Genomic DNA, 142,516 nt, shown 5'->3' with positions numbered 1-142,516 from the left:
AGCAGGACCTGAACTTTTTGATTAACATTGGAACAGTAAGACATGAATCTGAGGGGGAAGCCGCTAGCCATACCACTGATGCTGCTACTGCTAACCATGTCTATAGTACTGCTTGATAGATGTAGCCCTCCATCTGAGCCCCTGTAATTTGCTCTTAAATAAAAAAAAAAAAAACACCATCACTCCTGACCCCTCACTACAGACTTTGGTTTCAGCAGCTATCCTCACAATACAGTAGGCATGTGGACCAAGTCTGCACTCACAGGCCCCATCCCCTCTGGACTTTTGTGTGGGAAGCGGGGCCTGTGAATAAAGCCTTAGAGGTCCATATTCAAAGCCTAGCTAGTTAGGTAAGTTAGCTGTTTAAACTTATCTTGGATATTCATCGGCACAACCACGCTGTTGAATATACCCAGATAACGTTTGAGTTATCCAGATAAGTTTATTCAGATAACTTTAGACCTGCTTAACATTAGCTCTAACTTATCCGGACTAACTTAGCCAGATAAGTCTCAAAACTACTACTTCTCCAACTAAGTTAGACAGATACGTAGCTCCTCCTAGTTAGGGCACTGTCCCACCTACCATTTTAGCCAGATAAATAGTTATTTGGCTAGCTGGCAGCTACTGAATGTAGCTGGATATTCAAATGCTGCCACTTAGCTGGATAACTTGGAATTTAACTGGCTAAGTGGTGATGAATATTGGGCTCTTAGTCCCTGCCCTCACTGCACTATGAGAATGGCTGCTGGAGCCATAGATTTACCAGGGTGGAGGATTGGAAGGGCCTGGCACTGAATCAGGGCTTTGGGGTGGTGGTGGACAAAATCCATCCTTGATTCTCTCTGACAGGAGCAAGGAGCAGGTGCCTTTACAGCAGGATTATCCAACATGTGGTCTACTAGCAGTTTCCATCTTGTGCCGATACTGCAAACATTTAAAAAATTCACAGGACCACGCTTCCTGGCTGCTGCTCTCGTGTGTGAGATCAGCAGGAAGAGGCCCACAAGTTTTTTTTTTAAACTGCTGGTGCTGCCTCCCCCTCCCTTAAAAATGAGAGGATGTCTGGTGCAGGCTCAACAGCAGCTGAGCCGGAGCCAGAAATGAAGAAGGTGGCAGACGCGTGCCAGAGCGTCACTGCCAGAAATGGAGCCCAGGGTGCTATCACCATTGCTAGAAGAGGGAAGCCCAGCCTGCTGCTGTTGGCAGAAGAGGGAGGCCCAGAACATCTGGGTGAAGGGACAGCAGGGAGCTGCTGGAGGTGAGAGAAAGTGAGGGGAGATCCTGCTGTTGGCAGGGGAGAATAGCAATACTGGGAGTGGGGTGGATGAGGCAGAAGGTTTTCTATTTTGCTTGTAAATCTTTTCATAATTTTCAGGTATTCACCTTTGTGACCAGCACTGCACATTGGGCTATTTTTAGAGAACTCCCTGCAATGACTCCCAGGTCTCTTTCCTGAGTGGTAATGGCCAGACCTGATTGTGTATGAAAATCTGGCATTGTGTATTACTTTGCACAGATCTCTACATTGAAAATGCTGCATTCGGCACTTACCTCCAGCCCCCAAGCCCAGTGCAAACGGTGTTGACGGCAGAAAAGGCCTTGAAAAGCTTGCCAGGCAGGCCGCTGGGTCCAACATCCCCTCCGACGCAGTCCCTCGCACGCATTGTTGGCCTTTGGCATGTGCGCACATCACTTTTTGGGATTTAAAGGGGCCGTGGAGGGAAAGTCTCTGTGGCCCCTGCTGGTGATGTCATCAAGGCTGCCATATTTAAGGAAAGCTCCCCTGCAGCAGGATGCCTCGGCATTCGGCAATGGGTCGACTACCTTCAGTAGAGCAAGTTGCCTTAGTGTGTTCCTGGCCTTCATTCCTGTGTTCCTGGCCATTGTCTTGGCAACCCAGGTCTTCATTCCTGAGTTCTTTGTCTTCATGCTGTGGTCAGTCTTCAGTTTTTCAATGTCTCTTCCTGCCTGTTTCTGCTGTTCCTTGCCTACCTGCCTGCCTTTCCGTCCCATATTCCCTCGGGGGATCTCTGGTTCTGACATTGGCTTGCTTGACTCTTTGACTATGACTGAACTCCGCCTGCCACTGACCACTGACTGATTCTTGAGTACATAAGAACATAAGAACATAAGAAAATGCCATACTGGGTCAGACCAAGGGTCCATCAATCCCAGCATCCTGCCTCCAACAGTGGCCAATCCAGGCCACAAGAACCTGGCAAGTACCCAAAAACTAAGTCTATTCCATGTTACCATTGCTTATGTCAGTGGCTATTCTCTAAGTGAACTTAATAGCAGGTAATGGACTTCTCCTCCAAGAACCTATCCAATCCCTTTCTAAACACAGCCATACCAACTGCATATATATCAGAGAAAGGAGAAAAGTCCGAAGTGGTATAGTGAAATTGAAAGGTGACAAGAATCAATGTGTGGAGAGAGACGAAGACATGGCCGAAATATTAAACAAATACTTCAGTTCAGTGTTCACTAAAGAAGATACTGGAGAAGGACCGTCACTAGTAAACAAGGCTGTGGATGAGGTGGAATAGATGAAACTCTGTTTACAGAAGAGAATGTAAGGAAAGAGCTAGGAAAACTGAAAGTGGACAAGGCGATGGGGCTGGATGAGGTACATCCCAGGATACTGAGGGAGCTCAGAGGTGTGCTGGCAGGTCCGCTGAAAGACCTGTTCAATAGATCCCTGGAAACGGCAGTGGTGCCACAAGATTAGAGAAGAGTGGTGATGGTCCCTCTTCAGAAGAGTGGGAGCAGAGAGGAGGCTGGAAAGTACAGGCCGGTTAGCCTCACCTCAGTAGTGGGAAAATTAATGGAGACTCTGTTGAAGGAAAGGATAGTGATCTATCTATAATCCAGTGGGTTGCTCGACCTGAGGCAGAATGGATACATCAGGGGAAGGTCCTGTCAGACAAATTTGATTGGGTGGCTAGAGAATTGGATCAGGGAAGAGTGCTCAATGTGATTTTTACTTGGATTTTAGTAAAGCTTTCGATACAGTCTCACATAGAAGACTCGTGAACAAAATGAGAAGCTTGGGAGTGGGTGCCAAGGTAGTAGTGTGGATTGCAAACTGGTTGATGACAGGAGACAACATGTAATGGTAAATGGAATGTATTCTGAAGAAAAAACAGTGTTAAGTGGAGTTGCCACAGGGATCAGTTTTGGGACCGATTCTGTTCAATATCTTTGTGAGCAACCTGGTGGAAGGAATAGAAGGTAAAGTTTGCTTTTTTGCAGATGATACTAAGATCTGCAATAGAGTGGACATGCCTGAAGGAGTAGAGAGAATGAAAAGTGATTTTAGAAATCTTGAGTGGTCAAAGATTTGGCAGCTGGGATTCAATGCCAAGAAGTGCAGGGTCATGCATCTGGGGTGCAGCAATCCAAAAGAGCTTTAAGTGATGGGTGATGAAAGACTAATGCTCACAGACTGGGAGAGGGACCTTGGTGTGTTCGTGTTCGATGATCTGAAGATGGTGAAGCAATGTGACAAGGCGATAGCTAAAGTCAGAAGAACTCTGGGCTGCATAGAGAGAGGAATAACCAGTAAGAAAAAAGAGGTGAGGCCTCACCTGGAATTCTGTGTTCAATACTGGTGCCCGTATCTCAAAAAGGATAAAGTCAGAATAGAGGCAGTCCAAAGAAGAATGACCAAAATGATGAGGGGTCAGCATTGGAAGACTTATGAGGAGAGGCTGAAGGATGTGAATACGTACACCCTGGAAGAGAGGAGGAGCAAGGGTGATATGATACAGACCTTCAGGTACCTGAAAGGTTTTAATGATGCGCAATCAACAAACCTTCTCCATTGGAAATAAATCAGTAGAACTAGGGGTCATGAAATGAAACTCCAGGGAGGACGACTCAGAATCAATGTCAGAAAATATTTCTTCACAGAGAGTGTGGTGAATTCCTGGAATGCCCTTCTGGAAGAGGTGGTGAAGACGAAAACCATCAAGGAATTCAAAGGGATCCCTAAAGGCTAGAAGTTGGAAATAAAGAAAAGAGTGTATGAGGGTAACTGGCTGGTGTGGCGGTTACTACCTTTAACCAATAAGCCTTGATACTGTTAATGCAACTCCATCATTGCTCTCTCTTCAACGGCAGGGGAAAAGGGGAATTAGATTCAGATAGTAACCAACAAGGGCCCCGACTTTTACGATTTGGGGAAGAAATAAACATGGGGGTAACCAGCTGATGCGGCCTTTACTACCCTTAATCACTAAGCCTAATACTTTTGATGCAACTCCAACATTGCTCTCTGCTTTCACGGCAACGTTTAAGGGAAATCGGATTCAAACAGCATCCGAGGGCCCTGACTTTTATGGTCTGGGAAACTGATAAGCACGGGGGTAACCTGCACAGGGCAGCAGATACTGGCATAAGCTTGCTGGGCAGACTGGGTGGATCATTTGGTCCTTTTCTGCCATCATTTCTATGTTTCTATATGTTTTTGATAGTGCTTATCACATGCAAATCCATATTGATGAGGCTATTAGCTATTTCCCTCAATGCAAAAAAAAAAAAAAAAATGTGTGCCCGACATGCAGCAGGTGTTAATTCTTGAGGAGCCCAAAAAGATTATAGAAAAGCAGAAAGTACTGCTTTGCTGTAGTTCCTCTGACTTAATATCATGGCGATATTAAGCTGGAGGAACCAAAAAAGGAAAAAAACCCCAAAAAAGGAAAAAAAGTGTCCAGGCAGTCAGGTTAGGAAAAGGGATGCTCAATTAACGAATGTCCATTTTCCTAACCCGTGGCTGTGCGTTCGTTTTCCTTACCGGCTAACAGCCACCTCTCCTGGGCACCCGTTGCCGAGGAGGCGCTAGGAGCACACAATGTCCCCTAGCGCCTTCTCTTTACTGCAGCAGCCCATTTAAATATAACACCGGAGAGGTGTATCGGCGCGCTTTAGGAGAGCGGGCGCTCAATGATGAGCGCCCGTTTTACGTGCACTGATATTGCATCAGCCTCATCTTGCAGTAAGTAATAGCGTGGAGGAAAATTTCCTAGGACTTTTTCACTCTCCTTCCCCCATTTTTTTTTTCTGGTCCTAATCTGATCATAGCAATAGCCCTGGGATGGGAAGCCATGCACCAGGGCTGCTTCTGAAACCTCGTGGCGTGGGCTCCGAAGCTGGCCACCAGATGCTCTCACTCCCTCCCCTGGGTCTGGGAATGCAGCCTCCACAGCATCTCTGGCCAACCCAGGGTGTGGAGGGCTGGAGCCAGGAACAAAAACAGGGACTCGCCACGTGGCAGTGTGCGAGGCACTTCTGCTGAGCCATCAAGACCAGACCATTCAGCCAAAGTGGATTGCATTCAGCTACTGGAGGTACTTCTCTGTCCCCCATCTGAAGTTTGCGCCTGAGGCACTAGAGGGTGAAGTGACTTGCCCAAGATCAGAAGGAGCGGCAGCAGGATTTAATCCCTGGCTGGCAGCCTGCTGCTCTAAACACTAGGGCTACTCCTCCACTCCACTTACAGCTTCTTGGAAGGTATCTCCTGAAGATCAATTTATTTATCTTTTGTAATCACATTTTAGTCTGCACTCTCAACAATATGTTCTGAGTAGATTCAACATGAAAGGAACATAAATGCACAATCATAATACAGACATGCAAGAATTAAAACATTATACTATGCATAGGTACTCTCAGCATTGCCTGCAATAGATAAGTTCATGACTGATAGGCCCGAGCAAACTGGACTCCGTTAACTTGTTTCTCAAAAGTTTCAAAATCAGAGCCTCATGTCTAGAGGAGGGCAAACTATTCCCAAATTATTCCGAAACTCAAAAGGGGGTAAAGGGGAAATGAACCCGCTGCCCTTCCTTTGGTTTTTTTTTCTTTTCTTTCTTTCTTTCTCTTTCCGTTCTTGGTCTCTTTCTTGCTATTTATCTCTTTCCCTCTTAAAACAAGAGAGAGTGGAGCAGTTGAGTACATCAAATGCTTTTCTCGCGGCTGTCCTGTTTAATTATTAAAAGAAGTCAAGCAGCACGGGGAGGGCTGAGGCGAAACAGTGCACAGAGCGCTCTCCTAACCTGTGCTGCGGAAGTGCATTTTTACAGGTGGGTTAGAGACCAGAACCTGGGCGATTACAGGGAAACAGGGGATCTGTTGTCATCGCAGCCTAGCTGGGAGCACCTCCTGGGATGTTAATTAGAAAATCGAGCATCCCTGTAGACAGGAAAGTGCAAAACTCTGCCAGCTCAGCCATGCTAGCCTTTTCTCTCTCAACTCCATCTTTCCCCTCTCAGCTTATAAGAACATAAGAATTTAAGAATTGCCATACTCAGTCAGACAGAGGGTCCATTAAGCCCAGTATCCTGTTTCCAACAGTGGCCAAACCAAGTCACAAGTACCTGGCAATATCCCAAACAGTAGATAGATCCCATGCTGCTAACAACCAGAGATAATAATAGTGGCTTTTCCCATGTCTGTCTGGCAAATTACAGTTTATGGACTTCTCTTCCAAGAACTTGTCCAAACCGTTTTTAAACCCAACTATGCTAGCTGCCTTTAGCACATCCTCTGACGATGAATTCTAGAACTTGATTGTGCATTGAGTGAAAAAGAATTTTCTCCAATTTGTTTTAAATATGCAACATGCTAACTTCATACCCCCTAATCCTTGTATTATTCGAAAGAGTAAATAACTGATTCACATCTCCCCGTTCTAGACCTCTCATGATTTTAAACATCTCTATCATATCCCCCCCTCAGCCGTCTCTTCTCCAAGCTGAACAGTCCTAACCTCTTTAGTCTTTCCTCATAGGGGAGCTGTTCCATTCCCCTTATCATTTTGGTTGCCCTTCTCTGTACCTTCTCCATCACAACTATATCTTTTCTGAGATGCGGCGACCAGAATTGTACACAGTATTCCAGGTGCAGTCTCACCATGGAGCGATACAGAGGCATTATGACATTTTCCGTTTTATTCACTATTCCCTTCCTAATAATTCCTAACATTCTGTTTGCTTGTTTGACTGCCACAGCACACTGCACCGACGATTTTAAAGTATTGTCCACTATGATGCCTAGATCTTTTTCCTGGGAGGTAGCTCCTAATATGGAACCTAACATCGTGTAACTACAGCAAGGGTTATTTTTCCTTATATGCAACACCTTGCACTTGTCCACCTTAAATGTCATCTACCATTTGGATGCCCAATCTTCCAGTCTTGCAAGGTCCTCCTGCCATCTCCTCTTTTCTCTTATTGCTCTTCCTTAGGTTTTGGTTTTTTTTTTCACATCTTTCAGCTCTCTTGCCTAACCCTCCACTCCATTTTCCTGTCTCCTCCACTTCCATTCATTTTGTCTCCCATCCCATCCCCTCCACCTCCTTCCCCAGTTCCTCCATCTTTATAACATTCCTCATCCTTACATTGTCTCCTTTCCATCTCTGAACACTTTTTACACCCTGCCTCCACATACCCTCCATGTTTTTCTCTCTCTACCTCACCTGCCCCTGCTTCTTTCCACTCTTTCCCTAGCACCTGCCCCTCTTTTGCCCCTTCCCCAGCATCTGTCCCTTATCTCCCCCTACTTCCCCAGCATTTACCCGCTGCCTCTCCAGCATTTGCATCTGCCTTTTCCCCCATTTTCAGCATCTGCTCCTTTCCTGCCTCTGCTCCCTCTTTCCTCAGCATCTGCCCTCTGCCTCGTCCTCCCTCACCATCATGTCTGCTGCCTCTTTTCCCCCACCCCGATATCTGCTCTCTGCCTATTTCCCTTTTCCCAGCATCTGCCCCCTGTTTCCTTCCCCCTTCCTCTGCATCTGTCCCTTTGCCACATCAGATCCTAGCAAAAGAAAACCCTAGGTCCTAGCCCCCAGAAGAGCCGTCAGGACAAAGAAAGCACTGCTGCAATTTGAAGGAGGGAAAGGAGAGCAATAGACCTGGGGGAAGGAAGAGGAAATGGATAGGCAGGAGGAGGGGAGAGGACAGTGAGTGAGAAGGAGGTGATGGGAGGAAGAGAGGACTGCAGCAGGGTGAGGTGAGGAATGGAGGAGAAAGCGTTGCATGGGGGTGAGGTAGGGGGCGTGCACTTGCCGCAGGCTCACTGCTGGCACTATGAGGCTCTGGCAGTACCATGTTGCCTTATAAGCTCTGGTTCATCTACAGGTGGTGCATCCTGGCAGCCAAAGGAACAGCGCACACAGGTGGCTATCCAGAGCCCTGCTCTCCCTCCACAGTCACCATAGTGTAGGGACCATGCACAGGGGGAAGCAGGAGATGGGGGCAGGGCTGACCCTAAGGTTGTGGGGCCTGGAATGATTCAACTGGAGCAGGTGACGGGGAGGTACTATTCCTTCTGGCCTGAGGCTGATGTCTCCCTCACAAGCCACACTGTACCTCCTGACCCACCTACTGCAAGGGCAGGATTCTGGCAGTAGCCAGCAACAGAGATTGCACACACACACACACACACAAACCTAGGAAGGGAGTTTCATACACACACAGACAAATACAAACAACTAGGAACAGGGATTACACACACACACAGAAAGAAATATTACACAGACACTGGCACACACACACATACAACCAGCCCAGCAACACACACACACACAAACTCCAGCAACAAGGATTACACCCACACACACTCAGAAAGAAACATTACACATACACACACAACCAGTGCAATAGCAGAGATTACACCCAGGAAGGCACACACAGAAAGTTTATATAGACACACAAACAACCAGCAACAAGGAATACACATACACAACCAGCAATAACCTGCAGCATAGACATTCACACAACAAGCAAATCATAACAATTAGCAAGACAGTCGGCACATCTAGTGATATCCAATGGCAACAACAACAGCAATTCACTAACACACAGACCCACAAGCAGCCCAGCAACAGGGGTTTCACAAACACATATACACACAGGAACAGGGATTACACACATACAACCAGGAATAACCTGCAGCAGGAACAGCACAAACATAGACGCACGCAATCAGCAACAGGGATTTTGTACACACGCCGAAGCTCAAGGTCATCACATGTTCTGTTATCTTCCCAGCACTGGATAATTCTGATGTTGGTCTGACAAAGAAAACAGACAGGAAAGGAAATGATTCAGCTTGATCTCCTTTTTTATATCCGTATTTTATTTACATTTAGATCTATATTTTATTTCAATGCATTCTCCTCTTTCTGCCTACACCTTGTTTGTTTGAGCATCTTGGAGTACCGAGACTGCCAACCCATTCTGGTAAGGTGCAGGAGTTGAGTACCTGGGAGCTCCTTAAGGTGGCCACCTGTCTCCTTGTTAGGAAAGCACTGGCAATCTTGGACCTTCTTCAAAGAATGAGACAGGTTTTCGATGCAAAAAGTGGAACAGGAGTTGAAAAGCCAGCACTAGTGTGCTTATTTCTTCTGACCTGAAGACCAGTGCCTCTCCTGGAGTTCCTCCTCACTCTGAGCAGTGGGTGAAGAGGGAATTCAGTTTCAGCCGTCATTCAGTCCTGGCCTTTCTCTTAGTGAATGCCAATGGATGGCATCCTTGCTGTGAGTGGTCACCCCTTCCCAGGCTGAGAATGCTCAACATTCATGACGTCCTTATTGCTCCAGCAAAATAGATCAGAACTAAACTTGGGTTGCTATCGACCCTTAAAGGAAGGATCATTTATCTGCAAGAGTAATTTTTACCAGAGTTCGGCCCCCAAAGTCTCTTTCCGGTGTACCACACCTACAGAATACTTCACCTTTTGACATGAATTGAATTTGAAGAAATGTGTCTGCATCAATCAGTCACTGAAGGTCATCAGGACAAGGGGCAACTACAATGGCAAAAACCACAGAATAATAGAAGCTGTTGAAAGATACACAAAGATGAGATTTGTACAATGTACTCTCAAACTAGTTTGATGCATTCTCTACTAGCTGCTATCAAGCTAGGTCGAGAGTACAATGTACAAATCTCATTTTTGTGTACCTTTCCTCACTCCAAATCACATCAAACCTTCACTGATGTGTACTCTGTTGTTCGTACCTCTGACTGTGCATGTAAAACTGCCCCTCAAAACCTAGTCCACCATCAAAACCTCACCCCAAGTTACAAGTTGCCCCTCCTTCAATGACTAATAGGTATATCTCCAAAGAGTCTCAGTCTCTCTCCCTCTCTCTCTCTTCCCAAAACAGGAATTGTGATTCTTAGCACAAATCCCATTTTGGGCATACTGCACAGCATAATGCCAGGAAAAAAGGTGTAGTTATTTCTGGCATTAAAACCCACAATGCACACAATGGTAAGCACCCCTCATTTTAATTTACTCCTCTCATTTGGGAAAAATGTATAAAATTTGCATACACATCTTGCAATGCTTTATTTATCATGGGCGTTATGGCATTATCATGGGTATTAGGGCCCTAATGCCCATGATAAGGCCCTAACGTGATTTGATAAATGATCCTGTTAGTCAGCTAACATGACTCCTCCCTGAAATGCTCCCAGAATGCTCTTAAGTTTCCAGCTAAATTTTAGCTGGATAATAAGATAGCTGGCTCAAATATAGGCCTGGATTTTCTAAGGTCACAGACTTTAGAAAATCCGGCGGTAACGGGGGGGGGGGGGCGAAGCAGGGGGCGGGCCTGCGAAAGCCGGCAGCCATCGCACCACTGTGGAGCGCTGCCTGCCGACTTTCGCACCGAATAACTACACCATAAAAGGTGTAGTTATTCGGCGCGAAACTGGCGGCAATAAGGGTCCTTACCTTTTGCCGCCAGCGATGTGTCCACAGCGTCGGCCTCGGTGCCGCCCCAACTCCTCCTCTTCTGGGGCCGACTCCGCCCCCATTTAGTGATCGCTTTTGAAAATGACCCCCATAGTCAGCTAAGTTCCAAATATTAATTTAGCTGGATAACTTCTGAATTATCCATCTAAATGCTTCTGAATATGGATCTCTAGATGCTTGAATTTAAGCTGCAATTAATTTCCCTGGATTTAGGAGCCTAACTTGGGTGCCTACTGCTGAAAATCAGTGCTAAGTGCTTCACTTTTTTCCCACTCTAACTCCACCTGCATAGTAAAGCACTTTTTAGGAACCTAAAATTTGGTGCCAAATGAAAATAGGAGCCTAAATTTAGGCATTCAGGCCTGGTCAATTTTCAGAGGTGCTGATTTAGGCTCTTAACTCTCAAAGTTAAGCTCCCAAAACTTGACTCCTCTGGTATTAGGGATTAAATTATCCACAGTTCTGTTCCAATAGTGCTACCAAGTTCTTACAGATCCCTGAAAGGATTCATTGGTGAAATTAATTGTATTAAAACCTGGGCCCGAGTTACCATCTTGATGGGTCCCTTCACTATTCCCTGGCTAATCTAGAAATTGCTTTCCAAGTGAAATAAAATGACAGGGCTGAATATTAAACATTTCACTTCTACCCTTCATAGGTTTGACAGCTGCACGCAGACTGGTGTCTGAGGCAATTTATGCTGTACTCAGATTCATTCCTAAATTAGGCTCTGAGAACACACATAAGATGCTCATGTAAGATGGATCCTGAAGACAGTGGGGTTTTGATGATGGCTCATAACAATCTATGCACTGCAATATCATTACCGCTGAAGAGACAGCACTGCTAATCAGGAGACATATGCAATCATGTACAATTCAATATTTCTATTGGCTTCTATTACTGGCAATTAGAATTATGTGACTCCTTAAAGCAAGGCTCGATAGTTGATCATTTAATTCAGTAAACCTCCACCACACCCTTTCAGATGCAAAGATTTATTCTCCATGCTTTCTTTCTTTTCTGCAGATGGGTTTTGATAGTTTTCCTTTTCATCTGTAGTGGCTCCCTTTCATAGCTAGGTTTGCCTCAAGTGTCTTAGGCATCTGTACATGCTATGAGATGCCGCTGCAAATAGACAGAACCACTTCGCGTTCAGGCCGATACAGTACGGTGCGCTCCGGCGGACCGTACTGTTACCCCGCGATTGGACGCGCGTTTTGGACACGCTAGCTTTACCCCTTATTCAGTAAGGGGTAATAGCGCGTCCAAAACGCGTGTCCAACCCCCCCCCCCCCCCCCCGAACCTAATAGTGCCCGCAACATGCAAATGCATGTTGATGGCCCTATTAGGTATTCCCGCGCGATACAGAAAGTAAAATGTGCAGCCAAGCCGCACATTTTACTTTTAGAAATTAGCGCCTACCCAAAGGTAGGTGCTAATTTCTCCGAGCACCGGGAAAGTGCACAGAAAAGCAGTAAAAACTGCTTTTCTGTGCACCCTCCAACTTAATATCATGGCGATATTAAGTCGGAGGTCCCGAAAGTTGCAAAAAGTTAAAAAAATAGAAAAAAAAATTTGAAATAGGCTCGCGGGTTGAAAACCGGACGCTCAATTTTGCTGGCATCCGGTTTCCGAACCAATGGCTGTCAGCGGGCTCGAGAACTGACGCCGGCAAAATTGAGTGTTGGCTGTCAAACCCATTGACAGCTGCCGCTCCTGTCAAAAAAGAGGCGCTAGGGACGCGCTAGTGTCCCTAGCGCCTCTTTTTACCGCCGGCCCTAATTAAAATAAATTAAAATACTGAATCGCGCGCACAGGAGAGCGGGCGTTCGCTCTCCCGCGTTTTTACTGTATCGGCCCGTTAGTTGGTAGACTTGGCCCAAACATTGCCCACTGGAGTCTCTGGGCACAATGAAAGGAGGTGGACCACAGGAATCTTGTTGCTTGGATACAGAACAATGGGTGTCAGTCAAAGCCAATGGACGGGAACTGCAACCACAAATGTGCTGCCATGTTCAGCCTAAGTACTTTCGCCAGCTAGACTGACCTCATTGAGATTGCTTTCCTCATTGTTGAAACTGAAAAGTGAAATGACAAGCGGAGCTACACACTCACCATGAGTCCCAATAGCTCCTGGCTCCATATGGGAGCTGCTGGCAACTCCTACCTGTGAGGGAAGGAAGACTGAAGAATTAGCTGAGTTCAGAAAAGGAATCCTGAACCTGAGATCCAAAGGTGCATCACAAAAGCACCAAGTAATTTGTTCCTAATCTCAGAGATAAGGCCAGAAATAAAATGAAAGTGTTGCAAAACGGAGACACATTAACTGAATGAGTGAGTTTAATAGGGGAGCCCCAAGGAGTAGCTGAGCTCAAGGACAATTTGCTTTAGCATAATATGCATGGGAAGAATAACATCAGATATATAATGCTGTCTAAAATGTCAGGATTAAGGGGAAATAGCAGAATTGGGTGTAGAAATTATTATTATTATTTTTTTGCAACATTGTGCTCATGTTCTATGGTCTTTCTTCTCATATGGCCTGGGTACTGGGGTGGCAGGGGGAAAGATCCCCAGGCTTGCACAGAGGGGATCTCTAGGGTTTCCCCAGCTTCTCCATTTCTTTTAAGCCTAGGAAAGAAGATCCCTGGGCCCTGGAGAAAGGATGCAGGGGTGAGCACTCAGTGTCCTTTTCCTTCCGGGATCCAGACAGGGAATTCTTGACCGGCACTGACCATGAGGCAGAGGAGCCGAAGCACACCTGCACAGAGGCCATTATTTTTACAACGGCTGCTGTAACATCTACCAAACAGACCTTTTTTTTGTTCGTTTTTTTCCTCCATCACTGTTTTTTTAAAAACACTATTTTTCTAAAACTCAGCCTTCTACTCTTCCCAAGGACACTTGAACCACCTGTGCAGGGCAACAGGAAGAGGATGAGTTTTGTATTAGCATGCAAATATCAGGACTGAAGTATCAATAGGTGAGAGGGGGGGCTCACTACTGGGAGTGCAACAAGATAAGATCCAGGGGCCCTGGAAAAGCCATGGGACCAAGTCTTAGTGTTAGAATAGTAGGGGATGCCGCGGGATAGCGAGAGGGGGGGGGTCTCAGTCCTGGAATAACAAGGGTAGGCGTGAGGGTCATTGGCAGAACTGGGCGTGAGGGGAGGGGCCCTTCAGTATTAGACTAGCAGGGGGTGGCGCAGGGCAGGAGTGAGGTGCGTTGACGCAGCTATGTTGGAAACTCGCCTATTTTAATTTTACAAGGGCGAATAAAGAATGGAATCTTTCGGAGAGAGAGGAAAATAAAAACCACCTCTCCACAGCTAGAAAGTCCTTTGTGGAATGTGGAAAATAGGTATTCATGTTCTGAACAGCTTGTTTGTGAGAAGCTCAGGCAGACAAGAATAATTAGAACTGGCCTTGGACACAATTTAATCCTAAATAGAAGGAGAGAGAGCGTGAGAGACTATCTCTTTGTCTTCATGGAACATTGCAGGAAACCCATGACAAAACCTCAAGGAAATGCATTTTATCTAAAGCCCTTGTTCAGTGAACCTGTCCCCCAAGCATGAGAGGATGAGAGAAAGCCAGGGAAGGAAAAAAAAAAAAAAAAAACCAAACGGGGAATAGAAATGTTTTAAATAAATAAATAAAAGGAGGCAGAATGAAAGAGAAGCAGAATTAATATTGTCAGCAGCAAAGTGAGAATGGAGAAAGGAAGGCAGCAATCTTTCCAAAGCGAAGCCAAATCAGTTGTGCATTGTGCACAAAGAGAAAGAAAAAGAGCTGCATATCGCAAGGAAAGAAGGGGAAGATGTATTAGTAGTGAAAACTGCCCAGCCTCGCTCTAGTTGTCTGGTCCATAACAGATCTGGGTTTTCAAATCAAACAAAAGTGACAACAACATATATTGTTGTATTTTATTAAGTAATTAGCAGAAGTGTAGATCTTCAAAGCTGGCCATGTAAGTTAGAACATATCTGGATAAGTTACGATGTATACTCAGAAAACCACTGAATACAAGTGCATATATACGCACTTAGCCAGAGAAGTCTAACCTGCTCTAGGGGACGTCTAAACTTACACGGATACTTATGCAGCTAACTCCCATTATCAGTAGTTAGTTATATAAGTTATACGGCTAACTCACTCTGCCCCCGATCTGCCCAGTACACGCCTACTTTTTGTGCGTGTAACTTTTTTCCATATGAGGGACTTATATGGCTAAGCTGCGGCCGCTGAACGTAGGCGCATATTCGGCAGCCGCCACTTAAGCCGCATAAGTCCCGCTTATCCGGCTAAATAGCGCTGACCGTGCTTTGAATATTGGATCCCAATGCACAGAGAATGTCTCTATAAACTATGTTGATACTATATTAGATGTCTCCCATTTCTGGCCGCCGTGATACTCCATCCCGTGACGGCTGAAGAGGCCTGCAGGATGGCTGGAAAGATCATCCCAGAGCGGCAAAAGAAGGAGAGGGCTGCCGCTGATTCACCCCACATCGAATGAAGAAGGGGTCTGCTGGTGGCTGAAGAAGAGGTCGTGTGTGTGTGTGTGTGTGTGTGTGTGTGTGTATATGTGTGTGTATGTGTGAGTGGAAGTCTGTGTCTGCATGTGTCATTGGGAGCCTGTGCCTGTGTCTGTTACGCAGTCTGTAGGGGGTATCTGTGTGTGAATGTGTGTGTGGGGGGGAGCTTGTATGTGTGTATGTGTGCAGGAGCATGTGTAGGAGTAGGGGAGCATGTGTGTGTGTGTGTGTGCGCCTGCTTGTGCCTGTGTGTGGGAGCGTGAGAGCTTGCAGATAGAGCATATTAGTAAAAAGTAACTGGTGTTACTCAGGTTTTCTGGTTCACAACTGATGTAAATGTTCAAAGCCAAACCAAAGTGGAAAAGATAAATATTGTTTCAATGTGTTAACAAATTAAGAGAAGAGCGTGTGTGTGTGTGTGTGTGTGTGTGTGTGTGTGTGTTTGTGTGTGTATGTATGTGACAACCTGACAGACAAGCCTTTGCAGACAGAACATATTGTATTTGCACAGTGCACCTTCCACTGTTCTGGACACCACCTGGTAGCCACAGACAGATATGAGAGTGTGACTGACCAACCGACCGACACAAGTCTTTTATACATATAGTTTGAGAAAAAAAGCAAGAAAAGCCCAAGAAGGAAAAAAGGGAGGGCTTGTCACTTTCGACTGCAAAGGTCAATCACCATCAGCTGCTTTGCTCTCCACTCATTATCACTTCACCTGCCTTTTCCAGACATGATGGTATTTGTTTGGTAGTGTAGAGCAGCAGTGCAGTCCAAGGCCAGTTGATTCTGTGGCATTTGTGAAAGGACAATTGATAGAACAGGTAAGAGCTGGGCTAGCTGTGGTTTCTCTGGTACCCTAAGGTCTGATTCCCATTTGGACTGAGTTCAGGGTTCACAGCACTCAAGCTTTCCTCAAGCTCTCTTCATCTTTGCCTGGATCTTGTCATCTACAAGCAGCCTTGGCTTTATCTTCATGCCTCTCATGGGCACCATGTCCAAAGCACTGGTTTTGTCTTGCAAACTTCCCACTCTCACACAGCAGATCATTACAATAACATTTCTGAACTTGAAAACTCTTTGACATCTTAGTGAAGTTTCTTGAGCTACCTAATTTTAAGTGAGCAATTTGCCCATTTTTAAGAAGTTTATATTTTCAAACTGCTTTCATTTAACCTAAAACAGATCTAAATCTATTAAGAAAGAACAAGCCCTCCTTTTGAATTTTCTACAGGCACATTGTGAAGACTGTACTTTATCTTATTTCTGCTGGATTTTTGCTTTTCCTGGAACTGAATCCAAGCACAGAATCTAATCAACCTTGTCTTTCCCATCCCCAACACTTGTACAAATCTGTGTAGGACCATCCTTAAGGAGAAAGGTGAATAGGGACCTGCACTTTGAGGAGCCTTGCATCACCATGGTTGCCTCATCCCCAGCACTATAATTTCCACATTCCAGAGCTCCACTGTGGTTGATTCATCCTGGACCCTGCACCCTCCTAAGGTCAGCCCTGAATCTATGCAATGAGAAGAATGCTGCTCCTACCATAACACCTCTCACACCGCAGTTTGCAAGAACACGTATGGGGAGGGGGAGGAAAGAGCTTGGGAGGCCAGTGCTAGATAGATGTGGTAGAGAGAGAGGCAAAGGAAATGAAAACCTAGGCTGTGAGGTCCTGAAGCCCTGCAGCAACTTTGGAGAGAACGGTCAGGCTGAGAGACCCTGAAACCCTGCAGCAGCTGTAGAAGGAGCAGTTAAACTGTTAAGGTGTGCAGTATTCTTCTCAGAAATGCCCCCGCACTCTGGATTTAGAAATCAAAACATGAATTCCTGTCAAACCTGCTATTCCATGGGTTGCATTCCTAAGGATCTACTCTGGGTTTGCAAAATCCTTATGGTACTGCTGCAACTTTTATCCAGAACTGATGGGACCAAGCTTGTTCCAGATAATGGTAGTTTTCTGCTAAAAGAATTTCAGACAATGGGAGTTTTTCCAGATAAGAGAACATGGGAAGCCAACCAATTTTCAGAAAGTAGATGTTTTTCTGGATTATGAAACATGGACAATGGGAGTTTCCAGATGAATCTTTGGATATAAGGTGCTGTACTGCACACATTTTGACACTATATTGTGTTATTCTTCTGTTGTGACTTGGGTACTCTGTAAGGCAGTATTTCTACAGCATTAATTAAAATGTGCAGGCATCAATATATAAAAGGCTTTGATGGAGCATGTATTGAGATGCTTTCAAGGCTTTCCCTTGGCTGAATATATATTGTTTGTGTATTTAGACGGGTTTTCACCTTTTCTCTTTCCCATTTCTAATCTGCTTAATTCCAAGCTGCATTTACTCTTTGGCAAGGGAGATGCCAGATGTGAAATGTTCCATATCAATTCAGATGTCAGAGGATGCAGAAAGGAAAGCAATGTCAGACTGTCTGTGGCACTGTTCCCTCCCCTTACCCTCACCCAGGTGCTGCACCTTATGGCCTTTTTTTCCCAAACCCAATCGGAATGCGAAGCAGCACTGACCCCAAACCCTACTTCCCTATGCTGGGATACAGTCCAAGTGCCAAGGCTAGTATCACCCACAGAACTTCCACATGCTGGTCAGCCCCCATGGTTCAAGACGCCAGAGGGCAAGTTCATCTGAGGGGGCAGGAAATGGAGTTGTTGGGGTGCAGCAGCCAACTCCCCAGTTATTGTCCTACTATTAAGATGGGGGGTGAGCCCAGAGGGAGCGGGGCTGCTGTAAAACTGTCCTGGATAAAGAGAAATATCTTACAAGTGGCCATGGCAGCTTGGATATATCCTTGGCAATGTGCACAACTGGGCAAACTAGATGGGCCAATTAGTCGTTTTCTGCCACCATATCCTATGTTACTACATGAGTTTCTAACTGCAGATTTTCAGTGCTGACCCCATTGGCCATTGTCCTTGGCAGTTCTGCCTCCTGGTGGCCATTGCCATGGTTAACAAGTATCTTGCAATCATTGTAATAATGCTACTGTGCTAGCTTACAGTACATTATTTGGTTCTGTATTTTGTATATAGTGTTTACTGATATTTCATATCATGTATCATATTTTGCTTTTATGCTTTATTGTGTACTTACAATTTGGGGTGTTAGAGGTCTTTGTGTTCTATTTTGTTTTTATTTGATATGGTTAATTTTAATGCCAGATTATTGCTGCTGTACGCTTGTATTATTTGTTATTGTGATCCATTTTGAGCGAACTGAAAAAAAAGTGGAATATAAGTCAAGAGAAATGAAACTAGACTCATACTACTTTCTGCTGATCAAGGACATGATGTTGTTACAGGGGTCACTGTCTCAGTAATGCTACATGCTGCTGATTATTTCCCTGCTAATGGTGCATACTGGTGGCTGTTATTAATCAGGCTAATTCTACATCTTGAAATCTTTGTCACTGATGATGATGCTTCCTGAGGTCTTTACCATGATAATTCTGCAGCATGAGATTGCGGTAGGGTTGACAACTGGCTGCATATTTATCAAGACAGCTTGATCCAATTCTGGTCTTATGCCGGTGCCTGAGTGGATCTGTAGACCTGTTTTAGGGAAATCAATAGGCACAAAAGAACTGCAAGACCCTGCAAGCAATGGAGGTAAAACCCCCCGAATGAATCCATCCTGAAAAGCTGGAGCCAGTTGGTAGCCCTACACCAATGTTATTGTGATCTGTGCCCTGGTGCTCTCTGTCACCGTTTTAGGCCTGTGATAGCGGCTTTCACAGCATGTGGAAATAAACAGCGAGTCCTCAGACTCTCAGACACCATCCTCCTTCAGCTGCTAAGCAGACAATGCTGTGCAGAAGGCAATGTAACGTATACGACCGAAGACACACAGAGACCAAAAACATTTCCACCTAAAGACTAGTTACAATGGTAATACAAGTATAGGACGTCCCCTGCTGGCCGCAAGCATGTACTGCCCCCTTCCGTGCGGCACTGTAAATTTGGCTTTCTCTGCATTAAGAGTCTTTACCAGCGATTGCAGAAGGCTGAGAGTGACCCCAGGACATAGCTCCCAGGAGGTAAGAGAGGGGAACAAGAACAGCTGCTCAGAATCTGCTGTGTTTAAAACAGCCACCTGTCCAGAAGTGAATCTCGCTACTGCCTGCCAAAGAGGATAATAAGGATGTGCGGTGAGTCAGGCTTAGGGCACAGGAAGGTGGGGGCAGGGGAGGAAAGAGGAAGGCGAGGGCAGAAAGAAACCTGGGGCACTAATGGGGGTAGGAGGCAGAAGGATGACTGGGGAGTGGGAAGGCTAGGGCAGAGGAAGAGGTAAGAGGAAAGGCAGGGAGAGGGAAGGCTGGAGCACTAGAAAGGGAAGGAGGAGGACTGGGGCACTAAAGGAGCAGGAAGATGACTGAGGTAAAGGGGAAGCAAGGGAAGAGAGCAGGACCAAGGAGCAGGCTGGGGCACGAGCAAGGGGAGGTGGAAGGCTGGGCTGAATTAATGGCACAAACACAATCTTCTCTCTTTCTCACTTTCCCTTGCCTTTTTCTCCATCTCCTCATCTCTTTCTGATTCTTTCCCCTCCTTCTGTCTCTATTTTCTTCTTTATCTCTCTTCCCCCTCTGGGTGTGCTTTATGCTTTTCTCTCCCTGCTTTTTTCCATCCCTCATTCTCTCTCCCCACCTGTCTCATGGTTTTATTTCTATCCATCTTTCTCTCTCTGTCTGTCTCTCCTCCTCCCTCCCTTCTTCCCCTCCCCCCCCCCCCCCTTTAGTTCCTGGGTCTGTGCACACAGGAGCTGACCACTCTAACAGGGCTCCACCCATTCTCCTGCAATCAAAGGAAGGGTCCATTGGGGTTTTTTTGTTCAAATGGCCACTGTTCTCTCTTTCCTGAACAAAGAAATGTCCCCTAACTAGTAATTAGGTATTCTGGAGATCCAGTAGAACAGCCCAGGCTATGGTCTGGCCTCCCATCAATTAAAAGAGTCAAACCAAAACTCAGGTAGGAGGCTTTTATGTTCCAATCTTTTGCCACAGCAAACTCCCCTTGCCCATGGAAGAGAGTTATTGTCATTGTGATCAGAAAACCACATAAGCCAAAATCACATTCCACAGAATTCCTGTCTCATCTCCCCTCTTGGTTCCTTCTAAACTCACGGAGCAGTTAATATTAAAAGGACAGAGCCACAGAGATAACAGGCGTTTACTAAAAAGCGGCCCTAGTTTCATCACACAGATGATGGCGTCCTGGCTGCAAAAGACTATACTGAAGCAGCCTTTGGGTCCATCCAAGAATGTGGTGCTGTGTTTCTCGCCCTCTTCTCAGCCTCCCTCACACTGTGGTCGGTGTGCCTCGAGGCTCTGTTCCTGGGACCTTCCCTCGGTGCTCTGAGCTCCTCCCATGGCTTTCAGTACCACTTCTATGCTGATGATGACTCCCAGAGCCACCTCTCTACGGCAGAAATTTCACCAAGAATCCAGTCCCAAATCTCAAATCTCAGCCTGCTTGTCTGACATTGCCACTTGCATCTCCTACTGCCACCTTACACTTAACATGACCAAGATGGAACTTCTTGTTTTTCATCCTCAAACCTTCTTCCCTATTTTTTCTGTCTCTGTGGATGTTGCTCTCATCCTACCATTTCCCTTGAACCGTAATCATGGGATCATCTTTCATGCCTCTCTCTCCTTCTCTTTTGTACATTCAACACACCAGTAAAGCCTGTCGTTTCTTCCTCTATAACACTGCTAAAAAACAATCCTTTCCTTTCTGAGCATGCTAACAAAATACTCATCCACTGCAACATGCAAATTTGCTCTTCACAGGCCTCCCACTGAATTGTCTTTCTCCACTGCAGTCTATTCAAGATTTTGTTGCATGACTTCTCTTTAACAACACTATGAACACCTCGACTCAAGTTGCTACATTGGCTCCCTGCCTGCTTCCGCATACACTTCAAGCTTCTTTTACTCACCTATAAATAAGAACATAAGATTTGCCATACTGGGTCAGACCAAAGGTCCATCAAGCCCAAGAACCTGGCAGAATCCCTAAAGGTTAATATATTCCAGGGATAAGCAGTGGATATTACAGTCCACCTTAATAATGTTTTATGGATTTTTCTTCCAGGAAATTATTCAAACCTTTCTTTAAACCTAGCTACACTAACAGCTTTTACTGCATCCTCGAGCAATGAATTCCAGGATTTAATTATGCATTATATAAAAAATATATTTTCTCCTATTTGTCTTAAATGTATTACCTAGTAACTTCATTGTGTATACTTTTTGAAACAGTAAACAACCATTTTATGTTTACCTGTTCCACGCCACTCATTATTTTATAGACCTCTATCATATCTCCCCTCAGCTATCTCCTCTCCAAGCTGAAGAGTCCTAACCTCTTTAGCCTTTCCTCATATGGGAATCATTCCATCCCCTTTTATCATTTGGTCACCCTTCTCTGTACCTTTTCTAATGCCACTATATCTTTTTTGAGATGCAGTGACCAGAATTGCAATACTCAAGGTGTGGTCTCACCAAAGAGCAATACTCCATTCCTTTCCTAATATTTCCTAGCATACTATTTTTTTTCTTGGCTGCCACCACCCACTGAGCAGAGGATTTCAACATATTATCCACATTGATGCCTAGATCTTTTTCCTGGATGGTGATTCCTAATGTGGAACCTTTGCATTGTGTATCTATAATTTGGGTCCCTCTTCTCTATATGCATCACTTTGCACTTGTCCACATTAAATCATCTGCCAATCGGAAGTCGAGTCTTTCAGTCTCTCAAGGACCTCCTGCAGTTTCTCACAATCCTCTTGTGATTTAACAACTTTGAATAATTTTGTATCATCAGCAAATCTGATAACCTCACTCACTGTTCCCATCTCTAGGTCATTTATAAATATGTTAAAAAGCAATGGTCCTGTTGCGATTCTGCTTGTGGGAGGGCTCCATGAGAAGCCTCACTCCCCTCCCAGTGCCACCGCCTCTTTGTGGCTAGAGTCGCCACCTCTACTTTCCTGTGTGGCCTTCTGCAGCAGGAGAGACCTCACCGCAGACCTATGCAGCTGCTCTGTGGCAGAAGGAATGCCGGTGCTCCACCCGTTGCCAGTCTGATTGCCACTCTTGCAGCAGGAGAGTAGCCATCTGTTCTTTGGCATTGAAATGCCGCTGACTTGGTCTTCACAGCCTGGAATGCCACCAAACACCACTGCTGCTCCTGTCCTCTCCAGGCACACATATGCCCCTGCTCACCATTTAAAAGGACTGCGGCGGAAAAAGCCCTGTGGCCCCTCTTGATGACATCCTTCTTGCAGCCCTATAAAAGGGCTTTTCAGTCTGCTTCCTGTTGCCTTCGCAAGGCTACAGGTCCTCCAAGGTCTCCTGTCTCTTGTAGTCTTCTGTTCCTGGTCCCCTGGCTCCTGTGTCCAAGTCTTCAGTCCAAGTCTTCATTCCTGCATCCACGTCTTCAGTCCAAATCTTTGTTCCTGCGTCCAAGTCTTCAGTCCAAGTCTTTGTTCCTGTGTCCAAGTCTTCAGAGTCCTGTCCAAGTCTTCACCACTGGTTTGGAGTCCGAGTCCAAGTTCTTAGTTCCGAGTTCTTAAGTCCAAAGTCTGAGTTTCAAGTTCCTGAGACTGAGTTCCCTATCTGAGTTCCTGAGTCTGAGTTCAAGTCCAAGTTTCGAGTTCCTGAGTCCTGTCCCTGAACTCTGGAGTTCTTGTTGCAGCTACCTGCCTGTTCCAAGTCCTGAGCCCTTGTCTTGTTCTGTCCAGCCATTTTCCTGTCTCAAGCTTTGTGTCCATCTTCAAGCCATGTTCCTATTTCAAGCCATGCTTCAGTTTCAAGCCATGTCAAGTTTCCAGCATCTTGTCCATATCTCCAGAGACATCTTCGAGTCCTCTGCCTCCATCTGTCTTCATGCTCAAACTGCTTGCAAGCAGCAGTCCAAAAGGGCTTTCAAAGTGGCCGGAGGGCTACCCCAGAGATTAGCATGGGTTGCTGATTCTCGGTTCCTGGAGCATGTTGGATGTCCAAGTGTTCCTTTTCCAAGTCAAGAGTGTTCCTGTTTCATGCAGCCTGTGCCCAGATGTGCTTGCCTTCCAGCGGCGTGGACCACAGCCAGTCCCAGCGTCGCGGCACAGGAGCTCACGCTCTTCAGCGCCCATCTGCTAGTAACAGGTCCTAGTACAGATCCCTGGGCAATCCTCTATTCACCTTTCTCCATGAGAATATTGACCATTTAACTCTGCTCTCTGTTTTCTGTCTTTAAACCAGTTCTCAATCCACAATAAAACATTGCCTCCTATCCCATGACTTTTTAATTTCTTCTTGAGGTTCTTTGTCAAATGCTTTCTGAAAATCCAGATACACTGTATCAGCTGGCTTACCTTTACCCACATTTATTCATGCCTTCAAAAAAGGTTTCAGATTGGTGAGGCAAGATTTCCCTTGACTAAATCCATGTTGGCTTTGTCTCATTAAACAATGACTATCTATACATTCAGTAATTTTGTTCTTTCTAATAGTTTCAATGGGAGATTTCAGTTACCCCAATATTGACTGGGTAAGTGAAACATCAGGACATTCTAGAGAGATAAAGTTCCTGGATGGAATAAATTACAGTTTTATGGAGCAATTGGTTCGGGAACTGACGAGAGAGGAAGCAATTTTAGATTTAATTCTCAGTGGAGCACAGGCTTTGGTGAGAGAGGTAATGGTGGTGGGGCTGCTTGGCAACAGTGATCATAATATGATCAAATTTGAATTAGTGACTGGAAGGACAGTAAGTAAATCCATGGCTGTAGCACTAAACTTTCAAAAGGGAAACTTTGATAAAAAAATTGAAAGGTGCAGTTACAAAGGTAAAAAATGTGCGACAGGTGTGGACATTGTTAAAAAATATCATCCTAGAAAAACAGTCCATATGTATTCCTCACATTAAGAAAGGTGGAAGGAAAGTCAAACGATTGCCAGCATGGCTAAAAGGTGAGGTGAAAGGGGATATTTTAGCCAAAAATTCTTCATTCAAAAATTGGAAAAAGGATCCATCAGAAGAAAATAGGATAATGCATAAACGTTGGCAAGTTAAATGTAAGACATTGATAAGACAAGCTAAGAGAGAATTTGAAAAGAAATTGGTTGTAGAGGCAAAAACTCACAATAAAAATGTTTTAAAATATATCCGAAGCAGAAAGCCTGCGAGGGAGTCGGTTGGACAATTAGATGATCGAGGGGTTAAAGTGGCACTTAGAGAAGATATGGCCATCGCGGAAAGATTAAATGATTTCTTTGCTTCGGTGTTTACTGAAGAGGATGTTAGAGAGATACCCGTTCCAGAGACGGTTTTCAAGGGTGAAGATTCAGATGAACTGAACCAAATCACGGTGTACTTGGAAGATGTGGTAGGCCAGATTGACAAACTGAAAGTTGTAAATCACCTGGACTGGATGATATACACCCCAGGGTTCTGAAGGAACTAAAAAATGAAATTTCAGATCTATTTCAATTAATTTGTAACCTATCATTAAAATTAACCATTGTACCTGAAGATTGGAAGATGGCTAATGTAACCCGTGCAGGTTACCCCCATGTTTCTCTTAAGGGTAATAACCATCACTCTGTGCAGTTATCCCCAAGCCTTATGACAAGGGTAGTAATATTTACAATCAAAACCAAGCAACTGTGAAACCCATAAAAAATTACTGTTAACAACATTTTTATTGGCTGAGGAGCCTTCTTGAAAATTCAGACAATGCTGCTTGATGTGCTTTGATTTTGGACTTGGCCATAGATGCATTTTCCCTTATGTCTGCATGTCAGTACCCCAGACCATAAACATCTGGCCCTTCATTGGTTGCTGGCTGAATCCAAGTCCCCTTTTTTTCCCTTCTGCCATCCAAGCAGAGAGTGATGTTGTGGTTGCATGAAAAGCATTAAGGTTTATTAGTTAAGGGTAGTAATTCCCATACCTTCTGCACTAAGCAGGTTACTCCTTGTGCCCTTTTCTTCACTTCCATTCTCTAGCCTTTAGGGATCCACAGTGTTTATCCCATGGAATTCTTTAACTGTTTTTGTCTTCACCACCTCCTCTGGAAGGATATTCCAGCAACCACCATCCTCTCCGTGAAGAAATATTTCCTGATGTTGGTTCCAAGTTGTCCCCCCTGGAGTTTCATTTCGTGACCCATGGTTCTACTGTTTCCTTTCCAATGGAAAAGGTTCAAAGTTTCGCATCATTAAAACCTTTCAGGTGTCTAAAGGTCCGTATTGTATCTCCCCTGCACCTCCTTTCTTCCAGGGTATTTAGATCCTTTAGCCTCTCCTCATAAGTCTTCTGGTAGAGACCCCAAATCATTTTGGTTACCCTTCGCTGGACCGCCTCCATCTCGTCTCTATCCTTTTTGAGATACAGGTTCCAGTACTCCAGATGAGGACTCACCAGGGACCTGCACAAGGGCATTATCACCTCCTTTTCCTTACTGGTTCTTCTTATGCAGCCCAGCATTCTTCTAGCTTTAGCTATCACCTTGTCACATTGCCTCGCTGTCTTCAGATCGCCAAACACTATTACCCCAAGATCCCTCTCTTAGTCCTTGCACATCAGTCTTTCATCTACCATCACATACAGCTCTTTTGGATTACCCCATCCTAGATGATTGACTTCACTTTTTGGCAATGAATTCCAGCTGCCAAACCTTCGACCACTCTTCAAACTTTCTTAAATCACTTTTCATTCTCTCTACTCCTTCTGTTGCAGATCTTAATAGCATCCACAAATAGACAATTTTTACCTTCTATTCCTTCTGCAATGTCGCTCACAAAGATATTAAACAGAACTGATGCCTCTAGCACTCCACTTAACACAATTCTCTCTTCAGAGTAGGTTCAGTTTACCATTACACACTGTCTCCTATCAATCAACCCAGTTTGTAATCCATGCCACCACCTTGGCGCTCACTCCCAAGCTTCTCATTTTATTCACAAGCCTCCTATGTGGGACTGTATCAAACGCTTTGCTGAAATCCAAGTTCAATGTTCCTTGTAAAAAGCCCCGGTCGGACCTCACAGACCAGAGCAACTTATCGTTTCATGTAAACCGGATTGATTTGTATTGTATACAGGAATTCCGGTATATAAAAATTAAAAATAAATAAAATAAAAATAAATAGATCACATCAAGTACTCTTCCTCGATCCAATTCTTTAGTCACCCAAACAAAAAAAATCAGTCAGATTTGTCTGACAGGACTTCCCCTGGTGAATCCATGCTGCCTCAGGTCCAGCAGCTCAACTGATTGTAGATAGTTCACGATCCTTTCCTTCAGCAGATTCTCCATTAATTATCCCACCATTGAAGTGAGGCTAACCGGCCTGTAGTTTCCAGCCTCCTCTCTGCTCCCACTCTTCTAAAAGCTGCTCTATTTCCTTTTTAAAAGTTATTGCCAGCAGCCTGGTTTAGGTGGATCCAACCTTTCAGGTTGGCATCCACCTAAACCAGGCTGCTGGCTCCCCCTTCCTCAAAATATTCCCCAGCTACTAACAAATCTGAAACTCTGTTCCCTGCAGCATCATCCCATCCATGCATCGAGACTCTGAAGCTCAGCCTGCCTCTGTGGTCCGGGGTGTGGAACCGGCAGCAACCCTGAAAGCTCTGGATTTCAATTTCCTAAATTTAGCCTCCAGAACCTCCCTCCTGCACCTTCCTTTGTCATTGGTACTCACATGTACAACAGTCGGCTCCCCCCCAGCACTTTCTAAAATCTTATCTAGGTGGCGCATGAGGTCCACTACCTTTGCCCCAGGCAGGCAAGTTACCAAGTGATCCTCCCATTCACCAGTTACCCAGCTATCTGCATTACTAATTATTTAATCACCTACTGTAATGGCTGTCCTAACCCTTCTCTCCTGAGCACATGGCCCTGGAGACACATCATCAGTGTAAGAGGATAAGACATCACCAGGAGGTCAAGTCCTAGCTACAGGATCACGTCCTGCCACACCAGGGTGATGGTATCCTGCCAGGCGACCTTTTTCCTCCAAAGCAGCACAAAGGCTGCTTGACTGGAGTTGGGACCACTCTACTATGTCCCTGAAGGTCTCTTCTCTTTGCCCCTTTGACTACCTCAGCTCCTCCAAGTATTTTACTCTGGCCTTTAGAGATCTTTAGACTGATTCTCTGAGAGCCAAGAGCTCTTTGTGCCGGGTGCACACAAAAAACGCCTCATTAAAGGGCAGATAATCATACATGTGGTATTTGGTGCAAGCTCTCAGTTCTAAGACTTACAAATACCAACTTATACTAACGCACAACATTAGCACAAAGTCTATTATCCCTAAACTCTCTTAATTCTTAACAGCAGGAAATACTAACTTATATTAGCTCAAAGCTGCTTCTATTTTGTCCTAATCCTTTTTGAGACAATGGAAGCGGTCCAGAGAAAGGCAACCCAAATGGAGTGGGAAAGGCTTATGAGATGAGACTGAAGGACCTGGAGGAGAGGAGACAGAGGGGAGAAATGATACAGACCTTCAAATACCTGAAAGGAATTAATGATGCACAAAAAGCAAATGTTTTCCGATGGAAAAGAAGTTGTAAAACTAGGGATCACAATATGAAACGCTAAAGGGTAAGACTCGGGAACAATGTCAGGAAATATTTCCCCCTGTCCTCTAAAATTCAGCCCTTCCAGTCCTCAGAGCCAGTGTCCATTGTCCCAGACCCTCTACCATCTTCCCTGATCACCCAGCCTCTTTCTCCCTTTCCCAGTCCTTCTCTCAGGCTGTATCCCCTTTCATAGCTCCTCTCTCTCTCTCCCATCCTGTATCCATTCCACCTCTTACAGCCAGCATCCCCTCTTCCAGCTCTTCTACCAGCCCCTCACTCCTGTATTCCCTGTCCCAGCCAGAGCTCCTCCTTTTCCAGCCCATCGCCCCGGCACCCCTCTCTTCCCTCCTTGAAGCCCCTTTCCCAGATCCTCTTTCCTTTCTCATACCTTTTCCCTGTCCCTCCACCAGCTTTCCACTCCCCTTTCCACTGGCACCAGAGGGCACACCAAAGCAGGAAGCTCTCTCTCTCTCTCTCTCTCTCCTGCCCTTTCCTCCCCTTGCAGCCCATTGGTCAAGAGTTCCTTAGTGAGCCAATAAGCTGCAGGAGGCGGGGAAAGCAGTAGGAGAGAAAACTGCCTACCTTCTCTTCTTGCCCGGCCGCAGGGAGCTCTGATCTTCTGAATGCCTGAATAAGTTTCTGTCTGCCAGCAGAAGTGTGGGAGACAACAGCCAGCAGCAGGACTCCTCCACCCACTGCGAGACATGGCAGGTCTGCATGGTGACAATGGCAGCCTTGTGTGTCATGTTATCTTGTGTTATATATTTTCACATTGCCTTCTTCACAACACAGTTTGATTCATCGCAAGTGTAACGTATTTCTGGTGCGTTTGCCTGAATGAACTGTGCAAATAGATCTATTCATGTGGGAAACCCTCATCCCTGCTCTGTTCCAATGACTGCCACTAGCAATTCCATTTTGAAATGGCAGATTTCTATAACCTACTAGCAGAAATACCCATGGGCTAGAGAACTCCTCCTTCCTCCCAAGAAATCCCGTAATAGGCAAAACCATAGCACCAAAGAATTTGTGCTGCTGATCTCTAAAATACAGCCTGCTCATCTGCTACAAAATCCCTGGAATATGTCAGAGATTTTGTTTTTGGCTCAGAGATAATTTAACAGAAATAAACACTGCTTGCTGAAGTCTATGTTCCATAAAGATTCCAGAGAAAATTTGCAGGTATTTAAGCAATATTAGGTGCACCTCTCTGTAACAGAAATTGTAATAATATTGCTTTTGTGATTGTTACAGTAAATTGCTGCTGGAACACCTAATTTATAATCTAATATAAATAAAACCTGGGTTCAAACAAAGCTAGCTCCTGTAAAACCCAATTTTATAACAGCACTAAAGGCTAAAGTCCACATGTACAAAGTATACATAGACTTCAGCTATAATTTTCACAGCAGACATGCCCACGTAAATCAAATCTGAAAATTAGTGGGTATGCGCCAACCCTTGCATGGGAGCAGGTGTAACTGTTTATACCTACTTTTGACTTTAGAGCTCATGTGTAAATAGTTTCCTGGCCCTGACTCTGCATCCCCCCTCCCCCGCCCAGGAATGCCTCTTTCAAGTATGCATAAAACTGTGAGTGAAATCATTTCTGGGCGTACTTTTACACGCAGAACCCTGGGGTAATTTTCAAAAGGCTTATGTTACGCTTGGGCTGAGTTCAGGGGTAGTGAACACCACCCCAAGGGGTGGCTCCAGGTGGAGAGAGACAGGGATGGCTGGAAACCGTGGCTGGGTCAGGGCAGACAGCAAGAAGCAGTGTCTGGGTCTAGGCTGGGTCAGGGCAGGCGGCAGAGCAAGGCAGGTCAGAAGGCCCGTAGGCCACACACCGTAAGCGGGGCAAGGCAGGCCAGAAGGCCCGTAGGCCACACACACACAGAAGGCCCGTAGGCCACACACCTGTAAGCGGGGCAAGGCAGGTCAGAAGGCCCGTAGGCCACACACACACACACAGAAGGCCCGTAGGCCACACACCGTAAGCGGGGCAAGGCAGGTCAGTAGGCCCGTAGGCCACACACACACAGAAGGCCCGTGGGCCACACACCGTAAGCGGGGCAAGGCAGGTCAGTAGGCCCGTAGGCCACACACACACAGAAGGCCCGTGGGCCACACACCGTAAGCGGGGCAAGGCAGGTCAGTAGGCCCGTAGGCCACACACACACAGAAGGCCCATAGGCCACACACAGTAAGCAGGGCAGAGAGCCCGTAGGCCAAACACACACAGACAATAGAGCAGAGGGCCCGTAGGACCGCATGCACAGTAAGCAAGGCAGGGTAGGGCAGAAGGTCCGAAGACCATACACAGCACAAGGTAGAAGGCCCGAAGGCCGCGCAGGGCAAGGCAAGACAAGACAAGGTAAAAGGCCCGAAGGCCGCGCAAGGCAAGGCAAGGCAAGACCGAAGGCCCGAAGGCCACCAAGACTAGGCTAGACAAGACAAGGTAGAAGGCCCGAAGGCCGCGCAAGGCAAGGCAAGACAGAAGGCCCAAAGGCCGCGCAAGGCAAGGCAAGACAGAAGGCCCGAAGGCCGCGCAAGGCAAGGCAAGACAGAAGGCCCAAAGGCCGCGCAAGGCAAGGCAAGACAGAAGGCCCAAAGGCCGCGCAAGGCAAGGCAAGACAGAAGGCCCAAAGGCCGCGCAAGGCAAGGCAAGACAGAAGGCCCAAAGGCCGCGCAAGGCAAGGCAAGACAGAAGGCCCAAAGGCCGCGCAAGGCAAGGCAAGGCAAGACAGAAGGCCCGAAGGCCACACAAGGCAAGGCAAGACAGAAGGCCCGAAGGCCACACAAGGCAAGGCAAGACAGAAGGCCCGAAGGCCACACAAGGCAAGGCAAGACAGAAGGCCCGAAGGCCACACAAGGCAAGGCAAGACAGAAGGCCCGAAGGCCACACAAGGCAAGGCAAGACAGAAGGCCCGAAGGCCACGCAAGGCAAGCCAAGACAGAAGGCCCAAAGGCCGCGCAAGGCAAGGCAAGACAGAAGGCCCGGAGGCCACACAAGGCAAGGCAAGACAGAAGGCCCAAAGGCCACACAAGGCAAGGCAAGACAGAAGGCCCAAAGGCCACACAAGGCAAGGCAAGACAGAAGGCCCGAAGGCCGCGCAAGGCAAGGCAAGGAAAGGCCCGAAGGCCACGCAAGGCAAGGCAAGGAAAGGAAAGGCCCGAAGGCCACGCAAGGCAAGGAAAGGCCCGAGGGCAAGGAAAGGCCCCAGGGCAAGACAAGGTAGAAGGCCACGCAAGGCAGGCTAGAGCAGGGAGCCCAGGTGAGCTCGATGCCGAAGCACCGAGGCAACTGTCAGGCAGGGTTATAAGGGCACACCCAGAGCATAGAGTGGACAGAGGAGATGGACTGGGCCTGTCAGGAAAGCCAGCTCTAGAGGGGCCCCTGGTGGTGAGGCGGTTGCACAGCAGCCACAGCCGTAACAGTACCCCCCCCTCAAGGCCTCCCCCTCCTCCAGGGTCCCATTTTTGCAGGGGGTACTCAATAATAAAGTCAGACCCCTCCGGGGGCGATGCGGCAGGTTCAACTCCTTTCTGAGGCAGCAAGGCAGTCCCTAACCCCTCCTGGGGTGATAAGGCAGACACAACCCCAACCTGGGGCAGCAAAATCATCCATAACCCCTCCTGGGACAAGGCGGCAGAGTTAGACCTCTTCTGGGGCAAGGTGGCAGGTTCCATTCCTTCCTGAGGCAACAGAACAGTCCATAACCCCTTCTGGGGTGACAAGGGGAACACAAACCCCACCTGGGGCAGTGAAATAGTCCATAACCCCTCTTGAGACGACAAGGCAGGTGCTAACCCCTCCTGTGACGACAGCAGGGACGGTCCGGACCCTTCCAGGGTCGGCATCAGGGCCGGCACAGACTCCTCCCGAGTCGGCAGCTGGATCGGTACAGCAGGCTCAAATGGTTGAATAACAAAGTCTGTTGGCAGGACCGGTTCGGACCCCTCCGGGGACTGCAACAGGGCCGGTTTGGACCCCTCCGGGGACTGCAGCAGGGCCAGTTCAGTAGGCTCGGATGGCTGAGTCAGAAAGTCTGTCAGTAGGACCGGTTCGGACCCCTCCGGGGACGGCAGCAGGACCGGTTCAGTAGGCTCAGATGGCTGAGTCAGAAAGTCTGTCAGTAGGACCGGTTCGGACCCCTCCGGGGACGGCAGCAGGGCTGGTTCGAGCCCCCCTGGGAGTGGCAGCAGGGCCGGTTCAGTAGACTCAGATGGCTGAGTCAAAAAGTCTGTCAGTAAGACCGGTTCGGACTCCTCCGAGGACGGCAGCAAGGCCGGTTCGAGCCCCTCCGGGGGCGGAAGCAGGACCGGTTCAGACCCCTCCAGGGGCAGCAGCAAAACCAGTTCAGCAGTTTCAGACGGCTGAGAGACACAGTCTGTCAGTAGGGCCGGTTCAGATCCTTCCGGGGCCAGCAGCAGGACCGATTCGAGCCCCTCCGGGGGTGAAGCAGCGGGCTCGGACTCCACTCGAGGCGATGAAGCAGGCCCGAACACCTCTCCGGGCGTTGTAGCAGGTTCGGACCCCTCTCGGGGCGATGAAGCAGGCTCGGCGCCTTCTCGGGGTGATGAAGCAGGCTTGGCGCCTTCTCGGGGCGATGAAACAGGCTCGAACACCTCTCCGGGCGTTGTAGCAGGTTCGGACCCCTCTCGGGGCGATGAAGCAGGCTCGGCGCCTTCTCGGGGTGATGAAGCAGGCTCGGCGCCTTCTTGGGGTGAGGCAGCAGGCTTGGATCCCTCTTGGGGCGATGAAACAGGTTCAGGCCCCTCTCGGGGTGATGAAACAGGCTTGGACCCCTTGCGGGGTGATGAAACAGACTTGGACCCCTCTCGGGGTGATGAAACAGGTTCAGACCCCTCGCGGGGTGATGAAACAGGTTCAGACCCCTCGCGGGGAGATGCAGCAGAGTTGGGCCCCTCTTGGGGTGATGAAACAGGTTCAGGCCCCTCTCGGGATGATGAAACAGGCTTGGACCCCTTGCGGGGAGATGCAGCAGACTTGGACCCCTCTTGGGGTGATGAAACAGGTTCAGGCCTCGCATGGGGTAATGCAGCATGCTTGGAAGGCAGAGCAACAAGGTTAGAATTAAGGCGCAGGGAGGACAAAGATTGTACTGCCGTGGGCTTGATACTTTGAGTCAGAAGCTCCTGCTTTTGTTTCTGGAGGGGCTGCTTAGAGAGGGCACAGGCAGTTCTAGGACGTCTCGGGAAGGTGCTCGTTAGTGTCTTAAGTGCAGCTGTGGGAAGCAGAGCTCTGCTAGAGTTAATTACTTCTCTCAGCTTTCGTTTCTGAGGCTCTAGCGTGGAAGTTATAGAAGGCTTCTTAACCTGGTGAGTTCTAAGATTTTCAGAATTAATACTTGTTTCCTGGTAGCAAGTTTTTTCAAAAGTGTCCAGAGATGAAGTGCTAGAATGCTTAATCCACAAACTGCTACATGAAATAATGTTGCTAACTGAGCCAGAAGCTGAACGCCCGGTAGTAGAACTAGCTGAGCTTTTGGGAGAAACAGATGGCCCGTTAGCTTTGCAGCGGGGGCAGGGTTCGCCTGGAGGCAAAAGGCACGGAAGACAGGAACATTTCCACCATCCTGGCTGTGGAGTAGAACAGTTTAAACACTCTTGATAAACAGAGACATTTCTCTTATTGTAGTTACTGCACAACCAGTGTTCCTGACCAGCAAGTTGACAGGCTAGACAGTTCTGATAGCTTAGGTAATTCAAGGTCTGACAGGAATTGCAGGTATAAAACTTTGAAGGAGGCATCTTGTAATAGGGAAAAAAAAAGGTTGACTCACCGGTTTAGCACACAGAGCTATCTCTTCCCCTGGAAATTTATGGCTTCGGCATACTGTTACGCTTGGGCTGAGTTCAGGGGTAGTGAACACCACCCCAAGGGGTGGCTCCAGGTGGAGAGAGACAGGGATGGCTGGAAACCGTGGCTGGGTCAGGGCAGACAGCAAGAAGCAGTGTCTGGGTCTAGGCTGGGTCAGGGCAGGCGGCAGAGCAAGGCAGGTCAGAAGGCCCGTAGGCCACACACCGTAAGCGGGGCAAGGCAGGCCAGAAGGCCCGTAGGCCACACACACACAGAAGGCCCGTAGGCCACACACCTGTAAGCGGGGCAAGGCAGGTCAGAAGGCCCGTAGGCCACACACACACACACAGAAGGCCCGTAGGCCACACACCGTAAGCGGGGCAAGGCAGGTCAGTAGGCCCGTAGGCCACACACACACAGAAGGCCCGTGGGCCACACACCGTAAGCGGGGCAAGGCAGGTCAGTAGGCCCGTAGGCCACACACACACAGAAGGCCCGTGGGCCACACACCGTAAGCGGGGCAAGGCAGGTCAGTAGGCCCGTAGGCCACACACACACAGAAGGCCCATAGGCCACACACAGTAAGCAGGGCAGAGAGCCCGTAGGCCAAACACACACAGACAATAGAGCAGAGGGCCCGTAGGACCGCATGCACAGTAAGCAAGGCAGGGTAGGGCAGAAGGTCCGAAGACCATACACAGCACAAGGTAGAAGGCCCGAAGGCCGCGCAGGGCAAGGCAAGACAAGACAAGGTAAAAGGCCCGAAGGCCGCGCAAGGCAAGGCAAGGCAAGACCGAAGGCCCGAAGGCCACCAAGACTAGGCTAGACAAGACAAGGTAGAAGGCCCGAAGGCCGCGCAAGGCAAGGCAAGACAGAAGGCCCAAAGGCCGCGCAAGGCAAGGCAAGACAGAAGGCCCGAAGGCCGCGCAAGGCAAGGCAAGACAGAAGGCCCAAAGGCCGCGCAAGGCAAGGCAAGACAGAAGGCCCAAAGGCCGCGCAAGGCAAGGCAAGACAGAAGGCCCAAAGGCCGCGCAAGGCAAGGCAAGACAGAAGGCCCAAAGGCCGCGCAAGGCAAGGCAAGGCAAGACAGAAGGCCCGAAGGCCACACAAGGCAAGGCAAGACAGAAGGCCCGAAGGCCACACAAGGCAAGGCAAGACAGAAGGCCCGAAGGCCACACAAGGCAAGGCAAGACAGAAGGCCCGAAGGCCACGCAAGGCAAGCCAAGACAGAAGGCCCAAAGGCCGCGCAAGGCAAGGCAAGACAGAAGGCCCGGAGGCCGCGCAAGGCAAGGCAAGACAGAAGGCCCAAAGGCCACACAAGGCAAGGCAAGACAGAAGGCCCAAAGGCCACACAAGGCAAGGCAAGACAGAAGGCCCGAAGGCCGCGCAAGGCAAGGCAAGGAAAGGCCCGAAGGCCACGCAAGGCAAGGCAAGGAAAGGAAAGGCCCGAAGGCCACGCAAGGCAAGGAAAGGCCCGAGGGCAAGGAAAGGCCCCAGGGCAAGACAAGGTAGAAGGCCACGCAAGGCAGGCTAGAGCAGGGAGCCCAGGTGAGCTCGATGCCGAAGCACCGAGGCAACTGTCAGGCAGGGTTATAAGGGCACACCCAGAGCATAGAGTGGACAGAGGAGATGGACTGGGCCTGTCAGGAAAGCCAGCTCTAGAGGGGCCCCTGGTGGTGAGGCGGTTGCACAGCAGCCACAGCCGTAACAGCTTACATACATGAATAAAACTTTTTTTACGTGCATATATGCATATGAAAATTCAGCCCTTAAATTTCAACCTGTGCTGCCATCTAGTGGTTGATAGGAGCATTGCAATTGATTGCCATTCCTAATCTTATTCACTGCAATCCCAATACAAGGAATTATAATTAACTACTAAACTTTTTTTTTTTTTAATAAATACCTGCCTCCTTTTCAACAGAACTTTTTCATTTCTAAAATATCTTCTTCTAGGAAACCTTGCCCAATAAAAATCATGAAACCAATACCTTCATGGTAGAACAGTGAGGATATATAAGATCTCGGCCCTTCACTGTCCTTTAATTTTTTCATCAGAGCTTTCAAATCTTCATCATATAGCAATGCACCCTTGAAAAGCAAATTGATCAAATGGCATAATCGTCACACTTTTAAACCACAGAGTTGTTCTGGCCATAAGTGAGGCAGATATTGCCCTTGCCAGGTCATACTTCAAATCCCCATTTCTTCTGCAACTGAGACATCTTTCAGCTGATGATTGCAAGATATTTATCCATTTCACCATTGCCCTGGCTGCATTGGCTGCTGGAGCAGACACACTCCTAGCTGCTTATAGGATTTTAACGTTTCTTGACTGCTAAGCCTACTTTATTGTCCAAGCCATTCTTTAAATTTGCTGCCCATCAGTAGGGACTGTAGTTCTCTTATTCACATTATCTTGGTTACTTTCTGCCAGCCCTTTGACCCAGGCTGTTGGACTGGACATAGGTAGCAGAATGCTTTACTCAGAGGGAATGTTCTGTTTGGAACCTTTCACTCATCATTGTTTTTTGACTGCAGAATAAAATGGTAAGGACAGCTCACATTTAAAAAGCAAGAATCAGATCTCCTGTCTGTGTGGATTCTTCTTTTTGCAGTTTTAAAGATAATGTAGAGATTTCTGCCTTTAAAAAAAAAAAAAAAGAGGGCTCAATCTCATCCTTACTGAATAACCTGAACTGCTGGAGATAATTGGCTATTCCAGATTCCCATTTTCACATTGAGGATACCAAAAAATCAGAATTGTCAACCTCATCGTTATACTTTGCAAAGGACACTTCTTCCATATCAGATTCTAATGCTTACATAAAAAATACCATACTGCATCAGACCACAGATCCATGAAGCCCAGCATCCTGACTCCAGCAGTGGCCAATCCAGGTCACAAATATCCGGCAGGATCCCAAAGAACAGATCCACTCCTTCCTGCTCATAACCAGTGGTTTTCCCAAGTTTATATAACTAATAATGGTTTATGGACTTTCCCCCAGCAACCTGTCTGAACCCTTTTAAATTCAGCTAACTGCTTTCACCACATCCTCTGGCAACAAATACTACAGTTTAATTATGCTCTGAGTGAATAAATGTTATATCATGTGCTTCTGTATCAATTAATGGTGTAACCACACCTTGAGTATTGTGTGCAGTTCTGGTCACTGCATCTTAACAACTTATAATAGAACTAGAAAAAGTACAGAGAAGGACAACCAAAATTATGAAGGGGATAGAATACCTCCCCTATGAGGAAAAGCTAAACAGATTAGGTCTCTTCAGCTTGGAGAGAAGATATGATAGAGGTTTATAAAATCTTGAGCGGGGTGGAATGAGTAAACAGGGAAGAGTTATTTCCATTTCTAATAGTAGTAGGACTAGGGGACACCACATGAAGCTAATAGGTAGCACATTTAAAACAAATCAGAGAACCTCTGTTTTATTTTTAATTCTTTGCCTAATAATACCTAACATTCTATATGCTTTTTTTGACTGCCACCATAGACTGGGCCAAGGCTTTCAAAATATTGTACAGAATGACTTCAAGATCATTTTCCTGGGTGGTGATGCCTAATACAGAACCTAGAATGGTGTACCTATAATTTGGATTATTCTTCTCTATGGGCATCACTTTGCACTTGTCCATATTAAATTTAATCTGCCATTTATATGTCCAATCTCCCAGTCTGTGTTTTCATTTTATGCTTCCCTGAAGTCCTTCTCTCTCTTGTTCTTTGACGTTTTTGGCAATTTACTGAACTAATTTCACCGGCAATATAGAGGTCCCAGATCTTTACTGACTTTTCAGACTTTTCTATCCCAGTAAAATATAAATATTCAGTTTACTGGCTAATTCTGCCATGAACTTGGCTACTTTGCAGGCCTGTTGCTACCACTGTGGCTTCTCCAGGGCAGGTGTATTTGTGACGCTTCCATTGCTGCCCACTGAAAAGAAGATCTGCCATTCCCTGTACATACCCAGATCAGTCCAGTCTCCTGGTTGCAGATATACTCTTACCTCAGCGCAGCATAAAGCAAGCCAACAGCAAACGTTTCGTATCTCTAGCAAAGGAGGAGTCATCAGCAAAAGGAAGCTGACTCTCGTCTTTTTTTTTTAATATAACTTTATGAAGCGCCTTCGTTCTCTGGCTGTAAAACAGAACTGCCAGAGGAATCAATTGCCTCCAAGAAACCTCCTCCCTGAGCCTGCAGCCGGGCTTAGCAGCCTCGTGAAGGGGAGGGATCTGGACCACCAGATTTTCACCCCACGGACGCAAGGACTGAGCATACAAAAGAGTCACCAACCCTCAGCTTGTCCACCTCAAGCAGACAGAGAAGGACAGGAAAGGACCCAAACTCCCCCTGGAAGGAAGGCTCCAAACTCAAAAAACGTATCCACGCTGCAGAACTGTAGGTTTTGTACCATCTACCATCTGCTGGAGACAGAGAAATACTGAGGAGCTGCAGGTAGCACACGGGGTTATGTTGCAGTGTCAGTAAAACTTTGTCTCCATCTGCTGGCAGAGAGACAAAATCCAGGAGTTTGGACTGATCTGTGGTCCTACAGGAACGAACATTAGCAGGTAAGAACCAATTTTCCAGCTGCAGCAGCTGCCACTCATGGGAAAAGAGGCCTGCTGCTACCATGGTGGCTCTCCTGAAATGGCTACTGAATTGCAGCACGGGGATTTGATGGTGTGGGAACCAGTCCAGCACTGGCTGGGGCTGGGCTTTTGGACTTGCAGAGTTCTGGTGCCATGACTATGAAGCTGCTACAGGTCTCTGCGGCCCTGAATCAGAAGCTCACATATGCAGTTTGCTTGAGAGTGAGGAATCGCAGGCCTGAATCTGTGACGTGGCAGCCAGATTGCAGGTTTTCTTTTATGAAGTTTCCCCAAATTTGTTCCATCTCCATTCAGCTGGGGACATACCAGACCTGAGGCTGAGGAAGCAAAGCTGCCCTTTATACCAGCTCTTCCTGGGTGTTGGTCTATCTCCACCCAGTGAACAGGAGGAAAACCCATGGTCTAGCCTACTCTCAGTGGAATATCTAGAGAAATATTGCATTTATTCCAACACATTTCAGTGGCTTTAAAACATACCCCCAAACTCCTTCAAATTAGCACTGAAAGTGACTTCCCTAGCTCCCAGCTCTGGGCAACAGAGCAGGAAAATGGCAGAGATTTACGGAGGACGGCATGAAAGGAGCCCATGCTGGAGATTCTCTCTGTGCTGTGTAATAGAAAAATCATTAAACCCTGACAGTTTCTATTTTGTCTGTCTTCTTTCTGCCGCTCCCCTCCCTGTTTCTGTCAGGTGTGCCGTACTGTGCTTGTTAAAGACCCAGAAATGGGCCTGTCAGTGCTGCTTCGCAGAGAACCCTGCCTGGAGGTCGTCTGCCAGTTGGTTGCAGCTCACCTCCTCCCTGTGGTCTCACTGCAGATAAAGGGACTGGCTTGCAAGAGCCAGGCTTCGGGAGCATTGGTGCACTTGTGCTAAACATACAGAATGGCAGAAGTTATGAGAAAGGCAATTGCATTGACTTGGGCAGCAGCAGCAGCACCTTGCAGGCCTTGGAGGGTCGGGAGGAGGACGTGGGGGAGATGTCAACAGACAGATCATTAAGGCCTCTCCAACCTCTGCAACACCATAGTCTCTATTTTATCTCTAGCTTTACCCTCCCTTCCCTATAACAAAGGCTCCTCTGTGCTTGTCCTGGTTTTTGTTTTTTTATTTTTATACCATGTTTGCAGTCTAAATTAGGGATGCCCTGCTGATTTGCAGATGCTCCCTGATCATGTTGTGTCTGCTTACTTTAACTTTGGGCAGGCTGGGGGTGGGGAGAAGGAAGCTTTAGAGCACTTGACAGGTACCTAAAGGACACCAGCCATTTCCACGCCACAGAGAGAACTAACTGTAAATAGGATCCTGACTTCAAGTCATTGGACACTGTCCTGGATGTCAAGCTTATCTTCACCTTGTGCAGCCCTCGGATAGGTGTCACAGGTGAATGTTTGGGGGTCTGCAAACCAGAAGAACAGCATGCAGTCTCACTGCATTATTTTTAATACAAGAATAAGGTACAGAACTGAGATCAATAAACTGTTCTCTCGCCAGCTGAGTTGTCTTCATCCTCCTCCTCTTTCCTAGCCTTGTCAGCGGAAAAAAGCCAGTTTATCTTTCAGCCACTCTTCTGTCAGATCTTCTGTATTCCTAATCTCAAACACCTTCCAGAGAAAAAGCAGAAAGCTGAGTGACAGACCAGGAACACAGTTTAATAGCTAAAAAACTATTCTCCAATCCCCAAGGTTTTCCTAAAAGGCGCAGTCTCAGAGACAGCCCTGTCCCAGCATGACTGAGAGGGAGGGAGGCAGCCCCCTCATGGTGTGAGACAGAGGGACAGAGAAAGGGAGGCAGCCCCCTCCCCTTGTAAGTCCAGAGAGGGAAGCATCCCCCTCCTGGTGTAATAGAGGGAGGGAGGCAGCCCCCTCCCCATGTAAGATACAGGGAGGAGGACAACCCCCTCCTGGTGTAATAGAGGGAAGGAGGAAGCCCCCTCATGGTGTGAGACAGAGGGACAGAGAAAGGGAGGCAGCCCCCTCCCCACATGAGACAGAAGAGAAAGCTCTGGCAGTGAAAAAGAGAGTCATAACCCCTCCCACCGTGAGACTGGGGGCAAGGGTTCTGGCGTGAGAGGGAAGGACATAGTCCCCGTTCAGTGTGCGACAGAGGGAATATGGTCATCATATGTGATGGGTGACAGTGACAGGGACTGTCAGAGAGCATACTGAAGTGGGTGCACCTGGCCTTAGGGTGAGAATGACCTTTTGACTGTACCTTAGTCAGTTCAGCCGTCTGCACCAGTCTGTTCTTGCTGCCAGCATACATCATCTGCTGCTCTGGCTTGCAGCCTGTACAGGGCAGAGAAATGGATGTTCCTTCTTCAGAAGAGGCAGCAGCGGAGGGGTGAGGTCAGGTAGGGAACAGTGGTGGACAAAGAGATACATGCACAAATCTGCGGAGATGTGCTGAGAAAAGACCCCAGTAATCCCCTCTGGAACATTCACCTCGCCACAGTGCACACCTGCCATCAGGCATCAGACAGCAGCTGATGGGCCTGCATCACTGGCAGAAGGAGAGATGAGGTTTCCATAGGGCAGGCTGAGAAAAATATCAGGTGGCGAGTAAAGAGCCGCAGACTCCGCCATCCAGCACTCACCTACGGGGCTGGAGAAGATGAAGCAGAGAGGGAAGGAGATGCGCCCGTCACTGTGTACATATCTGTAACTGTAAACCACAAATGTAAAAGAGTCAAGGAAGCAACTGGATCGAGGAAGCTGCCAGCCGGAACTGTTATTGACAATAACCTCAGCACACTTCCAGCTCTGTAGCCCTCCCTATCCCCTGCCCCCATCCCCGTTTCTCTCCAGGGAAACTACTACACCCCCCACCTCCAGCACTAGCCTTGCTAGCCTCCTCCTGCCTTCCAGCACCCCCTTTCCCACAACCCATTCCCTCTCTGGAAGGATATCTGGGCTGACGCTCCGGAAGCTCACTCTTCAGCTCATCAGGAGAAATATTCTGCAAAGTTCAAATGTTCGTTTAATGTTAATCTCAGCATCTGAGGGAAAAGGAGTCAGTGAAAGAACAGGGAGAGAGGAAGAGATACACAATAAATGGATGGGGGGGGGGGGGGTAGAGAAGGAAGCAAAAGTGATAAAATGAAGAGACCTGGGAAAAAAGATGGAAAATCACAGGAACTGAAAGAGAAGCAGAGCCTAAGGTGAGGGGAGAAGCAAGATGGGGAGAGGAGTGGGAGAGAGAAATGAGGCGAAGAGAGAGAAGTGAAGCAAGGAGCGGAGGAGGAACAAGGCATGAGGATGGAGAGAAAGAGGGAGGAGATACAGAAGTGAGGTAATGGGACGAATAGGAGAGAGGGACATAGAGAGGAGAGAAAGAAGCAACTGCTGCTATTACCATATCATTATGCTTTTAATTGTATTCCTCCATAGTTTGCTTTTCTTTCCCCAAGTGGAAAGGATTTGCTTAGGGATTTGCTATCTGTCGTGCATGTTTGTAAGGCATTTGTTTTTATTTATTTATGTTGTGTTGCTGTGCTTATATTGTGTGATTGTTTTACATAATAATAATTGATTTAAGAGTCTGGTGATTTTAGACTGTTGTTCCTTGCTCTGAGCACTCCACGTCGAGTGAGTCAGAAATGTAACCAAGTAAAGAAAGAAAGAAAGATAGAAAGAAAAAAGCAAGGCCTGGGGAGGAGAGATAAACCAATGAGGTGAAAGGAGGAGAGGAGAGAGAGAGGAGTACAGGGAGATGGGAGGCATGGGATGAGACAGAGAGGAGAGGGAAACAGCGTAAAAGGTTAGTCAGCTCCGGGGAGAGGCTGTCGCAAGCACTCTCGCACCACTCACCTCGTACTCCTCCTCCAAAACTACCAGCTGCTTTTCTTTGTCAATTTTCACTGAGAAGAGAAAGACAAGCAGGATTATGGGGGCCCTGGAGCCGGGTACACTCCGTCATCTACTAAAGCAAATCTATACTGGATCCAAAAAAAATAACAATTACAGACCAGTGCAGCTTTACCATTTCTTAGTAAAATAATCACAAAAGTAGTGGTGTCCCAGCTAACTTTTTGTTTTGGATCACAATAATGAATATCAGACAGGGTCATGGTACTGAGACCACCCTATTGGCCCTGTCTGATGACCTTCCTCTCGCTAGGGATAGTCTTCTTATCCTGTTGGACATTACAATGGCTTTTGACTTGCTTGATCATCAGATTCTGCTTGAGCGTCTGGCCTCCTGCGGCATTGGGGGGTAAGCATTTTGAATAGTTTTTATCTTTAGGGGGTCCAACGCAATTTGTGACAAAGCTTTTCAGCATCCCTCATGGCTCTATTATTTCCCTTTCCCTTTTTTGTTACCAATGGGCAAGTTGGTCCATCAGGTCTAGGCCAAGTATTTTTTTAGGGACGTGCATTCGTTTCTTCCGTTTCGGCAGTCATGCGCATACCTCGCCGACTTTCTAGCACACGCGAAAACACGGATATTATGCGTGCATTAATGCATTATGCGGACAATATCCCTGTTTTTGCAGGTACTAGAAAGTCAGAGAGGTAGGCGCGTACCCGCTGCAGCGGAAGAAACAACTGCACGTCCCTAGTATTTTTCTTATACTGATGATCTGCAGCTGTACCACTTCAGCAGGCTGCGCTGCAGACCCTGAGAAATGGGGGGCCTGAAACCGACCACTGCTAAATATAAATAAGACCAAGAGCATTTTGCATGGCAAAGAAGGGTCAAAGAAATTGAAATATTTTCAGTTAACTGAACAACCCTCGCTGCCTGCTTCTTCCCAGGTTAGAAATCTGGGGATTCTGTTCAATGGTTCCCTGCCAATGTTACAAAAAGACTGCAAGATCTGCCAGACTGGTTTCATTCTGTTGCAGTTCATGAGATAAGCCAGCCCATTCTGGGGCCTTGATCAGTTGCGGACAGTAGAAGAGGCGCTGTTATTTACAAACTTAAGACTACTGTGTCAGCTTGCCAGTGGGAATTCCTAACAAGTACTTATCCTGTCTGCGGGTGGTTCAAACCTCAGCCATAAGGATGGTTTCAGGTGCACAGTATAATAGGGCCGGTATCTTCTCCCTCATTCTGTGCACCCTTCATTGGTTGTCGGTAGACTTTCGGCTTGCCTCCAAGGTTGGTTTCAAGTGGGGTGTGCCCATAGATAATGGAGGAAGAAGAGAGAGCCCCTCACCTCCCTGATTGCTCCTGCCCAAATCCTTCCCTTTCAGGGCCTTCTTCCCCTCCCCCCACCTCCCCCCATCTCCAAGTCACCGCAGGGGCTCCACAGCAGAAGCAGCAGCAACAAGAGATGTAAAAATGCCAGCAAGGGATCTCCTGCAGCCCACACCCTCTGAGAGGCCCAATGGTAGTGTCCCGTCCCCCCCCACTCAGGTTTCTAAGATAACAGAAATCTCATGTGGGAGGAGGGGGTGGAGCGCCACAGGACCTGGCAGCATGTAAGGGCTGGAGGCCCGCCTTGAATTGTTTCATCTCTGGTTGCAGCTGCTGCCGTGCAGACAGCGCCATGTGGCGCCAGGCCCAGATGAAGGCATGGTACTGTTGGCGATGCTCCAGCACCTATAAAAATTTGGCACCAGAGGCACTTGCCTACATTGTCTTTGTCTAAATCCAGGCCTGCCTGCCTCATGTTTAAGTCCTTATGAGGCATGGTATTCTCGCCAGACAGTTTTGTCAAACACTCCTTCACTGAAAATCGTGAGATGCTCTGGGACAGGGAGAGGGGCTTTTTCTTGTGCTGGCCTAGTGATTTGGAATGACCTTCCTTCAAATGCCAATTTGTATAAGGATTATATAGCTTTTCATAAAATCTTGGCTGTTTAAGAGAACTTTTGGCAAATAGAGACTAGGGACTACTATTTGTTATTTGTATTGAGATTTAGTAACTTGATAAATTGTGGAGAGGTGTTTATTACAGCTTTTACATTGTTATTTTCTATGTATGTTGCCCCCAAAATGTTAATCTATGTGACAGTTATGATCCTTGGTTGATGACGTATGAATTTCACAGTATTTAGAAATGCTGAAAGTAATGTTTCTTGCTGTTTGTTGCTTTTAGTTTATTTTATGTTAGAATTAGTATTGAATTTGTCCTAAACTGTTTTATATTGTAAAGTTTGTTTTATGCTTGTATTGTTTTGGACAAGATACTAGATAAAAGAGAATATAAGCCTCTTTTAAATAAATAAGCAAGATGCTTGTATTGTGCACAGGCAGGCCGATGCAACACGGATGCGCTAAAATTGTGCGTCCAAACTGGGCGCCTACTTCCCTAAAATGTGCCCATCCACCTCTCCCGGGCACGCGATGCAGTAGGCAAATGAGCCGCTGGGTTAAAAAGGAGGCACTAGGGAAAACTGTGCGTCCCTAGCACCTCCCCGGCACCGGGAGCCCAGGAGAAGTGGCTTTGCGTGGGTTAGGACAACAGACGCCCAATGTTACGAGCATCCATTTTCCTTTTCCATGCACAGCCACGGGTTAGGGAAATGAAAGCTCGTTAATTGAGCGCCTGTTTTCCTAACCTGACCGCCTGCAAGACTTTTTTTTTTTTTACCTTACTGCTTTTTTCAGTTCCTCCAACATAATATTGTCATGATATTAAGTCAGAGGAACTACAGAAAAGCATTATTTTCTGCTTTTCTGTTAACTTTAGGCTCCGGAGCAGGCGTTACTTTTTGAGAGTAAAAATGTGCGTGTCGGGCACAGATTTACTTTTTACATAAGTGGGTAACAGCAAATAGCCTCATCAACATGAATTTATATGTGATGAGCGCTATTAGCTACGTGCTGGTTTGGATGTGTGTTTTGAATACGCTAATTGCTTAAGGGGTTATGGACACACGTCCAAAACACGCATCCAAGCGCTCATTAACCTGTGCGCTAGGCTCGACGCACAATATTGCACCAGCCTGCTTAGGTGGTGATTTTTTGTTTCCTGCTAGTAGCATTATTTTTTGAATGAGTAGGCCAAAAGTCTAAATAAATAAACCATCACCAATCCCAGTGAAATGCACTGGAGGTGTTTGCTGCTGCACTTTCAGGAAGTTCTGTACAAACGTACACTGCAGGGCCTGGGCATCAAAATTAAGAGATTGAAAGCTTGAGAAGTATTTTATGATTGCTTTTATGTAACCTGCTTTGCACGTTGGAGAGAGCAGGTACATAAATCCTTATAAATAAACAAATAATTCAGTCATCATAAGTATCTGCTGCTGGACAGCAACCCAAATCTATTCCCCCTAGCACCTCCTGCTGTGACTGAAAAATCTGTGAGCTCCCACATGGCCAACACTCCTGATTCACTCCTTCTAGCACCTCCTGCTAGGAGAGGTTAGGGCCTGCAGCTGTGAGCGCTCCTGCATCATTCCCTAAATCATTTCCTATTCAAAGCAAATAATTCTCAGGTGGACCATTGTGAGAAGCTCATTGCTGAAGATCAGCGAATTGGGTGACTGGAGAATGCTAGGGAATCTGGGATCACTAATGAAGAGTCACTGGCTCCAGCTGCGGTGGAGCTGACTGTCACAGGGACTGTCTACACTTCAACATACTTATTAAATGTATACAGACTCACTCAGAATTGCAGCATTATTCGTCTCTTTGCGGAAACGGAAGCACCTCAACTTCTCCTTCAGCTCTGGAGCTACATCGCACACCACCAGTGAGTCTGACTAATGACAATAAAGAGACATTGCACATCACAAATGAGTGAGTTCCATTGATAACACAACACAAAGACCTCAACACAGACAAACACAAAGTCAAACTAGTTGACTGACGGGAGACAGCGTGTAATGGTATATGGAACCTACTCTGAAGATCGAATCATGTTAAGTGGAGTGCCACAGAGATCGGTTTTGGGACTGGTTCTATTCAATATCTTTGTGAGCGACATTGCAGAAGGGATAGAAGGTAAAATTTGTCTATTTGCGATCTGCATCACAGCAGACTTGCCGGAAGGAGTAGAGAATGAAAAGTGATTTACAAAAGCTTGAAGAGCTTTTGTAAATTTCAGCTGCCAAAGATTTGACAGCTGAAATTCAATGCTAAGAAGTTCAGAGTCCTTCATCTGGGGTGCGGTAATCCAAAAGTGCTGTATATGATGGGGGGAGAGACCATGACAAGTCTTTCAGTGGACGAGCAAATTCTAAAGTGTAACCTTGTCTTATCACACTTAGAACTCATTGGTCCATCATGACCCTGGCCACTCTTCGTAGAAAAGAGCCAACCAACCCCCTATGACCAGCATCAAGAAGTGAACTGGCCTCAATTCTTTGGGCAGACTTGAATCCAGATGCCCCCTGGCCAGAACAATCTCTGCTTGGCTTTCAGCCTCGAAAGGACTGGTTCCAGAACTGCTGCCTCCCAGTGCCTTGTCTCTGGGCTCCTCCTGAAGCCCTATTATGCTGAAACCACTGATTCATTCACCCTAAAGAAGGGCAGCGTAGAAAAGGATCCTTTTCCACCCTTGGACTTATCTTCCCAGATGATTTGTGAGCTCCTCCAAGTCCTCTCCAAAAGCAGTTTCCCTTTAAAAGGTAGCACCCCTGAGACTTAGACCAAATGTCCGCCAACCAGTTCCTCAATCAAAGGAAACACCTGGCTGAGATCACTGACATCCTAGTCCTGGAGGATGTTCTGATGAGGTCATATATCGCATCTGCTCCATAGGTCACCACGGCTTCCAGCCGCTCAGCCTGTTTTGCCTCTGTTGCTGACATTGCTTTGTCAGCCTGCTGCTGCTGTATCCAGCACAGACCAGCACGAAGCATAAAACTGCTGCAAACTGCAGCACGAATGCCCAGAGCAGACACCTCAAAGATCTTTTTGAGATGGACTTCTAATGTCCTGTCCTGCATATCCTTAAACTCTGCAGAACCGGCCACTAGAATGGTTGTTTTCTTCAAAACTGCCGACACTGAGGCATCCACCTTTGGCAGCCTCAACAATTCAAGCGTGTCCTCCAGAAATGTATATAATTTATCCATTGCTCTACCAACCTTCAAACTGGTCTCTGGAGTATCCCACACCCTAACCACTAACTTCTTCACTGATTTATGGAAAGGGAAGGCTTTTGCCAGACCTTTTAAGCCATCCATGACTGGGTCCACCTCTTCCTGATCAGATTCTTCTCACAGAACCTTAATTCCCAGCTCCTTAAGGACACAGGGAATCAGGGGTCACATTTCTTCCCTGTGGAAAAGATGAACCACCTTCTGATCATCCTCTTCAACAGTTGAGGTTTGACCCTGCCCCTCGTCCGGATCTTGTCTATCTGGAGAAAAATCTGCCTCAGGAGGGTCTTCTACTGGAGGCTCCCCATCCTTCGAATCCCCCAAGGCCTCATCCGCAGCATCTGAATGTGCAGCCTTACCCAAGACTCACCGAATCCTGGTCGCACCTCTGGTCTGCAAAATTTTGGACCTCTTCCTAGGCTGCAGACCCTGCAAACTCTCTTGCCTGGAAAAATGCCACCCTGCAGCCTTCCTGGCGAGATATGCCTTATGCAGTAAAATAATAAAATTGGAAGAGAAAACTGAAAGATCATCAGGATCCTCCCCCAGGAGGTCCTCATTTTCCCCCGATAGAGGCTCCCGAGCACCCCAGTCCTCCGCAAGTTTCCGATCGGCCGGTGACAGCGGTGGAGGGAGATACCCCTCCTCCCCCTGCAGCTTCAGAGGCAGCCGTGAGGGAAACCAAAATGGCCACCATTCCCACTCTAACCAGGAAGAGGCCAGCCATTGTGCCGACATCACCCGCAAGCCCTGTGGTCGCACAATGTCTCCCTGACCCTTTTTCAGACATTCCCCATGCTGACTTCATGGAGTGCCCCCTGGTCTTTCTATTATCCAAAAGAGTAAAAAACGGATTCACATCTACCCATTCTAGACCTCTCATGATTTTAAACACCTCTATTATATCCCCCCTCAGCCGTCTCTTCTCCAAGCTGCAGTCCTAACCTCATAGGAGAGCTGTTCCATTCCCCTTATCATTTTGGTAGTTCTTCTCTGTACCTTCTCCATCGCAATTATATCATTTTTGAGATGCAGTGACCAGAACTGCACACAGTACTCAAGGTGCGGTGTCACTATGGAGCGATACAGAGGCATTATGACATTTTCCGTTTTATTCACCATTCCCTTTCTAATAATTCCCAATATTCTGTTTGCTTTTTTGACTGCCGCAGCATACTGAACCGACGATTTCAATGTGTTATCGACTATGACGCCTAGATCTCTTTCTTGGGTTGTAGCACCTAATATGGAACCTAACATTGTGTAACTATAGCATGGGTTATTTTTCCCTATATGCATCACCTTGCACTTGTCCACATTAAATTTCATCTGCCATTTTGATGCCCAATTTTCCAGTCTCACAAGGTCTTCCTGCAATTTATCACAATCTGCTTGTGATTTAACTACTCTGAACAATTTTGTATCATCTGCAAATATGATTATCTCACTCATCGTATTTCTTTCCAGATCATTTATAAATATATTGAAAAGTAAGGGTCCCAATACAGATCCCTAAGGCACTCCAATGCCCACTCCCTTCCACTGAGAAAATTGTCCATTTAATCCTACTCTCTGTTTCCTGTCTTTTAGCCAGTTTGCAATCCACGAAAGGACATCGCCACCTATCCCATGACTTTTTACTTTTCCTAGAAGCCTCTCATGAGGAACTTTGTCAAACGCCTTCTGAAAATCCAAATACACTACATCTACCGGTTCACCTTTATCCACATGTTTATTAACTCCTTCAAAAAAGTGAAGCAGATTTGTGAGGCAACCCTTGCCTTGGGTAAAGCCATGCTGACTTTGTTCCATTAAACCATGTCTTTCTATATGTTCTGTGATTTTGATGTTTAGAACACTGGATGATTTTAATGATAGGTTACAAATTTTTACTAATAGGTCTGAAATTTCATTTTTTAGTTCCTTCAGAACTCTGGGGTGTATACCATCCGGTCCAGGTGATTTACTACTCTTCAGTTTGTCAATCAGGTCTACCACATCTTCTAGGTTCACCGTGATTTGATTCAGTCCATCTGAATCATTACCCATGAAAACCTTCTCCAGTACAGGTACCTCCCCAACATCCTCTTCAGTAAACACCGAAGCAAAGAAATCATGTAATCTTTCAGTGATGGCCTTATCTTCTCTAAGTGCCCCTTTAACCCCTCGATCATCTAATGGTCCAACTGACTCCCTCACAGGCTTCCTGCTTCGGATATATTTTAAAAAGTTTTTACTGTGAGTTTTTGCCTCTACAGCCAACTTCTTTTCAAATTCTCTCTTAGCCTGATTTATCAATGTCTTACATTTAACTTGCCAACGTTTATGCATTATCCTATTTTCTTCTGTTGGATCCTTCTTCCAATTTTTGAATGAAGATCTTTTGGCTAAAATAGCTTCTTTCACCTCCCCTTTTAACCATGCCGGTATTCATTTTGCCTTCTTTCCACCTTTCTTAATGTGTGGAATACATCTGGACTGTGCTTCTAGGGATGGTCCCACCAGGACCTGCCAACTTTCTGGGAGGAAATCATCTTCTTTCCTTTTCCCTCCCTATTTTTTTTTTCCTATTATATTCTGTGTTTTAACTAATTTCCAGACTGCAGGTTTTACACCTCTACCATCTGCTAGAGACAGAAAAATACAGAGGGACTGCAGATGGCACATCAGGTTATGTGGATGTTTCAAGCAAAACTTTCTCTGTCTCCATCTGCTAGAAGGGAGGCAAAACCCAGGAGTCTCGACTGATTTGCGTATGTACAGGGAACAGGAAATATTTCTGCATGGATGCCTGGATTGCCCTTCCAGAGGAGGTGAAGATGTAAACAGTCAAAGAATTCAAAAGGGCATGGGATAAAACTTAAAAACCTTCAAGAAAGAACTGGAAACCTGGATGTTCACCAAAGCCTATCAAAACATCCAATGGCCTCCACTCCTCCTCACATCTGAACAAAGCTCCCGACCGTGATACTCGTGCCCTCCCAATCTATTAAATGTCCTACCCCACCTGCTCTATGCAATCTAGGCGGCGACGTGGGACCTGATTGGATAATTTAAAAAACCCCAAAGTGCGCCTCTGGGACATTTAAAAACCCGCACAGCGCGCCCCAGAGCCCTTTTGCTCGGCTCCCCTCAACCAACGCCGTCCCCCATCCGGATACCAACCCCCTGGACCCACAGGACAACAAGCCACCGACCCGAGCCCAAGAGGCCTCGTCCCGGCCCCACCTCCACGGCAGGACCAGGAAACACAGGCCAACTAACCACGTGGCACCAACCCGGACCCAAGCCCCGGACAGACCACCAGCTCCAGCGGAGGCCGACCTTCCCCGCAGGACACAGAGACTCGACACTGGGACCCACCTCCAAGGTGAGCCACTGCTGACTGCGACCCCAAGACCTTGCTCTGGCTCCAGGCCCTCTCCTGCTCCGACCCAATTCCGGCCACCGACGCTCCCTAGGCGGCGACGTGGGACCTGATTGGAGAATTTAAAAAACCTCAAAGTGCGCCTCTGGAGCCACACACCAGCGTCATGCACAAAAGGAGCACGACAAAGGGGCCTGCCCCTTGTCGTGCCCCTTAGCGTGCCCCCTCCACCTCACCCCAAAATAAGAACCACGAACCTTGAAAATCCCCGAACTCACCACCCTCCAACGACCAACATAACGAACTCCATCGACCCTAACCATCACCACCAGACCCAGCGAACCTCACAACCCGGAAACCAGGAACCACAGGCCTGCATAACGCATTGCCCACAACCTGGACCCAAACCGAAACCAACCACCCACCTCAAAATCACAACGCCTCGCTCACAAACAGTCTGAGAAAACACCATCTCTCCGAACCTCACGCAAACCCAGACCCACCACTCCAACAACCCTTCCTCAAACTCAGAACCCCCTACCTCAGAACCGCCATCCATTCCTTCCCCCATACCTCACAATTTCCACTCAAACTTCACCACTGCTGCTAGCTGATAACTCCCAAGTTCTAGCATCCATCCCCCAACACGATACCTCCTATAACAACCAATTTCTCCCCCTCACTAATCGCATACAGTAACCCAAGATGCACTCCACTTCCACATTCACACCAAAAGAAAGGCAACAACATCTAGTAAAGATTCTACTCACTGAGCCTATAAAAAGCTTGTTCTACCTAATATTCCTTCTCATAAACGCACAAGCTCTCACGAAGAAATTCATACTTATCTCTGACATCCTTCAGGAACAAAACCCAGACTTCATCGCAGTGACCAAAACATGGTTCAAAAACTCTGATCACGTGATAACAAACCAAATAACCAACAACACTTACGACCTATTCTCAATCCCGAGGAAATCCCGAAAAGAAGGTGGATTATTACTAATCATCAAAAAACACTTCAACATGAAACAAATCCCTCACTCACTCCCCCAACAATTCGAGTTAGCCCTCTTCAACTTGGACAACCTCCAGATATGCCTAGTCTACTGCCCCCCCCCCCCAAACTTCTGGACAAAGACATATCACCTCTTATTGAATTCCTCATTTCAAATATCAATAACAAAAAACATATGATCATCCTAGGAGACTTTAACCTCCACGCCGATGTCACCCCACCTCCTCAACCGTGCCAAACCCTGATGGACGTCCTAACCACCCTCCAATTCACTCAACTAGTTAACAACCCAACACACAAAGCTGGGCACACCCTGGACCTGATTTTCACAAATGACAACTTCTTTTCAAATACAACCATATCCTACTCTCAAGTCCCATGGTCGGACTATGTTCTCCTACAGTGCAAGACTCACATCAATGCTACTATCAAGAAAAAGGTCAATAATACCCAATCATTCAAGTACAGACCACCTTTTACACCAAACCTACTCCAACACGAACTGGAAAGACAACTGATGAACACAGACCTCTCCAATAGAAACAATGCCACCCAATCTTGGCACCAAATCACAACTGAAATGGCCAACACCATAAACCCAGAAAGAACGAAACTAATCAAATCTAAAAGACAAAACTGCAACCCGTGGTTCAATTCACATCTACAAGAGACCAAAACCACCCTAAGATGAAAAGAAAAAGACTGGAGAAAAAACAAATGCCCACTCACCCTCGAAAGATATCGTACTCACCTTGCACACTACAAACATCTGATAAACAAATCAAAGAAAGAATACTACAGTAAAAAAATCCTAAATTCCACAAACAACCCAAAATCCTCTTCAAAATTGTAAACAATCTAATTGCAGCGAACAACAACAACAACATTCTCCCAAACAAAAACCTGAGCCAAGATCTCGCAATCTTCTTCAAAAACAAAATCAACAAAATATCTGAAAAAATAAACAAGACCACAAACAACAACCCACACCTGAATCGCAAAGACATCACGCCATGGGCCAACTTCGAACCAATATCAACCACTAAAATGGAGAAACTAATCAAATCATTAAACTCAGCCCAGCATGAGCTCGACACCATACCAACACGCTCACTAAAAGAAATCTCCCAAACCATCACGCCAACCATCATGGCAATAATAAACAAATCGTTAGAAGAAGGAGAACTTCCGGGTAAACTAAAAACCGCCACCATAAAACCCATCTTAAAAAAAAAGAATCTGGACCCGAACGACCTAAGCAACTACCGCCCTATATCAAACCTTTCGTTCCTCGCCAAACTAACCGAAAAAGCCGCCCTTAAACAATTGAACGATCACTTAGATATAAACAACATCTTATACCCCACCCAGCATGGCTTCAGAAAAAATCACAGCACCGAAACCCTACTCATCAATCTATCAAACACCATCCTAAGAGGATTTGACAACGGTCAATGATTCATCCTCATCCTACTTGATCTTTCGGCTGCATTCGACACAGTCGAACACAAAAGCCTAATCTCCAGGTTATCTGAAATCGGTCTAACAGGGAAAACGCTAGACTGGTTCACATCTTTCCTCCAAAACAGAACCTACAAAGTAAATTTCAATAATCACACCTCTGAAGCCATCCCACTCCAAACCGGCGTCCCTCAAGGCTCCTCGCTATCAGCAATCCTCTTCAACATTTACTTATTACCACTTTGCCAACTTCTTTCAAGTCTCAGCATCACTTACTTCCTGTACGCCGATGACATACAGCTACTCTTCCCAGTAACAAACACCATAGATAACACTCTAAAAATCGCAGCCACGACCATCAACAAAATCAAACTTCTATTAAATCAACTGAAACTATGCATCAACACAGACAAAACGGAATGCATGCTAATAGAAAGAAACAACTCCGGAGATCACTAGAATCACTCCATTGTCATCAACAACAACCCCATCAAGTTAAAAGAATATGCTAAAGATCTAGGAATCTGGATAGACCCACAGCTCAACCTTAGAAAACACATCAACATGAAAATAAAAGGTTTCCACAAGCTAGCAATCCTCAAACACCTCAAACCTTTACTAAATCAAACAGACTTCAGAACCATTCTCCAATCCTTAATTTTCTCAAGCATCGACTACTGTAACTCTCTTATGATAGGTCTCCCCAAATCAACCCTACACCCCCTACAAATTCTACAAAACACCACCGCTCTAATCCTCACTGGACTCAATACAACAGATCACATCTCTCCTGTTTTAAAAGATCTACACTGTCTCCCCATAGAAAAAAGAATAGAGTACAAAACAGTCATCAGTCATCCACAACTCCATCCACCACAATGATCATGACTGCCTCAACACCCTCATCCAAATTCACCACACTCAACGCAACACCAGATCAACTAACAAAGCACGTCTAGAGATCCCTTCAGTCACCACAGCCAAACTTACCACAACCAGAAAAAGAGCATTCTCAATTGCTGGACCGCATCTCTGGATTACACTACCAGTCACTCTACAACTTCAAAGCGATAGCAAAATTTTCAAAAAACTACTCAAAACATGGCTTTTCAAACAAGCATACAAAGAGGGGATAGGATAACCAACCAAAGGTCAATACTCACCAGTCCAACACTACCCCATCTCCACCCCGCTCCCATCACCCTAACCCTCCCTCCTCCCTCCTCAAGCCCCCGCCACCTTTCCATCGACCAGCCCCAAACCCAACTTAAACCCACTCAACGATACCCTTCGATTATCCTTCAACTCCACTTAATGACAGCATACTTACAATGTTTTTATCTAACCACTTCCATTGTCACTTTTTATTAACTGATTTTTTCTATTGTTATCTTGAAGTTACTAATGTTAATCATTGTTATTGTTGCTCATCTGATTTAATTGTAGATCGTTGTTATAAATGTAAACCGGAGTGAAGGCCAACACCAATACTTCGGTATATAAAAATCTTACAAATAAAAATAAATAAATAAATGTTGTACCCCCTCCTGTTCAAAGTAAACAGTTTATACCCTTCCTGTTCGATATAAACATTTTAACTATGCAACCCGCCCCTTATACCCATCTTATACCCATTGTATACTTCTCATGTCTCACTTAACCACCTATACCCTTCCTGCGCTATGTAACCATTTTCTAACCCCTGAAAGCACATACGGTAGTTAACTTTTCTAATGAACTTATGTACACTGTTCCAAGTTTCATAACCTTGTTCTATGTAATGCCTTTTGGCAATTTTCATGTTCTGTTTCAATGTAAACCGATGTGATCTTTATTTCATATAGGAACACCGGTATATAAAAATCTAAAAATAAATAAATAATGAGTCTACCGGAACCTGCACAGAAAGACTCTACTAACATCTCTCTTAACTTATGTTTTCATCATGTTTTAGCATTTGGATTTTGTAAACCGTTGTGATGGCGAAACCGAACGACGGTATATAAAACTCATCAAATAAATAAATAAATAAATTAAATACTGTGGATAATTAAATGCTAGATGCAGTGATGGCAAACTCCAGTCCTCGAGCACCACAAGCAGGCCAGGTTTTCAGGATATCCACGATGAATATGCATACAATGGAGGCAGTACATGCAAATCATTCTCATGCATATTTATCGTGGATATCCTGAAAACCTGGCCTGTTTGTGGCACTTGAGTACTGGAGTTCGCCATCACTGGGCTAGAGGATGGAAATGAAGAAAAGGGTGCATGGGGTTAACGTCTGGTTCGGCAGTTACTATTCTTAACCAATAAGCCTTGATGCTTTTGATGCAACTGAAACATTGCTCTCTGCCTCAATAGCAGGGAGAAAAGGGGAGTTGGAGTCAGACAACAAAAAATGACGGCCCCGAACCTTTACATTAGGACTTCCAAAACCTGTCGTAGAGACCCCACAGCCAGCCGGGTTTTCAGGATATCCACAATGAATATGCATGAGATCAATGTACATATACTGAGTATCCATGGTATGAAAATTTATCTCATGCATATTCATTGTGGATATCCTGAAAACCCGACTGGCTGTGGAGTCCCCAGGACAGGTTTGAGAAGCCCTGCTTTACTTTCTGGGGAACTGATAAACATGTGGATAAACTGCCCAGAGCAGCAGTTACTACCCTTAATAGAAGACATGGGTTACTACCCTTAACCAATAAAGCCTTCATGCTTTTGACACAACTGCAACATTGTTCTCCACTTTAATGGCTGGGGAGTGTGGAAGAGGAATTAGATTCAGATGACAACCAACACAGGCCCTGACGTTTAGGATCTGGGATACTGATATGCAGACATAAGGGAAAAAGCAATGGACTGCTTCTAAGGCCAAGTCCATAAGCAAAGCAAGTCAAGCAGCACTGTCTGAATTTTCAAGAAGGCTCAACATCAAATAAAAATGTTGCTAGCAGTAAATGTTTATGGGTTATTATAAGGTTTTGGAAATAACTGCATGGAGCAGCAGTTGTTAACCTTAAGAGAAACATGGGGGTAACTTGCACGGCACAGCAGATCCTACCATAAGAAGCTTGCTGAGCAGATTGGATGGACCATTTGGTCCTTTTCTGCCATCATTATCTTATTACTATGTTTCATGGAACCAGATGGTTCCCCATCACCTGATTTAATGTTACTAAATTACTTATTGATTAATTATTGTTAGCAAAGTATTCATCACCTTATTATTAACAGTAGCCATGTAACTGATTATTGTTACTAAAGTATCCATTATCCGCTACCAAAGAAGCCAGCACAGAGTTTTAGATGAGATGCATGCTCTGAGCATTTTAGACACTGATGCGTACCAAGTGTATGCTAAGGCTAAACAGTTGACACTGATCTCTTTCTTTTATATAGGACAATATTTTATTTCTAGGGTTGGTAAGGTAACACCTGAGCATTTCTTAATCCTTCCTGCCATACTTACTGGAGGTGCTACTTACCATTCTCAAGGCTGTAGATAGATACCTCTGGTCTCTCCTTTGCCAGCCCTGCTCCTGCCTAACCGGATGTCAGAATGGGAAATTGACTTCTTGTTCCTCTCTAGAGACACACTCTGCTGAGTTGGGGGAAGGGTCAGGATGGAGCTTGAAAACTTGGAAAGATCGCAATAAAAAGCTTTATGTATGGGTAAAAGGAGAATATATTTGAACCTAGCTATGTACTGCAAATACTATTTTATAGGAAATTTAAAGAAACTTGAAAACTAGAAGTCAAGTCTGTGAGCAAATTGGAGAGGGCTGAAGACTGCTTGGGTGGTGAAGATTGTATGTCACCACATCCTGTTATGAAAGTACTCAACAGCCCTCCACTATTTCATTACACTTCCAGGCTGCACTGTGCTTTTACACTGACAGGTTTTTGAGCCAATGAAAACCATTAATGAGACAGCATGAGCCTGTACTGACACCAATCTCTACAGCACATCCTGCAGATAGAGGCCGAGACAGAATAAGCTCCTCAACAAGCAATGCTTTTACAGCATTCCTTATTAGGGTTGCTACCTATCCTGGATTTACCCAGGCAGTCCAGATTTTGGCTTATATATATCCAGATATCAATTAATAACCTAGTATCTGTTTTTTCATACTGAGGCCAAAAGTTATAGGTGGGCTTTAGAAAGGCACTGCCCGCTGAACCCTGGCCTCCTTTTGTCGCTCCCTACTGGCAGGAGTAGAGACATTCATACAGCAACAGCCTCCTCTGCTGCCCAGCTTTATTTGTGGTTTGAGCCATGTGATGTCCTGTAGATCTTGTGAGACCAGCCAGCACGCATGGCTCAAACCATGAATCTGGTGCTAAGCAACAGAGGAGGATAACACAATATAAAGCACAGTTGTCCTCCTACCAGCAGCAGGGGAACAAATAACGGGAGCAGAACAGGAAGAAAGAACCAGAAATTGTCGTGAGGGGAAAAAAAACCCCCAGGGCTCTGCAAGAGATGACAAATATGTTTGGTTACGTGCTCTATAGAAAGGATGACAGGCAACTCTTATTTCCTATAACTTTTCCTGCAGAGAGGAGCCGAGATATGAGCTCCCCCAACGTCAGTACTTCTGCATTAATCCATACAGTGGCTCCTACTGGGCAATACTGGGACTGCAGGAGCCACCCACAGACAGCACTTCTACAGCAGCTCTAGCAGGAGGAGCCCGCAATAACATGAACTCCCCAACAACCAGTACGCCTCAGATTACTGTTTTTCAGATGTCTAGAACAAGCACCAAGAAACATTGCTATTATGAAAGAAAGTGTCTGTGAAGCTTTGAAAAAAACCGAGAAAACGAATAACACCGAACAGGGCCTGCGGTATATTATTTGCCGCCATGTTGCCTATTTCCATGGATACCAAATCTTAACCCGCCTCTAATCCGGGAATTCGTCAACTGGCGGGAACCAAATAGGCCACGCCCTCTGAGAAGGAACCTGCCAATCAATAGTACATCCTCCAATCCCGGCGGCCAATGTGTGGGCGTTCTCGCGGCCTCCGAGTCAACCAATCATCTCTTGGGTAGACCCGAGGAAGGGGTTTTTTTGGGAGGGGGCGGGGTTACCTCTTCACCCGTCCCTGTCTTTTATCAATCACTTTTCTCTTTAGCCAATGGTTATTAAAGTTGCGTCGCTCGTGCGTTTCAAGTCTCACTCTGATTTAGGTCCTTAATGAGTAACACGACAACTGACTGGCTGGTTGCTTTTTCCCCTCTCCGCCCCCTTTTTTTCTGAAGATGGCGGCGGGTGCGTACATGCGTGATGACGCGAAATGGCGGCGTGCGTGACGTTTTGCGGTGGGCTGCAGTTGGTTGTGTGGCTGGGACGGTGGCGCCTCTTCTTCGGGGCGGCGGCGGCGAGGGTGAGTTCTGAGGCAGGGGTGGTGGCGGCGGGATACGGGGAGATGTGAGGTTTGGCCCATCCTTCACGGAGACGCTATTGAGGCTTTCTGAGGGGCGCAGGTCGCAGCGCGGAAGAGGTGTTATAGGAGAGGCCGTGTCGTGGGTAGGAGGGAGGTATAAGAGGGGCCCTGGTTTTGGGGGAGGGGAGAAAAGACAGTGGGCGGTATAAGGGTGGGGGTCCTGCCTTGAGGTGGGAGGGCGGTGTAAGGAGGGGTCTTGACTTGGGAGGAGAGGATGGTATGAGGGGCGATTTTAAAAGGGGCCCTAGTGGAGGGGGACGAGGGAGTGGTTGGAAAGACAGAATTTGTAGTTCTGAGAATTGTACATTTTTGTGATTGGGATCCAAACCTGGACAGATTCAGCAGTTGACCTGGGTTGAGGTGGCAGTCCTAGAGGGGATGGTGTAAAGAGAATCCCTTCCTTGGGAGGGGGAGAGGGGAAAATGATACTTGGTGGTTTGATAGTCTGTGTAAAGAGAGATCCAGTATTAGAGGGGTGAGGACAAGGTTTTGCCTTTTGAGGACATATAATAAAAATAGGGGTCTTCCTTTAGACGTAGATTGGGTGAACAGTGTAAGGTGGTGTGGGAGAGTACAAAAGAAGGAGCTTTACTCTGGAAGAGAGGGCAGGATGTGTATTATGAAGGGCCCTTCTTTGGGTGGGAGGGACCACCAGTGGCCCCCGTATTGTCAGATGTTAACTTGTGTAAAAAGCTATCATTTTTGCATTACTACATGAGGAGATGCACATCTTTCTTTTATATACACTCAATTTTTGTACAGTTGGGGTTACTGCTGTTGAAAACCACAAGGTGTTTGATTTGCTTCATTTATTGATAATATATTAGAGGTCTTTTGAGTCTCTGTATTCTATCTACAGAAGCAAATATTTATCCTTTTGTTTCCTGACAGTTCTGCAGGATTAGATTGGTAGTCCGTGCTTGTGGTTTCTCCTAGACTATGGCTAAGCAAAGTTGCATTGCTGTCATGTGGCTCCTTTGGGCCTTTAAGCGTCTGACTCTGTAGAAGGATCTTGCTTATTTTGACTAATGATTGTAAGGAAGCAATGCCCAGAAAAGGGATACCCCTCACAATACTTTTGTTTTAGAATTTGTATTAACTCATTTTAGGTTTTAACTTAATGTTGATGCCTGTTTTCTGTCATTGTCAGGCCTGTTGGGGAGGTGCAGTATTACTGAGACAGTTGAATTCTGTGTTTAACCGACAATTACAAGAACTCCTTGATGTGTTAGTGTTCACCGCAACAGTTTTTATTGTAGTATTACATCTATTCTATTGCTGCAAATGGAAAAGATTCAATTAATTATGTTAAATGTTCCCAATGAAAGAATACCTATGTGGTCCCATTCAATGCAGTTTGATACCCATTGCCCAAAATAGATCACCAGAAAAAGTTCTGAAATTTTCACCAAGCAAGGAATCCACTAAGCCATTTATAACAAAATCTGCATTCATTACAAAATTTTAAGGCCAAAAAGTATAATAATCTAAGACTAAATAAAAATTGAGTGCTGAATATTTATCAAAAACTCTGAATTCTATATGTAGAATTAGAACAATATCCCTTATATAGTAAGGCCATAGGAGGTCATGTTAGAATTTCCAACTGGCTCCATGTAAAAAAAAAAATAATTCAAGCCTGTCTGTGTTCCCTAATGTATGCATGAGTTTGTAATTGTTTTGGGAAATCAAAACTACAAGTTGATATTTATTTATTTATTTATTTATAACTTTTATATACCGGCATTCGTAAAAAAAAAACACATCATGTCGGTTTACAGACAACTGAGAAAGGAAATTACAATGATAGATGGAGGAAGGATAGGAAGTTAAAAGGTGACAACTTTACTGTAGAGCCAACGGGCGCCACAGTTATTAAATGAGATTACATGTGGTTAACCAGGTTGGACATAAATTAATTATATACAAGAGACGACAAAGTGGGGGGATATATTCAGGATAAAACATGAATTAAATTATCCTGTTCTTTATGACATGGAGATAGTTGGCAATCTAACCTGAAATTGTTGAGGATTCTGCTTATGGGGTGTAATAGATTGACAGTCACTGCAGGCTATAGGTTCTTTTTCAAGAATTAGAACTTTAAAAGTAAGCCAAGCAACTTCATCAGGTAGAAGCTGTAACATAGAAGCTTAAGACCAAGCAGGCAGACTCAATGTTGACGATGAGATACACAATAATACCATATTTGACTGTCTACTGCAACTCACAGAAAAAAATTAATTTGTCTGTTAACTATTTTATTTAAAATATTTCTTATCCGCCCTTCCATAGTTCAGAGTGGGGGTTTAATAACTCGTACATAATGAGTTAAAATAAAGTGCAATGCAACTATAGACAGATACAAATCATAGAAGCCACAGAAAATATCTTGGCAAAGTCGGCTGTTGAGGTTGTATGCCTTCTGAAACAAGCAAGTCTTTAAGGGCTTTCCAGAAAAATTTTGCATCTGAGATTGTCCGTATGTCTGTTGGGAATGAGTTCCAGAGAAAAGGTCCAGCCATTGAGAAGGCACACTTTTGGGTTTCATCTAAGTGGGCCAGCTTTGAGGAAGGAACATCTAGTAAACTTTGATTTGCTGATCTATGAGAATGAACGTGTGTATAATTTGAGTGGCAATGATCCCTGGAGAAGAATTTTGTAATTTATGAATTGTTACTGCTAGCTTGTAATAAACTTGATGTGCTATTGGGAACCAGTGATGTGGTTGCAGATAGGTGTGTTAGAAGATGAGCAGTGAAATGCTATATGATTTGTAATGGACAGATAGCATAAGCAGGAAGACCAATGAAAAGAGAATTTCAATAGTTAACCCTACAAAAAAAGAGAAATTGAAGTACCGTGCGAAAGTCAGGCGGATCAAGTATAGGGTTCAAGTGACAAAATAACCAAAGTTTGAAAAATGAGATTTGAGTGAGTGTTTTTATGTGAGCGTGTATGGATAAGGATGCCAAGATTGCAAATGGTTCTGGAGATACTAATTTCTTGCACTTTGAAAATTAACTTCTGAGGAAGATTGGTAGCAGGGAAACTTGAAAGATTAATGTTTTATTGACACCAAGAGCAAGTTTATTATGTTTTAACCAGTCATGAATAGTGGAAAGACATAGAGAAATTAACTTTTCAGTGAGCACCCAAGAAGACTTTAAAGGAAAAGAGAAATATGTTATCTGTATACAATTTGTAGTGTGTCCCAAGGCTAGCGAGCAGCAACAGAGGTATCTGCCAAAAGAGCTGAGACTTGGGGTACACCAGAGACAAGAGGAGACCAAGAAGAAACTTCAGAACATAGGAAACTTGTTGGGAAGGTTTAGTCAAGTAAGCAGTGAACCAGGAAAGAACAGTACCTGAAATATCCAAAGAGCCAAGGCGAGAAAGAAAGATTGATCAGTGGTGTCAGTCGGAAGAAATATCCAAAAGAATAAGTGCAAAGGAAGTGCCATTACTGAACCCCCAATGAGAGAAGCAGCATTTTTCCATAATCCAAACTGATCTTGGTCAAATGTAGAATGGGAATCAAGAAAAACAGTAAGCTGCTGTAGAACTATATTTTCTAGAATCTTGGCAAGGTATGATAGAGACGGGATGATAGCTAGTAAGTAGTGTTGGGTCAGCTGGGTTTTTTTGTTTTTTTTAATATGGGATGCACAGATTCTCTTTTTAAACTAGCAGGAGGAGGTACCAGTGGAGAGGGAGGAATTGACAAATCTGGGGAAGAACTCTGCTGTCTGTTTACAACAGTTTCGTAAGGGTTATAGAACAGGGATTGAGAGGATTGGTAGATGAATCTAAACTGGTGATACTGTTGATTATCTCTGGCTCTGACACACCATTGAAACTGTCCCATCTTATTCCATTAGAAAGAAACATCCATATCTTGTACACAATCATTATGTAATGTACATAATTGCTTCAGAAAAGTGTAGTGCAAATATATCAACCAAAGTTTGTCCATCAAAAGGAATTGGAGTAACGTGGGACTGAAGTGTGACTGATGACTTGTTTAACAGAGTTAAATAATTTTTAGATTGTTGAAAGATGTAGTTAATTTGGTGTAGGAATAGGATTTCTTGGTAGCAGGAATAGGTTTGGTAGCTTGATAATAAGCTATGGTAGTTTTAATAAGCTAAGTCTTGGTGGGAGAGCGGTGCCATCTTCTTTCTCCCCTTCTCACCATCTCTTCCGTTGCAGGTCATGCATGAACCAAGGGACGGTCTTTAATCTTTTCTGGTTTTGAAAATATTGTCTTTGGAGCTTGTTTAAAGCATTGTTCAAAGAGCTAGTAATTCATCAGGACAGCCTCAGCATGGAGTATCTACCAAGGCATTAACATGGAGCAAAGTTCATCAGGGTCTACGTGTCCTCTCTTGGTGATGGTAGAAATAGGGGGGTGGGTTTGCAGTATTATAATGAGAAAAAGCTAGTGAGAAGGAGGTTAAGAAATGATCTGTCCATGGGACTTCTTTCACATAGTCATTTGCACTGGAAAGAGAAAATGTAGAAGTTCAAGAAAACCAGATCTAATGAATCTCTAGCTCTATGGGTGGGAACAGAAATAATCTGTTGCCACTTACATACTGATAATGTATCAAGAAAGATTGCAGTAGCATTTGTCAAAATTGGAGCATCAATGTGTAAATTAAAATTGCCCAGTATTAGTTCTGTTTAAGTCAAAATTTGCATCAGTTCAATGTATGGAGAGGAATTATGGGATAGTAAGCCAGGAGAGTAGTAGGATAAACAAATATTTACCATATTAGATTTCAAGAGCAGGATCTCATAGAGGAGTGATGCAGCAGAATCAACTTTGTGAAAGCTGAGATGACTCTTAAAGAAGACTGCTAAACCACCTCTGCTACGGTAGGCATATGAGTAATTAGGGGGACTGCAGCGGTTGAGAGTGGGAATGTCCTAGTCTTTTAACCAGGATTCAGTTATACAGAGGTGATCAGGAGAAGATGAAGATAATAGGTTGGGTATAACTGCAGGGTTTTTGGAGGTGGACTGAGCACTGACTAGCCAAAATACTAAGGTAGTAGAAACTAACAAACTGATAGAAGATTGCAGCGGTATGTTAATGAGAGCAGACCTACCGTAGTTGGTGTTGGTTGCTTCTGATGTGTGAGTGAATCTAGGCTATATCTGCCACAGCCAAGGATAGTCAGAATGGTCTCACAAGGAGAAAGAATAGCAGATTCTTCAGAGGTACTGACAGTCATGATCACTGGGGCGGAGATCCTGCTCAGTTATTTGGTAGAAATAAACTTTCCAAAAGCACAAGGAAGGCGCACAGAAGGAACACACAAAGGGGCTAGCTCCTTTATTGTGCTCCATGCATGCACCCCTCCAGCATTCGCCGCCCAGAATGAGAGGACAGCTCCCACTATGGTCACTCAGTGGGTGGGGCTTCAGGCATTGGGGTGCAGGAGTCCAGCAAACACAGCTGCGATGGCTGCTAGCTGCAATCAGTTCTTTCCCCACCCAATGATATGGTCAGGGATGGCTCGGCGTCAGGCAGCAGGTCCAAGATGAGAAATCCTCAAGCATCCGCCCCATGGAATAAGAGCACAGCGATCATTGACATTCAGTGGGCAAGGCTTCAAGCGTCGGGACCCGAGAATTTAGCAACCACAGCTGTGATGACTGATAGCAATCATTTGTTTCCCCAGCGGGTGATATGGGCAGGAATGGCTTGGCGTCAGGCAGCAGATCCAAGATAGCCCTAATTTCTGGAAATTCTGGCTGTTTCATTTCTGGAGGGCTTCTGTGCAAAAATAAAAATAAAACTCCTGTGCATGGTATTTTGAAATTCTGCTAAATCTTGCATATTCTATTTGTCAGTAATATAGTATAATCACTGCTGGAGTAATAATGAATTTAAATAGAGAAAAAAGTTGTTTTTCGAAGTTGCAGAGTTCCCCCAGGAGTATTGTAACAGTGCACCATATCTGGGGCTGGTTTTCAGGGATTTTACTTTAGCAATATGCAGAGCCCAAAAGGAACTCAGATGTTGCTGGCAGTGCTAACTTCTTGCAGCTGTTAATGCTTGCTGTAACACAGCAGTGTCCATGTGCTACAAGCAGCTCAGAGCTCTTCACAATGCTAAAAATCCCTGAAAATTGAGCCCCAACTATAAAGCAATAGACCACTCATCCCTATTCCACTTCTCCTACCCGAGGTGATCCTACTGCCAACTCTTCTCCACTAGTCTTTCTCCTTCACCATACTTTTTCCCATGCTCCCTCACCGCCAGTCTGCTAACTTTTGAGTCATCATCCCTACCCCAGACGGCCTACTTGCTAGTCCCTACTCCATCTCTTCCACCCCCATTTAGTTATGTCCCTTGAAGTCTCTCTCAACACCACCCCAAGAACAACTGATATCTTCTGACATTGCATGACTTTCGATGAGTTTGAGCCATGCAGTGCTTATTCTTGAGATTGAGACTGGTGCAGGACTACAGGCATTGTGTGGTTCAAACTCACTGAGAGCCATGCAGTACCTGAAGGCATCAGCAGTACCAGGATAAACTACAAAGGCAGAGGAAGGAGGGAGAGACTGGCTGGTGGATGGGCTTGGGGAGGGGGGTGAGAGTTGTGTGTTAGGAACCCAGTGGCTCCCTGTATTCTGCTTTTGCTTTCATTGGCTCAGACAGGCCATCAGAATTCTGCAAGAGAATGTAAAATTTTGGTGGGGAGTTCTACACTGCACGGTAGCACAAAATTCCCCTAGAAGTATCACTTCAAGTAAATATCTTTGTTTTGTCTCCGTGCAAGGGTAGAGAGACACATGCAAACAAGCAAATTGTTTAAGGGTTTTTATTTAATAAAAACTAATTATGTCATTTTGTGTGTATAATTAAATTCCAGGTAGCCTCCTTAATGTAGCTGTAGTAGTAATAAGTTAATTACCTAATAAATGTCTTTCACAAGTTTCTAATATACCATACAGTTAATGAATCTGAAATCATTAAGTTGTATCATTTCTTTAAGTAAACGTAAATAGAGGGTATCATCTAAAAGGAAGAAGAAAAAAATGTAACAAATCTAGCATGAAGACTGTTAAATTGTAAACCTAAGAGGAGCTGTTACACAAGACTGGAACTGAAGTACACACTCTGCTACTGCAGGAGTCCATATAATCAGGACAAATTCTGCAAAAGGTAACATAACTTGGAAAATGCAGAACAGGCATGAAACCTATCTATGTAATAAGTGCATATGAGACAATGGCTGCTGCAGTGGGTAGACCCTTGGTTGCATTTCATTTCAGGTTCAGAGCAAATTACTGGGTGTGGAGGGCACAAAGGCAGCAGATTTAAATCAAGTCAATTTAAATTAGATTTTTAAATTACTGATTCAAAGCCATTTTTTCATTTGTAAGTAATATAGCCACTATAACTATTCAAATAAGCCAATCTAGCTAACCATCTCCCTTCAGCCAACTACATAGGGCTCCACAAAATTCATTTTTATCTTTGCCTAGCTTTTAAACTTTATTTTAGAAAATTTTTATTTCACGCTTATACATAGAATGTTCAAGGCAGAGTAATACGTAATCTTTTTTTTTTTAAACGTTTTATTTATAAGATTTTCCAATATAAATATCAGAACTACAACAAAGAAAAGTAATAGTAACTTAAATAACATAGAAATGCAATTCAGTAAAGAGTTTAGCTCAGTCCACTCCAGTCCATAATATGGGAGAGGAATCACTGCATATCAAAGAAATAAACCAAAGGTTATCAAGAAGTAAAAACATTTGTTGTAGACTTGGATTCCTAACAAAATCAGATCACGCTAAGGAGGAAACAATCTCCAGCGAAGGTATTGTACTAGGTCTGGCTAAAGCTGGTCTATCACTAATAAGCTGAGTCAAATGAGCAGGATCATAAAATACATTTTATCCCAGCTAGCTTAAGAATACATTTGTAAGGATAATTTAACTAGGAAAAAAAACCCCCACTAATTGCTGAATCCCAGCCCTAAGAAGAAGAAAATGCTTCCTCCTAAGTTGCGTGGACTTGGCAACATTAGGAAACATGACCTCCCTCAAAAACAAAACAAAAAAAATCTCTTCCGAAAATATAACCTCAACAAGTAGTCCCTATGCAAGTCCACCAATAAATTTACTGTCAATGAAGAGGGAATAATTTCCTCTTCACCAGATTTTTCTAATATAGCCGTCAAACTTGAAAAATCTAAAGGAGGTTGTTTGGATACTGCAGTCTCTTCAGTTCTTTTATATATAATGAATCCTGGAGATGGGAAAAACGAACTTCTCAGGAACTTTCAGAATCTCAAGGAGGTGTCGCTTACTTCTGTTTAGGAAAGTTAATAAGCCTAACGAAGATTATTCTGTCTGCTAACATTTGTCCAAGTCTTTCACCTTAAGCTGAGACTGCCCTTCTACCAATGTATTTCTTATATCTTGTAATGCCTAGTCTCTCTCACTGGCAGTAGTAGCTCTACATGTTGGGAAGAACAGTGCATTAGTTTGTATATCTCTAGACAACTGGCTAATATCAAGCAGATCCTTGAAAGAAGCAAAGCAAACCACACCCTGTTTTTGTTGAAATTCATAGTAAACTTCCAGAACTCCCACTTAACTCCATGTCATTTGGAATTCTTAGGAGCTTACTTGAACATCATAGAAAATGTTTTTTGCCCTCTATAAAGGATGCAAAATGTAATCCATGTAGCTCACAAGTTGTCCAGCTGGACAGAAGTAATAGCCAGGACCTTCATGAGAATGTTGTCATATAGCAGCTACTGTCCATATCGTTCCTCTTGTGCAGTTATGCGCAAGGCAGGCTCAGTGGCATTTGAGACTTCATTGAAATCAGCATATTCAACCAGTATCTTTCAGAATAGTTATCAAACCACTCGTTTGTCCCTACAATCTGTCCTAAATTCAGGTGCATGACTTTTATCTTTTGCCAAAGTCACTATGCTCACATATCCCCTCTTCTGAAGTCACTGCATTGGCTCCCCGTCTGCTCCTGCATATACAGTTCAAGCTCCTTTTTCTCACTGACAAATGTCTTCACTCTGCAGCATTTCACTACTTTACTTTTCTTATCTCTCTACACCCCTCCTCGTGCACGCCACTTATCGGACAAGTCACTCCTATCTGTGCCCTTCTCTTCTACTGCCAATTCTAGACTCTATGCTTTCCACCCGGCTGCGCTATGTGCTTGAAATAGTCTTCCTGAACTAGTGCTTCATGCTCCCTCTTTTGTACTGTTTAAATCCCATCTAAAGATCCACCTTTTTGAAATTGCTTTTAAATATTATACCTGATTGTCTGCTTTTAATCTCGTTAACTAAGTTTCTTTTCTTTTTAACCATTGTATTGCTTTATGAAATACCCCCAAGTCTCTTGTCCTATATGCTGCTTATTAGATTGTAAGCTCTATTGAGCAGGGACTCTTTGTATATTTGTACAGCACTGTATATGTCATGTAGTGCTATAGAAATGTTTAGTATTAGTAGTACTTCCAAAAACTAATTTTTCTGCCTAAAAACAGATGTTCATTTTAATCAGATGGAAATATCAACCATCAAGGACTGAGACACAAATTGATTCATTTGACCCAGATAAGTCCACTATAGCGTCCCATATGCCCTCTAGGGTTAATTCCCATAGGACGCTGGATCAAGAAGGTAAAAATCATTGGTAAATAGAGCCTTTCAGAAGTAAATCCTAAATCTTTGACTGCTGGAGCCACAGGAGTTGAAACAGATGGTAAAAGAGCAAATCCACTTTCCACGGCTTGAACTACGCCAGTAAGCTCTTCCTCAGCAGCATCTCATGGAGAAAGAAGCAGATGTTCCATCTCTGATGCAGCAACACCAATGACATTGGGACGTGACAGATCTCAGCTGTAACTCTCGCGTTATCCCAGGTTGCTGCAGAGATTCGCATGGCTCTGGAATGAAGGGAAACCTCAGCGTCTGGGGAGAAGACAAGGGGTGCCTTCCTCCCCTGCAAATGCCCAATGACATGGCATCGGAACCAGCTACTGAAGCCTCTGTTCCCTGTATATACCCAGATCAGTCCAGACTCCTGGGGTTTGCCTCCCTGCCAGCAGATGGAGACAAAGTTTCACTGACACTGTACATAACCCAGTGTGCCATCTTCAGTCCCTTAGTATTGACCTGTACCCAGTATTTGTCTCCAGTAGATGATGTAAAACCTGCAGTCTGGAGAGAGAGAAAAGAAGATTAAAAGACACAATTTCTGGATCCTCCTAGGGGCTTGTGAAGTCCTGGTGGGGCCATTCCGCCTGGTTTGAGGCAGACGAGCAGGTGATCCTTCTGATAGCTCAGTCTGGAGGTCTGTGAGATGGATATCTGGTGGTCCAGATCTCTCCCCCAAGAGACAATGGTGCAGCCTGCTGGAAGTTCTGCACTGCAAACCCAGTGGAGCAGGGAAGTATCCCTTTTATACAGTTTGTCCTGGGCTGGGTCGCTAAAGTTTGGCAAAAGGAGACTGATATAGCCAGTGGTCTGGTTCTTTTCGGATCTGCCATGTGGCCTGCACTCTTTGAACTAGAACCTCTGCATCAAAGGAAAGTATTGGTTTCTATGTATCTTTATTTGTTCTAGGAGAATGGAAAAAATAAAGAGAACAAGGAACTAGAGGAATCTGTGCAGCATCTGGGTTCCAGTGGGGAGCTACCTTAGCAGCTCGGGGAGCTCAGTGATGGTGTTTTTCAGCAGCTTCTCTGCCTGCGGAGGAGACTGGGTGGATGTTGGCTCCTTGGCGCTGAGGGACTTTTCCCCTGCTTGCTGTTGAGGTGCTGGTGATGCTGAGGGTGCAGGGAGGAACAGCATGCATGTGTGGCAAAAGCAGCATAGCATTTGGGGGTCTGCGTTGAGCATGGTTGCACCAGTAGAACGTGTCTTGCAGGTGACTGAGTCTAGCACTGAGGCTTTCCCTGTCGGCATGGAAACGGCCATTTTCGATTTCCTAGCGGCGCCTGCAGGAGAGGCAGGGGAATCCCTTCCTTAACTATCACTAGTGTTCCCTGTCCCATGGAGGTGCAGAGGCACTTGCACCAAGGATGAGTCTCTGGTTCTGGTAGATGTCTTCTGTGCCAGTTTTAATCTGCTTATGCGCAAAGCTTGTTTAGCGGAACAAGCAGCAGGGAATGCTGGCTCTCGGCCCCAGTTTCCATGGATTCTCTGCTGGTTAAGCGGCCTGAGCTTTTGAAGCTCTTCAGGCCTTTGATTTTCGGGTCTAAATGCACTAAAGCTACAGGCAGGCTTTGCTTAGCTACATGGTAGGCCGCGGCAGTGGTTCTTTTCCCATGTGCGTAGGCATGTGTGTGCATTCTCTTCACATGCTGTTGCATGCATGGGAACCTGTGTACATAAGGCTGCAGCCTAGATTTGAGCGTATACATCTGTGACCTAGACTTGAATGCGTATTTGTGCAGGTACTTGTGCGTATATGGCTGCACCCTAATCTGAGCGCATATTTGCATGCGTCCTGAAGGGGTGTGCGAGTATGCCCAGGTGGCATTGGTTTGTGCGCAGGAGACTGCCTGGATCCAAAGTTCAGGAGAGCTAGGTGCCAGGGACGAACAGGTCCAGGCACCTTGCTATCAGTGAGGCTTGTTGTCTGAGAGCAGTTCAGCCCTTGCTCTCTCTCCATTTGTGTCAACGCTATTTGGATACTCAAAGCGATTTGATTGCTACAGCTTTTGCGCATATTGGGATATCTCTTTGGCCTAATGAGGAGGGGAGTGGAGTGGGAGGCAAGGCAGTGGTCAGTTCCCCTCCCTTGTTCCCGAGGGCAGAAGCTTCCCCGAGAGAGTCTGGGGAGAGCAAAGTTGGGCCTCTGGGCCACCCTCCTTCTCCTGGGTGGAATGTTTTGCAGGGCCTGCAGGCCTTTCTGCAGGCGTGCACAGCAAAGGCGAAGCAACTACTATGAAGGAATCACATGCTTGGGTCTCCCATTTATCAATCATGGTGGGCAAATGCTACTGGGAGCCTGTTCCTGGTAATATTCAAAGGGATGCGGATCAAGAGACATCAAAGGATTCTGATGGGAATTGGCTTACTCACCTTTAGAAGAGGGAGAAATTGCATGTCATTGATGGCCATGTCAGACTCTGCTCAGATTTTTTTCTTTTTTTCACAGATGTCTTGCTGAGTTTGTTGGCTCAGACCCTGAGCACATTTAGTGTGGCCAAAGGTCATTTATAAGTTAAGCTTCCTGTTTCTTTCCCCCCATAGCCAGTTTAAGAGATATTGGATTTAAAGAAGGTAAATGCGGCTCTCAAGGATCCCTGTTTCCACATGGAAATTCTGAAGTCCATCATAGCAACAGTACACAAGGGCACTTCATAGCATTTCTGCCCATAGCTATCAGGCCAGAGTACCAGAGATTCCTGAGGCTCATTGTCCTAAGGGAACATTTTCGGTTTCGAGCACTTCCCTTCGCCATGATGGTGGGCCGCATGACAAAAGGAGGGTGTGTTGGTGCATCCATGTCTGGACGAGTGGCTCATTCTTGAGAAATCGGAGGACAATAAGTACAAAAGATACCGATGTGCTTGAAGTCTCTAGGATAGGTAGTGAACCTACCAACGAGCCATTTAGTCCTCTTTGGAGTATCTGGAAGCTCAGTTCGACACGCTGGTGGAGAAAGTGTTTGTTACGGAGAGAGATTGCTAAAACTGCAGAATCTGATTAAGCGTCTACTACAGCTGTCGGTGCCCAGGGTCTAGGACTATTTACAGGTCCAGGGTTCTATGCCATCGACATTGGAATTAATGCAGTGGGCGTTTGAGCATATGTGGCTTCTGCTCAGGGTTCTTCTCTCCCCCTGGAATCTGTTATGGGAAGAGTTTCATCTTCCTCTTCCATTAGAGGAGGAAGCCAGGGACAGTTGGGTTTTTTTTTTGTTTTGGTTTTTTTTTTGTGGTGGTTTACTCGCACCAATCTCAAGCATGGTGTGGAATTAGAGGTTCCGAATTGGGTAATAGACACCACCGATGCAAGCCTCTTCGGATGGAGGGCGGTGTGGCAAGATCAGTTGGCACAGGGCCAGTGGTCGAAACAGGAGACCTCATGGTCTATTAATCGGTTAGAGATGAGAGCATTATATTTCATGTTGTTTGCCTGTCTGCCAAGGTTACGCGGCCATCCAGTATGGATCCAATTGAACAGTACGACAGTGGTGGCCTTCATCAACTGTCAAGGCAGAACCAAAAATCAGGTAGTGGCTCGAGAGGCCCGGGTGTTGATTCTTTGGGCAAAGCAGCACTTGGAGCGGCAGGCAACGTCTCACTTTGGCGGATTGACCAACATTGAGGCAGATTTTCAGTCAGAGAAAGCTAGACCCTGGGGAATGGGAGCTGTTGGAGGCAGCGATGTTTCATTCACAGAAGATGGGGGTATCCTGTCCAAAAACGTCATCAAGGCGTCGTGGTTTTACAGGTGCTGAACAGAACATGGTATGGAACGAATCTGAGCTCTGGTGCTGCTGTGGACTCAAGGGATTCTTCTTTCTTCCCTCCATGGCCTCTGGTGGACAGAAGATTATGATGGATAGAAAAACATCCAGGTAAAGTAATCCTGGTAGCTCCAGAGTGGCCACATTGACCATGCTTCCCAGATCTGATCAACATGGCCATAGACGGGCCCCTGAGGTTCAGACATCGGTCGACTCTTTTCCACCAGGGCCCAATATTTTCAGGTCAGGCGACTCACTTCTGTCTCGTGGCTTTGCTTCTGAGAGGAGATGACTGAGATGGAGGAGATATTTCAAAGCAGTTATTTGCACCTTATTGCAGGCTAGGCGACCTTCTACATCCTTGACATGAGAATTTGGAGGATCTTTGAGTCTAGTCTGCTGTTGACAGAGTGCAATCTCAGCCTGTTCAGGTTATGATGTCGCATATTTTTTCTTTTCTATAGAAAGGTCCTGGTCAAGGGACTGGTCTCTTTTTATATTAAAAAAAAAAAAATACAATAAAATAACTTTCTGAGAGTCCAGGTAGTGAAATTGGAGTAAGGTGCAAGGGTATTCTCTGTCCACACATCTGGATGTTATATGGTTCCTTCGGGGAGCTAAGAACTTGCATCCTCAGGTACGGAACACGTGTTCATCTTGGAGTCTGAATCTAGTCCTTAGGGCAGGGGTCAGGAACCTTTTTGGCTGAGAGAGCCATGAACGCCACATATTTTAAAATGTAATTCCATGAAAGCCATACTAACTACAACCCCCCACCCTCCTGACACCCCCAAGACCTGCCAAATTAATTTACTACAACCCCCCATCCTCCTAACCCCCCCCCCAAGACCTGCCAAAAGTCCCTGGTGGTCCAGCGGGGGTCTGGGAGCAATCTCCTGGACTTGGGCTGTCGGCTGCCAGTAGTCAAAATGGCGCCAATGGCCCTTTGCCCTCACTATGTCACTGGGGTCGACCAATGGCGGCAGTAGCCCCTGTGACATAGTAAGGGAAAAAGGCTGTTGACGCCATTTTGATTACTGGCAGCCGACGGCCCTTTGCCCTTACTATGTCACAGGGCTACCAACGCCATTGGTCGACCCCAGTGACATAGTGAGGGCAAAGGGCCGTCGGCGCCATTTTGACTACTGGCAGCTGACAGCCCAAGTCCAGGAGATCATTCCCGGACCACTCCTGGACCCCCGCTGGACCACCAAGGACTTTTAGCAGGTCTTGGGGGGGGGGGGGGGGTCAGGAGGGTGGGGGTTGTAGTAAATTAATTTTGGAGGTCTTGAGGGGCGTCAGGAGGGTGGGGGAATTTGTTAGATTTTTACTTTTTTATTAAAGATTTGTCTGCGAGCCAGATGCAGCCATTAAAAGAGCCATATCTGGCTCCCGAGCCATAGGTTCCTGACCCCTGCCTTAGGGGATTGTGTGAGGCTCAGTTTGAATCACTAAAGAGAGCTACAGTTAAGGGCTTGACTCTTAAAGTGTTTTTCATGGTGGCTATTTGTTCAGCCAGGACAACTTCAGTGCTCCAGCTGCTGTTGGGTTGAGATCCCTTTCTACAGATGTCTGATTCGGGGGTATCTTTATGCATGGTGCCTTCTTTTCTCTTTTGTACTGTGGATTGATCCAAAGAAGGGAAGTGAGGCATCTAAGATTACAGTTGTGCGGTGGCTGAAAGAAGCAATCGAATCGACTTAACATTTCTAAAGGGCGCCCGCTGCCAGGGGGTTTGGGGCACACTTGACGAGTTCTCAGGTGACTTGCTGGGTAGTCACAACAGGTGTCTCCATATGAAATTTGCTGGGCGGCTTCTGGGAAGTTGTTACCCTTTTTTTTGCTAGGCATTATCGCTTGGAAGTCAGAGCTCCAGCTTCCATGTGCTTTGAGAGTGTTCTACAAGCAGAACTCTCCGGGTCCCACTCAAGTTAAGGGGAGCTTAGGTACATCGCAGGAGTCTGGACTGATCTGGGTACGTATAGGGAAAGGAAAATTTGGTTCTTATCTACTAATTTTCGTTCCCTTATTACCACAGATCAGTCCAGTGACCCACCCATTTACTGGGAGGGGAGAGTCCACAGCTCATACTGTTGCTTTGTATATAGTACGGAATTCTTGGAGGTTTTCAATGATGATCACTTATGTTAAATTTGGAAACAAGTTTTCCATTGTCTTTGGGTAACTTCACCTTCTTCCGGCTCATTGGAGGAGAGGTAGTTTGCTTAGAAATTTGTTGTTGCTGTCATCTTGGCTTGGGTACAGGTCAATACTGAGGGGCTGCAGGTGGCACGCTGGGTTATGTATAGTGTCGATGACACTTTCTCTGTCTCTACCTGCTGGAAGGGAGGCAAAACCCAGGAGTCTGGGCTGATCTGTGGTACTACAGGAAAAACAATTAGCAGGTAAGAACCAATGTTCCTCTCCTTGCCTCTGTACAAAAGTATCCATGGGACCTGAGAATGATCAATTGGAATCCTCACCGGTATTCCCCTGTCAACAAAAAACAGCTGGCAGAGCTCAACAGCATTCCACCATCCTGACTCCACCTTGCATGACAACCTAACTTTCTCTGTCACATAATCTTAAAAGAAACAACACACAAGACAGACTTGCAACATGTGAAAGGATACCCACCCCCATCTGTTTTTCTCCAGTTTTGTGAAAGTATAAATCATGGCATCTCATTTACAGAGCATTTCACCTGGCTGCTGGGAAAACTCAAGATAAGGCACCAGTGATTTAGTCCTGTGCTCCTCGCCTTCTGACTCTTCACTGTCTCTGGTGTACACTTATATACACCTTCCCCCCCCCCCCCCCCCCCCCCGAGTCAAAAAGAAGTGCACAGTAAAATAGAGCTGATATTTAGATTTGAATGTTTAAGGGATGACAGGACTAATTCTTTGGGACTTAGCTTCCTACTAACATGGCTTACTGAAAGGAAAATTTGCAGAAATTAAAGCACCAGCAGCTAAGGGAGTTAGCTTCCTTGTGTGCATGCTGATATGATATGAATTAAGACTCATGAACAGAAATCCTCCATTTTTCAGGGGGGGGGGGGTTCTGGTTCCATACATTACATTGGAATGTTAATCTGAATGCCTGTCTCCTTTACAACTCTGATCCACTTAACAGCTCCTCTCCTTCCTAATTCTTTGCCACCATTCCTGAAAAACAGGAGAAAGGGTTTGTTTTTATGGAGGGGAAATTGCTTGGAAATTTATAGGCAGCAATGAAAAATGCAGACTTTGTTGATTTCCTTCCCCTCAATCAACGTAGGAAGGTCCTGCTAACATTTTGTTCCTGCCCTGCAGCACTCCCTGCTTTTCCAATACTTGGACCCCACATGGGAGTTTTATTGCCATTGGATTTTTCCTGGTTAATACAGAGCTGATGTTCTGATGGAATTGTGACCATTTGTAATATCTGATATTCCTGCACTTCCCTTCTAGGGCTGTTCAGAGCCGACAAGAGGAAACCAGAAATATCCACCCAGCAAGAAGAAGAGGAGGAGGACGGCACAGGCAGAGTGAGGAGGGACCTCCGTCATTCCCATGTGATCCAGGACCTGTCACAATATAATTCTTTTGGGAGCAGGGGTCTGCCAGAAACTGAAGACATGTGATGGGGGTCCCACTGCCCCGCTTGGGTGCATAAAGGGACAGGTGTAGTGTTGCAGTAAGCTGCCTCCCATCATGATGTTTCGTGATCAGGTGAGCGTGCTTTCTGGCTGGTTTAAGGGCTGGAATGAGTGTGAACAGACGGTGGCCCTGCTCTCCCTCCTGAAGCGCATCACTCGTACACAAGCTCGTTTCCTGCAACTGTGCCTGGAGCACTCGCTGGCAGACTGCAGTGAGATCCATATCCTAGAGTCTGAGGCCAACAGCGCTGGTAGGTTACTTATCTTGTTGCCTATCTGCTCTAGAACTGTATTGTGCTCTTTGTGTTTGAGCTGTACTCAAGCACATTTAGCATGCAATAATGCGCCCTTCTGTTCATACCCCAGATCAGTCCAGACAAGTGGTTTTGCATTCCTACCAGCAGATGGAGGCAGAGAATAAAAACTTTTCAGGCACTGCTACATAACAGAGAGTGCCACCTGCAGTCCCACAATATTTCTCTCTCTCCAGCACATGGTAGAGGTGCAAACCTGGAGTCTGACAAAATAGAAAAGGAGATAGAAAAAAGGAAGAAGATCTAGAAGACGTGCTCCCTGAGGTGTTGGGCATCTTCGTGGGTCAACCCTCAAGGTGAGCGGGGGTTGGAGATCCCTGAGCTACTTTAGTCCTCAACACCCAAGAGACTGAAAACCGGGGGTTCTGATTCCCTCATAGGAAATTGCAATACTGGGTCAGACCAAGGGTCCATCAAGCCCAACAACTTGTTTCCAACAGAGGCCAATCCAGGCTACAAGTACCTGGCAAGTACCCAAACACTAAGTAGATCCCATGCTACTGATATCGGTAATAGCAGTGTATTCTGTAAGATAACTTTTATTAATAGCAGTTAATGGACTTCAGGAAGAACTTATCCAAACCTTTTTTTAAACCGAGCTACACTAACTGCACAGTCTCTGGCAACAAATTCCAGAGCTTAATTGTGTGAGTGAGAGAAGTTTCTCAGATTAGTTTTAAATGTGCTACTTGCTAACTTCATAGACTGCCCCCTAGTCCAAAAGAGTAAATAACTGATTCACATTTACCCGTTCTAGACCTTTCATGATTTTAAAGACCTCTATCATACCCCCCTCAGCCATCTCAAAGGGGAGCTGTTCCATCCCCTTTATCATTTTGTTGCCTTCTCTGTACATTCTCCAGTGCAACTATCTTTTTTTTTTTTTTGAGATGCGTCAACCAGAATTGTACACAGTACTCAAGGTGTGGTCTTATGGAGCGATACAGAGGCATTATGATTTTTTTCTGTTTTATTCACCATTCCTTTCCTAATAATTCCTAACATTGCTTTATTTTTTGACTGCCGCAGCACACTGAGCCGACTATTTCAATGTGTTAGCTCCTAATATGGAACCTAACATCATGTAGCTACAGCATGTATTATTTTTCTCTATATTCATCAATTTGCACTGGTCCACATTAAATTTCATCTGCCATTTGGATGCCCAATCTTCCAGTCTTGCAAGGTGGTCCTGCAATTTAACACAATCCGCTTGTGATTTAACTACTCTAAATAATTTTGTATCATCTGCAACTTTGATTACCTCACTCATTGTATTCCTTTCCAGATCATTTATAAATATTGAAAAGCACCAGTCTAAGTATAGATCTCTGAGGCACTCCACTGTTCACCCTTTTCCACTGAGAAAATTGACCATTTAATCCTACTCTTTCCTTTCTTTTATCCAGTTTCCTAGTGTGCAGCCAGATGGACTCAGGACCAGTGAGTTGTGCTCCCCTGCCAGCAGATGGAGACAGGTTTCAAAGCTGTAACTCTAGTTTACACCCCTGCAGTGACCTCGGCCCTTCAGTATTTCTCAGTCTCCAGCAGATGCATACATGCTTTTCCTATGGGGATCGCAGTACCTTTTGGAAGAAGAAATTCTACTTCTAAATTGGAGAAAAGATTGAGCCCTGCTCTCCTGTGGTGATACCTAAAGGTCCCTCCCCCAGTTGAGAATTCCTGATGTGATTTCAGAGATCTCTGAGGTGTTCCTTGGTCTGGTAACTGGTTCCTGGAGTGGACTTTACTACACAAGCAGCTGAAAGGCAGTAGGTACAGGAAGACTAGCACAGCGATGACGGCCAAAGCCCTGTGTCTTTCTGCAGCTGGAGACAGTCTCTGTACTCAGCCAGCAAGCACTGAGCCCAGGCTTTTTGGTTGTTTTTTTTAAGGAAGATTTAACTTCAGAGAAGAGGGGTTTCGGTAAGACTTCCTTCGGTCTCCTTGCTCGTCTCGCTGTACCGACGACGTTCCTGATCCCATTGGGGCATCGGGGAAGTGAGCTTACGAGCAAGTTGAGTGCCCCCCTTCCTCCCCCCTCCGGTGGGCTAGGCCCTTCTTTAAACTTAGTTGGCACACCGCATGGTAGGCCACGGTGGTGACATCTTGCGTGCGTTTTTGTGCGTTTTGTATTGCCCACCATGGGATGTTATGCGCAGTGCATTGGCTCTGCGCATGTGCTGTGCACATAACACCGTGCACGCAGTTACATGCACAATAAACAATGTGACAAGGCGATAGCTAAAGCCAGAAGAATGCTGGGCTGTATAGAGAGAGGAATATCGAGTAAGAAAAGGGAAGTGATTATCCCCTTGTTACAGGTCCTTGGTGAGGCCTCACCTGGAGTACTGTGCTCAGTTCTGGAGACCGTATCTCCGAAGGGACATAGACAAGATGGAGGCGATCCAGAGAAGGGCGACCAAAAAGGTGGAGGCTCTTCATCGAATGACTTATGAGGAGAGATTGAAGAATCTAAATATGTACACCCTGGAGGAAAGGAGGAGCAGAGGTGATATGATATAGACTTTCAGATACTTGAAAGGTTTTAATGATCTAAAGACAATGACAAACCTTTTCTATTGGAAAAAAATCAGCAGAACCAGGGGTCACGTTTTGAAACTCCAGGGAGGAAGTCTCAGAACAAACGTCAAGAAGTATTTCTTCACGGAGAGGGTGGTGGATGCCTGGAATGCCCTTCCGGAGGAAGTGGTGAAGACCAAAACTGTGAAGGACTTCAAAGGGGCGTGGGATAAATATTGTGGATCCATAAAGTCTAGAGGATGTGAATGAAGAGAAGAGGTATGGGGGTGGCTTGCGGGAATGACAGCTACTACCTGGTGATAATACCCTTATTCAATAAACATACTCACTGTCAGTGCGACTCCAGCATTGCTCTATGCTTCAACGGCAAGAAGAAATGTAGTTAAAAAGGATTTGCATTCACAAAAAACCAGGGAATAGCTTGCTTGTTGCGGCGGTTACTACCCCAAACCAAATAAGTCTGAATCTTCACTTTCAATGCATATCCAGCATAGCTCTCTGCTTCAACGGCAGGGGGGAAAGAGGAAGAGGATTTATATTCAGGCAACAACCAACAAGGACTGAATTACATAGTCTGGGTAAACAAATAATTATGGGTGTAGCTTGCATGTTACGGCAGTTACTACCCCAAATCAATTAAGCCTGATATTTCACTTGGAATACATATCCAGCGCAACTCATTGCTTCAACAGCAGGGGGGAATAAAAAGAGGAATTATATTCAGACAATACTCAACGCACAATTAAACTCTGGAATTTGTTGCCAGAAGATGTGGTTAGTGCAGTTAGTGTAGCTGTGTTTAAAAAAGGATTGGATAAGTTCTTGGAGGAGAAGTCCATTACCTGCTATTAATTAAGCTGACATACATAATGACCACCGCTATTAGTAGCAACGGTAACATGGAATAGACTTGGTTTTTGGGTACTTGCCAGGTTCTTGTGGCCTGGATTGGCCACTGTTGGAAACAGGATCCTAGGCTTGATGGACCCTTGGTCTGACCCAGTATGGCATGTTCTTATGTTCTTAAGGACTGAATGGCACAGGCTGGGTAAATAGATAAACATGGGTGTAGCTTGCTTTTTGCAGCAGTTACTACCCTTAACCAATTAAGCTAGATTCTTCACTTAGGTGCAGCTCCAGCACTGCTCCCTACATCAGTGGCGGGGGTGGAAGGTAACTAGAACCAAAAAGTTACTAATAAGGGCCAAGAGTAACATAAGTATGAGGATGGGGGGGGGGAAGTGTGCAAGCTTGCTGGGCAGACTGGATGGGCCGCTTGGTCTTCTTCATTTCTATGTTTCTATAAAGTAAGCGCAGGATAAGGAAAAGTTGGGCCCAAGGAGGGTGGGTGCGCCTCGCCGCACCCTGCCTAGGCACTCAAAATTTGTGTGCATACATTTTTAAGTGCAAACCGATTGATCGCACAGTTACTGCCGCCAATGGTGCTGGCAGCCAAAAAAACATAAGCGCTTTGTTCTCTGCGCTGCTTGTCATGTTAGGGCTTCCCAGCCTGACCAGGATTCCAACTTGTCAGCATTATGAAAAAGCCAAAGAGAATTTGGCCTCCCTGGACTTTCCTGAGCCCGGCTTCTCCCCTTCAGATGATGGATTGGCAGCCTTAACTGGAAGTACTCTGGATCTGAATAACCCCTTGGCTGGTTCTACCATGGGAGAGGGAAACTTGGTTGGGCCCACTCCAGTACACCCTGGGCCAGGCATGGACTGGTGGCCTTTTCTTGGGTGGAATTTTTCCAGGGACTACAGGCACAGACTACTTCCTTGCTTGTCCCTGTCTGGATGGAATCCCAGCCAGCCCCCTCTTCCATTCCTGTTGGCAGACCTCAAGGCATACCCCACATGACCAAGGGTGTGCTCTCAGGGTCCCCACTAGGGATTAGACAAAGAGCAAGATCCCTTGGAAGAAGGGGAAATTCCCCTGGGATTAGAACCATATCAAATCATGTTACGGTCCTTTCATAGAGATGAACTGCTGCCTTGATTTCCCAGACCCTGAAAATGCTGGGAGTTCCTGGAGTGGAATCTGACGGAATCACATTCTGATTTCCTTGCACCAAGCCTATTGCTACTTCCCAGTACTGAAGCCATCCTGGAGTTGATTGACCTGGAATAGGATGCCCCAGAAACAAGTTTTAAAGGAGGCCGGGCTTTAGAAGCTCTATATACCCGCTGGGTCCAGCAGTGAGAAGAATGTTTGAGTTTCCCTCAAGTGGATGCACTGGTCTGCGCTGTCTCTAAGTAAACAACTATCCCAGTGGAGAGAGGAGCGGCCTTAAAGGATGCACAAGATAGACTGTTGGAATGTATCCTTAAACAAGCCTTTGATGTAGTAGCAATGACCTTACAGATTGCTTCTTGTTGTGCCCTGGTAGCATGTTCATGCCTACTTCTCTCTTAGGAGGTGAATGACTCGGTGGGGGGTGAACCCAAGAGCAGCTACGGAACCCGCTGCTGCCTATTTAGCAAATGCGGGCTCGGATTTAGTCCGTACTTCAGCCAGAGGAGTGGCCTCAGTTGTAGTGGCTAGAAGACAGCTATGGCTGCGGAATTGATAAGCTGACACAACCTCCAAGGCCAATCCAAGAGAGGCAGGTTCGGGTTCAGGATCGTCCGGAACTTCCCAGTGAAATTTTACCAACCCATCTTCGGAATGAGGAGATAGGGAGTTGACTGTCTTTTACCTAAGGTGATCATTTCGAACAGGTGGCTACTGAAGTCATATGAGCACACATGCACCCACTTCAATGCTTGCTGCTGTCATGTTGGAACCCGCAGTCTCAAGACTATTCAATTCGGTAGGGGGGTGTCCTGTCCTCCCTGAATTGGCTGGTTCTTACAAAAGACACAAGACTCTGGGGCTGGGGAGCTCACTGTCAGGAACTCATGGCCCAAGAACGTTGTATGGAGAAAGAGGCCCTCTGGAACATCAAGCACTTGGAAGCCCGGGAAGTGAGATTAGTGTGCTTGCAATTCAGCCAGAGACTCCAGGGACAAGCAGTCCACATAATGTCGCAACACAATGATGGTAGCCTATATCAATACCAGGGAGAAACCAAGAGCCAGCAGGTATCTTAAGAGATAGACCTCCTTATAGAATGGACAGAAATGCATCTACAGATGACCTCAGCCTCACACATCACAGGAAAAGACAACATCAGAGCAGACTTTTTAAGCAGGGAGAGTCTGAATCCAGGAGATTGGGTGTTGTCAGCCGAAGCCTTTAAACTGATAGTAGATCACTGGGGCCTCCCATCCATTGACCTGCTGGCTGCATCTCACAATGCAAAGGTTCCCTGATTTTTCAGTTGCAGAAGAGATCTGTGGTCCCTAGGAATCAATGCTCTCGTTCAGACCTGGCCGGAAGAAGAGTTGCTATATGCCTTCCCTCCATGGCCTCTGCTGGCAGGATCATTTACAGAATCGAGCATCACAGAGGATTAGTCCTACTAATAGCACCAGATTGGCCCAGGTGTCCATGGTATGCGGAGACTCCTGTTGGAGGCCCCCCTGTACCTCCCACCGCACAGGGACCTGCTACAGCAGGGACAGGTCCTTCACGAGGATCTGACTCTATTCTCTCTTATGGTTTGGCTCTTGAGAAGGCTCACCTGATGAAGCGAGGATATTCTGCACTAGTAGTTGCCACCTTACTCCTTGCTCTGAAGTTCTCTACATCGTTAGCTTTTGTGTGGGTTTGGAGCATATTTTGAGGCCTTGTGCGAGGGCTGCAGTGTCCTGCCTTGAGCGGCCAAAATACTTATTCTGGGATTTTTGCAGGATGGCTTGAATAAGTTTGGTCCTTAATTCCTTGAAGGTGCAGGTAGCAGCTCTCTCCTGTTTCAGGGGTGAGGTGAGCAGAACCTCCCTATTGGCTCATCTGGAAGTGACCCATTTTCTGAAAGGGGTGAAGCACCTTCGGCCACCCCTACAGTGGCCAGTTCCCTTGTGGAATCTTAATCTAGAATTGGAATTTTTGGCAGGGCCCGTCTTTCCATACATTTTATTAACCTTGAAAACCGTGTTCCTGGTGGCTATATGCTTGTCATGCTGCATCTCTGAACTCTACAGGCCTTGTGTCGGGAACCGTTCCTCTGGATGACTCCAGGAGTGTTTCAGCTTCGTACCGTTCTATTATTCTTACCCGAGGTAGTCTCAGACTTTCATTTGAATCAGTTTCATTATCATCCCTAGATAAGGACAAGGATGTGGAACAATACTGCCTTCTGTCATTTGAGTGTCAGTCGGCTTTTGGTGTGGTATCTTGAAGTTTCAGAACCAGTCCAAAAGACAAGACCGCCTGTTTGTCCTTCACGATGGAAGGAAACAGGGTGAACCAGCTTCGCAGGCTACCATAGCTCGCTGAATTAAGGAGGTGGTCACGGGAGCTTATATGGAGGCAGGAAAGCCATTACTATTTCAGATTAGAGCTCAGGCAGTCTCATGAGCAGAAGCTAGACTGCAGTCTCCCGTCAACATCTGCCAAGCGGTGACGTGGTCTTCCTTGCACACCTTCTGTAGGTTCTATCGCCTGGACGTTCAGGCCTGAGAGGATGCAGCCTTTGCAATGGCAATGTTAACCAGACTGCGGACAGCCTCCTGCCCCGATCAGAAGTAGCTTTATTATATCCCACTGGTCCTGAGTCCATCTGGCTACACGATAGGAAATGGAGAAATTATTTACCTGATAATTTTGTTTTCCTTAGTGTAGACAGATGGACTCAGCATCCCGCTCACAACTGCCCAAGATTGGTGCCAAGGATTCACCTCGGGTGTGAATATCAATTCCAAGAGATTACGGGTAAGCCGTTGTCCAGTCCCTAGATTAAGGAATCTATAATTTTTACTGGGGTTCAGTGTTTGGTTGAGTACAGTTACAGCTATCCATTCTTAATCAAGCTTTTTCAATAGTAGGTCCACAGTGGCTTTTGAAGAGAATACTGAAGGGCTGAGGTCATTGCGGGGGAGTATTTAGGGTGACGTCAGCTTTGAAATCTGACGCCGTCTCCATCTGCTGGCAGGGGAGAACAGCCCACTGGTCCTGAGTCCATCTATCTACACTAAGGAAAATGAAATTATCAGGTAAATAATTTCTCCATTGTAGTCCACAAAAGGACACCACCTCCTATCCCATGACTTTTTAGTTTTCTTAGAAGCCTCTTATGAGGGACTTTGTCAAACACCTTCTGAAAATTCAAATACACTATTATTTATTTTTCTATACCGATATTTGATTTGACATATCACTCCGGTTTACTTTTATCCACACGTTTATTAACTCCTTCAAAAAAATGAAGCAGATTTTGTGAGGCAAGACTTGCCCTGGGTAAATCCATGCTGACTGTGTTCCATTAAACCATTTCTTTCTATGTGCTCTGTGATTTTGATCTTTTTGGAATAGTTTCCACTATTTTTCCCAGCACTGAAGTCAGGCTTACTGGTCTATAGTTTCCTGGATCGCCCCTGGAGCCCTTTTTAAATATTGGGGTTACCCTGGTCACCCTCCAGTCTTCAGGTACAATGGATGATTTTAATGATAGGTTACAAATTTTAACTAATAGATCAGAAATTTCATTTTATATTTCCTTCAGAACCCTGGGGTGCATACCATCCAGTCCAGGTGATTTGCTATTCTTTGGTTTGTCAATCTGGCCTACTTCATTTTCCAGGTTCACAGCGATTTGATTCGGTTCATCTGTCTCATCACCCTTGAAAAACCATCTCCGGAACCAGTATCTCCCCTCAACCTCATTATAAATACAGAAGCAAAGAATTCATTTAGTCTTTTTGCAATGGCCTTATCTTTCCTAAGAGCCCCTTTAACCCTTCTGTCATCTAGTGGTCCAATGAACTGTCTCACAGGTTCTTGCTTCGGATATATTTTAAAACGTTTCTATTATGAGTTTTTGTTTCTACAGACAACTTCATTTCAAATTCTCTCTTAGCCTGCCTTATCAGTGTTTTACACTTAACTTGACAATGCTTATACTTTTTCCTATTTTCTTCAGATGGACCCTTCCAATTTTTTAAAGTGTTTTTTCGGCTAAAATAGCCTCTTTCACCTTGCCTTTTATCCATGCCGGTAATCGTTTTGCCTTCCTCCTACCTTAATGCGTGGAATATATCTGGACTGCACGTCTAAAATTGTATTTTTAAACAATGTCCATGCCTGAAAGGTGCAGCTGCACTTTCAGTTTTTTCTATTTTCCTCATTTTATCAAAGTTTCCCTTTTGAAAATTTAGTGTTACAGTTGTAGATTTACATAGTCCCCCTTCCAGTCATTAGTTCAAATTTGTTCATGTAATGATCTCTCTTGCCACATGGCCCCACCACTTTCAACAAATCCTGCGTTCCACTAAGAATTAAATCTAAAATAGCTCCCCCACTCGTTTGTTCCTGAACCAATTGCTCCATGAAGCAGTTTAATCCATTCAGGAATTTTGTCTCTAGCATGTTCTAATACTACATTTACCCAGTCAATATTGGGGTAATTGAAATCTCCTGTTATTACTGCACTGCCAAATTGGTTAGTTTCCCTGATCTTTCTTAGCATTTCATCATCTATCTGATTATTTTGGCCATGTGGACAGTAGTATGCTCCTGTCACTATACTCTTACCCAATACACATGGGATTTTTACCCATATAGATTCTGCTGTCTGCCTGAAGCCTTCTTTCCCTCATGTACAGCCAGGAGCAGCGGGAAAAGTACCCCTTTTAATATAGCTGTGGCTGTTTTTGGGCTGGCTTTGACTGTTTCTTTAAAAAAAAAAAACAGAGCTCAGCCATGTCAGGCCATTAGGGGCCAGCAGGCATTGGGAGAAGGGTACAGGAAGCGGCGAGTTTTCTCGGCATTCCAGGGGTCTGGGGTAGCTCTGGAGAGGCTACTCATGCTGCTAATCCCCTCTTTTTCTCCCTCGTCAGTGAGGCTTAGGGCGCGCCATGTGCACAGCTATAATGGTGCCTGCCTCAGAGCGCAAGAAGGAATGTCTGACCTGTGGAGTTAGGGGTGAGTGGCTAAACTCGGCCGTATTATGTTCAGAATGTGCTGCTGGAGGGGAGCATCTGGTGGCAGGAGAATCACCTGGTCACATGGGCCTGTCAGAGGCTCTTGGGGAAGCTGAAAGCATGACCGGTAAGAGGTGTGCGTGTGGCAAGAAGCCAGCTCATAAGGTGTCCAGAGATTCCCTTCCCCTACTGTCTCCAGTGGTTCAGTCAGTGCTTGGGAGATGAGGAGGCAGGGGAGTCTGAACAGGCCTTGGCAGGTGATGAGAGCAGTGATGTGGAGGATTTCTTCACAGAATTTGTTTTGCTTTTGCACAAGGTCTATCTGGCCAAGTGAGGAGCCAGGAGGTAAGTGGCCTTGGGACCTGAAACCTCAGAAGACCTCAGAGATCTAAGGTGGACTCACTCGGGGAGGGGCCTGCTCATCTTCTGGCCTTGGACCGTCCTGTGGGAGACAACTGCTCTATGGTTTCAGATGACCCACATAATAATCTGGGGGATGATCCAGGGGACGGACCCATGGACGTTGGTGTGGATGTGAGCAAGGATGCAGATGGCCCAGAAGAGGGTTCCGGTCACAGAAGGGGATAACCCTAGAATGGTCCATCTGTTCCACAAGGAGGAATTGAGACCACTTATCCCCAGGTTCGGGAAGAGCTGGGGATTAAATTCATCCAGAAGGAATCAGATGATGGAGTGGATCCGGTCTTGAGGTTTCTGGGACTGCCAAAGGATTTTCCGTTGCTAAAAAAATGTGAGGTTGGTGAGTCAGGAGTGGGATACGCTAGAGGCAGGCCTCAATGTAGCCAGGGCAATAGCGAAGTTATAGCCTTTGACAGAGGGTACTTTGGATCTGTTAGTATTACCCAAGGTGGATGCTTCGGTGTCAGCAGTGACCAAGAAAACACATTTTATTAAAATTGTGAATCACCCAACGCAATAAAGGCCTAGGCGATGAAGAAAAAGAACATACATAATTATATAAGCATAATACAACAAAACGACAATTAAAAGAAAATTAAAATGACAACTGTCCTCATCCTAAAATAATAAATATATTACTTTTTTAAAACAAAAATTAAAAAAATAAGCAAGGTAAAAAATAAAATTAAACCCTAAGTTTAAAAATAAGCTAAATTGAATAAAAAGGTTTTAACTTTCTTCCTAAATCCTTAACTGAATCAGCTTGTCTCAAGTCAGTCAGGAGAGACTTCCAAAAAGTGGGCCCGGCAACCGAGAAAGCACATTCACGAGTCATATGTAGACGCGCCACTTTTGGAGAGGGAATCTCCAGTAAGTCACATTGTGATGAATGTAGAGCTCTTGTTGGTTGGTAAAATTTTAACATTGAATTAGCCTAGTCACAAGTATGATCATTTAACAACTTAAACATCAACATAGCAGTCTTTTATACTTGATTCTTTCCTGTATCGAAAGCCAATGCAGCTCTATCAAAGCAGGTGTAATGTGCTCAGACCTTTAGTCCTGAAAGTAACTGACCATTCCTGTGGTGGGATCGGCCTCATTGAAGGATGCCCAGAGCCAAAAGCCGGAAATTCATTTAAAGAGGATGTTTGACGTCTTGGCTCTTAGAGTGTGATCTGTGATAGCCTTATGCAGAGAGCCTGTCTTTGGGTGCAGAAGGCGCAAGAGAAGGGCTCCACCCTGACAGCCATTTCCAGAGGGGTGGCCTGGTTGAAAGCTGGAGTGGCCTATGTGGCGGATGCAGTGTATGATTTGGTCCAGACATTTGCTAGGAGCATGGTCTCGGCAGTAGCAGCACACAGGCTCCTGTGGTTGCATAATTGGTCAGTGGACGGTTTGGTCCAAGTCGCAGCTGTGTAATCTTCCTTTTAAAGGAAAACTGTTTGGGGAAGATCTGGAGCAGCTGATGAAGCATTTGGGGGAGTCCTCTGCCAGAGGATCAGAAGAGCGGCAAGAAAACTTTCCCTTCACACTCCCGCATCAGGGATATGAGGAGATTTTGTCCCATAAGGCTACTTCGTTTTCAGGGAAGGCAGCAGTCCTTTCAGGGTGGCTGGAAAACAACCCAAGAGAACTCCGGTCAGGGGTGTCTCATGTAGCTGGGGCAGATTACCTGTACAGGCAGCAGTTGGATCCCAGGGAGTGGAGTTGTCTGCGGTGGCCTTGACCCTCATACGTCTAGGTGAGGCAGTCCACAGCTGGATCTGTTGGCATCATGAAGCAATGCAAGACAGCGTGGTTCTTCAGCCACAAGCAGGAGATCTGCTCGGAAGGGATCAATGCACTTGTTCAGCCCTGGCCATCAGAAATTGTTGTATGTGTTTCCTCCATGGCCTCTCATCGATTGAATGTTCCGACGCATAGAGACACACCCAGGAAGGGTGATTCTGGTAGCGCCAGAGTGGCCGCATCGTCCATGGTTTACGGATCTTGTTCGTCTCATGATAGACGGTCCCATCAGGTTGGCTTGCCCACCAGGGTTACTGCGGCAAGGGCACATATTCTCGGATCAGGTGGATCACTTCTGACTCGTGCCTTGGGTTTTGAGAGGAGGAGGCGGCTATTGTTGAAAGGATACTTGGAGCCGGTTATTGTTACTTTACTTCAGGCTAGGAGGCTGTCCAAATTGCTTGCTTATGTTCGAGTGTTTTGAGTCCTGGTGCTTGGAGGAAGGTCTGGAGCTATTGTGGGTGAATATTCTCAGATCCTGGCATTTTTGCAGCGGAGCTTGGCAAAGGGCCTGGTTTACAACTTGCTTCAAGTACTGGTAGCAGCATTAGCCTATTTTCGAGAGAAGTTGCATGGAAAGCCGCTGGCCTCCCATCCTGATGTCATGCGTTTTCTGAAGGGGGCGAAGCATTTGCATCCTCCAGTTTGTAGGATGTGTCTGGCTGGAGCCTTAATTTTGGTTCTGAAGATGCTTTCTGGTTCTCCTTTTGAGTCTTTTTCGAAGGCATCTTTAAAGGATCTCACCTTGAAGTCTGTCTTTTTGGTGGTGATTTGTTTGGCCAGGTGAGTTTCAGAACTTCAGGCGTTGTCGTGTAGAGAACCTTTCTTATGAATTGTGGACGACAGTGTATCTTTGCGTACGGTGCCTTCATACTTGCTGAAGATTGTTTCCTTGTTCCATATTAACCAGTTGATTGAACTCCCTGCGTTTCCGAATTTGTCTTCAGAAACATCGCATGCAAGGGAGCTTCACTTATTGGATGTTCGTCAGACTCTGTTATGGTACCTTAAATTCACTAACACAGTTTTCAGCATTCAGATCATTTGTCTTGTTCAGTGGAGCAAAGAAAGGAAGCAAAGTGTCTGCCTAAGGCCAGCATTACCTGTTGGTTAAAGGAAACTATTTTTTTGGCCTATCTTTGTAAAGGTTGGATGGCCCCAGAGGGGTTGTGTGCGCACTCTACAAGGGCTCAGGCTACCTCCTGGGCGGAGTGTTAGTTGGTATTGCCACAGGAGATCTGTAGGGCAGGGTCATGGTCTTCGCTTCACCAATCCATTACAGATTAGATTTATGGGCTCCATGTGTTTGGGGAGTATGTGTTCTGAGCAGGTCTTTCAGGTTCCTGCCCAGTGTAGGGGAGTGTGGGTACATCCCAGTTGTTTAGGCTGATCTGGGCTATGAACAGGAAAGGAAAATTAGTTCTTACCTGCTAATTTTCATTCCTGGAATACCACAGATCAGGCCAGAAGCTCATCACTTTATTTTCGAAAGACAGTCATTGATTCAGTATGTGTATATTGTAGAATGTATCGATTTGTATTTAGGTTGGTTCTTTCAGTTTTACCCTGGATGTGAGGGCTCCCAGTTCAGGGGGTTCAACCATTGATTCTATGGTGGGGGGAGGGGGGTTGGAGTTAGTCTGAAAAATTGTTCTATTTTGGCTTGGGTACAGGTCAATACTGAGGGACTGCAGGTGGCACTTGATTATGTAGCAGTGCTCGAAAAGTTGTTTTTATTCTCTGCCTCCATCAGCTGGTAGGGATACAAAACCCACTTGCATGGACTGATCTGGTATATTCCAGGAATGAAAATTAGTGCGTAAGAACCAATTTTCCTACTCTTATCAACTCTGCAGTGTCAATGCAAGGGGGGGAAGGCCCAGGATCCAGCACAGATCTGTGCAGTAGGAGGTGGTCATGTTTGTTGCTGCTGAGATGGTAGCAGCAGAGAAAACCGAAGACATGGCTAGTGCTCTGGCCCATGAGCTGAACTGGCAAGAAAACCAAAAGTCTGCAGAATGGGGGGAGGGACCAGATGCAGCTGTGGGTGGAGAGGTAGGGGTAGAAATTTCCAGGTGCCAGGTCACCCAGGCACCTGAAGGAGACCTTGGGTCTACCCCCTGCCCATTCAGAGTATGGAGGGAGCAGCAAAGAGGCTAGAAGGGAGAGAAAAATAATATAAAAAAATACAAATGGACAAATAAACAAGAAAGCGACAAATCTGAAATATGGACAACCAGAAAAAAAAGCAAACTGGTCAAAATAAAAAAAAAAAAAAAAAGAGGGAAAAAAGTTATGAGGAAAACTATATTTTTGCCCTAGCTCTGGAGCTGCTAAAAAAAAATAAAAAAAATGTGGGGTGGTGCCCAGCCTTTGTAAATATTCTTACACCCCTGTGGACAAGGGCTCAGAGAAGGAAGATATTTTCAAGAAACTTTGATGGGGAAGCGGTATAGTAAAGAGTTAATTTTGTTTTAGTGGGGAGATGTTTGTCGCACTGGCACTGCGGAGAAAACTAGTGCCATCTCTCAGCAGGTGCAGTGGGTCTGAGGCAGTCCTGGTGCTCATGGTGCATACATAGACTTTGTTTGCCCAGCAGTCCCTCCAATGACCCTGATGAGCTATTTGGTTTGGGCCTTGTTCTTCTCTGAGCAGACACAGAGGGCCTCGTTTGCAGTCGGTCCACTCAGAAGCTTCAAAAATGCTCTTCTTTACTCCAGGCAGAGCTGGCAGTGGTATGGAGAGGAAGAGAAACCTGCAGTACCCCACTACTAATTGTAGCAGATGATAACTGTCACGAGGGGAAGGGCTGTGCTGGAGCTGTTCTAAATGCATTCCTTCTTGCCTGCTGAGATTCTTGGCTGTGAATTCCTTAGAATTTATTCTATATACATTGTGAATAGTGTTAATGCATGCATCTGTTTCCATACCTCCTAATGCAGGTTCCTTCTCCCTTTGTAAGCCTTCATTTCTGGAGTATAAATAGCTCCTGTCACTACCTTAGGGAGTATGCTCACAGGCAGTAACAGCTGGGCTGAACTTGACCCAGTGATTTTTATCGCTCAGGTGGGATTGGGATTAATGCTGCACCTTGCAGACCTTTCTTTTCCTAGTGCTATGCGAGTCTGAGATTCTCAGGTGCTTGGACACCTTGTAACTTGCCAGCATTGCTTCTTGCTGGCAAGAGAACTTAGCTGAGGACAGATCCTTCATTCCTCCAGGAAAGGATCCCAGATTTGTCTGCCTGTTTAAAGGAGTGTAGGGATTTCCTTAAATATCGTAATTACTACCTTAAAATGTATTTGGAAGCTTTATCATGCAGAGCATGTACTGCCAGGCTGGGTGGGCTCCTCCATTCTGGTTCAGCTGATGCTTAGGAGAACACGGATCCCTTTCCCTGAAAGGGACTGTTTTTCTGTGAATGATGATACTTTGCAAGCGATGAAGCTCAGAGGTGGATACGGCAAGTGCAGACCAGCCAGTTTACTTAAAGGAGCCAAGAGAAACTTTTAGTATCCCTTCCCACTAGGACCCCTTGTTTTTGCTCAGAAACTGGAGGTTGCAGGTGTCATTTTGAGGATTTTAGCAAAATCCTTTGTGGGGTACAGGATGACAGATGTTCACTTTGTATCATTTCCTGTTAGTTTAGGTTCAAGTTTAATTGCAATTCCTATTGCAGGTGTGTTTGGGCAGCATTGGAGGATAGAGAGCTATGTCTGAGTTAGACAGGGACTCTAAAGGTATGAGGAGTTTCCATAAGTAAGCAAGTCTTTTTTTCGTGTAAGGTGAAAGACTGAGGCTTCAGGTCTTCCTTGTACCAAAGCCAACCCGACTGAGGCTCCCTCTTCTCTTTTTCTACTCAGGTCTCATCAGCCAATGGCAGCAGGAGTCAAAGGAGAAGGCCATTTCCCTGCTCCTGTCCCACCTGCCGCTGCTTCAGCCCCGCAACACAGAAGCAAAGTCAGAGTACATGAAGCTGCTGCAGAAAGTGCTGGCATATTCCATTGAGAACAATGCATACATCGAGGAGAGCCGCCAGCTCCTGTCCTATGCACTCATCCATCCAGCCACCACACTCGAGGACCGTAACTCGCTGGCACTCTGGCTGAATCATCTGGAGGAGCGTCTGTCCGGCAGTTACTCCAGTCAGGGCAGGGGGAGGCTAGATACCATCTACCACCCTCGCCAGGGCTCCGATGAGTGGCAAAGCACCATGGACTCAGGCATTGGAGAAGTGGGACATGGCTGGCAAGAGAAGCCTCCCAGAGAAAATGGACATTTGAGTTTTCATTCTTCCAGCTCTGTCCCATCTGCTATCAATAGTATTGGGAATAGCACAAACTCAGGTAAAGAGCTGATGGGCATCAAGTGAAGCATGTGCTACAGATTGCATGTGTTTGAGATTTTGCTCTGACTGGTGGAGTGTTGAAGGGGCATGAATGTATTCATTGCTGCATGATACTCTGGCACTGCAGTGTGCTGTGTGCACCTTCCACAGGCAGCTCTAGTCTTTCTGCAGAGTGCACTAGTTGCCAGTGGCTGGCTACATTAATCTTTTGTTGGTGGCTGTGACTTTTTTTTTTTTTCCTCAGTTGAAACTTGGTGCCCCTCGTCTTTTTTTTTCTTTCCAGTTCTTCCCTGCCAGGTGCACCCCAGTCCTCTGAAGCGTTCCATGTCCCTCATCCCCACGAGCCAGCAGGTTCCCGGCGACTGGATGGGTGCAGAGGAGATCTGTGCGCGGACCTCGTTTGTCAATTCGGAGCATGCACCATTGTCTCCCCAAAGCAGCGTGGCATCCTCAGGCAGCGAGCAGACAGAGGAGCAGAGCTCCTGCCGCAATACGTTTCAGGAGGATGGCAGTGGCATGAAAGGTAGGGAGAGTAGATGGAGTGATTGTTCTGTCTCCCCTCCCCAGGAATCAGCAAAGGACATTTTAACACTGTCTCCTTCCTGGACTTTACTCGTTCAGATAATAGAAGGACTAGGGACAGGCCATGATTAGCAAATAGCATATTTAAAACAAATCCTTTTTTAATCCCAGCTTTACTAACTGCCTTAACCACATCCTCTGGCAATGAATTCCAGAGCTTAATTATGAGTTGCGAGAAAAAGAATTTTCATTTGGATAAGTTCCTGGAGGAGAATTCCATAAACTATCAATAGGGAATAGCCGCTGCTTGTTGCTGGCTTTAATAGCATGGGATCTATTTAACATTTGGGTACTTGCCAGGTACTTGTATCCTGGATTGGCCACTGTTGGAAACAGGATGCTGGGCTTGATGGACCCTCGGTCTGACCCAGTTATGGCAACTTCTGATGTTCTTATGACTTCATGCCATCTAGGCATACAGTAGTGGAAACTTCCTCCATTGTATTAGAATCATTTGGGGGAGGGGGGGGAGAAAGAGGGTTGCCGCAATTGCTAACCTGTCTCCATGTGGGAAGGGAATGTATTCTGTTTCCCTGTACGTACCAGGATCAGTCCAGATGGTGGGTTATGACCCCCGTCCAGCAGATGGAGTCAGACAAGAACTTCTGAGGAGGTGCCACATAAGCCCGCATCCCCGCTATCCCTCTTCAGTATCTTTCTGACTCCAGCAGATAGCAGGGGAACATAAGTTCCCCAGTACATTGGCTTAGTGTATTAATTTTTCTCAGCTTTGCCTTTGTTCTTGTTCAGTTTGTGAGGGATCAAGTTTTCATTTTGTGGGGGGGTGGGGGGGGGGTTCTTTAATCTTGTGAGAGTCACTGTTTGCTGGCTCTCCAATGGGCACTTGCAGACAGGCCTGGTCTTTTTTCTCTCCTGGCTGGGTCTCTGTCTAGTTCCTACCGCATTCTGTTAGCTGGTGGGGTAAGTGCATGTGATTCTTTTATTCACAGGTTTCACTCTTCAACTCGCGCCAAACCACTGGGGTGTACGTTGGAGGTTTCAACCTCTCCTCAGCCGCTTGCCGACCCGCGGCCCCGCGATGTTCATTCCCTGGGGCTGCCACACACCAGGAGGTCCCATTCCTTGGCGGGTATTGGACTGGGTTGGTGGGGTGTTTTTAGTGGTTATTGGGATTGGGCCATACGCTAGCGGTGCCGCCGAGCTTCCATTCCCGCGCTCCCGCTCTCCTCACCCCCACCAAGCGGCATGCCGAGAGCGTCGGCTTGTACGCATGTGGCCGGCTCTCCCAGGAGGGACTTTGCACATGCTGCCTTCCCGGCGGGGAGGGCAGCTCGCAGCGGGGGACGTCACAGAAGCGCACGGTCAGGACCGCAATCCCGCTGAGTGCGGGAACAGTGGCCATCTTGCTGCAGGACCCGATGGACTCCGGAGCCTCATAGGAAGACGCAGAGGCCCCGTTTTCGGCTCTGCCACCAGTTTTGGCTCCAGTACAGGCCTCAGATCCGTTGCCTCAGTCAGGGGATGCCTCGGCCAGCGCCCCCCCCCCCCCCCCCCCCCCCCCCCCCCCCCCCCCCCCCCCCCCCCAACGGGCCCACCAGCCTTTTCTCCGGCATTCATAATTTTGATGCATAATGCCTTTTTGCATCGGATGTCTCAGCCCCTGGATCTCATCCCAGGATCCCCTCCACCCAAGCTGGCACATGCGGATCCTCTCCTGGGGGGTGGCTCTCCCTCGGGGAATTCACCATCATGAAAGGGGGACGGTGGGTCCATCCCAGGATCCCCCTGGTCTGTCCAGAGGGTACTCCCTGTGCGGGGGGGGCGGGCCCGGTTCCAGATCTGGCCGTGGATTATCCTTTACTGGCAGCCCAGATGGAAGGAGACGACCCTCGGGTTCTACGCATTTTTCAAAGGGACGAGCTGGAAGACCTGATCCCGCATATCCTGCAGGAGCTGGATATTGATGCCTCCCCCCCCCCCCGATCCACCAGGTCCTGTACCCACAGCGAAGAAGGGGGACCCTGTGCTGGCGGGGCTCCGGCCGCCGGTGAAGGCATTTCCTACCCATCCCATGTTCCTTCAGTTGGTTTCTAGTGAATGGGATTAGCCCAAAGCCACCCTCAAGGTTAGTAGAGCCATGGAAAAGCTATATCCTCTCCCTGAGGATTTTCTTGATCTGCTCAGGGTCCCCACAGTCGATTCCGTGGTTTCAGCGGTCACCAAACACACCACCAATCCCGGTCATGGGGTGTACGGCGCTGAGGGACCTCAGGACAGGAAGCTGGAGGTGTACCTCGAGAGTGTTTGAAGTCTCGGCGCTGGGAGTGCGGGCGGCCACCTGCAGCTCGCTGGCACAAAGAGCAGGTCTTCGCTGGGTGCAACAGCTCCTTACATCTCAGGATCTGCCTCCAGAGGAGACACGCCAGGCGGACAGGTTGGAGGCTGTGATTGCCTACTGGGCAGACGCTCTGTATGATCTTCTCCGGGTCTTCTCCAGGTCAGTGGTGGCGGCGGTCTCGGCACGACACCTCCTTTGGCTCCGGAACTGGTCGGCAGATTCTTCCTCCGACTCGTCTTGGGTCGCTCCCTTTCAAAGGCAAGTTCCTTTTTGGTGAGGATTTGGATCAGATCATCAAGTCTCTCGGAGAGAATGCGGTGCACAGACTCCCGGAAGATCGGCCGCGATCCACGAGATCTTTCAGTTCCTCCAGAAGTCGATTCCGCACTCAACGCCGTTTCCACAACACGAGACAACAGACTCCCCGGACTCCCTCCTCCCGCTCACATTCTTGGAACAGTCCCTTTCGAGGGCGCAGACCCGGCAAGGAAGGACTGGCCCATGGCACGTCTTCAAAGCCCCCCCAATGATGCCAGGCCGACCCACGCAACGATCCCCAGGATAGGGGGCCGGATTTCTCTATTCTACGAGGAGTGGGTCTGGATCATGTCGGATCAGTGGGTCCTAGATATTCTAAAGCACGGCTATGCATTGGATTTTGTATGGCCCCCAAGGGACAGGTTTCTCTTCTCTCCCTGCGGGTTACTCCAAAAGCAGATCATTGTTCGACAGACATTGGACCGGCTCTTCGCGCTGGGAGCAATTGTCCCAGTGCCTCCCTCAAAAGTGGGCCAGGGCCACTATTCCATCTATTTCGTGGTGCCCAAAAAGGAGGGCACTTTCCGCCCAATACTGGATCTCAAGTCTGTAAATAAGTCCCTCAAGGTACCGCATTTCTGGATGGAGACCCTACGCTCGGTGATGGCGGCAGTCCACCGCGGAGAGTTCCTGGCCTCCCTGGATCTCATGGAGGCGTACCTCCACATTCCAATCCGCAAGGCACACCAACGATTCCTCTGTTTCAAGATCTTAGGACAACATTTTCAATTCCAGGCTCTCCCGTTTGGTCTGGCAACGGCCCCACGAATCTTTACAAAAGTCATGGTGGTGGCGGCCGCCCTGCATCGGGAGGGAATCCTAGTTCACCCCTATGTGGACGACTGGCTCATCTGAGCGAAATCCTTGCGCCAGGGTTATCGGGCGGTCGACAGATTGGTGCAACTACTGCAATCTCTCGGGTGGATCATCAACTATGCCAAGAGCAGCCTCACCCTGTCGTAGTCATTGGACTTCCTGGACGCGAGGTTCGACACGAAGGAGGGCAAAGATTTTCTAAGGTCGGATCGGGCCCAGGTGTTGCGGGACCAGATTCAACGTTTCTCTGGTCTCTCTTGGCCCACAGCTTGGGATTATCTACAGGTCCTGGGATCCATGGCATCCTCTATCGATCTGGTATCTTGGGCCTTCGCGCATATGCGTCCGCTGCAGAGGGCCTTACTTTCCTGCTGGAAGCCGGTGTCGCAGGACTTTCGGGCCATCCTCCCGATTCCACAGGTCGCCGGAGGCAGCTTCCTCTGGTGGCTGGACCCCTGCCATCTGGCTCAGGGAGTATCCCTGAACATCCCGGACTGGATAGTAGTCACCACAGATGCCAGCCTTTCGGGTTGGGGAGCGGTATGTCAGTCAAGGTCCCTGCAGGGACAGTGGACGAAAGCTCAAGCATGATGGCCAATCAACCGCTTGGAAACCAGAGCGGTCCGACTAGTGTTGAAGGGCTTCCTTCCCCTTGTTCGCCATCGGGCGGTCAGGATACTCTTGGACAAGGCGACCACGGTGGTGTACATAAATCGCCAGGGAGGAACAAGAAGCTGTTACGTCTCACTGGAAGCAGACAAACTCATGGAATGGGCAGAACTTCATCTGACCCGATTAGCAGCCTCGCACATTGCAGGAGTGGACAACATTCAGGCAGATTTCTTAAGCCGTCAACATCTCGACCCCGGGGAGTGGGAGCTCTCGGAGGAGGCGATGCACCTGGTTGTACACCGTTGGGGGATTCCTCACTTGGATCTCATGGTGTCAGCCCACAACGCGAAAGCTCTCGCTTCTTCAGCCACAGAAGAGAACGCGGCACAGAGGGTGTCTGCCCTGGTACTGCCATGGCCCCGTCTTCTTCTCTGTGTTTCCGCCTTGGCCTCTGTGGGCAAGGTACTGCGAAGAATCGAACACCATGGCACGGTAATTCTGGTGGCTCCGGAGTGTCCTCGCCGGCCATAGTTCGCAGACCTACTCAACCTGGCGGAGGACGGACCCCCTACGTCTCAGTAATCTTCCGCACCTCCTCTGTCAAGGACAATATTTTTCGACGAGGCAGCTCACTTCTGTCTTGCGGTCTGGCTTTTGAGAGACGCAAATTGAGACGCCGTGGTTATCCGGAGGCCGTGATCTCGACCCTGCTTCGAGCACGAAAGACGTCCACCTCTGTTGCCTACGTCCGGGTGTGGAAGGTTTTCGAATCATGGAGCATGATGCACGAAACACAGCCGAGTCTCGCTTCTGTGGCTCAGATTCTCTCGTTCCTCCAAGCAGGCTTGGAAAAGGGTTTAGCTTACAACTCTCTACGAGTACAGGTTGCTGCTTTGGGAGCCTTGCTTCGTCGAGGGGAGGAAATTCCGCTCTCTTCTCATCCAGATGTCGTCCGGTTCCTTAAGGGAGTAAAGCATCTGAAGCCACCACTCCAAGCTCCCTGCCCCTCTTGGAGCCTCAACTTGGTTCTCTGGATCCTCGGCGGACCTCCTTTCGAGCCTCTACGTGCAGCTACTCTCAAGGACCTCACTCTCAAGATGGCCTTCCTGGTAGCCATTTGTTCGGCCCGCCGTGTCTCCGAGCTTCAAGCGTTATCCTGCAGGGAACCGTATCTGAGATTCACAGACTCGGGGATTACTTTGCGCATGATACCCTCGTTTCTACCCAAGGGTGGTCTCTTCCTTTCACCTTAATCAGACGGTGGAGCTGCCTTCCTTCTCATCGGTTGACTCTCGAGACCTCCAAGCTTGATGTTAAGCGCTGTCTGATGAGTTACCTGAAAGTCACCAATGAGTTCCGTCTCTCGGACCACTTGTTTGTTCTGTGGTCAGGACCTAAGAGGGGATACATGGCTTCTAAGACGACGATTGCTCGCTGGCTGAAGGAGGCTATTGCGGCAGCGAATATTGGTGCAGGAAAAAAGCCACCGTTGGGGGTCCGGGCTCACTCGCTTCGCTCCCAAGTGACATCCTGGGCGGAGACTCTTTCGGTCTCTTCGCAGGAGATCTGCAGAGCGGACACCTGAAAGTCGCTGCATACTTTTGCTTGACACTATTGCTTGGATGTTCAGTCGCCGACCTTGGGTTTTTTTTGGCAACAGGGTCATTCGAGCAGGGCTATCTAAGGCCCACCTTCAGTAGGGAAGCTTTGGTACATCCCACCGTCTGGACTGATCCTGGCACGTACAGGGAAAAGAAAATTATTCCTTACCTGCTAATTTTCGTTCCTGTAGTACCATGGTTCAGTCCAGATGCCCTCCCTCAGATTTGTTGGGATTTGCTCAATTTTTTTTTTTTTTTTTTTTTTTCCCCACTTCTTGACATTCTGGGGTCTCTAGGACCATTCTATTCCTCTGTGGAGCTGTTTCTCACAGTTCTGTTTGCAAGTTTGCCTTTGGCTACCAGTTTTGTTCAGTTTTACGGTTTAGTATCATGTTAAGATGGTTTCTTGATCCCTCCGTTTCTCTCTCTTTCTATGGCTTTGATAGTCTATTTACTGAAGAGGGCTAGCGGGGATGCAGGCTTATGTGGCACCTCCCTCAGAAGTTCTTGTCTGACTCCATCTGCTGGACGGGGGACATAACCCACGGTCTGGACTGATCCATGGTACTACAGGAACGAAAATTAGCAGGTAAGGAATAATTTTCTTATCTGTTGTCCTCTTTCTTCTGCTTTCTCTCTCTCTCTCCAGACGTTCCTACCTGGCTAAAGAGTCTTCGCTTACACAAATATGCTGCCCTGTTCTCCCAGATGAGCTACGAAGAAATGATGACCCTCACTGAGCATCACCTGGAGTCACAGGTGAGTGCTGTATGTGTTTTGCTTTCAGACACATGTAATTAATAGGCCTTTGCCAAAGTGGAGTGATGATTGGGACATTTCCTGCCATCTAAGAGAAGCTTTAGGAGATATGGGGGACAAGGGCTGTCACAGAAGGGGACATCAGAATTGTATTTGGTGTACATGGAATAGATTTTCTCTTTGAGTCACGTAATTAGTTTTCTATTATGCTGCACCCTAGCCTTGAGGATCTTGTCAGTTATGTCTCTCCCCCCCACCCCCCAGCTTACCATTCTGATAGCCTTGTGACAGACATCTGAATTTAGCTTTTTTTCTCTCTTCTGGACAGAATGTAACCAAGGGTGCACGGCATAAGATAGCGCTGAGTATTCAGAAGCTGCGAGACAGGCAGAGTGTGCTGAAATCCCTGGAGAAGGTAAGGCAATGGTTCCCGATTTGTGATCGTGCAGGCTAGGACAGCATCAGGGGCAGCCCACGGGAGGGGGTGTGGGGGAGTGGAAGCAGGAATGAGGTGGTGACAGGATTTGCATTGGACCAAGTAAGTCAGAAGTAGCAGAATTGGAGGAGGCCCACGTTGGCAGGAAGCAGAAGCAGCAGTGGTGGTTGGATGAGTGCAGCAGTGTTCATGATAGTTGGATCAGGGGTGGTCTGGGGAGGCCGAGAGCAGTATCAGCCACAGTAGAGTCAGCAGCAGACCACATATCCTAGAAATTAGGATCCATGGTGGCAGAGCAATTAGGAGCAGCCTGCAGGGGCTGGAAACTAGCAGCACAGTGTCAGAGTGAGGGGAGACACTGAAGGGGATAAATTGGAAGACGGGGGAAACTGGAGAAGATAGACTGGTAGTGGGGTAGATTAAAACTGGAGGGGACAGGCACAGGAAAAGGGAGAGAGACTGGAAAGAAAAAGCATGTGGCTGTGGGGAAGACTGGAGGGGTTCCTGGAGGTTTATAAGGTATCTGCAGAGCGTGGCATAGCAAGCAGCCACAATAAAAGCATTGGTTTGGGATCTATTCAAAGCCCTTATTGCAGGTCGAAAGAGTATTTTGATGGTGGTGGCATCTTAGTCACCTCTTCAGGCAAGTTTTAGAATATTTGACACTCATCAGGAATCACACCTGGAAATAGGTTGTTCTGGGCCACAATGGCTGCAAACCATTAGCGCTCCTTGTGACATTGGGCATGTCACGTCACCCTTCATTGCTTCAGGTACAGACTAAGGACCTCATTTACTAAGCATTTTTCACATAGACATGAATGGGAGAAAAGCCTTAGTAAATCAGGCCCTTAGCTTGTAAGCGCTCTGGGGCTAGGGAAGTACTTTACCTACAGTACCTGAATGAAACCTGCTTTGAAGTGCCTGAAAAGCAGAATGTAAATCAAATAAAAAGCCAGCCATAGACATCCTGTTCAAGATACTTCCAGTTCCTGACCTCTATCTCTGACGCAACTGACTGCATGTTGAGGGCTGATGAAGAAATGGCCAATTAGATTTTTGATGAGGAAATCGTGTGGGGCCAAGAAGCTCTTGTAAAGTGGCTTTCTTTGGCCTGCAGGATATCTTGGAAGGAGGTAACCTGCGGAATGCTCTACAGGAGTTACAGCAGGTAATTATCACCCCCATCAAATCCCACAGCCCTCTGCAGACTCCTCAGAAAGAGGGCTCTGCAGCAGAAGGGCAGACGAGTGGGTGTTCCAGAGGCAGCCCAGACAAGAGCAGCAACGGGCCAGATGGGAAGGATGCCACTGCTGATGGATTCCAAGCCCAGACCACCTCCTCCCCCTGTGATGGAGAATCAGCATCGGCGCCCATTCCTGAAGGTGACATTCCAGGACAGCTAACCAGGGTCATGGGGAAAGGTGAGAAATGACTTAAAGTTAGGCCCAAGGGTGTAACAGAGGAGAGGGCATTGAGAATGATGGAGTTAGGGCAAGAGAGAGAACCACTCAACCCAGTAACTCAGTGTGGATGTTAAAGCATGCATGTGCATTTACAGTTGTAATACTATTTCAGCCTTGCATGAGAGCATTGGAGTTTTTTGGGGGTTTTTTTTGAAAGAAAATTGTGTTGTGAAATGATAGGCTAGGTCCTGCAGACATCTCACTTTGTAATAGGAGCCCGGACATGTACAGTACCCACCTGGCTGCATTGCCTACAGAAAATCCCATCTGGCAGGCAGGAGTTACAAGTGCAGATTAATTTGTGTGCTTCCAGGACTCAGTGCAACACTGAGAGTGAAGGCCACAGTTTTTGCTGCTCTTGCCCGTTATTCTCCTGCTGGGAATGCCTTCTCATATTAAAACAGTCCATTTGTTAACTGTTGGGTGTCATTCCCAGCTTGGGGCGGGAAGGGGAATTCTGCATTGCAGATGGTATGACCATACACAGTATCCATGGCTTTACATAATCTTAACTTTTTGTATCTTGTCAGTGTGTACACAACTCCTGGTGTCTCGGCCAGATGAGGAAAATATCACTTGTTACCTGCACCTTCTCGAGAAGTGCCTGACGCATGAGGTAAAAAGGGAGTGGGGGGTTGGTATGACAAATTACGATGTTTATCCAGGAAAGTGGGAAGTCAAGAGTTTCAATTTCGGCATGACTCAAGGGCTCTGCCGTTCCTCACTGGTTCCCTGTTAAGATGTTCCTTGTTGGTTTTTTTCCAAGGCATTCACAGAGACTCAGAAGAAGAGGCTGCTGTCCTGGAAACAGCAGGTGCTGAAGCTGCTGAGGGCTTTTCCTAGGAAGGCAATGCTGGAGATGCAGGGATATCGCCAGCAGAAAGGGTGTGTATGGAGAGGGGAATGTATAGGTGACCAGCTAGAGCAGTCGCCTCAGTGTGGAGCAGACATGTCAATGTCCTTGCACAAATGTCACCTTACAGGACTGCAGATCTGTCGTGGAATCCTAGTGATATTACAGAACATTTTGGACTGATGGCAATTTTGAGTGTTCCTTGTAATATAAGACATTTGTTTTCCAATGTCAAACTGGCAATTAAGAATGGGTGAGACTGTTGTGTGTATGAGTGAGCTGCTGACAGCTCAGCTGTGGGAGAATGCCAGCTTCCAGCTGTTATATAAGCAGCAAGATGGGGGCAGGGTGTTGATTACACCTCAGGCTGTCAGCTTGCACTTGTTACACAAGCTCTGCTCTTGCACGGCTGCCCCAGTCTGCTCCTCTCCTTTTCACAGTACGCTTTCTGTGGGTGTGTAACCTGCATGCAGCCCAGCCAGACTAGGATGTTAGGAAGTATTTTAAGGTAAATCATGTTGTTGGTCAATGCTTTGGCTGTGGAAAGGAGTTTCCTGCCAGCTGTCCTCACATGTGTACTTGAGTCTGGGCAGGGCAGAGTCTCAAGAGACAGTTTATAAATGTACAATGCCCCAGGGAGAGGTTTTAGCAAAAACAACCATCATTACATAACTGTGTGTGTGAGAATATCTGACTGGAGAATCTCTCAGCATCTGGTTTCCCCGCTTTAGTCCGGAGGTTCCTTGGGAGTCAGAGAGTGGAGGGGAGCGGTGACTTGACAGTGCATGACAGCTGGCTCGGACCCACAAGCTGAGCATGTCTACCTTTCATCTGTGCTCAGAGGAGGCTGTGTATTTGTCTTGGTGACTTTGTCCACAATGACGTCTCATCACATGATGTCCCAGGGTTATTAATTAGAGAAAACTGCATACAGCTAATCTATGGAGCATACACGCACGCTGATCCTTTGGGACGTCACTTTTATATAGTGCAGCCCATGTGTATGATGGGATGCAGCTGGGTACGCATGACTATATGTGAAACTCCACGTATATAGTCAGGATCAGCCATGTGCCTTATATTTCTGCTGCCTATTACGCTCTGCTCATCTGTCTGCTTTTCTTCTCCACAGATGGGCTTTCGGCTCAAACTCACTCCCCATAGCTGGCTCTGTGGGGGTGGGAGTGGCAGTGGCACGTAGGGGTCCACGGCAGTTCCAGATGCCTCAGAGAGCAATCCCCCCATCCCGGCTGGGGATGATGAGTCCAGCTGGAATTGGAGGAGTTTCCCCACAGCATACACTGAACACACCAAGCATAGGGGGCCAGGGAAGGCAGGTGAGGTTATCTGCATGAATGGGCGGAGATACAAGTCTGATCAGTTAGGACCTAATGCTCATGCTAACACTTTTTATTCATGAATTGGCCATGATGGTGAATACTGTGTAATGTTGATGTATGCTATGATAAGATATGTTCAAAATTATGGATGTTCTATGCCTCACAGGAAGCAAGAATTTTGGACCTGCAAGTTTTATAAAAGCTTTAAAATGAAATTGAATGCAGTGTGAGCACATAGTTCAGGAAGAGAAAAAGCAGTAGAGCTAAAGTAGAGTAATATCTGTGGGTGTTGAGGGCGGGGTCGCAGCACTGTCATGCTTGCGAGTGGCAAAGGATGGATACAGCAAGGTCCAAACCTAGGAGGGTATAAGCACAGTGATTTTTTTGCTTGCTGTAGATCGGAGAGTTAAGCCCCGGAGTTTGAGTTTCTAATCCCTAACAGGAAGGCTATCAGGATTGTGTAAGTGCTGTGATTGTATGAAGCTCTGTCAGACTCCTATTTATACCAGAAGGAGGGGGGTTACCAAGGAGAGTTTTGTTCTGAAGCTGGTATACCTGGTTTTCTCCCTTTTACAGAATCTATGGTTTGCCAACCCTGGTGGCAGTAACAGCATGCCCAGCCAGAGTCGAAGCTCTGTTCAGCGCACACACTCGTTGCCTGTTCATTCGTCCCCGCAAGCAATCCTCATGTTCCCACCAGGTAAGACCACCTTATGACCCTATCTCCCATACCCACAAAGTATGAGCAGCATTCTAAGGGTTGTCATGCAGCTCTCATACTTGCCTTGAGTAAGTTTTTTAGTTCTGCTTGCATCTTCTGCACAACTTTGTAATGGGGCTTTTCTTTTATTTATACCCCACGGCACAGTGCCTATTCTTTGGCTGTGGCTCCATGTTTTCTTTTGTGTGCAGATTGCCAGGCTCCCGGGACAGACCTGGAGATTAACCCTACGCTGGAGTCACTATGCCTGAGTATGACGGAGCACGCGCTTGGTGGTAAGAGAGAGAGAGGCATGGAGTCTGAATGGTGGGGGAAATCATGTGCTTGGAGGAGAGGTGGTAGGTGGGGGCGGCACTTCTGTGCCCAGCTGTGGAAGGATATAGAGAAAGGGAGAGAGTACAGAGTCGCTCATGGGAGCTTGAACATAAGGTTTGCCTTACTGGATCAGACCAAAAATCCTTCAAGCCCAGTATCCTGTTTCCAACAGTGGCCAATCCAGGTCACAGATACCTGGCAGGATCCAAAGGAGTAGATAGGTTCCAAGTATCTTATCTCAGGGATAGGCAGTGGATTTCCCTAAGTCCACATTAATAATAGGTTATGGACTTTTCTTCCAGGAACTTGTCTAAACTAACAGCTTTTACTATGTCCTCTAGCAATGAATTCCAGAGCTTAATTATGTGTTTTACAGTACAGCACCTATATAAGATCTGTGCTGTCTCCTGGGGGGGATGTCTGCAGTAAAGGAAAGACATCAAGCTTTTTCAGATTGGCAATTCATAAATCTAAATCATCATTTCCTAGCATATAGTCAGATGGACTCAGGGCCAATGGATTATGCTCCCCTGCCAGCAGATGGAGACTGAGTAAGGCTGCAAAGCTGACGTCACAGTACATATACCCCTGCTATGACCTCAACCCTCCAGTATTCTACATCTCCAGCAGATGGTGGATGTACCTCTCCCTATGGGGATTGCTGTACTTTTTGGAAGGAGAAATTCTACATTCTAAATTGGAGAAAATTGAGCCCTGCTCTCCTGCACTGATACCTAAAGGTCCCTCCCCCAGTTGAAAATTCCTAAGGCGGTTTCAGAGATCCCTGAGGTGTGCCTTGGTCTGGTAGCCGGCCTCTTATGTGAACTTTGCTGCTTAGGCAGCTGAAAGGCAGTGGGTGAAGGAAGCCACCCTCTCCCCCCGCAGCCGGTGACCATCTCTTTACTCAGCTGGTAAGCGCTGAGCCCAAGTAAGTTTAAAAAAAAACAGCTTTGCGGGTTTACCATAGCTCACTGGATTAAGGAGGTGGTCACGGGAGCCTATGTAGAGGCTGGAAAGCCATTACCTTCTCAGGTTAGAGCTCATTCCACCAGGGCTCAGGTAGTCTCATGGGCGGAAGTTCTACTGCTGAGCAGCAACATGGGCCTCCATGGACACCTTCTCCAGCTTTTATCGCCGGACTTACAGGCCCAAAAGGATGCAGCCATTGCACCGGTGGTGCTGACTGGACTGCGGGCAGCCTCCCGCCCCAATCAGGAGTAGCTTTTTTAAATCCTATTGGTCCTGAGTCCATCTTGTTTTCCTTAGTGTAGACAGCTGGACTTAGCGTCCCACCTTTGGCTGCCCAATGACTGTGACACAGGTTCTTCTGTGGAGTGGGCCTCAAATCCAAGGGATTACTTAAGTGTCCATCCAGTTCCTATATTAGTAGACCTATATTCTTACTGGAGTTCGTTGTTTATGACTGGTTGACTACAGTTATGGTTATCCATTTTTAATCAAGTCCTTTCACTAGTATGTCCACAGTGGCTTTTGAAAAGAATACTGGAGGGCTGAGGACACGGCAGGGGTGTATGTACTGTGACGTCAGCTTTGCAGCCTTACTCCGTCTCCATCTGCTGGCATGGGAGCATAACCCATAGGTCCCGAGTCCATCTGTCTACACTTAGTAAGTAATTTCTCCAATAAAATAAACCTTTAGATGATTGAGGGCCCATGAAATATGTGCCTAGGTCGTACCGCAAACTCATTCATCAAACGCATTTTACTACTAGTGGCACAAACTGTGCCATGAATGATTTGCCTGAGGGAGTCCTTGATCAGCTGTATAGATACTGTAAATTGTGACCATTTTTTTTCTGTGCAAAAGATGCAAGTTTCCCCATGGTGTCGAATTTAAATGGGGAGCCCACAGAGGAACGGCAGATAACCCATTTTCTTGGATTTGTTTCTTTATGATAGATGGAACAGACAAGACCTCAACCATCTGAGCTGCTCCTGCAACCTCTGACATAACCTTAGGACCCTCCCAGCAGTCCTTCATGGAGTTTGGGGAGAATGGTGTATCCATCACCTCCCCCACTTTACAGGACATCTCAGTGAGGGGGATCACTACAGTCCACCATCTATATGTTCTAATAATTTCTGCTTTATTATACTTTTACCTATGGTTTAATATTGAAGTACACAATGCCTGGATTGCTACAGTTTAATGTTGAAGCAGAAGCAGGAGGTTTTCTTCTGTCTGTACCTGGTATATATAACGCATGTGAGGGAGAGAAGATCTCATGTGTCAGTTTTTGGAAAAGCTAAAATCTCCCTTTGTGGGCCCCCTCCCCCCTGCATTCTTAGGCTAGTACTGCCACCTTTGAGCTGTTTCTGACACTGCAGCGAGCTTCAGGCTGATATCTAGGGCAGGCTCCTGGTGTATCTGCACTTTGTCTCCCTCCATCGTCAGAGCACGTTGTAGCCAGAGAAATAGGTACTGCAGGGGGGGGCAGCAAGGTGTTTTTCAGCCACTGGCATGGAATCCTCAAACCACCAGTGACTTCCCGTGTGAGGTGAGAGTAGAAGAGGCTAGGCTGTTAGAAACAGCTCGTTTATTTCTTGGAGTCATTCATTTATTAAATAGATTGAGCCTCTAAAACCAGAGACAGTTGCAAGAGGTCTAAGCTATGGGAGGCAGCAAGAGGAGCCTGGAGTGGTCATGGTGTATAGTGATTTGAAGCCATGGCGTGATCAGTGTCTTTTCTGTGAAATCCATTTCCGGCTCATGTCTGTTCAGCGTAGCAACACTGCACAGGGTAAAATGGCAGCGAGGCCTTTTGGCTGACATCACAAAGTGCCTAGCTGGGTGGTGATATCAGGCATGGCCATCTGATGTGTGAAGATGAGATCACTGTGATGCACAGCAGCAAGTGTCACAAAAAGATGCCTGCCTTAGACTATCCTGAAAGGTTTTGAAAAACATCTCTACTTCCATGGGCACTCTTTCTGCCTTATGTTATGCAATGAGTAGGTTGGTGTGGGAAGGCAGAAGTTAGTTAATGGAGATCCTGGCAGCTCTTCAGAGGGATGGGGATGGAGAGAGAAAACAACTTTGTGTAGCAGACAAATTAATATTTAAACCTCCCATTGCCTCTGTGCAGTGTTGTGGTTCTGAGCTAGAAAGGTACACAGTACTGGGGTGGGAAGGGGCTTTAGGTGAAGGTAAAAACACTACACGGGAAAGGAATCGCCCTGTAGGCAGGTACCTGAGCTGCACACTGAAAGTACTCTGTTACAATCCCGTAAGAAGACTCTGCAGGTACTGAGCCTCTCTGAGCAGGGGGAAGGCCGTGACACATCCCTCGTTCAGCTCTCCAGTCTCCTTGCTGCTTGTGATCAGCTCCTGTGTGTTTTTTATTTTAAATTTCATTAACACAAGGGAGATTTGGAGCCCTTTATCCTCCCTAGGGTCTCTGCTACTTCCCTACTTGCTCCCCACCCCCCACCCCACCCCATTTTTAATATGTGTGGCATTGGGATCAGGAGGTGGGGGCTGCAGTGGAGCCCATGGTGGAGAGGGGGAGAGAGTTCCATATCACCTCCCCCTCTCCAAGTAAACCTAACTTCCGTCTTCTGCAAAGTATTTACAGAATAGTAGTAAGTATTTATTTCTACTGTAGAAACGAAACGCCTGTCAGATAGAAATGTTATTTTACATACATTTTATTATGAATAACTTTTGTTATGACTATGGCTGGTAACCATGAATACATTATTAAAAAAAAAAAACCTTTAAAAAAAAGTGTCTGTGTAGGTGCTGCGATGTATAGCATGGGGGTGCTGGGACTTCCTAGTATAAATCTAGGATAAGAAAAATTATTCCTTACCTGCTAATTTTCATTCCTGTAGTACCAGGGATCAGTCCAAACAGTGGGTTATGTCCCCCTTCCAGCAGATGGAGTCCGAGAAAACTTCGAAGGGTGCACCCTCTGTCATCCTTCAGTATTAAGAATATCAAAGCCTGAAGAGACGAGATGGATGGAGCAAGGTATAAAACCCTTTCAACTTGAACAACTGTACAGTGTGTACTAAACTTTAAGAGGCAACTAAACTTGCAAAATGAACCATGAAACAGCCACTAAACACATGGTATACGGAAAACAATTTGAGCAGAGAGCCAATTCCAATCCCATAAATCCTTAGGGTGGGCGTCTAGACTTATCCGTGGTACTACAGGAATGAAAATTAGCAGGTAAGGAATAATTTTCTTTTCCCTGTACGTACCCAGATCAGTCCAGACCATGGGATGTTACCAAAGCTCCCCCACTTAGGGTGGACCCGGATAGCCCTGCTTGAATGACCCAATTGCCAAAGGAGCTGAAAACCAGTGCCTGTAGATTCAAACGATAGTGCCAAGCAAAGGTATGTAAAGACTTCCAGGTGGCTGCTCGGCATATCTCCTGATGCAAAGCGGATTGACTCTCTGCCCAGGAAGCCGCGTGAGCTTGGAGGGAATGGGCCTTGATGCCCACCGGAGGCTGTTGACCGGCACCAATATATGCTGAGGCGATGGCCTCTTTCAGCCAGCAAGCAATGGTGGGTTTTGAAGCCTTGGCCCCCTTCTTTGGGCCACTCCAAAGTACAAAAAGATGATCCGACAAGCAAAAGTCGTTTGTAGCCTCCAGATAGTGAATGAGAATGCACTTAACATCAAGCTTGCATAGCTCACGGGAATCTTCAGTTGAGAGAGATGGGAGTTGCACCATCTGATTCATATGGAACGTGGAAACAACCGTGGGCAGGAAAGAGGGCACCATGCGCAAGGAAACTCCTGAATCCATGAAACGGAGATAGGGCTTCCCTGCACGATAGCGCCTGAAGCTCCAAAGACCTGCGGACAAAGCAAATAGCCACCAGGAAGACTGTCTTGAGCATAAGATCCTTGAGGGTAGCAGCTCGTAGTGGTTCGAAAGGTGGGCCGCCTAGAATTCGAAGAACTACGTTTTGAGGCTCCATGAGGGACACAGAGCGTGTACTGGAGGCTTAATGTGTTTCACTCCCTTGAGGAATCGGACAATGTCCAGGTGAGAGGAAAGGGAGGTACCCTCCCAGTGCTGAATCAGGGAACCAAGGGCAGCCACCTGCACCCCCAGGGAATTGTAGGCCAATCCCTTTTCCAGGCCCTGTTGCAAGAACGACAGTATCTGAGGTGCTCCACAGCGAGACAGGTACGGAGCCACACCAGGTCTCAAAGTCCTTCCAAACTCTGACATAGGCAATGGACGTAGAGGTCTTCCTAGCCTTGAGGAGGGTCGAGATCACGGCCTCCGGGTATCATCGTCTTCTCAGCCGGCGCCTCTCAAAAGCCAGGCCGCAAGACACACATGATCTGCCTGGTCAAAAAATACCGTACCCTGGCGCAGTAAGCATGGTAGATGTCCAGGCAAAGAGAGCCGTCCACTGTGAGGTTGACCAAGTCTGCAAACCACGACCGACGTGGCCATTTCTGGCGCCACCAGAATTACTGGACCGTGGTGCCTCTCTACTTTTCGGATTACCTTTCCCACCAGGGGCCATGGCGGAAACACGTAGAGGAGAATGCGCTGTGGCCAGAGAAGGACTAAGGCATTCACTCCTTCCGCACCGTACTCTCTTCTGTGGCTGAAGAATCACGGAGCTTTGGCGTTCCATAGAGTGGCCATTAGGTCCAGGTGGGGAGACCCCCCCCCCCCGACTGAATAGAAGTGCCACTGCTTCCTCGGAGAGTTCCCACTCTCCGGGATCTATGCGTTGATGACTCAAGAAGTTGGCTTGAACATTGTCCACTCCTGCAGTGTGAGTGGCCACTAGGCGGGAAAGGTGGACCTCCGCCCAGGCTAGCAACTTGTCCGTCTCCCGAGAAAGGTGATGAATCTTTGTTCCCCCTTGCCGATTGATGTACGCTACTGTTATTGCGTTGTCTGACAGAATCCGAACCGGCTGATGCTGGACTAGGGGGAGAAAACGCTTCAACGCCAGGCATACTGCTCTGGTCTCCAAGCGATTGATCGGCCAGGATGCTTGCAACTCCGTCCACATCCCCTGTGCCGATTTTCGTCTGACAGACCGCTCTCCAACCAGAGAGACTGCCATCTGTAGTGACAATCACCCACTGAGGGACTGCCAAGGTTACTCCCTTTAACAAATGATCCAGGTTGAGCCTTCAGGCCAGACTGTCCTTGGTCCTCTCTAGCAGCAGGAGGATGGCCTGAAACTCCAGAGAAACCTGTTTCCAGTGGGAGAGCAAAGCTCTCTGCAGAGGACGCATATGCACAAAAGCCCAGAGTACCAGATTGATAGTGGACACCATAGTGCCCAGAACCTGAAGATAATACCAGGCTCTGGGAAGAAAGAGCGCAATGAATCGCTGTACCTGGGAGATGAGAACCCGGGCCCGATCCAGACGCAGCAGTACCTTGCCCACAGCTGTATCGAAGTGTGCTCCTAAGAAGTTCAGGGACTGAGTTGGAGTAAGGCTTCTCTTGGAGAAATTGACCACCCGTCCGAGGGACTGAAGGAGATGCAACACTGTCTATCGCTCATTGACACTGGACCAGGGCCTTTGCCTGGATGAGCCAATCGTCCAAATAGGGGTGGACCAGGATTTCTTCCCTCCTGAGGGCTACCACCACTACTACCATTACTTTGGTGAAGGTACGGGGAGCTGTCACCAGTGCAAAGGGCAGGACTTGGAATTGAAAATGCTGTCCCAGAATCTTGAAGCAAAGGCAGTGCTGATGTGCCTTGAGGATGGAAGTGTGGAGATAAGCCTCTGTCAGATCCAAGGAGGCCAGACATTCTCTGCTGTGTACAGATGCTATCACTGAGCATAAGGTCTCCCTCTTCAGGGTTGCTGTGGGCTGCTTTGACCATCTTGAGATCCAGGATCAGACAGAAGGAGCCCTTCTTCTTGGGGACTACAAAGACTGAGTAATGACTAGCTCCCCCTTCCGTCAGAGGAACCAGGCGAATTGTTTCGAGGGCCAGAAGCCTGTCGAGTGTCTGGCGTACTATGAGGAGTTTCTGTGGTGGTCTGCAGGGAGAGAAGAGGAACCTGTTTCTTTGAGGACGAGCAAAATCTAAAGTGTAACCGTGCTTTAGAATATCCAGGGCCCACTGACTGCTCCAAGGTAATCTTGACCCACTCCTCTTGGAAGACGAAGAGACTGCCCCCTATCCTGGGGATCGAGGAGTGGGCTGGCACAACCTCATTGTGAAGATTTGGGAGCTGCCCCCCTGGGGAAGCTTATCCTGGGCTGGTCTTCAGCAATGTAAGGAATGAGACCAGGAGTGGGAATGTGAAGAGGGTGAATGAGAGGCAGCTGTTCTTGGTTGACGGAAACGTCTTTGGCTCTGGAAATGGTTTCTAGTGCAACCGAAGATCCTAGCAGCTCATGGCCGATCCTCCGGCAGCTTGTGGACCTTATTCTCACCAAGTGCCTTGATAATCTGGTCCAGATCATCTCCAAAGAGTAATTTCCCTTTGAAGGGTAGGGAGCCCAACTGGGTCTTGGAGGAGGAATCTGCTGCCCAGTTGTGGAGCCACAGGAGGCGTTTGGCCGAGACTGCTGAAGCCATAGACCTGGCCAGAACTTGGAGCAGGTCATATAGCGCATCTGCCCCATACGCTATCACGGCCTCCAGATGGTCAGCGTGCTGCACTTTGGCAGGAGACAGCTCTTGTGTACTGAGGAGCTGTTGGCCCCATCAGAGTCCTGCCCATTGCATGAGGGAACTACAGATCGCTGCTGTGATGCCCAGAGCCGACATCTTGAATACTCTCTCGATACACCTTGAGCTTTCTATCCTGCATATCCCTTAGGGCAGCACCTCCTGTCACCAGAATGGTAGTTCGTTTTGTCACTGCAGCTACCACCGTGTCCACTTTGGGAACCTTCAGGAGCTCCAGAAAATCGTCTGGGAGGGGGTATAGCTTATCCATAGCTCTACCCACCTTGAGGGAGGCTTCAGGGGAATCCCATTCCCGGGACAGAAATTGCAGTAGCGTAGATGAGAAGGAAAAGACCTCAACGGTGGACGTAGACCTGTGAGCACGGGGTCCCCCTTCTTAGCTGGTAGAGAAGGCCCTGGAGGGTCTTGCATGATATATGGGATGAGCGGATCCAACTCATCCCTCTGGAAGAGATGCAGTAGCTGGGGCTCATCCCCTTCCATCTGAGCCATCCATGAGGGTTCATCCAGGTCTGGGTCGGGGAGAGGGCCTTGAGGAAGAGGAGCCCAGCCCCCCGGAGGATGGTGAACCCCAGGTCCGGAGGCCCTGGAGGATCAGCCACCCTGCTCACCTTAGGAGGAGGCAGCCCTGTTGGATCTTGCTGCTGTCCCATTCTGACCAAGTAGGCATTGTGCATTAAAAGCACAAAATCTGCCAAAAATGGAGGTGGTCCAGAAGGCAGCTGGGGGGGGGGTTTCAGGGGTCAGGATCGGCAGCAGCACTGAAGAACCGGTGTCCGAATCGTCCCCTGGCTGCTCTGGAGCAGTCGGCTCAGAATCAAGGATGGCCGCCGTTCTCACGCTGGGCACGATCGGGGCCGGCCTCCGTGCATGGAGGCGCACCATCACACTCTAAGCAGCTCGTCCTGCCAGCCGCGAGGAACCCTCCCCACCAGGGAGGCATCTCACACAGATCCCCTTGCGGGAGAGCCGGGAACCGGGATCTCCGCACACGCAGCACCTCGAGGACTGCAGCATGGGACTGTGAGCTGAGCTGCTGCCGAATTGCTGGTGAGTGGTTGTGAGGAGCAGGGAAAAGCCCTGTCTGCAGCACTCCTCCTTCTCCCTGACCTGCCTGCATTGCTATTTCCACCACATGAGGAATGTCGCATTTGGGTGGAGGCTGCCCTGAGGCAAAATGACGTCTCAGGGCAGCAGGGTCGGCTCGGAGGAAAAGGGGGAGAGGTTGGACCACCACCTTGCACCCCGGGGCTTACAAATCAAACCTGCAAGTAAGAAAGATACAAAAACTTACCCCTACCAAGCAAATACAGCACTGGAGACTGAAAACAGCTCTTCCTGCAAGTAAGATTGTTGGGCCCTAGCCAAGAGTCTGAGCTTTCCTGGTCTTTTTTTTTTTTTTTTCACTATCCTCTGTTAGCTTCCTTCCTATCTTAAGATGGATCAAGGTTAAGAAATAGAGAAAAGAGCACTAAATTTAGCTTTTCAGAAGTAGTGGGGAACTAGAGTTCAGCCCCTCTCATCTGCTGGAGTCAGAAGAATACTGAAGGATGACAGAGGGTGCACTAGTTTAGATGGGAGCACACTTCGAAGTTTTCTCTGACTCCATCGGCTGGAAGGGGGACATAACCCACTGTCTGGACTGATCTGGGTACATACTGGGAAAACAATGTCTTATTTGATACTTCAGTAATTATTTTTTATACATACACTGATGGCTTCCTGCCACACTGTTCAGTGATAACACCTGAGTCAGACAGAGAGAGAGCAGGTCTCTCTCTCCCAATCCTAGCTCAGTTTTGAATCCATTTCCCCAAGCCCAAACGTATAAGAATGGAGGCTAAAAGTGTGGTGGTGCATAAAGTGTATTGTCTGTACACTGATGGGAGGTGTGAGAGTGGTGGAAGTTGATGTTGGGCTTGTGTGGAAAGCATATGTTTCTGTACATCATGGCCATAGGTGGAAGATCTCTGATGGGTTTGGCTGGCAAGCATGCAGTGCTTATAGATGATTGTTGGACTAAGCTGGGAGCCATTTGAGAACTTGTGTATTTATCAGGCTTGGTTGGAAAATGTGATGCTTGTTCATAGTTACCACTATGGCATTCTTCTGTTGTCACTGTGCCTGTTTTCTTTAGAGGTGGAGCAGCAGTCACTTTGCCTGAGGGATTCCACAAATAACGTAAACATCAGGCAGCATGTGTGTGGCAGGACTCACCCCCGTGTCCCCTGCTCCTAGCCATGTGGGCTAGACACCTGGGGAGGGAGGGAGGATTTACCCTCCCTGCTGTGAAAACCTGTTTAGAACCATTAAAGTTATATCATCTAAGGTTTGTCCAATACATAACAAATGGACAGTTTGCACCTTCCTGATCTCGAACTGTGCTGTTCTAAACAGTAAGTAAACACATTTGGTAATACCCTTCTGCAACAATGATGTAAACGGAGGTTGTTAAAGGAGAAAGTGAAAGTTGATCTTAAATGAAGTTTTATGGAATCATCTATTGGATAAATTGCACTCCCCTCCCCAGTTTAATGGAAATTCTAGTTCTCTAGTGTAAAGTGCAAATGTGTTTACCTCTGAAGTCCTAAAACTTGTCAAATAACTTTCAAGAGAAAGCTTCAAGAAGATACTCTCTTCTGCATATAAATATTATACTTGCATACAAAATGAATAAATGGATACTTCCAGTGTCTGACTACATTACAAAACTCCTGGGTATATACCACTCTCTAAAAGTTCTCTAACAAGATCAAACATTTTACTTGGTCCTTTATATTTACAATAGGTATAATGAACAAATATGCATGATGCTAGTACTGTTTTTTGTTTGGTTGGGGGTTTTTGTTGCTTTTGCTGGTTACAACAGTCTGATTCTGGGAATTACTTTCCGTCTCACTGAGCTATTCCAGTCCCTGCCACTACTTGCACTGTGACTCTAACCATCCTACCTCTGAGCCCAAAACCATACAAAACACAGCACTTTCAAGTGTTTAATGTTTTATAAATAACCAAAGATGGGTGAAGTCAGTCTTAAGAGAATAACGAGCTGCAAAATGGTGCTAGGTCTCCCTATAATTCACCAGCAACCCCACGGATATAAATACCCTGCCTGGAGCCTGAGGAAGTAACCTTTTACACACCTCTCCCTCTGAAGTGCTATAGCTCCACTGTGATCCATCCTATTCCCAAGGGCCATGTTTCACAATCCCTACATACCAGGGGGATGAATTCAGCAGCTCTTCTACAGCCCATCTTGTAGAAGCTAAATTATTGAACTGGATTTTAGTTTCCATTTCTGCTCTAGAATGGCAGTTTTGAGCCAGATGGGAACTAGACAAGGATAAGTTTTTCAAGTTTACCTGAGGATAGTCCAACCAGCTGGAAGGGGTTGGGAAGAGTGCCTCTCCCCTCCAACATGTGCCCTAGTGCTGAGATAAAGCAGTACCTTTATAACACTTCCAAGCTTGTCCTCTTTTCCAGTATATTTCTCCAGCTGAAAACATGATCATAGAAATAGAGGAAGAACAGGTCATCCCAGTCTCTGCAGTGTGTTGTTTGCACTCCACTGGGCAGATAAATGTTGGTAAAAATTAGCCTGAAGAACCTCCAGTTGCCCAGGAAAATAGGAGCTCCACTACTATTGCAACATTCATGATTCAGATACACAGAGGGATAGATGCTGTCTCACATAAGCACTAATGCCTTGATTTTCAGGCTTCTGCGGTTTTTGTGAATTTCTATGCTTTTCTCTCCAACTTTCTTAGCTGCAGGTTTTTGTTTCACAAGTTTATAGCCTGAAACTACAGCCTAAATATTCTCAAATGTGTCTCCTGGTGGGCACAGCAGCATTCTTCTCTACCATCTCTGGACAGGCTCAAGTTTATCATCATGTACTTTAAAGACTACAGTTTAATGCTATCAGAACTCAAATAGCATGTCAACAGAGTAGGATCTATTTTGAGTTAAAATGTTTATACTCTGGTCCTTGCTTGCCACAAGGTGCTCAGCCTTTCAAGATATCCACATGTAATATGCATGAGCTGCATTTGCATACATGACATGCATATTCAGTGTGGATGCCCTGAAAACCTGCCAGACTTGTGCTAATGAAGGACCAGAGTTGCCTACCCCTGCTCTAATCCTTACTCAGGGCAAGGTGTTTTGTCAATAAGAGCTGAAAGGACTCCCAGTCTGAATGCAAAAAAAAAAAAACCCACTGCAGCAGTGAAAAAGTTACCTATAATTTTTATAGATTTCCAGTGTTGCTACTTATAAATGCATCCTAAAGAATCTCAGACAGTTACATACATGCACAATATCTCAACCTCATTCAAACAGTACCAAGAATCAAGTGTTCAGCTAGCACTGGTGTTACAACTGCTATAGGATGCTGTAGGCATCACCCCATCCAGTCAGGGATGGAGAAAGAGACCAGCTCCCAATCCCTTGCAAAGCAATATTAAGCAACTGCAGCAGCTGATCAGTTCCACTGCAAGTCCAGCCTCCTAATCCGCACCCTCTGTTTGTAGTGGTATTCCTTTAAGTATGCCTTTAAGGAGCTGGGAATAGGCAGGTGATCCATGCCGTCATAGGAGGTGCAGTTAGCGATCACTGCCCGGCATAGATGCTGCAGGCTGAAGGGCAGCGTCCGGTTGTGAGGGCTGGAGAGCAGAGGCTCAAAAAACATACAGGTGCTGGGGTCTTTGTAATGCTCCAGTAGGCCTGTCACCGTAGGGGCATGGAAAACACTGGGGTCGTGCACATCGAAGCTAAAGTTGTGGTTCCACTGCTCAATTCGAGCGTGCAAGGAGCGGCCGTAGCGCCGGAAACTGACCGAGAACAGATAATCCTCCTGGGCTGAGTCCCGCAGCAGGAAGGTCCCCTCTGGCTTCCCCTCCAGAAGGGCCTCTGCCTCATAGCGGTCCATCACACCCCAGTAGCAGGGCAGGTTAGTGATGTGCAGCAAGTCTGGTACCAGACAGTGTATGTAATCAATTTGTGTGTGCACTCGGAAGCCATCCCTCTCCTCCAGCCTTTCCATTGTCCCTGAGCTTACGTGCTCTGCTGGCTCCATTTTTGCCTCCTCCTCTTGACGCACCTGCAGTGTGGCACGATTGTCTCCTGCCAGTTCATTCATGCCATGAGCCAGCTTAGGTCCCAGTTTGTAGAGGGGGTTTATCGGTGTAGTGACCTCAAAGGTATGGATCTGTGCATCGGGTGGAGGTTCCACACCCTGCTCAATGCTAATCCTCCTCCTCTCCCGCAATCTGTCGTCCTCGTCTTCCACGGTGCTACAGCTCTCTAGAAAACCACTCTGCTGGGACACAGGAGCTGTGTGCTGCTTTATTAGGTACCACTTGTGCGCTAAGTCTGAACCTGCCGGGAAGGGGCATGTATCCAGCATCAGCTCACTCAGGTGAATCTTGCGATGAGAGGATGAAAGGCTCTGTGGGTGCTCATTGCTGCTTTTGATAGGAAAACACTGGCCCACAGCATCCTGGATCTTCTGCTTCAGTGACTTGCTGGGCAGTTTGCAGAGTTCCAGGCCTTCCAATTCCTGTAAAGAGGCCACAGGCTCATCGGCCAGTGATGGCCGCCTCACTGCAGAAGAGAGTTCTCCAGCTGCTACAGGCTGCTTTTCTGTTGCCTTGCTCAGATGCCGGCTCTTCCTGTTCTGCCTGCTTCCCTCCTCCTTTCTCTCCTCAGACCTGCCCTGCTTCACTTTGGGCCTTGCCCCCTTGTTTTTGGTTTGCTCTCCGCCCTCACTCGATTGTGACATCTCTCAGTCCCAGAACTGTTATTAAAGGTGGGAACTAGCAGTGTTGCTGCCTGGTGTTGTTCAGAGAGGCAGCGAGGCTCAGCAGGGAGTCCAGGTGGACGAACAGGTAAAGCTGGCAGATCGCTCTGTGACACAGAAACCACCTTTTCTTCCTCTGTTTTCATATTCAGAAGGCAGAGTGACAGCAGAAGCTACAAACAAAAATGCAAAAATTACTGGAGTGACATTTAGTCAGAAGTCGTGATGTCCTGAAAACTGAGATGACTGAAAAGACACAATGTCTATAATCTGGGGGGGGAGGAACTTGACAATGGGGCCGAGTCCTATAACCAGAAAACATAGCACACCAAGCCCTTACTTGCATGTCTCACCTCTAATAAAATCCATTTTATTGACAGGTGAGGTGTGTCAGGGAAGAGGGTATCATCTCCAACCTCACCCTTTCCACCTCTTATCTCACACCCTTCGCCCGGGTCCAACAGCTCTCTTTCCAACCTTTTCTCCAACTCTCACCCTAGCCACAGCGCTCATTCCCTCATCTCGGGGTTGCCAATTCATAAAATAAATAAGTTTTGTTTGGGGGTGGGGGGTTTACACACGCATATTTATCCTTTTCAGTTTGTGCAAGTCTCTCTTGCTATGTCGAGATTCATCCTTTTATATACGGAGACTTAATCCCCGGTTCTCGGAGCCTGTGCCCACGGGCCCGACCGCTAATCACGTTTTCATGCACATGTTCATTTTCTATTTTGGTTTACTAACATTAAACAATCCTGCCACCCGCCCCACTCCCACCAACACCCCATGCAGGGCAGTGCAAACATTGGGCCACAGCTTCCGAGAAAGGGGAAATGCAGCGCTACCCACTGGATCAAAGAGAGGCATGACACAGCTCATCACACTCCTGCCCCGGCCCCCCCTCCCTCCCATCAAAACCCCATTCAGAGCAGCGCAGTCACTGAGCCACAATTCCGGGGGAAGGGGAAATCCAGCGCTACCGACTGGAACGAAGAGAGGCATGACACAGCTCATCACACGCCTCCTCGCCTACGTATCCAGAGATTAAAATGGGGGTTGTTTAGTATCTGTTTTACTCACATCGGAGGCCGGTGCTGACCCCTTTAAGGGCAGCCGGCGGGGTAAGGCCGCCGTGAAACCGGAAGCCGGCCGAAGAAAGGCGGCGCAGGTCAGGCCGCCAACTGCTGTTCACGGCGAAGCGGGAGGAAGGCGGAGCAGGAACGCTTCCGCCAGCCCAGCTGCCATCCGCTGTTTGGATAGTGGGGAGAAGGGGGGCGGAAGAGCACAGTGAGCCGGAAGTTCCGGATTCCGTGAAGCGAAGCCAGTCGGTGCACAATAAAATGGGGCCGGCGGGGAACCTATGAGCTGGTGCAACGGAAAAAAGAAGACTCCGGGGAGTCGGGTGCGTGAGAAAATATGATGAGGCCCGCGTCGGACGCTGGGAAGCAGGGAAAGAACGCACTTGACCGAGACAGTTATGATGGGGTGGAGCATATAGAAAGTGTGATGTCATTAGGAGTACATGTGTGAGGGTGGCGTTCTTATGGGGCCCAGAGACCCTCTGTTACGCCTACTACTGCGCATTAATTCGCAGGCCCCCCGCACAGAAATATTCAGGCCGATGCAATACAGGGCCGGTGCTAGCTTTTTTTGCTGCCCTGTGCCAACAATTACTGTGCTTAGCCCCCTCTCCCCCGTTCATTCATTCTCTAGCCATGGGCCATCAAAAAAACGCCCATTTCCCTTCAGTAATACAAACTTTAAAAAGTAACACCATCCCCCTCCCCCTCAACCCATGGCTGATGAAAGGGTATTAGGTGCCCTAGGCGAACCTTATAGCCTTGCACAATGCCCCCTTCCACACACATAGATAAAAGTTATGCATTTATATTTTACATAAAAAAATCAAAGTACAGCGTTCTAAGGTAAAATTATCACTTACATATTTACATGCATTTGCTGTGATGCCAACCAGAAATCCCTGCAAAAAAGACACTGGGAACCTATATGATAAATTGAACTATTGTGATGTGTGTTGGATGTGGACTTGACCCTCCGAAAGCCCTAAAACACTTCCTATTAGGAGAATGCCTCACCTCAGTCACACATACAGAACATAAACAGACTCTCACCCAATACAGATTAGAGCAACGGTAAAATAGAAATACAAATGCGCAGACATAAAATGAATTGGAAACCACAAGAAGCCAGACACTCTAAGCTGTGTAACAATGAAAAAAACAGAACCATCACCCAGTGGCGTAGCCAGAATTGATTTTTTGGGTGGGCACAAGGTTAACATGGGTGGGCTGTAGGCATGCAGGTCTACTAGTTGTTTTTTTACTGATAAATAATGCCAAATTATGCAGCATAGCATTCACATCTACGCCTAAGTATGAGGTTTACTTAATGATACAAACATAATTCACGGTGATTTGTGGTACTTTAGCCTTCTTATTATTACAATTTTATACACGGCTCCTACCTGTCCATAAATTTTGAGAGAGCGGTTGTGTTGCTTATATTTAAATTGCTAACATCTCAAAATATAGATATATATTTTTACCTTTGTTGTCTGATCTTTGTATTTTTCTAATCAGTTGGTCCTGGTCTCTTTTTCCCATTTTTTCCCTTATAGCTCATTTCCTAATTCCTTTTCAGTGTCTTTCTTCTATTACTGTCTTCTTCCCTTCCACACACACACACATACACGCTTTCTCTCACAGACTCCCTCTCACACACTCAAGCTGTCACTCTCATATGCTCCCCCCCCCCCCCACCCCCCACAAGCTCACATTCAAGTTCTCACTTTCTCACCCCTCCCCAGGCTTATATTCTTATACACACACAGACGCACATCCAGGCACCCATTCTCACCCACACACATAAACCCAGACTCCCATTCTCACCCACAAACCCATGTTCCCTGTACGTACCTGGATCAGTCCAGACAGTGGGTTATGTCCCCAATCCAGCAGATGGAGTCAGCCAAAGCTTTGAGGGGGCGTCACCAGGAGTGCTACTACCCCCTCTGCAGGAGTTCAGTATCTTCTGACTCCAGCAGATGCGAGTAGTGAATCCGGGTTGCTCCCGATTACCTCAGGCAGTTTCTTGTATTTCTTCTCTGATTTGCCTTTCTCTCTGCCTACTTCTTCTCTTTGGATCAAGTTTGTTTTAATTAAAAAAAAAAAAAAAAAAAAAAAAAAAAAAAAAAGTTAGAGGGCTAATTGGGAGGCGTGGCTTCCCTCGGTGTCTGTCTTGCTCTCTCTTCTTCTTCTCTCCTGCGAGCGGGGTAAGTGAGTGTGGTTTTGTTTGCTTTTTTCCCTTGCTTGCAGCTGATTTTCGACGGAGGGGCTCGCGGAGGCCTCTAGGACCGGCCCCTCCGCGTTTCTCTCCCTTGCCCGCGGCCATTTTCGCGGCTCCTCGTGGGCTGCAGAGGCAGGCAGGGAGAGCGTCGTCGGCGGGTCGTGCGGCCAGGAGGCCCCCCCGCGGTGCCGTTGTTTTTCATTTCGGGTTGTGCAGGCCGTCCGGGCCCCCTCCCGCAGCGGCGCTCCCGTTCTCGGCCCCCCCCGAGGCTCTGCCGGGTGGTTTATTCTGCCGGCGTTGCTTTTCCTGCTCAGCCCCGATGCCGCGGCCAGAGCGCTGCTCTGCTTGCGGCGAGCTGGGCTCGCGGATCTCGAGGGAGGGCATCTGTGCGAGGTGTCTCCCCGGGGGGGAGGGCACCTCGCGCCCCCTCATCGATTTCCCCCGTTTAGCAGGTCTGCCCGGGCGGCGGGGGCCGGCCCCTCCCCCATTCCTGGCGGGAACGGCGGCCATTTTACACTCAGCACCACCTGAAGGGGAACAGACGGCGTTTGGGACCGGGGATGCGGGGGAGTCCCCGCCACATTTACTCCCGGAATCAGACCCGGAGACGGTCCCACCGGGGGCCCCCCCCCCGGAGCCCCCCTCCGGTAGACAGGGGTTTTCCCCAGAGTTTATACTGTTGCTGCACACCGCATATCTACAGAGCCTTGAGCCTCCCTCGGGACCTCCTCCACTCAAGATTCCGCGGCCCTCCCTACCTGCGGGGGCCCCTCTGTCTCCCCCGGCCCCCCCCGCTCCGGCGGGTGTGGGGGCCCCCCTCCCTCCAGCTCGCGCCAGGCTCCCGGGGAGCGCGGGGACTGCGGGCACAGGACCCGTTTCCCCTGGATCGGATCCGACAGACTCGGGTCCAGGGGACACCACTCCAGAAGGCGATGATCCGCACACACTACGGCTGTTCCAGAAGGAAGAGTTGGAGGACCTCCTACCACAGGTTATTAAGGAGTTGGACCTCGATCCACCACCGGAGCCTCCCGCGCCCGTAGCGCCCGCGGTGGTCACTTCCTCGAGGAAGGGGGATCCGGTCCTGGCAGCCCGGAGGCCGAGGGCTCGGGCTTTTCCCATTCATGATTCTTTCCTCCAGCTTCTCACCGGGGAGTGGGATGCCCCGGAAGCTTCCTTCAAGGGCAGCCGGACCATGGAGAGGCTCTACCCTCTGCCGGACGATTTTCTCGATCTCATCAAAGTTCCCAAAGTGGACTCCGCGGTGACAGCTGTCACGAAGAGGACAACCATCCCAGTGACAGGGGGCGCGGCCTTACGAGACGCACAAGATCGCAAGTTGGAAGTCTTCCTCAAGCGGGTCTTCGAGGTCTCCGCAGTAGGATTGCGGGCGGTGATGTGTAGCTCGCTGGTTCAGCGGGCCAGCCTGCTCTGGGTTCAACAACTGCTCACCTCTCAGGTCCTACCGGCTGGGGAGGCCGCCCAGGCGGATAGACTGGAAGCGGCGGTTGCATATGGGGCTGATGCCTCCTATGACCTGTTTCGGGTCCTCGCCCGCTCTATGGCCTCGGTGGTAGCGGCACGGCGCCTTCTATGGCTCCGCAACTGGGCGGCGGACACATCCTCCAAGTCGAGCCTGGGCTCCCTGCCCTTTAGAGGCAAGTTCCTGTTCGGGGAGGATTTGGATCAGATCATCAAGACGCTGGGGGAAAATGCGGTCCATCGCCTGCCGGAGGACAGGTATCGTTCCACCAGGACTTTTCCGTCCTCGCGGACCAGAGCCAGGGCACAACGGCGCTTCCGGAACTACAGACCGCCGTCAACCAGGCCCTCTGCCTCCAGGTCTCAGCCCTGGTCTCGCTCCTTTCGCGGGCGCCGCCCCGCGCGTCCCGCCACCGCAGCTGGTCAACCCCCGCCCAAGTCCTCGCAATGATGTTCAGCTCGCCCACTCCGCCGTCCCCAGGATCGGAGGGCGACTGGCGTTCTTCTACGAGGAGTGGGCGCGAATCACCTCGGATCAGTGGGTCTTGGATACCATCGGGCAAGGCTACGCGTTGGAGTTTGTCCGCGCTCCAAAGGGACGCTTCATCTTCTCCCCTTGCGGCTCGGACACCAAGCGACAGGCGGTGCAGTTGACCCTGGACAGACTTTGGGAGATAGGCGCCATTGCGCCCGTGCCCTTCGGAGAGGTGGGCTCGGGCCATTATTCCATCTACTTCGTGGTGCCGAAGAAGGACGGTTCCTACCGGCCCATTCTAGACTTGAAAGAAGTCAACAAATCACTTCGGGTGGTTCGGTTCCGCATGGAAACGCTGCGGTCCGTGATCGCGGCGGTGCATCGGGGGGAATTCCTGGCCTCCTTGGACCTGACGGAGGCCTACCTCCACATCCCCATTCGCCGGGAGCATCATTGTCTGCTACGGTTCAAGATCCTGGGTCAACATTTCCAGTTTGTGGCTCTCCCGTTCGGACTGGCAACGGCTCCGCGCACTTTCACCAAGATCATGGTGGTGGTAGCGGCTGCCTTGCGGAAGGAGGGGATCCTAGTTCACCCTTACTTGGACGATTGGCTCATCCGAGCGAAGTCTTTTCGGCATGGACAGGAGGCGGTGGCCAGAGTCATAGAGTTTCTGCAGTCCCTCGGATGGGTGGTGAATTTTTCCAAGAGCTCCCTGGTGCCCTCGCAGCGCTTGGATTTCCTGGGGGCGACCTTCGACACCCGTCTGGGCGCGGTCTTTCTACGCCAGGACAAGGCGCAAGCTCTGCGGGAACACATACAACGGTTTTCTGCGTTATCGGTTCCCACCTCCTGGGACTACCTGCAGCTCCTAGGGGTGATGGGTTCCACCATCGATATGGTCCCTTGGGCATTTGCGCACCTCAGGCCTCTACAGAGGGCGCTGCTATCCCGCTGGAAGCCGCTTTCGCAGGACTACCAGGTGCTCCTTCCACTACCGTTGTTTGCCAGGAACAGTCTGACCTGGTGGACGGATCCGGAGAATTTGGCCCGCGGCGTGTCTCTCGATCTTCCAAATTGGGTCGTGGTAACCACCGACGCCAGTCTTGTAGGCTGGGGAGCGGTCTGCGACCGCAGCGCCACGCAAGGGACGTGGTCCGCGGAGGAATCAAAGTGGTCCATCAATCTACTGGAGACCAGAGCGGTCAGACTGGCGCTCCAACACTTCCTACCTCTCCTCCAGAACCGGGAGGTAAGGATCTTATCGGACAATGCGACGACGGTGGCCTATATCAACCGGCAGGGCGGCACCCGCAGTCCGCAGGTCGCACTCGAAACAGAGATGCTGATGCAGTGGGCGGAACGGCATCTGGCCCGCCTGGCGGCCTCGCACATCGCGGGCGTGGACAACATACAGGCCGATTACCTCAGCCGTCAGTTTCTGGACCCCGGGGAATGGTCCCTCTCCGACGAGGCGATGCAGCTGCTCGTTCGGCGGTGGGGATCCCCCCACCTCGACCTCATGGCGTCCGCACGAAACGCCAAGGCTCCCCGGTTCTTCAGCCGCCGGAGAGAGCGGGGAGCGGAGGGCGTGGACGCTCTCGTACTCCCGTGGCCGACCAACCTGCTCCTTTACGCGTTCCCGCCGTGGCCACTGGTGGGAAGACTAATCCGCCGTGTAGAGGTCCACCAGGGACCGGTGATCTTCGTCGCCCCGGAGTGGCCAAGACGACCTTGGTTTGCGGACCTGATTCAACTGGTGATCGACGGACCCATCCGTCTAGGACATCTCCCCCGCCTCCTTCACCAAGGCCCGGTATCTTTCGACCAGGCAGAACTCTTCTGTCTTGCGGCCTGGCTTTTGAGAGGCGCCGCCTCCGGCGCCGGGGCTACCAGGAGGCGGTAGTCTCAACACTGCTGCGTTCTCGGAAGACTTCGACGTCGGTAGCCTATGTGCGAGTCTGGAAGGTGTTCGAGCTGTGGTGTGCCGGACTGGACACGAGTCCCGCTGAGGCTTCGGTTCCTCAGATTCTTCAGTTCCTGCAGGCAGGGGTGGACAAGGGTCTTGCATACAACTCTCTCCGGGTTCAGGTGGCCGCCCTTGGCTCGCTCTTGCGGGACGGGGGTTCCCGGCTACAGCACCCGGATGTTCTCCGTTTTCTCAAAGGGGTCAAACACATGCGGCCTCCGGTGCGGAATCCTTGTCCCTCCTGGAGTCTCAACCTAGTGCTACGGGCCATGTCGGGACCTCCGTTTGAACCACTGCGGAATGCGACGATCAAGGATCTCACTCTAAAGACGGTGTTTCTGGTGGCTATCTGCTCCGCTCGGCGCATCTCGGAGCTGCAGGCCCTGTCGTGCAGGGAACCCTACCTCCGGTTCTCGGACTCCGGGGTTTCGATTCGCACTGTTCCCTCTTTTCTCCCGAAGGTGGTGTCCGCCTTCCATGTGAATCAGACGGTGGAGCTTCCTTCCTTCTCCTCTTCTGAACCGAGGTCTCTCCGGCTTCTGGACGTCAAGCGCACCCTGCACCTCTATCTGGAGGCTACGAATGCTTTCCGGACTTCTGACCATCTCTTCGTCCTCTGGTCCGGTCCTCGGAAGGGAGCTCAGGCCTCGAAGACGACCATTGCCAGATGGTTGAAGGCGGGCATTGCCGCTTCCTACATTGGGGTGGGACGGACTCCCCCGCCAGGTATTGTCGCGCATTCTACACGCTCTCAGGCGGCCTCTTGGGCGGAGACCCGCTCGGTCTCCTCTCAAGAAATCTGTAGGGCAGCTACATGGAAATCGTTACACACGTTCTCCAGACACTATCGTCTTCACCTCGCTTCCTCGGTCTTTGGACACTTTGGTGAGCAGGTTCTACGAGCGGGTCTCGCAGGTCCCCACCCGGTTTAGGGACGCTTGGGTACATCCCACTGTCTGGACTGATCCAGGTACGTACAGGGAAAAGAAAATTATTCCTTACCTGCTAATTTTCGTTCCTGTAGTACCATGGATCAGTCCAGACGCCCACCGCATTTTGGGTCCTATTCCTGCTCGACTCCATTTTTCTCATACAGGACGGTAGTCTTTGCTGTCTCTCACGATTACTAAGGTCTCTGTTCTTTTTCACAGTTCTGTGTTGGGGTTGACACGCTGACCTTTCGTCCCCCCACCCGTTGGTGGGAAGGGTACGGTTTTGTTGTCTACGTTCTTCGGCTGATTTTTTTGCCGTTTATTAAACTTGATCCAATGTTGGGGTTCTTGTTTTACTCGGGCTTGGATATTCTCGATACTGAACTCCTGCAGAGGGGGTAGTAGCACTCCTGGTGACGCCCCCTCAAAGCTTTGGCTGACTCCATCTGCTGGATTGGGGACATAACCCACTGTCTGGACTGATCCATGGTACTACAGGAACGAAAATTAGCAGGTAAGGAATAATTTTCTTCTCCCAGTCTCACCCACACATATTCAAGCTCCCATTCTCATCCATACATATACACATTTAAGGTACTATTCTCACCCACACATACACACATTCAAGCACCCATTCTTATCCACATATTCAAGCTTCCATTCTCACCCACCCACACAAACCCAGGCTCTCATTCTCACCCATATATACACACATTCAAGCTCCCATTCTCACCCACCCACAAACCCACGCTCCCATTCTCAACCACACATACACACATTCGAGCTCCCATTCACCCACATATTCAAGCTTCCATTCTCACCCACATACACACCCAGGCTCCAGTTTTCACCCACACACACTCCCATTCTCATCCACACATACACATTCAAGCACGTGCACAGCTTCCGCTTTCTCCCCCAGAGCAGGAAGATCAGCTGCCTCTCCTGCTGCCACCGGCCTCCTGCTATCTTCGGGCGTCGGGCCGTACTGCCCGCCGAACTTCCTGTCGGGGGGGGGGGGAGCGGAAGCGCAGCGCACAACGTCCGCTTCCTCCCTCCCCCCCCCAAGCAGGAAGATCGGCGGGCAGTACGGCCCGACGCCCGAAGATAGCAGGAGGCCGGTGGCAGCAGGAGAGGCAGCTGATCTTCCTGTTTTGGGGGAGAAAGCGGAAGCTGTGCGCGGCGCTTCCGCTCCCCCAAACAGGAAGTTCGGCGGCCGTTTGGCCCGAAGATAGCAGGAGAACGGGTGGCAGCAGGAGAGGCAGCTGATCTTTCTGCATTGGGGGGAGGAAGCGGAAACTGCGCGTGGCGCTTCCGCCCCCCCCCGAACAGGAAGACCGGTTGGCCATGCGGCCGCAGCAGTGCTTCCCCATGTGTGCCGTGATGGCGCGCGAGGCGTGGGTTCTCTTGTTCGCTGTCGCGGGGATGGGATCCCGCGACAGCCTTGCAGTTCCGGTGCCAGTTGGGTGGGCCTGGGTCTAAGTTGGGTGGGCACCTGCCCACCCAGGCCCACCCGTGGCTACGCCACTGCCATCACCATTCCTCAAACAAAATCAAGATATAAAATAAATAATCATAATACTAAAAACATACTAATAATATTTTTTTAAAAAGCTGATAAATAAAAGATCAAATAATTAATAAGAGTTTTTTTTAATGTTCCAAACACCAATAAAATATTTCAAAACAGTAGACACAGCAAATAACACCTGAAAAATATACCTAAAAAGGATTTTAAAAATTCATGCTCTCCAAACCCAGGAACTTTGATTGCCAGTCACTCTGAGATTGTCATGGATTAGTGGAAGAGGAATGCACAAACTTTCTCCTCTCTTTCTTATACACACACACACAAGCTCATACACACATATGCTGCCTCTTAGACAAACCCCCAGACATCTCCAGCTTTTCTTTGATTGGGATCTACCAGCAGTGTCAGGCCCTCATTTTCATTTCATCAGCTGACAGGTTGGAATCCACCTGTAGCACCCATTTTCACACTTGCACACACACACAGCTCCCATTCATACACATGCACACACTGAAGGCAGGACACTCTCCCCCCCCCCCCCAACCCCCCCTCTCTTTCTTTTGCCAGCAGCCTTGGAGCCTCTCTTGTTCCTCTGCTGCTGCTGCTGCTGCTGCTGCACAGCTATTTGGGAGGTGCTAATCACTGCTACTGGCACTGAAGCTCGTTCTGCTGCCTCCTCTGTGCAGGACCCGTGGTATTAAAATTTTGTGGGGCTTCCAGTTCCTCCATGCTGATCTTGTACATCATGAGATCGGCCTCAAGAAAGTGCTACTCTTGCACATTCCCAAACATAACATATGCCAATCACTAAAAATTAAAAAATGATTTATTTTTTTTTTACCTTTGCTGTCTGATCTTAGTTTTCTAATCGGTTGGTCACAGACTTTTTTTTTTTCCCACCTTCCCTTTCTTGGTCTTTTGCCAGTTCCTTTCACAGGGTCTCTTTACTTCTGTTTCTTCTCTATCCACCTATCTTCTTCTCTTCTTCCCTCAAACACACATGCTGTCTCTCACATTCTTATTCTCACATGCTGTCTCTCACACACACACTCAGGCTCTCAGTCTCACATGCTGTCTCACAAACACACATGTACAGGCTCTCACTCTCTCACACTGTCTCACACACAGGTTCTCATTCTCACACGCTGTCTCTCTCACACAGGCATAGGCTCTCATTCTCACACACTTTCTCACACAGACACGCTCTCATTCCCACACGCTATCTCTCACACACAGCTCTCACTCTCAAATACTCTCATAGATAAATACACACTTTCATAGATGCTCTCACATGCTGTCTCTGTTCAAACAGACTCTCACGCCCACACACAGTCTCTCAACTCACTCTCACAGTCTCTCAATTCACTCTCTCTCACACACAATCTCTTAATTCACTCTCATATATATATATATATATATATATATACACACACACACACACACACACACACACACTCTCTACAGGGCCCCGGCCTTCTCTTAGTGGGTCACCTCAAGATAGGCTCCGCAGCAGCCCTGATCTTCTCGGTCCACCGCGAGGTGGGATCCGTGGCAGCTCTGCTACAAATGCTGCTCCTCTTCCTTCCTGCCCGCATGGCTCCAGCATTGTTTTTCTTCTGGGGCGCACAGGCAGGAAGGAGGAGGTGTACCTGGATGTGACTTTTTCTTCAGGCCATGGTGGGAGAGGCTACATCATGGCCCCACCTATCGTCCTGCTGTGCACGGCCAGCACACAGCATAAAAGTAGCACAACCCCCCCCCCGTACGAAACTGCCTCTTTTTCTGCTGCCGCTTGCACATTGTCTGAGCCCACTATGTGTGAGGCTGCCAGACACTCCAGAAGCTGCTCTGCCCACGCCACCAAAAGCCAAGCCTCCTGAGTCACAGAATGACTCTTGGTGCCTCCCTGGCGATTGATATAGGCCACCACTGTTGCATTGTCCGACAAGTTCCTCACCGATTGGCCCCTCACCAAGGGGAGAAATGTTAGCAGGGCCAGACGTACCGCCCTGGTCTCTAGCTGATTGATGGACCAGGAAGCCTCCTCCAGGCTCCTGAAGAGGCGACAGGCTGTGAAGATCCCACAGGGTGAGTGATCCGGGACCTCCGGGTATCAGCCCGGTCCGGCCAGGGATCCGAGCAACACAGGGTCCCCGACCCCTTCTCTCAGGCCTCACACACCAGAAGGGATGACCCCACCAGGGTCTAACAACCTTCTGGGAGGCGCAGACAGAAGCCTATGTGCCCTTTCTTTTTGGGTTTTTTTTGGTTAGACTGCAGGCTTTGCATCTCCACCATCTGCTGGAGTCGGAGAAATACCGAGGGACTGCAGGTTGCACCTCGGCTTAAGTGGCAGCGTCAGTAAAACCTTCTCTGACTCCATTTGCTGGAGGGGAGGCAAAACCCAGGAGTCTGGACTGATCTGGGTACGTACAGGGAATTGATGGAAAGAATGTTATTTAAATTGTGTTTAACCACTTGAAAGATAGGGATGCTCCATAAGAATTAGTTTTGTTACGGTATTGCCAGGTTTATTAGCATGTCAGGTACCACTTTAAGATTGTAAACCTTGTGAGGCAGGGAAATACCTGTTGTACCTGAAATGCAGCTCACTTTGAGCTCAGGTTTGGAAAGGTGAGAAAATCCAAACCTTGATCTGTCACCAATTCATCAAAAGGAAAAATAACTAATTTAAAACTGGCTTCAAGGAGCTACTTTGCTTTTTCCTGAAGGTAAAGAAATACGAAAAATTGCTTGAATAGGATTAAAACATTCTTACCACCTTGTTAAGGGTTCTCTTCCCAGATATTCTGGGATAGATATTCAAACATAGCCAGTTAAATGATAAGTCTGTACTTATCTGGCTAAGTAGTGCTAAATATCGGCTTCTCTGAATCTTATGTCTGCCTTGAGACCATTGTCATTGTAGCAGAACTCTATTCCCAACCCCAATCAAAATACCTCCCACCTTATTCAAAGTCTTTTTTTTTTTTTTTTTTTAATTTCACCTTTTTCTGGACTTTCCTTCTGCAATTTTATAAGCGAGCTGCTATATGTTTTGACCCAGTCGTCTAGGGCTTGGTCTCTGTTTTTCACAAGGTTAGTGTGCAAACCCCAGGTTAATCAGGAATCATGCCCATAAAACAAACAAAAACCCGGTGAATATACAGTTGACACGTATAAATATTGTATGGGAATGTTAGTTTGCATGAGTGTTCCATCCAGGGACGTGGTCTCTGTCTGTCACAGCTGGGACCTGGTCACTCTCAAGCAGAGCTGAGGTGCAATACTTGCTTAGTCTCAATCACAGTCGAAGCCCGGGGCCTGATCTCTCTCACAGGTACAGCCAGGCATAGCTGGAGGCAGGGACCCACGGCCCGATCTTAATCACAGCCGAGGCCAAATCTCCCAGAGAGGGCATAATCAGGCCTTGCTAAACTTCTGCATTATTGTATCTTGGGAATGGAATGCAGATTCCAGCATTGGGAATGGAATGCAGATTCCAGCATTTATATTTCCCAGTTTTTTGAATATTTAATGACACTGAGAAGTAACGTCCCTTCTATAATCCAAACCTAGCTTCCAACCAACTCAACGCATGACCCTTCACCCTCCCTCCTCACCTCACCCTGAGCTGCAAGGAGCCCCAGCCTCACCTCAGTATATGACCTCCTCCCTCTATCATCTCAGCTTTCTCACACTCACAGCAGCACCAAACCTCACCTCTCCAATACTTCCTCCCCAGGGCAGCCTGGCATCTACCTCCTCCTCCTCACCTGGATTTCCTGCCCTCGCCCCGCACCCAGACCAGAGCAACACCTTCCCTTCCCCAGACTGGAGCCAGTGCTGCTCAGCAAAATCCTTTATTACTCTGGAAAGTAACTTTATAATACAGCTCCGTATATACACAAGTCAGGAACATTAAAAAAAAAAAAAAAAAAGTTAAAGAAAACCAAAAGAACCAAAAATCCATGTCACCGTAAAAACTGATTCTTTAAAAAAACAAGAGGGCCGAGACGCCTGAGTAAGGGGGGGAGGGTCCCTGTAGGGGAAGTTCTGGTCCTCCGTGTCTCTGTGGACAGCGGCTTCAGTCACTGTCACTCGCACTGCCTTCCTCACTCGACTCCGACTGTTGCTCACTGCCACTTTGCTCCTCATTTTCCTGATTGGAGTGTTCGCTGCCGCTATGGAAGGGGCTCTTGCCACCTTCCCTCTCCTCCTCCTCTTCCTCCTCCTCCTCTTCCTCCTCCTCGCTTCGGCTATCCTCCTCGCCACCGCTTGCATCGTGCTGGTCCTCGTCAGCGTCACTGTCGTCGTCGCTGCCAAAGATCTCCTCCTTGTCACGAGCAGCCCGGTCCTCGCTCTCGGCCTCACTGCCGCTCCTTTCGCTTTCCTTCTCCTCGCGCTCCTCACCCTCCTCCTGTTCACTCTCACTGGCCGAGGGCTCTCCTTCGCTGGCTTCCTTCTCGCTCTCGCTGCCCTTCTCCCCCTCTTCATCTGCACACACAGGAACAGAGGAGGTAATGTTTAGAGTAAGCACAGATTGAATCAACACCTCCAAAGAAAAGGGGGGGGGGGGAGAGAAAGACCACAGCACTTCCAAATCCAGAATGAGAAAACAAGAGACCCTTAATCCCCCCCCCAAATCAAGAGAGAGCAGACCCTAGCATCTCAACCCCAGAGAGCAAAAGCAGATACCCCCACCCCATCACGCAGAAGATCTCACTAGTCACATTGGTAGTGAAATCCAAAACAGAACCTGTCTCCTACTCCCCACAGCAAACGCCATAGAGATTTTACCTTAACTCTTCCGATAACCACCCACCTGATCCCTGGATCTCTTTATCCACTTCCATCTCTTCCTCTTCCTCTTCAGGTTCATGATTCTCCAGCTGAGCCTTGCGCGCTTCCTGCAATGCACAACATGACAACTGACTCCATTTCTCCCACCAGGAATTCCCAAAATCTGGAAACCACCAATAGAACTAAAAAGTACACCACACCTCCCTGCGTATCTGCTGGGAGGCTCCCCCTCCCAGCAGATACGCAGAGGATTCACTACACACAGAGCCAAGGGGGGCTTCTCCCCTTCAGATCTACTTCAACTCCATTCTGCCCCCACCTTCTCTCCCTGCATACCTGAGCCTCCAGTTCCTTCTCATTCATGTCTCTATGCTTCACCACGAGGACAGCATTGGTACTGGACTGTACTCCGGCCTTAGCCCTACGCTTACTGAGCCGCACCCTGAGGAGAGAAACAGCACACATTGCTCACGAAGGGGGTCCCGGCAGCAGCACACTCTGCACTGCACCCCAAAGTAGCAAATAAAATCAGCAACCCTGCAGCACCTGCTCTCTGTAATCCCCTTCCCACACTCATCTCTCAATTACTGCAATCCCCTCCCCCACCTCACCACATCTCCTGCTCCCCATACTTTACACCTCCCACCTCATCCCTTGCTCCGAATACTCCCCCCCCACAACCTCATCTCCCAATCACTGTAATACTCTTCTCACCCACTTCCAAGCCTGGTCTCCTGCTTGCTGTAATCTTTCCATCCCCTCTGTCCAGGTCAGTGCCTTGGTATAATCCCGCCCCCTTTCCCACCCAGACCTCTGCCTCACTATAATCCTACGCCTAAAACCCTGAAGCTGCACCCTCCCACCCCAGACCCCTCCCTTCTTGTAATTGTGCCCTCCTCCCCCTCACCTGGTCTCCAACTCATTGTAGTAGACCCCATCTCCCTCACGGAAGATGAAGAAATAATTCTCTTCATATCCTTTACTGGCCTTATTCTTCACGTTCCAGTTGTACTCTCTGGCGATTTTATAGTCATACCTGAAAATTAAAAAAAAAACCCTAATCAGGGGACTACCTCATCCCAGTGCATCAGACTTAGCGATTTCTCCCCACAGGAAGGTAAGAGACACTCTGACACTCTGACACCAGGCACCCCCACATCCTCCCTCTCAGGCCCATTACGTACATATCATCCGCCAAGTAGTCCAGGCCTTCCTGGAAGTCTCTCTTGCGTTTCCCCATGGTCTCCTCACCAGGCAGGAAATAGGCAACAAACTGATTCCCTTCTTCGTCCATCATTCCCCTGAGCAAGAGAGAGACAGAGATGGGTCAAAATGCATCTGACAGAGGAACTGTTCTTGTCATGCAGTGGTAGCAGCATGCAGTACCTGATCATGGCCTGTGACATCATCTCAAGGGCCGCAGATCCACTGGTGTCCTTTGGTGCTGGGTCAGAGTCAAAAATAACCTGCGCACAGGGATTAATCCACATCTGGGGAGACAGAGAAAAAGCATTTCATCTGGTATGTCCCTAAGACATCGTGCACCTTTTTTTCCCCTGCTCCAACTCTCACTTCCAAGTGACCCCCAGGAAGGGGCTAACCAAACACAATCCTACACCAATTCCCTCACCCTTACCTTGAAGTCTGGGAATACAGGCATGACCTCCAGAGGTGTAACCCGGGGCTTGCTGTAGTGTTGTATGATCTGGAAACATACCAAACCCATAAACGTCAAAGAAGCTAAACAGAAACCACATAGGATTCCTGCCAACTTTTCCTTTCACACCCCCAAGCTCAAAGGGACCCTAAAACTGATCCACCAGCCATTCACTCTCAAGCAGAAATCAGAATTCCAAGCTGCCCCCAATGTCACTCACAGATTTCTGGGCATCCTCAAAGGTTTTTTCAATAGCAGAGATCTGGCTGTCTCTGTCCTTGTAGATCTCCTCTTCTGTGAACTGCTGTTTGACAGAGACTCCGATTCTGAGGAAAAACATTTCAGAGTCATATCTGTTCATGGCAGTTGTTCTAGATGTACACATCAGTTTCAGTCTCCTCTCTCGCCATACGGCTGTGGTGCCTGGAACTCTTCCACCATCATTCACACACCTCCCCCTGCCTTCCTCCCTACCTACTATCTTTCAGGCCCTCTCCTTATCTCCCTCCCTTCCCTCTCCAATCTCCATTTTGGCACAGGGACCACCACATACTTGACCTCAGGCTTCTCGTTGGAGATGCCATAGCGGTTAAATTCGGTGGAGATGTATTCTGTCTTCCTCATCCATGGGACCACTTTGGCGTGCTGCTGGGACCTGGAGACGGCAAGAAAAAAGGAAAACATGGCACAGGATCAGGAGTTGCTTGGCTGTCACTTTCCCCACAGGCTGCTCTTCAACACAGCATCGCGAAACAAGGTGGCCCCTTTCCAGACATACGACCAACGCAACTGAGAAACGGCATCAAGGGCCAGACGACTGCTTCAGAGAGACGGTGGTGGGACAACAAGTTGTCTCAGAGGAGTTGAAAGAACTCAGTCTTCGCTAAGGTACAAGTTGTCTCAGGTGCCATCCTTAGAAGGGGGGGATAGGGGAAGTGAGGAAGGGCCAACAGGTCTCTTATCAGGCATATCTAGTATAGGGAGGTGAGGAATGAGGAAGCCTGGCCCAGTCACTATTGTAATATACCTTTGACGACTCCTTTGTTACCTCTTAGAGCTGCTGGGAGCCTGAATCTCCTCTTCCAGCAACTTCTCATCTGCTGGGTCCAGAAGAACTTAAAAAAAAAATTTAGAGAGAGAGAGAGAGAAATATCAGGAAATCAGAACTGACTGGTTATGATACCATCATATTCATCACAAAATATTCTGAGACTAGGGAGGATTGCAAGGAAAATGAGAATCCAAAATATTATTCTCAGGATTGATACAGATAAATTGCAGGAAGATTATTGTAGGAAAATTGGTTCCTACCTGCTAATTTTCGTTCCCTAGTACCACAGATCAGTCCGGACTCCTGGATTTTGCCTCCCTTCCAGCAGATGGAGATAGAGAAAATTTTGTAGGCACCTCCTCTTAATCCGGTGTGCCACCTGCAGCTCCTCAATATTGATCCGTTCCCAAGCATAACAAATTCAACAAATCAATCCTACATTCCCCGGAACCAGCAGAAGAAAAAAGGAAATTTGTAATTAAGAACTGTAATTAAATTTGGAATACTTCTTGAAAACGACTAATGAGAAACCTGTGCCATTCTTTAGAATTATTATAGTAAACAGATCGAGCGGACTCTCCACTGGGCGGGACTCTGGACTGATCTGTGGTACTACAGGAACAAAAAAAAAAACTTAGCAGGCAAGAACCAATTTTCTTTCCCCCCCAGATTAGTCCAGACTCCTGGGATGTACCAAAGCTTCCCTAACCGGGGTGGGACTGTGAGGGTCCCACTCGAAGAACACTTTCACCAAAATTGCTGACATCCTAGTCCTGAATGTCCAATCGGTAGTGTCTGGCAAAGGTATGCAAAGACTTCCAAGTAGCCACCCTGCAAATCTTTTGAGGCGAAACCAGTTGGCACTCTGCCCAGGAGGCCACCTGCAAACGGGCAGAATGAACCCTTAACCCCTCAGGAATGGGTCGCCTGCAACAGATATATGAGGAACCAATAGCCTCCTTTAACCAACATGCTATTGTGGCCTTCAGTGCTTTCTGACCCTTTTTTGCACCTCTCCATAGCACAAAAAGGTGATCCGACAATCTAAAACTGTGACTTCTAGATAGCGCAACAAAGCCCTTCTAACATCCAGATGTCTTAACTCCTTTGCATGAGGCGTACCAGCCTCCAGATTTGTAAAGGCCGGAAGCTCCACGGACTGACTTAAGTGGAACGCTGAAACTACCTTTGGCAGAAAAGATGGAATCGACCTCAGAGAGACTCCGGAACCCGAAATCCACAAAAAGGGTTCCCTACAGGACAAGGCTTGAAGTTCAGACACCCTTCTGGCTGAACAAATCGCCACCAAGAAAACCACCTTCACAGTCAGATCTTTTATGGTGGCTCTCTTAAGAGGCTCAAACGGTGCTTCGCACATGCCCTTGAGGACTAAGTTAAGGCTCCAAGAAGGACACACCTTAGGAGCAGGAGGGTGTAAATACTTCTCCCTTCAGAGGAAACGCACCACATCTGGATGCGCAGCTACAGTTGTTTCCAGAACCTTTCCCCGCAAGCAGCCCAAGGCAGACACCAGCACCCTCGGGTAACTAAAGGACAAACCTTTCGTTAGGCCTCTCTGCAAAAAGGCCAGAATCTGCGCCACCGATGCTCGACGAGGATCAACTCCCCTGCTCCGTACATCAAGACTCAAAGACTCTCCAAATCCGGACATACGCCAGGGAAGTAGAGGTCTTGCGAGCTCACAGCAGAGTAGAAATAACATCCTCCGGATATCCTTTCTTCCTTAATTGCCTCCTTTCAAAAGTCAAGCCACTAAACAAAAGTGATCTGCTTGATCTGAAAATATAGGGCCCTGCCGTAGAAGATTCGGTAGATGGCCCAGCCTCAGAGGGCCATCCACTGCTAGGATTGACCACATCCGCAAACCAAGGCTCTCGTGGCTACTCTGGAGCCACGAGAACCACATTTCCTGGGTGGACCTCTAACCTCCTTAGAACCTTGCCCACCAGAAGCCATGGAGGAAACACACAGATCAGAACGCCGTGTGGCCAAGGAAGCACCAGAGCATCGACCTTTTCCGCTCCATGCTCTCTTCTGTGACTGAAGAAACGCAGTGCCTTGGCATTCCTATGGGTTGCCATCAGATCCATATGAGGCATGCCCATCTGCGAGAAATGAGGGTCATCGCGTCCTCCAATAGCTCCCACTCTCCTGGATCTAATCGCTGCCAGCTGAGAAAATCCACATCGTCGGACCCCGCTATGTGCGAAACCGCTATCAAGGCCAAATGCTGCTTCGCCCAGGACCTCCGCTTCCAGAGCGGAGATGGCGGTTGATACAGGCCACCGTTGTCGCATTGTCTGACTAGACAATGACTGCCTGGTCGTGCAAAAGGGGAAGAAACCATTCCAGAGCCAACCACAACGCTCTCATCTAGCTGACTAATGGACCAGGTCGCTTCCTCCACTGACCACTGCCTCCCAACTGGTGAGAATGGCATCAGTAGTCACTACCATCCATTGAGGCACCTCGAAGTCCACCCCACGGCACAAATGGTCCCGGCCAAGCCACCACAAAAGACTGGACCTGGCGAACTCTAACCGCACGGCGCATGCCAAAAACAGAGATGGGATTGGGGGCCATGAGAACAATTTGCCTAGTATGACCTGCCCCCGGCAATGGGGAGAATGCCAGAAAAAGAAAATCACTTTTTTTTTTTTTAAACTTTACTAGCAACAAGAAAAAGAAAAACAGTTTACTTTCCTGAAAGAAGGGTGGCAGAGGCTTCCCATGATTCTTGCTGAAGGGGAGGGAACTGAACCAACAGCTTTCACCCCCCGGTGTGATTGAAAGAGCAATTTAGGGTCTCCAACCCCTGCTTATTCTATCCTACTACCAGGAGGGATGGCTCCATCGGGACCTGCCAACCTCCTGGGAGGAAGTCTCAAAATGTTGCAAAATATCCTAGTCCTTTTTTTTTTTTTTTTTAAGTCAGGTACAGAACCGCAGGTTAGGCACCACCTCCATCTGCTGCAGACCGAGAAATACCGAGGAGGGGCAGACAGCACACCGGATTAAGAGGCGATGCCTACAAAATTCTCTCTGTCTCCATCTGCTGGAAGGGAGGCAAAACCCAGGAGTCTGCACTGATCTGGGTATGTACAGGGAAATGTGGGATGATTTTATTATTACAACACACTTCAATGCTTTCAATAAGAGGCAGGTAATCAAATTTTACTAAATAAATTAGACAGACCTCATGGCTAGTGATGTAAACAGGAGCCCTCAATAACATCACAGCCTTATAATTCTCAGTTTCACATATGCATGCCTATTATATATATGTAAAGCACATATTATATATATACACACGTACACTTCTATCCTGGAGTAGGGACTCTGGGCTACTCCCTTACCATTTGGGTCAATTCGATATGTATCCGGATTGATCAGGTCGATGGTAACCCCTAGATCAGGCTCGGTCAGCAGATCATGCTTGTGCTGCTTCTCCAATGAAGTGGCTTTATACTGCACAAACCTGAGAACAGGGAGTGAGGGAGACCCAACTGTCATTGAGGTGCTCCTCATAGCAAGTGGAGAGAGGGCACGAGAGAGGGCACGAGAGAGACCAGCAACTTTCAGGAACTGGAGGGGATTTCTTTCCCCAGCACAAATTTATAATTACCTTACCTGTTCTGATCGAAGGGGTATGTAATGAACTTTGGATCAAATGGAATATCAGGGAGGCTATTGCAGTACTTCACTCGGCAGACAACTCCTGATCTGAAACACATTAAAAAAAAAAAATTTAGAAGGAGCCATGTGAGAACAAATAAACACAAGGCTAGCAGTCAATGTTGCCAGGCAGGAGACCTGGGTTTCATTCTTGGCTCCTTATCCTGGAGCTATGTCTGTTGCTGATGTAGCACTCACAGGGCCAAGCAGAACCATTTAAGCAGGTTGCACTTTAATACTGGTAAAGAGTTTCGATGAAGCCAGATGAAAAGCACTGCAGAAGAGAGCAGATCACATCAGTCACTTACCTTTCTGGCAGTGTTCGGTGTGCATTGGGCCTATAAAGAAACACATAGAAGAGGTCAACTAATCAACTATTTGATGAAGTCCCATGAGCATCCATTTCTAGAATAACACTGTATTCTGTTAAGTATAAGACAGACACTCGCCTACTCCATAAGAGGCAAGAGACTCCAGTGTTGGCAGAAGTGCATGCACATCTCTCACCTGTATTAAAGGAAGTTGTAAGGATAGAGTACAGATGCGCACATCAGCCCATTGACTCGTTATATGTATTTGCACTAGGGACTGTAAGTAAATGCTGAGAGCAAAGTAAGGAGCAGCTCCTCGTTCAATCAGCTGCCAACCCACCTGTTTCAGACCCCAGAAAGCCAGAACTATTATAAATACCCCCTCCCCCCCACCCGCCAGTAAAATAGATGGAAGGAAATGTAGAAGTCGACAGATACTGTGATGGGTGGCTGCCCCTTACAGTATTCGTTTCCACAGGATACAAGAGAAATATATATATATATATGTGTGTGTGTGTGTGTGTGTGTGCGCTTGTGTTTCTGGTACAGCATGAGAGAGCGTGTGTGTGTGTGTGTGTGTAAAGAATATAAGTGAGCTTGGGGGGGTGGGGTGCATATGAGAGTGAAAGCTTGCGTGTGAGGGAGTCTGTGAGACAAAGTGTGTGTATGTGAGAGAGAGAGAGAGATGACAGGAGAAGAAAGAGAATAAGATAGCCCCTTAAAAGGAATTAGGAAATGTCCCAACAAGCAGAAAGAGAGACTGGGACCAACTGATTAGAAAAATACAAAGATCTGACAACAAAGGTAAAAAAATTATTTGTTTGGTTTTTTTTTTTAAGATTTTAGCAATTGGACTTTGGTAACGTGCATTTCTTATATTTTTTTATTTTGCTCTCTCTTCAGTATTCCACTGTACAGAGTATAGTTTCTCAGGCTATTTTGGTTTTGTCTTCATGTTTCTGTTTCTAATTTGTAGTCCCTTATTTCTATATTAGGTAAGCTTGGTCTCTGTTTTGCCTGTGTGTGTGTGTGACTGAAGTGCAGTATTTCTGCACGCATGTAGTTTCTCTGTAGTAGTCCAGCTTGTTCTGTTATTCCAGTAGGAGATATATTAATGTTCTAGGGCCTGCTGTAGTATTTGCATTGCTGCTTTTTCATAAGGTTGCTGTTATTTGAATCCTGACAGTCAGTTTGTGCAGCAGGAGTTTAACAATAGAAGGATATTTTTTTTGCTGAGGTGATACCAGAATTTGATTTTTTTTTATGCTGGTTTTAATGTGAATTGTCTTAGCTTTGCTCTGCACCTGTTCTGATGCTTAATGCTATTTTATTGTAGTTATGATGATTTCTGGCTTTCTGCAAAGAGGTTTCATGAATTTTGGTTTTTTACATGATTAGTTAGATCTGTTTGTTTTCTTTGCTTTTTACATGATATACTTGTGCAGTTATAAACTGCAATAAATATAAAATAAGTTAATACAGATTAATAAGGAGTTTTTAATGCTGGTAAGTGCTTGAAATAATTGAGGTAAAATGTTTTAAAGTTTCACACATGATGCATAATGGATGTTGCAAACTACTTAGAAAGCCATTGTAGGGTGCAGTATATAGCATTTATCAATAAGAATACAACTAATAGGTTTCAGACCTGCATGCCTACTGCCCACCCAAAAAAATCGGTTCTGGCTACGCCACTGCTTTGGTTACATCATCACAGGGAGCAAAGTGTCGCACCTCTGATGATGTCCACCTTGGTAAGTAGGCCAAACTATGACGTCACAGTTTAAGACTATTTTAGGGCTTGGATTTTGTGAAAAACGTTAAAATACAATTACTGATGTAATCGGAATGCAAAAACACCCTTTGCACGCCAGCTTTCAATAGAACAACGGAACTGGTATACCCCGACTGTTACCACCGATAAGTCGCTTTAAAAAACAACCATGACATCACACAACGTCACAGGTTATAAATATCATCACAGACCCCATAACGTTATGGATTGAAGAACCAGCGAAAAGAACGCCACGCAACTCCGGTACCTGTGCCCGTCCTCCCTCTGCGCCTGAGTCTGGATGGTGGGCGCCATGCTGGGCCGATGGATACGGCCTAGTTCTCTCCCTACAGCCAGAGAGCAGTTCTTCCCAACCCCGCCCACAGCCAGCCGGGGGCCTTTGCGCCTAGGACCATACAGAGTACCGCCTGACTGCAAACACTGGACAGAAGCGGTGCAGAGCTCCACCGCCATTGGCATCCAGCTCCGAGGTTCCGCGAGCAGTCTGTAACAACCTTTTAGCTGCGAGAGACTCACTTTTTACTTCAAATCACTTATGAACATGTCAACTCTTGATAAAGGCGCCTGCTGCAGCAGCGGGGGACTTTAGCACAAGAGCATGATGGGAATTGTCGTTTTTTTTTGTGATTGACGGCGCAGTTTAAGAGTAATGGCATTAGAAACGGAGCAGTTTTATAACATTTCTCGTCACTTTTTCCTCATATAGAAATAGTTATTATTACCAAACTCCGAGCTAGGCGCTAGCAAAGAACCTCAACTGGCCCACGATAATTGTTTTTTAATTACCAATAAACGTCTAGTGGGCAACTGTAGGGCCGTGTGATTATTTCAATAGCTGCAAAGCGTCAGTTCCGCTTACCAACAGGGAGTTGTGAATGACAGAGACAACGCCCAATGGAGGTGATTTACGTTCCAAGCCAGTCTAAACGCTCGGCCAATCTGAGCCCCACATCGGTTGGGGGCGGGCGCGAAGAACCGGAAGCAGTGGAGATGGCGGCTCCGCAACCCCTGAGCTCAGTGCCGGCTTCGGCAACAGTCCCGCCACCACCACCGCCTCCTCCTCCGCCGGTCTCGGCCCTGGCTTTCATGGCGCAGTCTATCGCTCCACAGATGTCGCAGCTTCCAGGCTCGCAGGCCACGCTACCGCAACAGCAACAACAGCAGCAACAGGACTTCGACCCAGTGCAGAAATACAGAATGTTAATACCGCAACTGAAGGAGAGCCTGCAGGTGACTTCACCGCCCCCTTCCCAGAGACACCCCGGAATCCATCTACACCGAGACCTCTGCCTCCCCCCGCGCCCACGCCCTCAGCCGATTCAGAAGCATAGAATGCTACTCTGTAATTGAAGGAGAGTGTGGATACTTTTCTCCTCCGTCATAAATCCCTTCCCATAACCCAGAGGAAACCCCAGATCCAGCATATCTGGAACAACTAGTGTTTCTTCTGAAATAGATCATTTTGAAGGGGAGAGCGTCTCTGTTAATAACTTATGATTTTTCCCCATTTTTATATGCTTAAAACACTTATATACACCATATTCTACAATATGTTCTGAGCGGTTTGCGTCATTAGTTCAAATTGTAAAGTTTTATTATATCTGCACCCCTGTTTCTTGTGAACCAGCATGATGGGACTACTGTTTTGAATGTT

General features: G+C 47.4%; 5 protein-coding genes across 9 annotated transcripts in view; 2 read left to right on the top strand and 3 right to left on the bottom strand.

The window, feature by feature from the left end:
- Positions 1-39,798: 39,798 nt before the first annotated feature.
- GMFG (glia maturation factor gamma) lies at positions 39,799-58,461 on the bottom strand. Of its 2 annotated transcripts, XM_029619004.1 has the most exons (8): positions 58,336-58,420; positions 56,725-56,876; positions 45,938-46,034; positions 42,186-42,235; positions 41,285-41,334; positions 40,973-41,055; positions 40,591-40,664; positions 39,799-39,980 (listed from the first exon to the last, which is right to left on the bottom strand). In XM_029619004.1, the coding sequence occupies exons 2-8, from the start codon at positions 56,725-56,727 to the stop codon at positions 39,909-39,911; spliced, it is 429 nt and encodes a 142-aa protein (XP_029474864.1). In that variant the 5' UTR covers positions 56,728-56,876; positions 58,336-58,420; the 3' UTR covers positions 39,799-39,908. The 2 variants fall into 2 exon arrangements, with proteins under 2 accessions (XP_029474864.1, XP_029474865.1); XM_029619005.1 differs by lacking the exon at positions 56,725-56,876 and having other exon boundaries at positions 58,336-58,461.
- An 11-nt stretch (positions 58,462-58,472) lies between these two features.
- On the top strand, positions 58,473-108,125 carry SAMD4B (sterile alpha motif domain containing 4B). Of its 4 annotated transcripts, none has more exons than XM_029619001.1 (13): positions 58,473-58,631; positions 75,632-75,892; positions 91,775-92,257; positions 92,543-92,782; positions 99,137-99,246; positions 99,575-99,661; positions 100,803-101,106; positions 101,679-101,764; positions 101,915-102,033; positions 103,134-103,338; positions 103,918-104,041; positions 104,254-104,337; positions 106,298-108,125. In XM_029619001.1, the coding sequence occupies exons 3-13, from the start codon at positions 91,882-91,884 to the stop codon at positions 106,324-106,326; spliced, it is 1,764 nt and encodes a 587-aa protein (XP_029474861.1). In that variant the 5' UTR covers positions 58,473-58,631; positions 75,632-75,892; positions 91,775-91,881; the 3' UTR covers positions 106,327-108,125. The 4 variants fall into 4 exon arrangements, with proteins under 4 accessions (XP_029474861.1, XP_029474860.1, XP_029474858.1 ...); XM_029619000.1 differs by having other exon boundaries at positions 75,632-76,070; positions 100,803-101,067; XM_029618998.1 differs by having other exon boundaries at positions 75,632-76,070.
- A 5,994-nt stretch (positions 108,126-114,119) lies between these two features.
- On the bottom strand, positions 114,120-119,153 carry LOC115100522 (suppressor of cytokine signaling 5-like). Its single transcript, XM_029619002.1, has 2 exons — positions 118,935-119,153; positions 114,120-118,027 (listed from the first exon to the last, which is right to left on the bottom strand). Exon 2 carries the CDS (start codon positions 117,834-117,836, stop codon positions 116,538-116,540), a length of 1,299 nt encoding a protein of 432 aa, XP_029474862.1. The 5' UTR covers positions 117,837-118,027; positions 118,935-119,153; the 3' UTR covers positions 114,120-116,537.
- Positions 119,154-131,396: 12,243 nt separating this feature from the next.
- On the bottom strand, positions 131,397-141,354 carry PAF1 (PAF1 homolog, Paf1/RNA polymerase II complex component). The gene is made up of 14 exons (XM_029619896.1): positions 141,110-141,354; positions 139,065-139,094; positions 138,712-138,804; positions 138,438-138,559; positions 135,058-135,124; positions 134,563-134,664; positions 134,230-134,335; positions 133,989-134,057; positions 133,739-133,842; positions 133,537-133,653; positions 133,260-133,388; positions 132,689-132,794; positions 132,375-132,459; positions 131,397-132,046 (listed from the first exon to the last, which is right to left on the bottom strand). The coding sequence occupies exons 1-14, from the start codon at positions 141,319-141,321 to the stop codon at positions 131,637-131,639; spliced, it is 1,752 nt and encodes a 583-aa protein (XP_029475756.1). The 5' UTR covers positions 141,322-141,354; the 3' UTR covers positions 131,397-131,636.
- Positions 141,355-141,648: 294 nt separating this feature from the next.
- Positions 141,649-142,516, top strand: part of MED29 (mediator complex subunit 29) — an 11,523-nt gene continuing 10,655 nt past the window's right edge. The window contains exon 1 of the mRNA XM_029619897.1: positions 141,649-142,092. Within this exon, the coding sequence (XP_029475757.1) occupies positions 141,757-142,092 (336 nt within the window). The 5' untranslated portion in view covers positions 141,649-141,756. The remainder of the gene's footprint in view (positions 142,093-142,516) is intronic.

The sequence above is a fragment of the Rhinatrema bivittatum genome, chromosome 11 (assembly GCF_901001135.1).
Source record: "Rhinatrema bivittatum chromosome 11, aRhiBiv1.1, whole genome shotgun sequence".
Lineage (NCBI taxonomy): Eukaryota > Metazoa > Chordata > Amphibia > Gymnophiona > Rhinatrematidae > Rhinatrema > Rhinatrema bivittatum.
This window is presented reverse-complemented; position numbering and strand designations above follow the sequence as displayed.

Bases quoted from the DNA above. Each gene is read 5' to 3' on its own strand.
- GMFG (XM_029619004.1), bottom strand. The intron at 41,056-41,284 runs ATATCCTTCCAG...TGACTCTTTTAC, and splicing joins CTTCCGGAGCGTCAGCCCAG to ATTTGTGGTTTACAGTTACA. The intron at 39,981-40,590 runs GTACAGTCAAAA...TTTCTCTGGAAG, and splicing joins AGACGGCTGAACTGACTAAG to GTGTTTGAGATTAGGAATAC.
- PAF1 (XM_029619896.1), bottom strand. From the start codon at position 141,321: ATGCCAATGGCGGTGGAGCTCTGCACCGCTTCTGTCCAGTGTTTGCAG. The intron at 134,336-134,562 runs GTATGTGGTGGT...GTTTTTCCTCAG, and splicing joins AACGAGAAGCCTGAGGTCAA to AATCGGAGTCTCTGTCAAAC. The intron at 133,654-133,738 runs GTACTGCATGCT...TCTCTTGCTCAG, and splicing joins ATGTCACAGGCCATGATCAG to GGGAATGATGGACGAAGAAG.
- LOC115100522 (XM_029619002.1), bottom strand. From the start codon at position 117,836: ATGTCACAATCGAGTGAGGGCGGAGAGCAAACCAAAAACAAGGGGGCA.
- SAMD4B (XM_029618998.1), top strand. From the start codon at position 75,875: ATGATGTTTCGTGATCAGGTGAGCGTGCTTTCTGGCTGGTTTAAGGGC. The intron at 99,247-99,574 runs GTGAGTGCTGTA...TCTTCTGGACAG, and splicing joins AGCATCACCTGGAGTCACAG to AATGTAACCAAGGGTGCACG. The intron at 101,107-101,678 runs GTGAGAAATGAC...GTATCTTGTCAG, and splicing joins AACCAGGGTCATGGGGAAAG to TGTGTACACAACTCCTGGTG.